The sequence below is a fragment of the Lycorma delicatula genome, chromosome 9 (genome assembly GCF_047948215.1).
Source record: "Lycorma delicatula isolate Av1 chromosome 9, ASM4794821v1, whole genome shotgun sequence".
In the NCBI taxonomy this organism is placed as follows: domain Eukaryota; kingdom Metazoa; phylum Arthropoda; class Insecta; order Hemiptera; family Fulgoridae; genus Lycorma; species Lycorma delicatula.
The window spans coordinates 83,785,928-83,930,106 of NC_134463.1; the positions used below are offsets into that span (position 1 = coordinate 83,785,928).

Here is a 144,179-nt window from a genome sequence, read left to right on the forward strand (position 1 = left end):
TAAATTATTTTTAGTCTTATATTTATATAAAAAAATAAATTCATATCGGAATAAAACAATACACATATATTTAGCTATTTAATTTTACCACTATCATATTAACTCGCTCTTGTGAGATTCATGGTACAAAACCTCTTTCAGTCAAATTTTGAAGCACTTCTGCTTATCTATCGCTCTGAAATTTTGCATACAGGTTTACTCCTGATGACAACACATTTTAGCAACAAGTCGCTAAGTTGCCCCTAAGTTGGTTAATTAAAAAAAAAAATGCCCCTTGAACTTACCCAACCTTGTTTACAGTATGGAACTTTTCAGTCGAATTTTGAAGCACTAACGGTTATCAATTTGATCTGAAGTTTTGTATTTAGGTTCGCTCCTGATTACAACATTTTCAAGTCGCTATGATGCCTCTAAGTTGCTAAAAGAAAAAAATGCCCATTGAACTTAAGCAAACTCGTTTACATTCATATTTTCTTAGTGAAAGAAATTTTAATAAAAGGGTATACAGTTGCTACTAGAAATTGTGTACAGTAACGACCGAAGTTTTGGAAAATTTTACTACTTTTTAACTGTATCCGAATTTTCGGAAGAAAATCTCAAATATCTCGAAAACGGTCGTAGCGTTTTTTCGACCCCTCTCGGTGAAAACACATGCGCTCCCGATGGTACCCGTCAGATAATATTTTCAAGTGCCCCGGGGCGCCATTCGGAAATGGAGAGGCACTACTTTAAAGAATTGAAACTCAAAGAACGTTAATACTCTTTGGATACATACAGTTAACTGGATAAGTTTTAACTGCAAATACAGTATAAATTAGAAAGAATCATTTACAAAAACAAGTTAGTCTCTGAATGAATCAGGAACGGTTTGTATAATAGGGTTTTAATGTTACATTTCAATATTTACAATGACATATCGTTAGGTAATTATTTACACAAACCTGAATAAATACATTTTTCTTATACAAGACTGGTAGCCTAGGCTAGCGTACAGTTGTTCGCCATTCCCAGAGCAATGGGCGAAGAGCGTAGCATAAACAGTAAACATCAATCTTGTGTGTGTGTCTGGCTTTGATATTTTATACATTATAAAACTATGAATAATACATTTAGGCCTAAACATTTATCTGTAACAGCCAATTAGTCTGTATAATATCGCGTAACATATCTATTTCAGTATCTAATAAAGAAATAAATTAATTCATTTAATAATATAAAAACTCAGGATTAAATAAGTAACTAATAAATATATGACGCGAATTTGTTCATCGGTTGGAATAAATAATCATATTATATATGTACTGTTTTAATCCAGTAGTGTTTATTATAAACCCGTGCTCGTTAGGCAGCAAGACATACAGTTATGCTGTTCATCAAATCTATGCCAATTTGGCTTGGAAAAGCTATACGTACGTATGTATCTCGCACAACTCAAAAACGAATACCGATAGGATGTTGAAATGTTGGATTTAGGATTGTTTTAATATTTAATTTGCACCTCGCCTTTTGATTGCAATCAAATGGACCAAAATTATCCAAAGAAAGCTCAAAATCCTAAAAGATTTCTATATTGGACTTTTTCTTAACTGCAGTAATAAGCCCTCATTGAGAGCTTTTCAACTTTATATTTTTTAAGCTTGCTTATTTATTTATATTTGTCAATTAATATTTATTGCAATATTTATTTTTTCATTTAGTATGTATTTACTTACTTTTTATGTAGTCTAGTGTATAATCTATAGTATATCCCATGTATATTGATAATGATATTTTAACAATGGAAGTGGTTATCCATTTTTAATTTTTAGATTAAATATTTAAAATGGTTTAGATTTTTTATAAATTTTTTTCAATTTATTTAATTTTTTATTTAACCATTTATCACAGAATTTCATTTCTGTTATACATTAAAAAATGCATTATCTATCACAACCTTAAGTTGTAGGCTAACAATTTGAACGTTAACTAACATTCAAAATACTCTCTTGAAAATGGCGTGATTCAAAGAAAAAAAATCATCACGAGTAGTTAACTCGTTTACTTCTTTTCTTAGCTGAATGTATTGTAACATCAACATGCCAAACCTACAAAAATTTAACTGATATTTTGTCCTACAAAGTGCAACTTTTATTTGTTAAAGACGTGGGTTGGCTAAGCCTAGGTAGTGAGTCTCAATATTGTCAGAAAGGTAAAAAATGAAAATTGCCGCTTCAGCCTTGAAAATGAAAATGAGCCCCCTTTTTGCGGTAAATGCCTGTGCTGCTACTCATTTACAGATTCCTTTCCCCCCACACTATCTTACATTATCCCCTTCTCCACCCCCTTTATTCTATTACTACTAACTTCCTCTCCCACTTTCTGTCTCTCTTCTGTGGACGCGCATGCAGTTATACACCACTACAGATGATTATTTATATTATATAATGACTTGCTTTATAAATATGACATATATATTTTTAAATATATTTATTATATATATAAATATACATAATATAAATTGAAATGTATATATTTTCTTTAAATGACATCTTGCGGCTGTTTATAGTAACGGGGAATTTATGCATTCTTTTATGCTGAGCCCTATTTAATTAATTATTTATAAATGCAGTAACGTAAGAAAAAATTGTAAAGAAAACTTCATTTTTTAATTATATTTTATTATTCTCTTAGTTGGAAAACTATGAAAGTATTAAAAAAAAAATCCCTTTCGGCACGCCGGAAGGTGGAGGTAGATTTCACCGGTGCTAAGTAGGGGGGGTAAAAAAGATTTCCACCTTAAAGTTAAGAAAAATTTCAAATTTACTCAATAAGATAATCGTTGCATGCGGAAAAAGTTTCACGTGTTTAGCATAAAGCCTCATCTTATAATTCCATCAACATTTTGGTCATCCCTTACCGTAAGGGTTGGTCATATCAAAACTTTTTTCAGATAAAAGTTTTAGATAATGTTTAGAGGACTAACGACCACTTTAAACCGATTGGATACTGTGCCTATTAAGGGAGGTATGATTTTTTTTGTACTCGAAACCTCATTTTTCCATCCCCTGGGCCAATGGTTGATGATATCAAAAAGCTTTACTTAGATAAGTTTTAACCCCTTATCCAAAAAATAGTAGGCACTTTAAAAATAAATTTGATATTTTACTTAATAAGAAAGTTATAGCGAAATTTTTTTTCGAAAAAGCCCCCCGATTTCAACCTCTATGATCCGATTTTGCCAATTAACGAACTCGACCGAGATTTTGGGTCGTTATATTTTATGTATCAATTTGAAAGTGATTGGCCCAAAATTACGACAGTGATCGTGTTTGTGAAATCCGAAGAATGTCAAAATTTTCCTGAAAATTACCCATTACTATAGGTAGCTTTCTTATGAAATCTGTATAAAAATAAATTCGAGATCGAGCGTTTGTACTGAGTGGTCGTGGTTATCTAATACTCTGATAAATTATTAAAGTTATTGAACGACATTTCATGACATGATTTTGAATAATTGAATTAATTTCACAGTACTTTCTTTTGTAATAAACGTGTATATATTTTTCTAAAGTTATTTTATTTTATAATTATGTTTTCAGTTAAAAGTGAGAAATATTAAACAATAGAATGTCTAATATTAAGAATGATTTTTCACCGATAAGGATTGCGAAAAGAGATTGGTCAAATAGTACTCCAAAACAATTATTATGTTTGCGAAAACAAAAAAAAAGTGATCAATTTGAAACGTCGAGGACGGTGATTGTATCTATGAAAGAGATCAAAGGGCTGTTTGATAAAAGGTTAACCGTTTAACCACCAACAAAGATTAAAGAACTTAATAATTTACGTAAGGAAACCGTACACTAAATGATAAAGTCTTCCACCAAGGGCAGGTGGACGCACAGCCTTATCAGGGATAGAAAGCCATGGGCCAGTCGGAGGTTTGGTGAGCTGAACTACTGGCTCACGCAATTCCTGACCGACAATGGGGTCTTCCGCGCTTACCTGTGTGTTAGGAGGAGGGCGGATGACCCCTTCTGCCGTTTCTGCGGCGATCCGAACACGTGGTGTTTTCGTGCTCGCAGTGGGATGAATATCGCTTAGCTTGCTCGGCGATTACCGGACCGCTCAGCCTCTTGGGAGGGGGTGGGGGTGGAGAACATTATCGCCACCATGTTGCGGAGCTCCAAGAGTTTTGATACCATTTCAGGGTTTTTGGAGAGGGGTTCTTCAGGAGAAGGGTCGGAGTTGAGGGACAACCCTCTGCGGAGCTGCTGTTCGCACGTGCTTGCACGAGTAGGCGGTACCGATAAGGCACGGGGATTCTCGCACCCCCGAGCGAAAAAGACCGAGTCCCGGCGGGGATGCTTCGCTCGGGGTATCCCTGTTAGAGGCATTGGCATAAAGAACGAGTCCCGGGTCCCGGAGTGGGGACCCAGGGACGGCGTAGCCGGGCCTGATTGATCCTACTGTGGGGATTTGAGGCGGGCACAGAGTGAGATCCGACCGGCGGGCCGAGACGTGGAAGCCCCTTAGAGTAAAGGACACTCCCCTGGGCTGTGTAATATTTAACTGCGGGATCCGACCCGGGGGAGAAGAAGAAAACATAATAAATTGAGTGGTCTTAAAAAATAGAATCGGGAAATACAATATAAACTAAATATTTTGGAAAATAGGAATAGAGGAAATATGGTTTTTATTATAGAGCTTATACGTAAAGAAAACTCGAATATCATAAAGCTTGTTGTAATTTTTAGTTTACAAAAAACCTTTCTCAAAAAAATAAATCCAACTTCAGAGAAAATAAAAAATTAAACAGAAACTGCAGTTCTTGGTCTGCCGGTACGAGGATGATTCTTTACAGTACCGGTTTTTCAAATCGCTGTACTGTCTTGATCACAGTCGACTTATTTATCGATTCTCTGTTTAAAAATCTAATATTAAATAAATTACGTACCTCTGGTAAAGGCCTAAATCTGTCACCACACCCGCAAATCATCAGCAGTTATTCTTTCGGTTCACTTAAAGAATGGCATTGTTATTTGAAGAGCTAATATTTAATAAAACTAAGTAAATGAACGAGGAAACTAATAAAAAAATTCCCACCAAAAAAATAAATTTGAATCGCTAGGCCTTTATTATTTTTATTATTACTATTAAATTTTACCCTTATATCGAAGTGAAAAGTTAAAATGAGGAGTTAATAAGATGTTTTGCTTCAACGTAATACAAACTGCATTGTTTTAAATTAATAGCTGATTTACTCAAATAAATTTGTAACAAATTTTTACTTCCTTGTACGAAGTAAAGTAAGTATTGTGTGTGATCGCGAAAAATTTCGGTTTTCAGATTTCAACGGTATTATTTATTTTTAACCATCCCTCAAATCCATTTTGATTAGTTTCGTCATGATGTCTGTACATACGTATCTTGCATAATTCAAAAACGAGATTAGCTTAGCCGTAGGATGTTGAAATTTTGGATTTAGGACTGTTGTAACATCTTGTTTTGCACCTCCCCTTTGGATTGCAATCGACTGAACCAAAAGTGTCCAAAAAGCTCAAAATCCCACTAGCTATGGATTTTTGGACTTTTTCTTAACTGCAGTAATAAGCCCTCGTTGAGAGCTTTTCAACGATATATCATAAGTGGTACTTATTTTCATTGGTTTCAGAGTTATAACCAAATGAAATTTCAGTTAATGAAATATTTGGATCTTACAAGGGAAGGCACATCTGTTCGAATCATACTTTATCTCCTTTTTTTTAATTTAAATATATTGATTTATTAATAATTATTAACCCGTGATTGTAAAAAAAAAAAAAAAAAAAAAAAACATTTTATAACAACTGATAATTCAATAATAACAATACTTAAAAAACTATGAAAAAAATCAGTAGTTATTTGTGAAATAAAATTTTATTTGCTAAAACATTGTGTACATGTAATTTAATAGGCATTATTACGTATATGTATATGTAACAGACGGATGAACGTCTGATTATTGAATATTAATTGAAAATTATAATTTAGATTCGTATTATTTTTAGATTTTCTAGTTTAATTTCTCTTTATTTAATTATTCTGTAATTTCTCTTTAATTTTACGTACATTAAAGTTACTACAGAGTGACTGAAAAATAAATCCTCACAAGAACTACGTATAAACGAGGCATTCATACCCCCGATCTTTAATAAATTGCAAAAAATTCTTTAGTTCATTACTCCTCTGATGTTGTCAGACAATATTCTCCGTAAGTCGGAGTTGATCATCATTTCGTTTGTTTTTTTGTTGCCAATCGTTTAATCGCTCTTTGGTTTGATATAATTCTGATCTTAATTTACACGTTCTCTAGTTTCAGCAATTGTTTACCTGTCCATTTTATTAAAGAATTGGAGGATCGTATTCTTTCAAATGAAATAAGTTTAAATGAAATGCAACGAAAAATATGTATATTTAATTTAATAGGCGTACAAGGAAATCATTTGGTATCTACATCAGAATTTTTTAGGTAAGTATTTTCAGCTGATTTAGCTTGTTTCATTTACAATAACTAATAAATATTAGTTTATATTAACACTGGACGTTAATTTTTGTTTAGGAAATAATATCAGTTGATATAGCAATGTTTAAAGTTCGTTATTGTATACATTATGAATGTAAAATTCAATAAAATTGTACATGCAGTGCTTTTTACCTCTTTTTATTGTTATCACGATTGTTCTGTCATGCAATTTTGAATGCTTATAACTCGATAACGAAGGCAATATCAAATAATTGGGTTCACCATTGTTTTTCTTGTAAAATCTTAAATCGAAAGCATGTGGAATCAGTCCACCATCCTATTTAAAAAAATTAAGTTTGGTTCAATATGGCGGATCCAAGATGGCGGACAAAAATTAAAAACCCACCATAATGCAGATCTTTTGTAACTAAGTAGTACCTCATTTTTTTCTGCTTTCAAATACCTCTCTGATATGCAGTATAAACCTCTTTCCATACTGAAATATCATCGTGTATATATATTCAATTTTATTTTTATAGATTCTTATAATATTAGGTCAAAATTCTGCTCTCGCTAATACTATAACGGAGAATAAGTAAGAATTGACTTTAGAATAAAAAATAATAAATGACTGGAAAAAAACTTCAGCGATAAATATTTTATTTTATTAGGAAAGGTATTTGGTCTTGAAATCTCGTATAGCCTTTTAGAGAAGGACGTCACTTCTGATCTGATAACTTATTAATAATTTGGGAATTAATCTATCGTGAATAAAAATGTACATTCTTATAATTCATTTAGTTAATGGATTTCTTGTGTACGTGCGTCGTATCAGTTGTAGTATGCGGTTTTTTTTCACCGCATTACTATGGTAAAATGGTTGGTTTCATTTTTGTTTTATCAAGATATTTGGAAAAGAATACCTAAAAGTTGTACCACACAAAAAACTAAAAAACTTTTTTTAACAATATTTAATATTTTATTCCGATGCAACAAACTAGGAAAAAAAAAATATATATATATATATACTAGCAGACCCGGCAATACTTCGCTATATATATATATATATATATATATATATATATATATATATGTATATATATATAGAGAGAGAGAGAGAGAGAGAGAGAGAGAGAGAGTTTAAATGAACACAATTGAAAATTTGATAAAAAAATTAAAAACTGAACTTCACAAATTTTACCTTTCACTTATTCTTCTTCCCCTTTTCCCTTTTCAACTTCTCCCTTTCACCCTTCTCCCAGTTTCCTTTTTACCCTTTCCCGTTTTCCCCTTTTCTCTTTCCACCTTTTCCCCGGTTTCCATTTCCCCCTTTTTCCCTTTTGTCTGCGCGTAAATCGGTCCATTAGTTTTTGGTCTTTAGCGAACACATATACGAACATGCCTTTTATATATGTATGTATATATATATATATATATATATATATAGAATAAAAAAGTCTGTTTGTATATTTGTTTGTTTGTTTCGTAAATATCTCTACACCGGCCCCACCTAGCGGGTATAATTTTTGCAAAAATATTTCTTTTCCCGTAACTAATATTCATATTCTGAATATGAACCAAACCGGTCTATATCTATAATTTTTTGAAATATCTCGACGCCAGCGCCACCTAGTGGGTCCAAACTTATTCAGAAACCTTCCCTGGCATGCGTCCAACCATTCCCCAAAGTTTCATCGCTATCGGATGAACGGTTTAGGAAGGTAGATATATATATATATATATATATATATATATATATACATAGAGTAATTCACGAAGAATGTAACAAACAGTTAGGGCACGTTCTAATGGTGAAAATAACGAAGAAAGATCGTTTAAAAATAGGTTCAAAAAACGCATGCCGGCTGGTGAATGATTTCCCCCTGATTTGTGTGTCTTCGGTAATATAAACCAGAGTGTAATTTTTGAGCCAAAATTAAAAGTAAATTTAGTGATTTTTTACGTGAAATTTGACATGAAAAAATACAACTGTTTTTTTTTTTTTGGTGTTTTTTTAGTATTTTTTGAGAAATTTGTGGTAAAAGACAAAATATTGGGATCGAAAAACAATTATAAGTTATTTTATCGTAATATAATTTTATTAAAATTGTAGTAAACATATTAATGTTTTAAACAAAACTTCTAGAGAATTTGATATTGAGTAAAATCGAATGAATAAAGCAGCAAAAACTAAATAAAAGAGTAAGAATTTCAAAGTTTATGAAAAACCAAACATATCAAAATCTAAAAGATATTATTTTATGTGTTTATCTTAACAAAGTTATTTTACGTCAAACTTAATATAGTGCTTTTTTTTATTCCAATCTTTTGTCTTTTATCCTAGATTTTTTGAAAACGACCGAATGTTCTGAAATCAATTTTTATTTTTTTCACGTCAGATTTTAAAAAAGAATCACTAAATGTACCTCTTAATTTCAGCCCAAAGTATTACAGTTAGATTATTATTATCGAAGGCACGGAAAACAGGGCGAAATATTTCGCCAGACGATACTCATTAACGAAGCGTTTCCGTGTATATGGTTATATGAACTTTCTTATTTATTTTCACCAGAAATACAAGTCCTGAAGGTTTTTTCATTCTTCGTGAATCAGCTCTCTCTCCTCCCACATCCACTCTTTCTCCCATCCTTCATCCCTCTCTACCCCATCCCTACCCCTCTCTCTCGATCACCCCCTCTATCTCTCCACTCTCCTCTCACTCACGCCCCCGCTCTCTAATATTTATCAGTGTGTACATATATATATATATATATATATATATACACACACACACACACACACACACACTTGTTTGATTGTTTTATACACTGATAGTTTTGATTTCATTAATTAATAGTACACCGATGGGAATGTCACTCATGGCATTCGGATCGGTGGAATCCTGGCAGAGGCGGACTGGAATATGTCAAAAGCCGAGGTTTTGAATATGACCTGCGATAAATCCAATAAGAGCTCGCATCGGAAGGGTTGGCGGAGGGTGTCTTCCCTACGGGGTCAGGATCACGATCAGCATAATTAAATCAATAACAAAAAATGTCGAAAGTCCAAGAATCCAAAAAGAAAATAGTTTTGTTAATAAGGATTTCTCCTCTTCCTCATTCCTGGAAGATTAATAATCATAATATTTCATTCTTAATTTTCCTATTAAGGTTGTCCTAAATGAATTTGTTAAATTTCATATTTTGGAAAATTTGTAATTTATTGGAAACCCCAGTTAAAAAGCTTATATTCAGAAAATTGGGAATTAATGATAGGGCTTTCACATTATACATATGAATTCTACCTCTTTAAAAAAAATTATTATAAGAATAAAAAATTTAGACCGATTTCTATGACTATGCAGCTCGGTATTTCGTGCGGAGGCCCCGGCTTCGAATTCCGATTAGTTAGGGATTTTTTCATACGCTGCCAATATTCACCGGTATGATGTCGGTAGTTGTTGATGCCAACTCTTCCATAAAAAAACAAAAAGAAATTATCTCATTTAAATAGAAATTAAATTATCCCATTTATTTAGTAATTATCTTACGTTTGTATCAGAAAAAATGCATTTAATAGCCGAGCAAGTAATAAATACATATATTTCCGCTAAAAAAACAAGTATATAAAATGAAGAATTTACATAACCATTCTAAGAATTTAATCTCATTAGTTTTTAAACGAATGAATTTATTATTTTTACTTCCTTGTACTAAGTAAAGGAAGTATTAAAATAATATTTTAATTAATGAAATATTTGAATCTTAGGGGTAAGTAGATCGGTTCGAATCAGACTTAATCTCCTTTTTTAACGTTTTTTTTTTTTTTTATTTATTTAAATATATTGATTTATTAATAATTATTAACCTCTCATTGTGAACAAATTTTTACGATGAATAATAATTCAATAACAACAATAAATAAAAATTGAAAAAATATCAGACGTTTTTAATGAAATAATTTTATCTACTTTTCATTAACAAAAAAAATTTAATAGGCGTATAAGGAAGTCTTGTGTATTCACAATATATTTTTTTAAATGTTAGGTAATTTATTAAAAATGGCAGCGGATTCATAATAACGGTATTTTTCGTAACCCGAAGTATTGTGTTGAGTTATACGAATACAGTTCTGTTATCTGGTTTGGTAAAGGCGAATATTTTTTTTAATGAGTTTTTATAGCAAATATTACAAATTCATAAATATAAACACGAGTATAAGTTACAACATTTAATTTTCTAATACAGGTCTACATTACTGTATGCTCACATACTTGTGAGCACGCGATACTTGTTCAGATCTGTTGCCCTTTTTTGAATCTAAAGTAATTTAAGGTATTGTCAAGAGATGTCATACTTTATAAGGAAATATACGTTGACAGAATAAATATTAATAATGATAACAAACTTAGCGTTTCAGAGCAAAACTTTACGGTTTGATTTTATTACAAACGAAATAAATTTGATCATTGCACGAGAACATGTCACCTAATAAAAGACCTAGAAATATCGCTTTGTAGAAAATCAAATTACTTCGTCTGGGCATCGGAATCATTTTTTGGGCTGAGAATTTTCAATTTTTTAAAAATAATATAGATGCAGTTGTGTTATCTGCGTAAAGCGTTACAATGAATGGCTTAAGATTTTGATACAAGTCATTAATAAGCAGAAAAAAGTCAGGGACTGAGAACACTTCCCTGAGGCACTCTTTGTTTTACATCTTGAAGCGAGGCCCTTATTTAACAGATGTGGTCTTAACAGATGGTAAAATTTTAACTACTTGTTTATGGTTGGTAAGGTATGATTAACCAATTATAGGAGCGTTCAAGTCCTAGTAAAGCCAGTTATTTTTACACCGATTTGAATACTAGATCGTGGATACCGGTGTTCTTTGGTGGTTGGGTTTCAATTAACCACACATCTCAGGAATGGTCGAACTGAGAATGTACAAGACTACACTTCATTTACACTCATACATATCATCCTCTGAAGAATTATCTAAACGGTAGTTTAAATTGGTAGCAAGTTTAAATTGAATGATGTGTTCAAAAATAATTATGAACAATTTGTTATAGAAATAAACTTTAATCAAATCAATGTTGATAAAGTGTTTTAAAACGATGAAATTGAAATCATAAATCAAATTCATGAAATTGCTGTTTTTGAAAAGCCCGCCAAAACCTGCTTGACATGTTTAGTATATTCCATTGCACGACGGTTAGGCGGTTCAACTTGTCATTAAACTTCTAAATATTTTTAAAACTCGTGTTAAGTAAATCGAAATTCTGGTTAAAAAAACATTAATATTCCATTTTTAAATATTATTTATAGTTTTTGCAAGTTTGACTTGATCGTGCCTCTCTCTTGCTCGTGCCGCGCTCTCGGCTCAGGTGGAACGGGACAATGAGTCATGCTTTTTCGTGCGTGCTGCCGGCGTTCATCGGATTATAAGACGTTGTCACGTCAAAATGTTATATTAAATAGTTTTTTGATGAATCAAAAAACTATTCAAGATGGATGACTTTGTTTAAAATGATCAGTATTATTGTAGTTTGAAATAATGGAAAAGTAATTAATTATTAAATTACTCTGATACCTGAATACGAAATTCGGCAACGAATGTATTTTTGGGAAATCTGTCAGACCTTTTTTTTATTTTCAGATCCGCTTTAATTTCTAATAACTACTCCCCATATGATTTTTAAATTTACAGTTTTTTTTTTGTTTAACCTCCGGATCCGCAGTCAAGCAATTCTTTCCGCAGAGGATGAGATGAGTGTTTTGTAGCGTGTGCGAAAAATGCCATGCCTGACTGGGATTCGAACCCAGAATCTCCGGGTGAAAGGCCGAGACGCTACCACTCCCGCCACGGAGGCCGGCTAGATTTATAGTGGGGATTTTATATTAGCAGTACGAATAATTTTAAATAATTTTGGACGTTATCAAAAGAATTATATTTAGACATTTCACGCAGATTTCTTAGGGTAGGACTAGATTTTTAATGTTTAAACTGGAGGTTTTTTTACTAAAGAAAAAAACTAGAAAAAAGCCTTCTGAAACTTATTAAGAAAATTGTAAAAAGTTTTATTAAAGTTAATTTTTTTTTTATTACAGCAAGGTTATCATCTTTGTAATTGGATCTTTGTTGATCACCCTTTTAAAGGAATAAAACTAATAATTTTTTCGTCGCACGTTTTCATTAATTAATGTTGTTAATCCAATTTAACAATTGTAATCTGCACGATCGAGATTTGCAAAAAAAACTTAGGCGTGGCAGCGAATTGCTGACTTGATGTAAATTTATTTATTGAATGTCATACATATATATTTTATTGGTTGACGGGGTGCGCCTACCCATTTTTTTTTTTTTTAGTAGTATATGACAAGTGAGCGGTGGGACACAAAGCGAGTGGTGTGGGCACCACGCTTAGTTCGCTCATGCAATTAGGTTAGCTCCAGGTGTTAGTTAGGACTGGTCGTTTAACTGTTTCGAGACTCAGTAGCCGTTTGTGGCACAGACATTCGGTCCCCGAATGGGGTGGTGGCGGGAAAGAGTGCCATGCAAACCAGAATAGTTATTTGTTCCTACCGTTAGTTATGTTTTGCTGACAACGCCGAAATATTTAAGATAAAAATGTTTTTTTAGATTTAGGCATTTTTTTTATAATAAATATAAAAACGATAAATGTACTGCATTATGGAAATAAAATTGAATTAATGTTATAGATCAGATTCGACTTATACTATTTTCTTCAAGCTTCTCTAAGTTTTATATAAAATTTTCATGTAGTTAATTTCGCATAATTACGAGTATGATTTCTACCTGTGAGGTTATCTGATGAAGGTTCCATTTCTAGTTTGGTGTAATATTTATTTTTTTTTTATTGCATTTATAGTTTAATTTTGCATCCGGTTTGTCCAAATAGTATTTACAAACCCACCGGGTTGGTCTAGTGGTGAACGCGTCTTCCGGAATCAGCTGATTTGGAAGTCGAGAGTTGCAGCGTTCAAGTCCTATTAAAGACAGTTCCTTTTATACGGATTTGGATACTAGATCGTGGATACCGATCTTCTTTGATGGTTGGATTTCAATTAACCACACATCTCAGGAATGGTCGAACTGAAACTACAAGATTACACTTCATCTACACTCATTCATATCATCCTCATTCATCCTCTGAAGTAATATCTGAATAGTAATTCCTGGAGGCTAAACAGAAAAAGAAAGAAAAAAGTAATTTAATACAATTTAGTTTGTATTCTCCTGGCTTATTACGAATACCAGTATGATCATTTCAATCTGTTGGGTTTTGGAAGCAATATATTATTTTTTTACGTAAAGGTTTGGTTAAATGTTAGAATTATGGACATTTAGTTGTAAGTTATGGTTTTTATTTTATTATATATTTTCTAAACATTTATCTATCAATAATTTTTTTGTTATTTTCTTCCTTGTACAAAGTAAAGGAAGTATTGTGATTGGGAAAATTTCAGATTTCAACGGAAATATCCATCTTGACCACTCCTGAATCCATTTTAACTAGTTTCGTCGTGACGTCTGTACGTACTTTGTATATATGTATCTCGCATAACTCAAAAATGATTAGCGGTAGGATGTTGAAATTTTGAATTTAGGATTGTTGCAACATCTAGTTGTGTACGTCCCATTTAAATTTCAATCGACTGGACCAAAAGTGTCCAAAAAAGCCCAAAATCAAAAAAAACTTAGAAGTTTGGACGTTTTCTTAAATGCAGTAATAAGCCCTTATTGAGAGTTTTTCAACGATATGTCATAAGTAGTACTTACTTTCATTGGTTCTAGAGTTACAACCAAATATTAAATATTATTGATTTATATTGAATATTAACCTACCTCTCACTGTAAAAAAAAATTACGATGAATAATAAAATAATAACAAAAAAATATCCGACGTTTTTAATGAAATAAACTTTTATGTATATTTCATTAAACAAATATATGTAAATGTAATATAATAGGCGTACAAGGAAGTTAAGTGTTGTTCACATCAGATTTGTTTTTAAAATTAATTCAGAATACATGTGGTTTTACAAAAAATTATAAAATAAAAATAATAAAAAGCAAATTATATGTATTTTTCAGTTTATCTAATTGAGATCGTGGTTACAAGGTCGTTAAACAAGAATAATAATAATAACAATAACAATAAAAACAGATAATAAAATAACATACAATTAAGCAAAGGTGGCAAAGATTTACACAACTTTCTCGACTAATGAGATAACGGGATAGTTATGCAACTCTAGCTATGAGAACCGTCTTTTACAGACTATTTACTACATGAGGAGGAAAGATTAAGTAGAATATTAAAGTATATAAGAATGCAAGTAAAGAATAATATTAAAAAAATGTTTTTTACTTTTGAGTAAAATTTTGACAAAACCGACCCATATAACCGATGACTCCCTACCTCCATCACCGATTACGACCAAAATTAAATGTCATAAAATATATACAGTTCCTATAACTTTCCATAAATAGCAAAATTAACAATATCTCAAGCATAACTCCAGTTGAGCTTATAAGCTCGAAAAATTGTATGCTATTCTTTGGCAGTGAAGGACACTCAGTAATAGAAATGTGTTTTAAAAGTAATGGTATTTATGTGAAGCACATATATAAATAAAAATGGTTTTCATAAAAAATATTAATTTTCTACGTATGGAAACTGGGACCTCTGTAGAAATCATCTCGCCAAACTGCATTCAAATCGTTCCGTTCAATTCTAGAAGGAAAAGCTCTACCATCCACCGTCCACTAATAAAAAACCTCCTACCCCTTTTTCACATACGAACTGGACCTAACCGCAAGGCATAAACACGGTTCGCATGCGATACACGTGGGCACCTCGATAGCTGGCTTCCGAGCAGAAGTGTCCAGCGTTCCCCGGGAGTCATTGGCAGACAACAACCCGAGTGGGCCCCCGAAGACTAGCCTTCCCCCACTACTCATCAGCCAGATTGCTCTGGATGATCCCCGTGACCATACCCTATATCAAGGTCCAGTTCCTTCTAGACTGGAGCATTAAAACTATAATGTTATCAGCATTCAGTTGCCTCAAATGTTGATAACATTCTCCTCTATTTCGCTCCGAGTGAGAACATTTTAAGAGTTTTTTCGACGGAGTTGACATACCCACAATAGATGCGGTCTGATTCCGTCAGCATAAATAAATCTCTTTAAGTACGAGCAAAAACAGCCATGACCCGTCAAGAACTGAGTCAACTCTTACCCGACATCTCCGAAGTCTCTTTCTACCCACGGTTGAGTAGATGGGATCAACCGCCGTGTCCAAGCACCCTCCCATCTGTCCTGCAACGTGTTCATCAGCCATTTATGCGATAGTTTCTTGCCCATTCCCCCTACCCTTTCCTCTCTGGCGGGCGAGTAGGTCTATCGTTGAAATGGCGGTTACCACCAACGCCCCTTCCGTGGATATCGTACGATATCCACGGCAAACTCTTTAACGTCAGACGTCGCTAAACTCTTCCTGGTATTGAGCACGCTCATTTCGCCGCCAATCCTCTTCTCCATACAGCGACCGCGTAGAGGATGACGGCGTTTACCAGACGTACGTACAGCCTTCTTTTTCCGTAGTTTAGCCAGTAGGTGTTTGCCAGAATACGAGAGAGGGCCTTAACCATCCTCTCCGCTTTTTACATCGTTCTGTTGATGTGAACTAGGAAAGATCTTCTAGAATCCAGCCACACACCCAGATACTTGACTGCCCGTGAAGGGAGGATCTCTTTGCTGTCGAGGGTGAAGGAAATACCTCCAAGTCTCCTCTTCGCCGACATCATCACCGATGTGGCCTTTTCCACTGCGATACACAATTCGTTCATCTCCATCCAGCTCCTGATGATGTCGAGCGAGCGGTTGCTGGCGTCCATTACTTCCTTCTCCGTCGTTTTGCAAATGACCAAGGCCAGGTCATCTGAGAAAGCTATCGGTTGTACTCCCTCAGGGAAACGAGCCTCCAGGACCCCATCTGACTATATTTCATAACAGGGGTCCAAGAACCGACCCCTGGGGCACTCCTCTAGTGGTCTCCACCCTGACCTTTTCACCAACATTTGTCACGGTTACTGCTCTTCCCGACAGATAATCATAGACCAACCTTCTTAGATAAGGGGTGATCCCTCTTCTCCTTAACTCCTCGAAGATACTGCTCCTGTATACAGTATTAAAGGCGTTCCTGACGTTTAATCTAGACCAATCAGGTCACAAAGAAGCTAACATGCGATATAAACTTTCAGAGCTATTAAATTATTTTAATAGCTATTTTTTTATTTACTTTTTTTATTATTAGGGGTCATGAAACGACAAAATCTACAAAATCCCCGACATGTAAGATTTTACCCGATCACATTAATTTCCCCATACATACAGAATGTTCAAAGTGATGCTACCTTATGAAAGAATGTTTACTTCTTTTGTTACAGGTTTAATTGAAGAAAAATCGGTTACAAAATGCAGCAGAAAATATTCGTTGTCTCCCAACGATGTGGCAGTTTTTCCCAGACTAAGAATGCCTTCATAGAAAAGTACGGTGTGGATGCACCAATCATGAGGTAAGTTATGTGGTAGATGTAGCCAAAAGTGATCGACCGAAAGTGCTAACACTAGAAAAGTTGATCGACGTGCAAGCTGCATATTCTATTAGTTCCAAGAAGTCTGTGCGACGCCTGTCTAGCCAGTCTGGTCTCTCCGTCGGGAGTACCCATACGGGATTGAGCAAGCGATTAAAGATATATCTGTAGAGAATTCGTGTTGTTCACGAGTTGTTACCTGCAGACACTGGAAAACATGTACCTTTGCGTCAGTTTTTCGTTCATCTGTAACGCCAGATGGGGAAGAACTCGATCACTGGTTTTGGTCTGATGAGCCTTGGTTCCACCTTGATGGATACGTGAATGCATGGAATTCACGTATTTGATGTAAGGAAAATCTGTATCAGTGCACGGACAAAAAGCGGTTATTTGGTGTGCAATGTCTCGTAGGTGATTCTTCATGACATTCTTTCATGGCAGAGTGAACAATGAGCGTACAATTGCATACAGACAATGAGCAACAATTTGTAAACACTATACCTGCGGATCGGCTGGTGTACACGCGTAGTTTCAGCCGGATTATGCTGCGACTCATACAGCCAATAATACTATGACTTTCTTAGATCATTTTTTCATGGACAAGTGATTTCGAAGGTTGTGGGCCCCTCGGTCTCCTGATTTTTCCCTTCCTGAATTTTTCTTGTGGGAATATCTTAAGGATGCCGCTTACAAAACTCATCTCACACCATTCCCGAATCGGGGAGCGAAATTGAACGATGTGTAGCTGCAGTTCCTCAACAAACGTTATGTGTCAAAGAGCACGCAACATTGTATTCATTTATGTGAATCGCATAATGTAGGCCACTTTCAATAACTACTGTAACTTACTCATTTTTTCATAAGGTTGAGTCACTTTTTTAACAATGTGCAGTGTTCTGTACAGTATAATTATATTGGCGGAAAAGTAAAAAAATAGCAGTACAAAAAAAATTTACATGTCTATAAAATATAAATATTTTGTATAATTTACGGGGAATGAAAATAATAGAAAAAATTTAATAAACGATTCTAAAGCTGTCGTAATCAGTCCAAACAGAAAACTAATTATTACGTTAAAATGCAGTTTATATCAGAAAATTTAATTTCCATCGAATCACAATAGAAAATAATTATTCGTTGAAATGATCTTCATTTCAACGAATTCACATTTTACATCAACGAAAACTATTTTCGTTGATGTAAATTAAAAAATTATGGATAGTTACGTCTTTTTTCTTCTTGAAAATAAAATACCTAGGTTATTCTTTATTTATTTGTAATACTAATTCTATCATAAGCCTTAACTATTAATAATGATGGCATAGTAATTATTATTATATGTATAATAATAATTATAAGCCTACTTATTATTATTTAATTATTATTTTTGGGCATTAATCATTATTATTAGTTAATTCATTGTCATAACAGTTTTTAGCAGCAGTAAAAACATTATGTGTACGGTATATGAAATTTGAATTTTTAACTTTAAATTATACCTTTTATTTAACTTCCTTTAGTTATAATCAAATCTTGCAACTGCTGTATCTTTTGATCTATCATATGAAAATCAATGAAATTTGGTACACGTATGTAACTTCGATGACAATACAACACTACGGTGTCTGAATTTAATATGACCCACACCCACACCCCCACGCCGTACAGCTACGCTAAATTCATTCATTTAGTTGAAAATTTTCATTTCTCATGAACTATCGTATGAAAAACAATGAAATTTGGTACACGTATGTAACTTCGATGTGTAAAAATAAATATATTTACTTTTTAGTCTTAATAAACAAAATACAAAAAAATTACAAAAATATATTTGATAACGTATAAAAAAGTATTTTTTAAAAAAGCTTTTATTTAACTAGTATTAATATTAACATTAATAAAAAAAGGTAACAAATTAGAAAAAACCCTCTAAAAAGTAAAAAATAAGAATTAAATCAAATTGAGAATTTTAAACAAAAAAAATATAATATATTAACAAATATAAAAATGCACTGAAGTAAAAAATAAATGCACTCAAGTAAAAAATAAATTATATAAATATCTAATAAATAACCAATAAATAAATTTAATAAATATTAAATTTTAAAATTAAAAGTAATGAAAATATTTAGTTAAATAAAAGCGTGGCGCAGTTTTTATAACAATGTTTCCGAAAAAGTATTTATAGACATTTGCTGTATTTTAAAATATATTTTTTGTTTAATGAGGTTGTTTAGTATATTGTATATACTTTATTTATCTGTAATAAAATAACTCAAGTTTTAATTCTTTGACGGTTCAAATTTGCACCGAGATGACCTTTAAGGGTTAATAAGTTTAAAAATAAAAATTAAATTTAGAAATCTTGCACAAAGTTATTACATTTTGACGGTAATCTGAAAAATTATTAATTATTGTCATTATTATAATTATAATCATTATTATGAATTCATTAAATAAAAATCCATAATTAATTAAAATGAAACTTTTAGCGGAAAGAGTGCGTTCGATTTAGCTTAGATTACAAGCAGCATTCGAAGATGTAGTTCAACTATGTGAGAACACGTACAAAGAAAGCGAGTGGGCCCATTTTCCCAGATTTTTACTTGCTAGTCAGTCGTTATTGAAAATGAAAATGAAGATTAATTGTTGTAAAAATAAATGTTGTGTTGTTTTAAATAAATTATAAAAACTGCGCCACGCTTTTATTTAACTAAATATTTTCATTGCTTTTAATTTAAAAATTTAATAATTATTACATTTATTTATTTTTCATTTATTGTTTATTTATTAGATATTTATATAATTTATTTTTTACTTTTCAGTGAATTTTTATATTTGTTAAATAATTTTTTTGTTTAAAATTCTCAATTTGATTTAATTCTTATTTTTTACTTTTTAGATGGTTTTTCTAATTTGTTTCCTTTTTTTTATTAATGTTAATATAATATTAGTTAAATAAAAGCTTTTTTAAAAAATAATTTTTTATATGTAATCAAATATATTTTTGTAATTTTTTTTTGTATTTTTTTTTATTATTTTATTTACTTTAGAAAAGTAATGAAAATTTGTAAATTATTCATATTAATTTTTTTTTAACTACGATAATAAAGTTGTATTGATGTGTGCGCAAACATGATGTACGTGCTCAGAGCCAGCTGTATTCACGAACTTGTTTGTACAGATTTGGAACGATCAATTACTATGTACTTAACAACAGTTTTTCGTGTTTGTTGTTACAGTTTTACTGAAAAAAGATAATATTCTTAGAACACTTAACGTAAATTTAATCTTTTGATGTGTATTATTCTACTATCCACAATATGAAGCACATTTTACATTATTTATTCTTGATTAGGTAAGCTTATATTGTAATCATTATTATTTAACCTACATGTTCTGTGGAATAATCTATGCTCCATATATCCAAATATCAATCAAGCAAATTTTTAGAATATTTTAAAACCCATTCGTTCTTAGTTTATTTCAATTACCACGTAAGCTTTTTAAAGAAATATATGTCTACAAAATAGGTAAATAAAAATCGGTAGAAAAAAATATGTTTCGTTTATAATATTATTAGAAAATAAAAATCTTTCTTACAAGGAGAATAACTAACTACTCCCTGAATAATTAATGATTTTGAAATAATAAATATAATTAGAATTTTGAAAGTTCTGAATTTATCTTTATAATTTTTTTAAATTTACAACTAGATAAGCATTTTACTATTAATTTATATGATAAATTGATTATAAATTTAGCTTTTTTCTCTATTCCCAGACTAAATAAATACAGTAAAACAAATAACAGATAATAAACCATTCTACCGCATATTATTTTATTATAATTGCTTGCTTTTATTCTTAGTTATGTAAGAGTACATGGATTTGAATGCTAGATCGTGGATACCGGTGTTCTTTGGTGGTTGGGTTTCAATTAACCACACATCTCAGGATTGGTCGAACTGAGAATGTACAAGACCACACTTCATTTACACTCATACATATCATCCTCACTCATCCTCTGAAGTATTATCTAAAAACGGTAGTTACCGGAGGCTAAACAGGAAAAAAAAAAAAAAAAAGTATGTGTAGTACAATTATCTGTGGTTTTTCATGTAGCCAAAAAAATATACCGGGTGATATTTAAGTGTGGAAACAGCTTTATATTGCATATATGAGAGGTATTTGAAGGCAGAAAGAAATGGGGTTCTACAAAAAAAAAAACCTTCATTATATGGTGGGTTCTTAAATTTTTTCCGCTATCTTAGCTCCATCATACTGAATCAAACTTAATTCTTTTTAAATAGGAAGGTGGACACATGATTTAGATTTAAAATTTTACTAGAAAAACAACGGTGAAACTCATTTTTTTCTGTTAATGCCTTCGTTATCGAGTTTACATTCAAAGTTGCAGTGACGGAAAAATTGTGTTAACAATGAAACGAGGTAAAATGCGCTGCATGAACAATTTTATTGCATTTTCCATTCATTATGCATACAAGAACGAACTTTAAACAGTGCTATAATATTGATACTAATAAACAATAACTAATAATTAACAACAAATTAAACGTCTACAACAATTTATATTATTTACTTTACATGTTACAATATTTATTTTACAATTTTAAATAAATATTTTCGATCGTAAATTACTAATGAAATATATTTTAAAAGCATACCGTTTTGCAATAAACATTCAAAATGCTTCTCTTCAACAGTTTGGCAATGTACCAACCTCATCTAATATCCGTTTATAGTTTTTCCTATCATGTCTAGTGGTACACGAGCGGATTCGTCAATTATTTTTCTTTTCGATTCATCAGTGTCTGCAGATTTTGCTTTGTATACATTATGTTTCAGGTACCCCCAAAAGTGTAATCCAAAGGAGACAGGTCTGGGTGCCAAGACTACACTTCATTTACACTCATACATATCATCCTCATTCATCCTCTGAAGAATTATCTAAAACGGTAGTTACCGGAGGCTAAACAGGAAAAAGAAAAAGGTCTGGGGACCTGGCGGGCCATTTTACGACTTCTCTACGAGCTATCTAGCGATTTGGAAATTATTCATTTAAAATTTTCCGTTCCCTTGAACGGCAAATCTCTGTAAGATTGTCATCTAAAAGGCCCTACAATATAATGACAAAAGATTCCCACTTAAACGTTCACTTTCTGAAGGTGCTGTGTATGAGCTTCCAACACCCATCTAGGATTATTATCGCTCAATATCAACAGTTTTGCTTATTCACATGGCCGTTTAACATAAAAGTCGCTTCATCAGTAAATATTATTGAATTATAAAAATTTGCGTCTATGTCCATTTTTTGCGTTATATCACAATACCAACACGGCGGTCAAAATCATCTTACGAAAGTTCTTGCACCAGGTGTATAAGGGTAAAATTTATTTAAAGAATTTTTTGAACTGAAACATAACTGATATCATGTTGGATAACAGCTTTCCGAATCGATGAACGAGGGTCTTCAACACAGATCTTGAATACATCTAATGACTTGGCGTCAGTTATGACAATTCTTGTTCTACCGGTGCGAGGATTCTTTACAGTGTCGGTTTATTTAAATTTACGTATTGTCTTGATCACAGTCGATTACTTAACGGTCCTTTGTTGAGAAATCTATTTTTAAATATAACTTACCTCTTGTAAAAGCCAAACTCTGTTACCATACCCGTACATCATCAACAGAATTATTCTTTCGGTTTCACTTAAAGAAGGCGTTGTTATTTGAAGATTTAATAAAACTAAATAAATGAATGAGGAAAGTAATAAAACTCACCAAAAAAAAAAAAAAAAATTAAACCTCTAGGCCTGCAATTTCATTTTTACAAGCGCTATTAAATTTTACCATTATAATTAGGTTGAAGTAAAAAAAGTGAAAATAAGTTGTATTGTATCAACGTAATACAAACTGCATTGTAAAATAACAGCTGCTTTACTCAAATTTTTACAATACATTTTTTAAGTAGGTATTTCCTGCAGATTCGTTTCGTTTGCGATAGGTACGAATTATCAGCCGATATTAACGCTGGAGGTTAATTTGGGACTTTAGCCAAATTTTTAGCCCGTTGACCAATAAATTGCAAACTTTTAGGTTATTGGTAATAATACCCGATATAACCGTTTATATTTATTTATTTTATAAATACAATTTAACCAAACTTAACCTGCGCTCGCTTCGTTCACTAACCTTGACTAATTAACACAGTAATGTTTTGATTATTTAAATAATAAATTCAGTAATTATTGGAATTATCTATTTCAAATAATAACACTATTGTTAATTAATCGAGGTTAGCAAGCGTAGGTTAAGTTTGGTTAATTTATATCTATAATTATAAGCTATAATGCTTATATTTTTAATATGTAAAATATGTTAATGATCCCGTAACTTTGAAGTATTTTTAAAGTTACGGGATCATTATGGTTATTGTACGGGCTAATACGTAAGTACCGTTAATGTTTAATTTAAAAATAATATCAGTTGATAACAGCCGTTTTATTTGTTGTTAATTATTAGTTAGTGTTTATTATTATCATCAATATTATAGCACTGTTTAAAGTTTGTTATTTTAAATGCAGTATAAATGTAAAATGCAATAAAAATGTTCATGCAGCGCGTTTTACCTCATTTTATTGTTAACACGATTTTTCCGTCATTGTCATTTTGAATGCTTATAACTCGATAATGAAGGCGTTAAGAGAAAAACGGGTTTCACCGGTTTTTTTTGTTTTGTTTTTGTAACATTTTAAATCGACATCTGTCCACCTTTCTATTTAAAAAAATTCCGGTTGGTTCAATATGGCGGATACAAGATGGCGTAAAAAATTTAAAATCTACCATAGTGCAGATTTTTGTTTTTTTAACTATGTAGAATCTCATTTCTTTCTGCTTCCAAATACCGCTCAGATATGCAGTATAAAGTTGTTTCCATATTTAAACATTACCCGGTTTATAGATGTATGTAATAATGAAATTAAAAAAGAAATTTAATACTTTTTGCTGAATCGTCTGTAACTTTTATTTTTAGTAACACTTTAATTAAAATATCCTATTTTAATCGCATGAACGATTAAATTTTTAAAAACGTTCCTGACTGAAGGGTGCAATCCCGGAGTTAGAAAAAATCGGGTGGGGCTGTGTCGGAGCGCACGGCCGTTGGTTTCCTTGGATGAAGTTCCTCTGAGCTAGAGACCGACCAACTTATCTGTAGAGTTAAATGGGAGAGCCACCATCGTATGACTTTTTAAGAAAACTGAAAGTGGAAAATTTTAGTTCCTTCATTTGGCCAACACTACAGATAAATCGGTCCAATAGGATAAATTGGTAATAAATTTAGAGTATTGGATTGAAATAAAAACGAGACATTGACTGCGTACTAAATTTAATTTTAACAAAAAACAGATACTATATGGTACATAATATTTATTTCTACTAAGATTCTACGACAATTTTGTTCAACATTGGTCTGTGATATGAGAAGTGAGAGATAAGGCATAATAACCAGCGGTAGAAATGCTCGCGTCGTCGACGTCCGTGCCAGCTTTGCGACCCTCCCGAAACAGTCTCGCTCGCTCGGCACCGGACATTGGAGTACCAGTGCGTGGCCCATAACCTCCCGTTTCCAACGATATTAATTTATATTTCCGGCTGGCTTTTGGGCGGGCTGAGGCTGACATATTGAAATTTTGTTTTTTTACATGTGTACTTTAATTTTTTACACATAAATATTGTCCAAAATATACTTATTATTACTTAAATTGATTTATCTCGACAAACTCTAAACACAAACATACGAATCACCGCGCTATCACTTCTAAGCCATGAGCTACAATGAATGGAAATGAACGAGAGCGCCAGTTTTGGCCGATCTTCGCTGTGCCCCCTCCCCGCCAACCTGCTCACCAGTGACGCAAACTCAAAGTAGTATCGGCAAGCTGACCATGTAAGTGTTAGTCCATTTACGTCTCTGAGACTAACAGTTATTAAGGCAGAACATATAGACCTTTTCGTCACGCAATAAATTCTTGTTCTGGTACCCATATGTTTCGGTGTTAATTTAAAAACGTTTCACGTCAAAATCTTTCTGTAAAGATCATTTCAAATTTTACTAGGCTTCATTTTTTTTGTAAGGTGTCTCTAAAGTAAGAAATACTAAAAAAACTTTAGAGACCTTCGTTAATATTAAAATCGCGTTCCCCTTTAAAAATAAAATAATAATTAACATAGTATTATCTTAATTCAGTATACTACGGTCATCATTACTAAACGGACTGTATGGCCCGGTATGTCAGTGGGCAAATCGTGTGTTATTTGTACCGAATAAAATAATCATTTATTTTTTACTTTTTTATCCAAATAATGCCTTCTTTCAAATTAGACAATTAATTAGTTTTGCGTTAGATACGATTAACATATTTTAATCTTATATAAAGGACCTGTGTTTCACTATTTAATTTTAATACGAGTAAATTACCGATTGATTTAAAAGATATTCTGGTATTCTGATCATTTTATTTAAAATTAGACTGAACGATTATCTTTTTTTAAAAATTAAATATATATATAGCATCCCCGTCGCGGCTTCATCCATGCTATAGGTTACTGCGTTTCCCGTTGAGATCAATTTTTTTTATATAACATCTTTTTGGCAAGTAACCTGAGGCAGGTACAGCCAGTCGCTTCGTACATACAGTAATAGTAGCAGTGGTAATGTTGGTTTAGCCGCCTCGCCGTATACCATCGCACCCCTTAAAAAATCGAAATTCAAAAAAAACTCAAAAATGGTTTTTAGATATATATATATGAAGAATATTTTCAAGCCCGTATCTACTGTGTATCTCATGTAGTATAGTCGGAAATGGGGAAAATTTGCAATCATTGTTCAAATTTTTTTTGCCTTTCTTTACCCCATTCAAGGATGAATTTTGAAAAATCTAAAAATTAGTTTTTAAATATTCACATGAAGATTACACATATCAAAGACCAACTTTGTTATCTTCATTTGTTACCGAGATATTAAAAAAAAAAAAATTGAAAAATTAATCTCAACCCTTTAAACTTGGAATTTCAAAAATCTAGAAATCGTTTTTTTTACATATACAGATGAAGATTATAGACGCAAAAAATCAAGTTAATCGGTAATTAAGTTAATTACTTAAAGTAAGTTATTAACTTAAAAAATAACAAATTTTATTGTTACTCCATTTTAACTCTGTAAATTCGGAATTTCAAAAAATCCTTTCTTAATGTGCGCTTACACCGTAACAAGAACGTGTATGTAAATTTTCATCAATTTATATTCAGTGGTCAGTGGTTTTTGCTGGGCTGTGCGCTTACACCGTAACAAGAACGTGTATGTAAATTTTCATCAATTTATATTCAGTGGTTTTTGCTGGGCATTCATTATATAAATCACTCACAACATGTTGATATATATATATGTTACAATGAGGGACCGATATCTGGTAATTTCGATATTCTCTGGAGAATGTCGACACATACCTAATACGTCAGTGAAAGACCGAAATAATTGCTTATTTGGACCTTCGCCGGTATATGTCGACATAAGCTCTACTGGGGATCGAAACCATAACTAAAAAATAAAATCACGCAATACCAATCCCTGAAGTAAATTGAATACGAGAAACAACTCTTGTAAAAAAAGGAAGTTAAATTGAAGCCAAACATAACCTAACCTCGTGTTATTAACACTAAATATATCAATTATATATTTTATTCTCCAACATTGGAAACGAATAATCAAATTCATCGCATTTATAAAAAAATCATGAAGGACATTCAAAATTTAAAGATTTTTGTGCCCAAGACATGCTTCTCAAGGGTGGAGATAAATTGTCGTACAGTCGTATAACCCCCATACTAATTATAAAGGCTGTGTAATCAGCCGAGTGAGGGTTCATAAGTACCTAGGTGTTTTGTTTGATGAGAAGTTGCTGTTTAGGAACCACATTAGGCATAGTGTGCCAAGCAAACAAAATCCCTTTCTGTTAAGAAACACTTCCTCTACTCAGTTGAGGATATTTCATTAGTATTTTATCAGCAACACTAGAATTATTATTTTTTTATCTCTTAGTTACTATCTCTTACTTGTACTTTTCTAAGACAATTTTAGAATAACTTGGGAAACTACTTTAAAGAGAATTTCAGTTGTAATACGTCATTCTGTTATTATGAATTATTTTATTTCTGATAATTGGACATATTTATTTAATGTTTTCCAATTTTTTTAATATTTAATGATAAATATTTATTAGAAATTTACAGTGTTTATCGATCAACGTTTCTTTAATTAATTTCTTAATAGTACCATTTTGTTCATTTATTATTTTCCGTAAAATTTGAATTTGGATTTGTGATTAAAAATATGAAATTAAAATTAAAAATTTTCGATCACTGCTTTAATTCATCTCTTTTAAAACAGGTAATGTGCGTTGTATATTACAAAATATACTCCGCACGGTACCGGACAAGTGGTGAGAGCCACTACTTGAGAAACAAGAAGGGCTTGAGTTCTCCCAGAATAGTGCGTTGGCGCAGACCTTCTAGACGCACGCCCATACAGCTGCTAATAGTCTCTATTCCGTTCATGAATCATTGTTTTAAGTCGTGTTTTTTTTACTGTTAGAGTATTACATAACTAATGAAAGATTTTTTATTGATCAGCTTCAGTTTACCCTGCAATAGAGTAAATTTTGCCTTAGAATTTGGGGAAAATCTTAGAACAATTTTTGCCCAACCGCACAGTTAGATCATTTGGAGAAGTACCCAACTGTATTAAATAAGCCGTTCAATGAGATTAATAATTAAACAGAGTGGTTCAAGAAGATTGTAGTAAACTTTCAGAACATATATAATTAGGACGGTAAAGTTAACCGTTAACGGTAAAGATTGTAATTATTCCGATTCAAATTTAAAAGTAAATTTAATGGTTTTATATGATACCTGAGATAAAAAAATTGAAAAAAGGTCCCAGAACTGTATTTTTAGTAGTTTTGAAGATATCTGGGATGAAAGATAAAAAACATTGGGATCGAAAAACATTACAATATGTTTGGCGTAAAATAACTTTTTTAATTGAGTAATAAACACGTAAAAAATTTAAAACAAACCTTATAGGAAATTTGATTCTATGGATTTATTAATAAATCCAAAGAAACTAAATACAAACCACATTTTCAGGAATATATTCAATTGTTTGTAATTCTTTTGTTTTGTAATATTGTAAATTTTGTTTCGTTTAATTCCTAGTTAATATCTGTTACATTTTGATTTGGTTTGTTGTTAATAAACATTGAAATTTTTACGTCTTGATTTATTTTCTGTGAACCTTGTTCATTCCATTTTATTTAGAATCAAATTCTCTGAAAATATTATTTAAAACTTTTATGTTTATTACCAATTTAATAAAGTTATTTTACGCCAAATATAAAATACTATGTTTTTTGACCCAGATATTTTGTTTTTTACCTCATATTTCTTGAAAACTATTAAAAAAACAATTTTGGAGCCCATTTTTTTCACTTTTCCAGATCAAATTTAATGTAAAATCACTAAAATTTGCCGCTTAAACTGGATGTGAAGCTTGCAGTTTGACTTAATTTTAACGAAGACGTAGAAATCAGGGTAAATTGTTTTACCAGCCGACTTTCGCAAACGAAGCGTTTTCCGAACCTATGTTTATATAATTTTTCTTCTTTATTTACACCAGTATAACATGTCCTTAAAGTTTCTTAGATTTTTTTTTTTTTTAATTATTCTGTACTTCGATTTATATTCCTAAAGTTAATTCTAACATTAAAATAGATAAGTAAATAAAATTGTACTCTTCAATTGTTTTTTAATGCTCATATCATAGCTGATACAAATCTTTCAGGCATTGAATAGGCTCTATAAGATTTCTAAAATATCATCCAGTTTACATTTAATTTCCTTACAGCATTACTTTCAACAGAATTTTTTTTCAACAAACCACTATTATTTTATATAGAGTGTTCTACGAAGAAACGAGAAACTTTTAGGACATGTTTTACTGGTGAAAAAATTAAAAAATCATAGGTGTGGAAAGTCTTTGTTAACGAGTTAATGGTAGCGTAAGATTCAGCCCTGATTTTAGCTCTTCTAAAGAAATCCTACTGTAATTTTTTAGATCCAAATTTAAGAGTAAATTTGGTGGTTTCTTATGTAATTTGAGCTGGGAAATAAGATAAAAGCGGTCCCGTAACTGTAAATTTAGTCGTTTTTAAGATATCCGATGTTAAACACAAAATTCGGTGTCAAAAAACAATTTTTTTTAGGTTTGTAGTAAAACAGCTTTGTTAAATGACTAATAAATGCGGAAGATTTAGTAACAAAACTCGTAGAGAATTTAAATGTGAGAAAATTAATAGAAATACAGCCGATAAAAAATAAATAAGAACTTTTAAAAATCGACTTTTTATTGAAGCAAAACAAGCGAAAATTGAACAGAAACTCGTATTATTTTTTCTGTACCTAATAAACATTCTTTTTAAATAATTTTTCGGTATAACAGCCTTTACGAACGAAAGATCATTTCCAACGTGTTCGTTTCTGTTGAACGCCAATTAACTCATCGTGTTAATGATTAACATCGATCGTGTGTGTTTCAGCGTATTTAGCGTAGCCCAGGCACTAATACAAGGCGAATTTGATTTCGCACTGGTTTTTCAAAAAAAAAAACAAGTGTGGTTCATCCTACAGAAATAGAATCTTTATTCTTTCCGCCAGCAGAAAGTCAAAATTTTCGGCCAACAGATTAAACCCCCACCCCACCCCAGCGATTAAACTTACGTCATTGGCAAACAACGCTGATAAATTCAATTTTTTCATTTGAAAACAAATGGCCCCAGAATTTTGTAATAAATAATGCCACACCAAACACTAATGTGAAATCTATGTTAATATATACTAGTTTTTTATATAGATTTTTACAGTACCAAGTTATTGTCTTCACTTCATAAATGACTATCTTTAGAATTGAAGACTCAAAGTGGCTTCATCAGTAATTAAAATAATAATAATAATAATTTTTAATAATGCTTGAAATCGTAATTTTATTACGTTAAAATTAATTGGCATGATTAGACTATTTTTAAAAAATGATAAAAATAAAAATATTTTTTTTTGTTATTGGCATTTAAAATTAAAATAGAAAGTAAGTAGTTAAGATAAAATACATTTGACAAGACCTTAAAAGATAATAAATGTGAGTTGATTATATATTTAAGTGGTACATAATTATTTCACTAATAAGCTGTGTAACAGGTTTTAGAATTTAATTTTCTTAGAATAGATATATGAAGTGTTTTCAGTAATAAATTGAATAAAATTATAATAATAATAGGTAATTGGTTGTAATCGAATTTTATTACATTAAAATTAATTGGCATGATGGACTAGTTTAAAAAATTATCTAATTATCGTATTTCATTAATGTGCTGTGTAACACCTTTTAGAATTTAATATTCTTAAAATAAATATATGAAGTGTTTTTACTTCCTTATACAAAATAAAGGAAGTATTGAGATCGCGGAAAATTTTGGTTTTCAGATTTCAACGAAAATATCCATTTCGATCATCCCTGAATCCATTTTGACTAGTTCGGCGTGACATCTGTACGTACGTACGTATCTCGCATAACTCAAAAACGATCAGCCGTACGATGTTGAAATTTTGGATTTAGGACTATTCTAACATCTAGTTGTGTACCTCTCCTTTTGATTGCAATCGACTGGACCAAATGTGTCCAAAAAAAACCCAAAATCCAAAATGATTTGGATTTTGGACTTTTTATTAACTGCAGTAATAAACCCTCATTGAGAGTTTTTCAACGATATATCATAAATGGTACTTATTTTTACTGGTTCCAGAGTTATAGCCAAATGAAATTTTAATTAACGAAATATATGGACCTTACAAGGGGAAGGCATATCGATTCGAATCGGGCTTCATCTATTTTTTTTAGGTAGATTTCATAAGAAAGCTACTTACTGTAATGGGTAGCAGATTCGACTTCAGAAAAATTTCTACATATCTTCGCGTTTCACATCCCCCAGACTCCAAAACCACCGTCAGTTCAAAAGTTTATATATATATATATATATATATATATATATATTTCACTTTCTTGTGGACACGATAACTGCCGTAAATTTGCGCCCATCACTTTCAAATTGATACATAAAATGTAACGACCCGAAATCTTGGTCGAGTTCGTTAATGGGCAAAATCGGACCATGGAGGTGGAAATGGAGGGCTTTTTCGAAAAAACAAAATATCGCTACAACTTTCTTATTAAGTAAAATATCGAATTCGTTTAACGTTCCTACTGTTCTTTAGATAAGGCCCTAAAAGGTATCTAAATAAATTGTTTTGATATCACCAACACCATTGGCTGAGGGGATGGAAAAAATGGGGTTTCGAAGACAGAAAAGTCATTTTTTTCTTAATAGGCACAGTTTCAAATTGGTTTAAAGTGGTCGTTAATCTTCTACACTTTACCTAAAACCTTTGTCTGAAAAATCTTTTGATATGACCAACCCTTACGGCAAGGTATGACCAAAATGTCGCTGAAATTGTAAGAAGATGGGGCTTGTCGTATGCTAAACACGTGAAAGGTTCTTCACATGCAACCATTTTCGTATTGAGTAAATGTGAAGTTTTTGTTAACTCTAAGGTGGAAATTTTTTTATCCCTTACTTAGCACCGGTGAAATCTACCTCCGCCTTGTAGTGTATCACGAATTTCTCCCGCGACTTTCGTAATCTATTATACCGGTAAAAATTATGAAAAAGGTTCATAAAAATATATATCCTAAAATATTTCGTGCGCGAGTAAGCCTAGTGAAAGATTTCGCTCGAATTTTAGCTACCGCGATGAAATGAGGTCGTACTGAAATTTTCAGGACTTCAATTAAGAAGCAAAGTTAATGATTTCTTATGGGTTTGACTTGAAAAATGTAATAAAATAGGTCCCAGAACCGTATCTAATAGTTTTTGAGAAAGTGCAATAACTTTGTTAAATGGGTATTCAAAACATAAAAAGTTTAATAAAAACTTGTAGAAAATATTATTTTGAACAGAATGGTGTTCAAGTTCAATAAAACAAAGAAAAGGTAGACAAATTTTAATTTTATGTAGAAACTGTACACTTTATCAAAGTGTATTATGCATACCAGTTTATAATAAATGTTAAAAACTGAGCATGTCTTGGTACGCTTCTGTTCTGCTTTTGTTGCTCTTTTTATTTCTTCAGGACTATCGTTAAAGTCGCTCAGCTATATCCATAATGCGAACAGTTAATTTCTCACGAAAATGTATTTTTGTTTTATATACAATACTTTTTATCCATCTCCTGACACAAGGTGTTAGATCAGGCAGTCTTAGTGGCCAGAAATGTGGATCTCTATGACCGATCCATTTCTCAGAAAAGTTATAATTTTAGTGAGTGGAAACGGCACAAGAAAAGTGGGAAGGCCAACCACTGTTTCTAAATAAAATTGGAATTTTTCTAATATTTCTTTGTTTTATTCGACTTATCTTACACCATTTTGTTCAGAATTAAATTTTTCTACAAGTTTTGTTTAAAGGTTTTATGTATTTTTTACCCATTTAACAAATTTATTGTACGTCAAACATAAAAAAACCGGGTTTTCACCCCGCAATTTATTGGTTTTCACCCCAGATTTTTAAAAAAATACTGCATATACGGTTCTGGGACCTATTTTATTCGATTTTTCAGGTCAGAAACCATCCCACCAATATCTTTTTTTTATATACTATTTATTGAAAAAGTGAAATGTTAGTCAGTATGTGGCATTGATTCTTCCTGCTAGATTCAAAGGGTTACATAATAGGCATAAACAGGATGTATAAATCTTTTTTTATTTCCATACTACGTGCTCTTTATCATCCTTTCCTTCCATAACAATAGAAATCGTATGCATTATGTAACAAGTTATGTAAGGTTATAAAAGTTATTTTAAGATTTATTAATTCCGATATCCTTGCTCGTACCGATCTGTCTGGAATGGATTTTATGACCAACACAAAGCGATTATTAGTTCTAGTTTGAACAGCATCGTTGGGTATACGTGTTCCCATCCGGTTCTACGCAATTTAATTACAGTTATATGTTGATTGTTGATAAGTATTACTTATATTTTTTTAGTTAATTAATATTAACCAAAGCTCAATAGATACAAAAGGAATCGCTGCGGCCCGTAGAAATTTATAAAGGAAAGCCTATGTTACCGGATCCGATACTCTGAAAACCATAATGAATGACTGAATGATTAAACCTTAATTTCCCGTGTACAAAATATGACATAAAAAAGAATTACAATATATAATTAGGAAACATAATACCTGCAAAGGATAACCTTTCCGCAGATATAAACCACTTCGTGTATTATTTTTTAAAAATCTGATGTGGATACCGCATGACTTGCTTGTACGCCTATTAAATTACATATATACATTTTTTAAACTGAAAAGTACATAAAAATTTATTTCATTAACTTATGAATTTTTTTTTTATTGTTATTATTGAATTATTATTGTAATTTTTGTTTATAATCAGAGGTTAATAATTATTAATAAATCAATATATTAAAATTAAAAAAAAGGTTAAAAAAGGAGATGAAGGCGAATTCGAACCGATGTGCCTTCCCCTTGTAAGATCCAAGTATTTCATTAATTAAAATTTTATTTGGCTATAGCTCTGGAAGCAAAGAAAATAAGTACCACTTATGATATATAGTCGAAAAGCTCTCAATGAGGGCTTATTACTATTGCAGTTAAGCAAAAGTCCAAAATCCCAAAAATTTGGATTTTTGACCTTTTCTTTGGGCTGTTTTTTGAGACTTTTGATCCAGTCGATTGCAATCAAAAGGGATTGCCAAAAGGGACACCAAATAAATAGGTGTTACAACATTCCTAAATCCAAAATTTCAACACCCTGCGGCTAATCTTATTGTAGTTACGTGAGATACAAACGTACGTACAGAAGTCGCGCCGAAACCAGTAAAAATGGATTCAGGGATGGTTAAAGTGGATATTTCCGTTGAAATCTGAAAACCGAAATTTTTCGCGATCACAATACTTCCTTTACTTTGTACAAGGAAGTAAAAAGGAAATATAATAAATAAAACTAGTTTTAAAATAATTAGTAGTAAATAAAAGTTATTACATAAATAAATAAAATTTCTTACAAATAATAACTTAATTGTTAAAGATTGAGATCAATTAAAATTAAAACTTTCTAGAAATCTATAACAAATCAACACCCGCACCCATGCGTTAATCAAACATTATAGATTTGGTAATATGTATCAAGAAGATACAAGAATATGAAGATGAAGTAAATAATATTTATATTTTTGTACACTTTTTTCCTTATCATTATAAATATATTTGTAATAGGTTTTCTTGCCTCCCTTTGTTTAGATTTAACTCCTTTAGGAATTTATATAAAAAATCGAAACATTATAAAGATTGATTAGAAAATTAATTTCAGAATGGATGGTAAAAACATGGTTGGAATATTGATTCACACTTATTATTTGTCATTATCCACTCATCTGTTTCTTTAAGGGGTTTTTTGTTCGATCTGATATACATAAATTTATCAGGAATTAGATCTATTAGTTTAGCAGAAATATGCATGAAATGTCTTCTGCAGACTGATATGTCATTTCGGGGTATTATAAAGATAATACTAGATGACCTCAGACTATATTATAAATCATGTAATTGTATTACAGAGGACGTGTATATATTTTTGTTAATATTACATATTTTTTTAAATATTTAAAACAGCGGTTTTGAAGTACAGCTATCTCATTGTTAACGCGTTAAATACCAGGAATAGGTCAGCTGTAGGGTAAAGTCTGGACCTACTTAAGAATGCTTTTATTAAGTGTTTTTAAAGCACGTACGGTTTATTGGGGTGCACGTTTCTTGCCCCATCCCATTAACGTATTCCATACTGCAGTATTGATTGGGCATACACAAAATATACAAGTCTAGCGATACTGTTTTTTTTTTTTTTAGTTCACAAATTTAGTGGAATTTTAGGGTTATGTTTAATTCTTTTGCACATATTGTTATACTACTAATATTCTGCATATTGTTATTGTATTGCTGCCCATTTAAGGAGAAAGTCTATCGAGACGCCAAGATATTTTATTATATTTACCTTTTTATAATTTTTGACACAGACATGGAGTAAATATTGGCGTTATGCAGTTTATTAAATACACGGTTAAATTATTTAGGTAAGAAGGTTGACTACCGCGATTTGTAGAAAACGTCATAAACACGCTTCTTTCAACATTTAAGTTTAGTAGATGTTCGTCAAACGAAGGTTTAACACCCTAATTCCTTTCTTTAGGTGATCTTATAACCTCATCCCGTGAGGAGCCTGTGAAAATCATTAAGGCAATGTTATCAGCGAAAGAAATTTTTTTACAGTTTTTTTTATTTTTAGTAAGTTATTTATGTACAATAAGAATAAGATAAAGGATACGACTGATCCGTGTGGTAGGCCATATTCGCTCAATTGATTTATGCTAGTATTGTCGATCGTGTATATTTGCGATCTGTTTCTTAGGTAACTTATAAATAATTTATGAGGTTGTTCGAAAAGTAATCGTTTCGGTATAATACCTCAGTTAGGTATAATTACATCATATATTAAGTTTGCTGGTTCATATTTTGCAATACATAAAAGCCGTTGTCCAGTTGGTTAAATATTAATTTAATGATCATTAAATGCTTGAATGTTATAATGATCATTACACGTTTAACGTTTTTATTTGAGTAATATTATATAAAGATTCAACATTGTTGATGAAAGTGTACATGACAGAATGAGATCTAAATTTAGACTGAACAATGCAATAATGATAATGAATTACTAATATAAAATAGGGTAGCTGAATAAACAAATTGATTTACTTTTACAAAATAGTGAGAAGAACGAGGCAGTTTATGTATTTATAAATTAATAAATACAATGCGCGTGTTGTTAATGTGCGCGCCCCATTTAAGGAGAGGGTCTGTCTAGACGCTAAGATATTTTATTTTATTTTTACTATTTATAATTTCGACACTGATATGGAATAAAGATTGTGGCCAAAACATTAAAAGATTATCCTGAAATGTGTAAGGTATAAAAGCACATTACGAATTACACCTAGCAATTATTAACAGGTAGTGGTAAAGGGCGTACAAGATATACTTTTTCTCCCTGTTTGTTCGTATAAATAGGCGCTCGTTGATAATGATCAAGTTGTTCGAGCGTATGGAATTTACGCTGTCCAATACATTAAAGTGCTCCTTCTACATGCACTCGGAAATATTTATTACAGCTTGGAGCTTTCAAAGATGCTGAATAATCTCCCATCTGAAACGGTAAGAAAAAAATTTACATTTGTATAATAATGAATGAGATATTTAAAAAAAATTGTATAAACTACTTTTTATAGTACAAACCTTTTTTTTTTATAGTACAAACAAATATTTTACCTAAAAAGGTAAAATATTTTTACCTTTAAAATATTTTTTAATATTTTAGTGATAAAATATTTATTTGTACTACAATTATTCTTCAGAAATATTTAATTAGGGCAGCTCTTGTTAGACCAAGACTATATCCCGGTATACGCTTATTTGAAGAATTTAAAGTATCAAGTTTGATACAAATATACTCGTATATCAAGAAATTAATACTGCACATAAACAAATACATAAATGATTTTGAATTTAAAAATATACCTTATAATACTTGTTCAGCAGGAACACTTACTACATTTTTTCAAAATTAACTGTTTTTAAACGTCAATTTTTGTATTACTCCAGTGTATTTTCTAACAAAGTACCCAATCATTTTAACGTCAAATAATAAAAAGTAATCTAATCAAAGAAGTAGATGAATGGGTGAAACATAATATATATTTTAAATTACCAAAATAAATACAGAAATAATACACATTAATAAAATAAATTTAACATAGTATAATGATTAGCGTACAACAAAATAATATACTACTTAACATTAAAAATTTTAAATATATAAAACTGTGAATATTTAAGTGAATGCTAAGGATGTATAAATTCATAGTAGTATTCAGTTGTCTTATCTTATGAATATTTCTTGTTGTCTTATCATATGTCATATGTATTATCTTATACGTATAAGTTATTATTTCTCCGTTATGAAATATTATTTTTCTCTCTCATTCATTAGATCATGAATATTGTATTTTATTTTATTGATTTCAATGTCAATTTAAATAATTTTACATTCTGACTGTTTTTTTTTCTTTTAAGACAATTTTATTTAACTTGTTACAAAAATCATGTATTTTCATTTAGTTAAATTTTGTATTTTTAATTAGTTCTTTTTTGTAATCTTCCTATTATGTTATAAACAAGCATCTTAAAAAACAAAAATGTGAAAAACAAAAGTCCTATTTTCCTCTGTAGATTTTCGTAAATATAAATTGACATTCTTGCAAAAGATTTTTTATATTATGATTTCATGCTCAACTTCGGTTTCCCGCTAGATCGTTTTTTAACATCCTTATCCCGAAGGAGAAGACACCCACCTCATTACTGATCCAATCGCCACACCACCCCCTCCGTACTTACCTCTTAGGGGGTTTTACCGGAGTCATCTTTAAGGCTTCAAGACATATTTCATCTTGCCTCAATCAGGATGCCACCGATGGAAATGCCACATGTGACATTCTCATCGGTGTACTACTCTTAAACGAATCCTACAGACATTATGCAAGTCTTAAACAAGACCATCTGATTGAGCTGAAAGCTACCTACCCGACGGCAGCCCAAACAGACGAACACTTACCCTAATACCAAAACTGAGAAGTTAACGTAAATTGAAAAGAACAGGACATAGTATGAGATAAAAAAAATATAAAAACCAAAAATATGATCAACAGAACACTAAAGAAAATATAACAAAAAAAACAACTTAACTTACTTCATGCAACCAAAACCTGATCAACAAACAGAACACTAAAGAAAACTCTGTAAAAGAAAGAACACTAAAGACAACATAAGCAACAAATAAAACCTACAAGACTAAAGTAAAATGTAAATTAAAACAAACAAGCCAACTCACAACTAAAATTCCAAACAATCTATTTATCAATTCCACTATTTAATACGTCACGTACTGGCTTGTACACAAGACAATCACTTGACTTACTATAGTGTCCAGCCCCGACTTTTTAAACTTGGAACAATTTGCACAAGTAGGTGAGCCACTCTCCTTTTTAACAGGATAACTGTCAACATGATGCCCTTTCTTAAAGCGGTGTCAACAAATCTCCCCCTCCTTACAAAATTTTGCTACATGTCCAAGTCAAAGACATTTAAAACATTGACAATCAGTAATAAAGAGACAACTTTTGTTCATAATTACGTTTCGCATCCTTTATCGCATTCAATGATATAGTACTCTGCTATCCCTTCCACCAGCCCGAAAAACAACTTAAAATTATTATTTTAACTTATTTCGTTTTATTTAAAATAATATCATCATAATATTGTAAAATAGTTGTTTTTATCTGTTGTAATCTAAATATTTTATTTGGGTATTTACATTTATTTCTATTATTTGCATAATAATTTATTTGGGATATGAATATTTAGTGTTCCTGTTACATATAAAGTTTATATATATATATATATATATAGTTTAAATAAATTTAAAAAACATTCAAAAAAATATTTTACTATACAAGGTATACAAATATTTACAAAATCATCACCCACACGCTCTTTAATTAAAATTTTAATTATATTTTATTTTAATCATATTAATAATATCTTACATTAAAGAGGAATGTTTGTCAGCAATATTTTATTTTGGGCGGTCGTGTTTTTTTAATTTTTATTACCTATATCTTGTTTTAGTTTTTAACAATACTCTATGATTTAAATAACTACTGTAATTCTTGAAAAGTGGTCGGAAACTAGAAAAGTATTACTCAGAAACCAGTAAATTTGCTGTGACCACAAAACAGGTTAATAGGGAAATAGTTAGTAGAAAACGTTTTATGGACGCTTAAACTGAGCTGAGTTAGGTTAAAATCTCTCCCAAGAAGAGAGCATTTTCTTGCTTTTTTCAATTAAAAAAAAAAAAAATAAGAAAAATAGTTTAATTTATAAAACAGTTAATAGTTTGAGATTAAAAACAATTTAACAGATAAGTGATTTACTAATAAAAAAAGATCTTCAAAGATTTATTACTATTAATTTATATATAAGTTAAGGTTTAAAATTATAGGGCAACAATATACTTCAACAAGAAAGAACGTAGATGTCAGTTTTTATTGTACATTTTTGTTTGATCTTGACGTCCTTGAATTGAATGAATGCAACTAGATGAATGGTAAATGTGTATATGTATGCGTGTCTGTATATAAACGTAGTGTGTTCTGTGCATCTGTTAACGAGATAAATTTAGTTAAATTTGGCGCGAAGGCCAATCGGACAGAATCCAATTTAATATAGCGGTCTATAAAGTGTGAAAACTTTTCGGACTAGAAACAATAATAAGTGAATTTTATTCTTTTTTGTGCACTGAATCTGAAAATTAAGTCGGTTTTCTCCATAATTTATCACATTTTTATTACACACTTTTCAGATATTGCTAAATAATTTAACATTTTGAAAGTGACCGACTGTATAGGTATAATAAATTTTATAATATTTTCAATACTCTTATTTCATTTTGTTCGTTAAACCAAAAAAAAAACCTTGTAGTATATATAAGTATAAAAGATTGCTAAAAGTTTTTATAAGTGGAGTTTGTGAACTAATAAATTACTTCTTCCTTTGTGTACGTAGAGTCCTCGCATTGTCGAAACTCATCCCCGATTTGTCTTATCTACCAGGAAAACGCTCCTCCAATTAAAATATCCTGGTAGAAACCTTCTCCCTGCTCATCACTCACAGCACCCAAATTTGGTGGAGAAAAGTCAAGATGGGAATGCAAAAATTGAATATTTAATATCGTGCAGCATGCAAAATCGTTATAGTTTAACTAAAAATTTTGTACTAAAAGATCTTTTTTATTTACAATAAAATCATGTTTTACACCCTTAAATGATTTCCATACAGCTAGGTCTACGTTATTTAACTTTTGCGCCAAAAGTTTCATCATTTAATAATTTTCTAACTTTAAGTCCGACGAATATTCCTTATTTTAATTTGGCTTCACTTAATTTAGGAACCACTTTTCTGAAATATTTAAATTCTTCTCCTTTTTTGTTCAATGCTATAGCAAAATTCTTCATCAATCCAGTTTTATACGCAAATGTGGCAAAATAACATGCTGAGAGTTAACTAAAGGGTTATATATACGTAATTTTAAGAACAGATTACCAAAATTCTAATTTAACTTCCTCGAGCGCTTTCGGCTATTCTGCCATCTTCAGGAGGCGTAATATTTTTTTTGTCAAGAAATGAAAAAGTCTCTTTTTGGCCACTCTTAGACCACATAATGTTTATTTGTGGTCTAAAATTTGTGCTGTGAAAAAACAGCTGTAAAGCCACCTTTATGACCGAAAAGAAGACCAGTCATTGTAATTGATTATTTTTAATATTAATTACATTCATATATTTATTTCATTCAAATAATAGACACTACTGGTATGAATGGATACTTGTTCGAATTATGCGGTGGCACAACTTTATCTTGATGAATCGATGAATCGCTAATTATCAGCATTGTAAGCAACATCCAGATTAGACATCAACCTTTTTATATTACATCAGAAACACAGATCTTTAATAGTGAAATGTTTCTAAAGACTTCATCTCTGTTTCTAAAATATCGAAATTTTGGTATATCGATTTTTTAAATCAGTTTTTTAAACTTAATAGGCCTGTTTTCTCAAATATATAAATGAAAATTTGGGGAGGGGTTTATCTGTTACATCTACAACTTTTAACGCAAGGATTTGAGAATGATGGTATAAAAATATTTTATTTATTAGTTTTATTTAGCTGTACTTTCTCGGATTATAAAAAATTACAAAATTTTATTTTTGTATAACTAATTTCATTAATCCACTATCATTCGGCTTTTCCTTATATTTATTGTTAGATAACCAGGAATAATACTTATCTTTTTCCCGTCTAGATAGCGCTATAGCAGAGCTATAGCTCTAGGAAGGGAAAGTATGGTAATCGGTCAAATTTGGGCATATGCGGTTTTCACGGATCACGACGTTTTGACACCTAAGGAACTGAAAAAAAATCAGATGGAAATTTTCCGGATGTTAATGTTCGTATGTACTTGGTTGTATGTGTTGAGTGTTGTTCTCTAAATCATCTTATATCTCCAGAACTACTGGACCGATTTCGACCATACTTGGTCAGATTACTTGTATATCTGGGACATTGATGTCATTAAATTTTCAACGTAAAGGTCAAGGGGGTGAGGTTGTAGAGCAAGGTCACCCTCAGTATCTCTATATTTCGCCTAATTAAGATCATATTACTCTTAAGCGTATTTGTTAACGTTTAAAAAGTACAATATTTGCAAAAAATGTGTTTTTTCAAAATCGCACTCCTATTCCTAAAAATTCTCTAAACTATTGGTTAAGTGAGCATACTGCATCAATAGTACCTCCTGTCATCACAAGGAGCGCGTATCGCAATTTGCCATCTTGAATTTTCCCTGTGGCAAATTCACTTTTTCCTCGTTCTATTGGACTGGGAAATTTGAAATTTCACAGGGTTGCCAACCAAATTACCTTTTACCATTTAAATACGCATCTATTTTATTTTATTTTATTTAGTTAATATTTCAAAGGTTGGTAACACTGACGTACAGCTATTGTAGTCGTCTGTTATGTTGTGACGTCACAGATGAGCGGTAGAATTAAATAAATGAATATTATTTAAAGTGTAAAAAAGTAATTCGGTGTGGCTGGGTCTGGTGTACCCTCGAGGCTTAATGCACCAGGTATGCGCCTGGTTGTCAACCGCATAAGCGAAATTTGTTCTGTGTAAGTAATGAAATTTTATTAGTTTAGTTAGTGCCGACCGTCACCACTAGTATCGCCACACCTGCGCGAATTAAATAGGGTATGCTGCGCGCTTTAGTTAAAATCATTGAATCAAATAAACGAAAAATTCTTACATTTAAATAAAATGATAAATATTTTAAATTAAGTTGTGTGTGGAAGACATGCATCAGAATCAACCCACAGCTGCAGGAATTTCCCGGAACTCGGCTTTAGCCGCGTGACGGGAAATTGTTAGCTTTTTTTTTATTTTAATTTCTATTAATAAATTAATTAAAAATTATTTTATTACTACAAATAAATTTAAAATATTACTATCGAATGAAAGTAGTATTTAGACCAATGTTTTACAACATGAAAATGTAAATTAATTTGTAACTTTAACTACAAATTCTGTATTCAATATAAATTAAAAAATCTTCAAATACAAATACAATTTCAAACAGAGGTATTTGTAATTTAGCTGTTAATAAAAACATTTTTTGATTTCTGTACCGACAACGTTTATTGAACACTATTGAAGCCAATTGTCCGTAGTTTTATTGGATATGAATTAAGTGTTTGAATCCGTATCATGATTCAATAAATAATTATTCATGACAATAAATTATCCATTCCATTAAACCGATTTAAAATTTAAAATTTTCTTCGGTTTAAATATTTAAAAAATTTTAAACAGTCTTATTCGCTGGAGTTTTTTATCCATGAAAAAATTTGGTTAATTTGAATTTGGCAAATGTCAGAAGTCTTCGCTAATCTGTTTTTTATATTACTTGATGGTAAATTTAACATCAAGGTTGATTCCATTTGTCCTGTTAAAAGCTAATTATTTATGTATCTTTAATAGCTTGGCATACTAATTTAAAGATTTTTCGTCTTTCATTCTAATTCATTATTTGTGTCCAGTTAATACAATTCTCAAATATTTAAGAATTTATCTGTTGAAACTCTTTAGACAATTTAAGGTAAAACATTTTAAACTTTTTCTTTTTCTGATGATCAATAAAAAGTATTAAATATAGAAATAATATAAATAATTAAAAAATACGATTTCCAAAAGAAAACAAGGTATGGAAATAAAGGACCAAACATCGTTATGAAGTGTATAATTAAATAAAATAATTTGATGGCCAGTTATCTTTCAGACAGTTATAATTTGTTTAAATATATTTTTATGCTTTATAAATAGCAGGTATTTAGGGTTGTCTGTTCTCACCAGGTCTCTTAGATCGATGAAAATATGTTGTCTTTCAACGAAAATATTGAAATGCAGTCGGGTGGCTCTGAATAGTAATTATCTTTTTTAAAGAACTCTGAATAGTAATTATTCTATGCTTAACAGCCCCCAGATAAACTAAACCTACAAAAATAAAAACAATAAATAAAAAATGTTTGAAAAATTTGAACCCATGCCAAAAAATATAATTTTGGACAGGAAAAAAGAATTTTTTTAACTACCTTCTCATTAATTTTTTTGTAATTTATTATTTGAATTCGACGCCAAATTTTAAATAAAATAAAATAAATTATTCAAATCACTTTCGTAATCCGTAAAGTTTTGTAATTCATTTAAAATTTTATGTCGACTTCAAAATATAAGCCTGAAAATTGTACAAAGAGCGAATAAAAAAAACATTGGACTGAAAAGTCCAATGTTTTTTTTATTATTAATACTATTATTACGAGTATATTAAACAAACTATCAGTACAGATCAGTCTTTTATTATGTTACTAAAAATTATATGTTATGGAAGAAATTTTTAGGTAATTCTGTGGAATTCTTTAGGTAATCCTAGGGTCCAAGGAGTGCAGACCCCTGGCCATACGGTCGGTGAAGTGTTCCCCGACCGTCTTGTATATGTATAAATTTATTTGATTGCTGTAACATAATTATATACAGCCTGAGGTCATTTGGATATTCAAAGTAATTCCATAGGGAAAATTCAAAAAAATTAATTAGAAAGTTGAATAAAAATTAATATATATTTTCGAATTGAAAATTTCGTTTACATTTGAGGTATGAGTACAAAAATACTATTCACTTAAATTGGGGATAACTTTTATATATATATATATATATATATATATATATATATATATATATATATAAGGTAAGGTGGCCCATTCACCCACCGATTCTGTTGTAACTGAACAGTCTTTTAAAGAGGTTTGGGAAAATGTTCGGGAAACTTTTCAACCTTTCATAGTTTAGAAAAAAAATGGCGGCTTTCAAATAAAAATATCAATAGCGGATAAATCACATTTTTACTTTCTTGTACGAAGAAAGGAAGTATTGTGATCGCGAAAATTTTCGGTTTTCAGATTTCAACAGAAATATACATTTTGACAATCCCTGAATCCATTCTGATTAGTTTTAGCGTGATGTCTGTACGTACGTATGTATATCGCATAACTTAGAAACAATTAGCCGTAGGATGTTGAAATTTTGGATTTAGTACTGTTGTAACATCTAGTTGCGCACCTCTCCTTTTGATTGCAATCGACAGAACCAAAAGTGTCGTAAAAGCCTAAAATCCCGAAAAAAAGTTGGATTTTGGACTTTTTCTTAACTGCAGTAATAAACCCTCATCGAGAGCTTTTCAACGATATATCATAAGTAGTACTTATTTTCATTAGTTCCTGAGTTATAACCAAATAAAATTTTAATTAATGAAATATTTGCATCTTAGGGGAAGGCAGAGGGATTTGAATCAGACTTAATCTCCGTTTTTTATTTTTTAACTGGTTTTTTTTATTTAAATATATATTGATTTATTAATAATTATTAACCTCTGATTATAAAAAAAAGTTTTACAATAAATAATTCAAGAATAACAATGAAAAAATATAAGTAGTTATTAATGAAATAAAATTTTATGTACTTTTCAATTTAAATAAAAGTGTAAATGTAATTTAATAGGCGTACAAGGAAGTCATGTAGTATTCACATAAGATTTTTTATTACACAATAGCTGGTAAAAATTATTAAAAACAGATGACTTACTGTTAAATAGCTGTTTAAATTGAATAAAACAAGTTAATAATTATCTAACTGTTTTTAATTATTTAGTTTTAATTATTATCTGTTTTTAAACATTTTTACCAACTATTTTTTGAATAAACATTTGATCTATCTGAAATTGATGTTTTAATTTGAAAGCCGCCATTTTCTTTCAATAAATTCTAAAAGGTTGAAATTTTTAAGGAAAATTTTTAGAAACTTCGTTAAAAGGTTTGTAAAGTTTCAATAGAATCTGTGCGGGTCCCTCCAACCAAATTACACTTACTTGAACTTTTATAAGTGGAAATGGGAAAGGGGCTTATAATAAACGTAAAAAAAATTAATGCGTGTGCGGGTGGAGGGGTGATTTGTGGGTTTGAAAAAAAATTTTCCAGTATAAAAGTTGTTGATCATGCAAAAATCTTTTGTAAGAGGATCTTTTGTAAAACGTTTTACTAAAGTTATCTTTTGAAGTCACTTGTTAACATAACCTCAAAATTTCCAAGAAAGACTTTTCTTTTTTTGATTTTAATTTCCGTAAAAATAATTTAATTTTGACGAAACTTGATGAAAGTATATCTTTCTGTGTCTTAAATAACCGCAAATGTTTTTGACGTCAACTTTCGCCGGAAATCGCAATACTCCTTTGTTACTCCTTACTTACTAATTTTTACTCCTTTTCAACCCCCCAAATTTTTTTTATCTGATGTGGATCCTACATGACTTCCTTGTACGCCTATTAAATTACATATACACATTTTTATGAAAAGTACATAAAATTTTTTTTCATTAATAACTTCTGATATTTTTTCATATTTCTTTTTGATTATTACTGAATTATTATTTATCGTAAAACCTTTTTACAATCACAGGTTAATATTATTAATAAATCAATATATTTAAATTTAAAAAAAAGTCAAAAAAGAAGAAGTTGGATTCGAGTTCCTTTCCCCTTGTAAGATCCAAATATTTCATTAATTAAAATTTCATTTTGCTATAACACTGGAACCAATAATAATAAGCATCACTTACGATATATCGTTCAGAAGCTCTCAATGAGGGCTTATTACTGGAGTTAAGAAAAAGTCCAAAATCCAGATTTTTTTGGATTTTGGGCTTTTTTGGACACTTTTGGTTCAGTTGATTGCAATCAAAAGGAGAGGAGGTATACACATAGATGTTAGAACAGTTCTAAATCCAAAATTTCAACTTCCTACGGCTAATCGTTTTTGAGTTACGCAAGGTACGTACGTAGATAGGTGCAGATGTCACGTCGAAACTAGTCAAAATGGATTCAGGAATGGTCAAAATACATATATTTGTATATGTATTACATGCATTATACATTATTATTATATACATATTTATACATTTTGAAAATGTATATTTCCGTTGAAATCTGAAAACCGAAAGTTTTCGCTATCACAATACTTCCTTCCTTTACTTCGTTCAAGGAAGTAAAAACTACAATATTTTACTTTCTTAACGTTAAATATAACATTAACTTTATTAATGTACGTACAGTATATTCGGTTCAGTGAAGAAGGAAATAAGTGACCATTTTATTTCTTAATTTTTCAGTAAGCTTCGCTGGGTTTATGCTTGAAAATCTTTGTAATTTTCCAAAAAGTGTGTTTTTGAAAAAAGAGGAATATTTCATTATTTATAAGTCGATTTTTCTTTCCCGCATAGTCGCAATGTAAACACATCTCGTTTTTACAGGAGCTCTGTCCGATTAACTCACTGCATTAGAAAATGTTAATATATTCAGGACGCGTCATTATGTTTTACTTGATGTGACTAGCAAATAAAAGTAATAAATATAATTAACAGATAACGCGTTAATTTTATTTTACATAATAATAAGGGTATTTATTTATTAATTATAATTATTTCTTTATTTGTTAGTCACATCAAGTAAAACTTAATGACGCGTCTTGAATATCTTAAAATTTTCTTATGTAGTGAGAAAATCGTTCAGACACTCTGAAGTATTTTCTATTGTAACGGATAGAGAAGCTTTTTCAAAGAAGAAAAGGGAAAAATAAAAAAAAAATCTAGAAGAAACGACAAAGCAATTATTTCCACAAAAGAACTTATAGAAAAGCGTAGAAGGCGCAGAAAATGAAATTATTCCCCTTGAACAATAAAAAGGGAGACGATTCGGGTACTAGAAGGTTCAGGAGATCTAAATATTACCGGGGACCAGCGGAGTGACTTTTTTTTCAAATTCGAGTTTGGCGTAGTGTGCAATAAAAGCGATCACAGTAAGTGTTTGATAAAAAACTGGGAAGAGTATTTCATTTTGGCCATTGGTTGAAAACAATAAGCTCTTCGGTGAGTTATTTGTAATTATGAGTAAAAATTACGGTATTCTATTCATTCATAAACCGTAGGGTAGTTCTTTTGTATATAGTAAAAGTGAATACTTCTTGCTTTGAATGAATTGTTGATTTTTTTTATTATCTTGTTTTTAATCGAGTATTAGTTTCTATTAGTAATTATAAAGTTTTTTAGTAAATCGGTACTATATTTTGGAATTTATAATTTAACTATTATTAAATTAATTTTGTATTTAATTGCTATTTTTTATAAATTATTTACGAGAAATAAATTGCATTTGTAAGAAATTTTATGTGTGCAATCTCTCAAACCGAACCGCGAACACTCATTAAAATAGTTTATACCATTTTAGCATAAACATTTTTGCAGTATTTAAACACTACAGGGTTAAATATCTTTCATAATCTTTTTAATAAGAAACTAAATACCGGAAGCCAGTCTACTCTAGTTTACCGTCTCTGAATTAAATGTAATTTGAGTTTTACGTAGGGTCAGTGGCATATTTGCGGTTGCTTCTGAAGGATAAGTATAAAATTACTGTAATTTTTTGTACTATTCTTGCATAATTTCGTAGTAACTACTAATTAGGTTGTTTCTGAACTGCTATCGAATGGTAAATAATAAATTACAGAATATACTTAAAAGAAAGTTTCAATTTTTTTTTTTTGTTCTACACAAAACTTATATAATTTTTTTACTGAAACGATTAAATTTTTAATAGTGGTTAATTCTAACATTTATTTGTTTTTTCAAGGATTAAGATTTACCTAAATAATAAACGTTCCAGTATTTTGTTTATGATAAAATATATTAAGTAAATTATGTTCCTAGATTTGAAAAAAATATATATTTTCTCAAAGTGAGATTAGTAACTTTTCATTTTATCTGGTGTGATCATATAATGATGTTCACTGAGCGAAATAAACTGCTTAATACTAACTGATTGTACAGCTTACTGTCAGCCAGTATAATCTTGAAAACTCAGCGGGTTGGTCTAGTGGAGAACGCGTCTTCCCATATCAGCTGATTTGGAAGTCGAGAGTTCCAGTGTTCAAGTCCTAGTAAAGCCAACTATTTTTACACGGACTTGAATACTAGATCGTGGATACCGGTGTTCTTTGGTGGTTGGGTTTCAATTAACCACACATTTCAGGAATGGTCGAACTGAGAATGTACAAGACTGCACTTCATTCACACTTATACACATCATCCTCTGAAGTATTATCTAAACGGTAGTTACCGGAGGCTAAACAGGAAAAAGAAAAGGAAGTATAATCTTGAAAAATAATATAAAAATAAAATAAAATACAAAAAAATTGAATAACTGCCAAATTTTTTCGTGGAATATTTTTGATTGCGTTTTAAGATTTTTCGAATTATTTGAAAAAAGATTTCACTTAAGATGATTGATAAATTAATGTTAAATGAAATTAAAAAGATAATTTTTTTATAATATAGTTTACTTTTTTACTTTCACTTCGGAAGCCGAAATACGTAATAAATGTGGGCGAGGCAAGGCTGAATGGGTCAATTAACTTGTATACACTGCTGTTCAGTAACTCGAGAAACTTAATACGAATCTTATTAAGCACAGTAACTTACAGAAGTTATGTTTGTAAAAAATGAAGTTATCGAGTACTTTTACTTGAAAATAACCATAATAAATATGTACAACAGCGTAACTCTTAACTGCAATCCAGTCAAACTTCAATTAGCCTCGTTACATTTGTACAGTAATTAGGAGGTCAGTGGATTATTGCCAAATACCAACAAAGTTTATTTTAAAATTTTGAAAGTAGTATTTAACTTTAGTTGTAATGGTGAAGTGCATTTTTCGAATAAACACGTTTTCTTAAAATAATATTTTTCACTCTTGAATTATTTCCTAGATTTTGGCTGAAATAAATTATAAATATAAGAAATTTTGCTTAAAAAGAGCAATCCATTGTTAAACATATTTAATATTAATTTAATAATACAGTCTTGTTATAATTAATGTGAACAAGAAGTAATTTTTAGTCAGTTATGTTGTATTTATTTAGTTATGTATTACTTATGTTGTATTCCAGATATAATAGAGTTGTTTTCCTCCATTCAAAATATTGCCTGAAAATATCTTGTTTATTTTGAGAGGTTATGTGTATTGCTTCATAAAAAACTGATGTGATAAATTTGAGGTGATGTAATATGAATATGATTACTTTTGAAATATACTGTTGTTCACATTAATTTGCACAAGGTTGTAATATTTCATTTTGATTTCTTCTAGTGTAAGTGATCTTTTGATTTCATTAATAAATTTAGAAAAGTAGCAATATGGATTTAACTCCTAAGAAAAGAAGCAAGATAATAACACTCGATGAACATTCTCTTATAACTCAGTTAGCATCGGAGTGTAAGGTTAGTCTAGGTGTAGTTAAAAAGATCATTTGATAAAATCCTTAGATGGGTACAATTTCATCCCAACGAAAAGGGGAAGTAAACGTAAAATCACCATAAAATATGATTTTATTAGAATTAGTAAAATTAATCCTCAGAAAAAGCAAAAAAGGCTTAAAATCGACTGGTGTGAAAATTCACGATTCTACTGTACGCAGAAGACTTCTGGAAAGCGGTTGCAAGGCACGAAGGCCTATAAAAAAACAACTTCTTAAGAACGCCACGAAGAAAATGCTTCTTTGGGCCAAAAAATGCAAAAACTGGAGTGCTGTGACTTGGAGAAAAGTCCTTTTCTCTGCCGAGAGTTGTTCTCTAGTTTTGGGCGTAAGCGTGTCACATGTGCGAAGAAGCGATGATGAGCGGGTTTGTCAAAATACATCAACAACTTCTTTAAAGCATCCTTTAAAGAAGATTATTGGGGATGCTTCAGCTACTTTGCAACTAAAATTTTAGTACACGCATTTATGGGATGAGAATTTGTGAAAAATACATCCCATTATTGGAAAATAGGGCCCTCTACTAGAACTTCAAAAACTTGCAGTTTTACTTGGAGTCGAAAACGCTGTTTATCAACAAGATTTGGCCCTCTGCCACTCATCAAAGAAAGTTATGTCTTTCACGTCACAAAACGGGATTCAGTGTTTAGCCTGGAAATTCACCAGACTTGAACCCGATTGAAACTTTTTAGGCAATTGCAAAGAAAAGACTGAGGAAAATGGACTACACTACCAAACAGAAGATGATTGGTGATGTTATAAAGATGTGGTTTCACGATCAATAGATTAAAAAATATGTAAAAAAATTATTAATACAATACCTAAAAGAATTTAAATTATTATTAAAGCTCGAAGAGGACATATTAAATACTAAAAAAATACTGAAATAAAAACTAGATAATCTAGTTTAGGCACAAGACTGTGATATTGGGATGTGTCGATCAAGAATTTTCAGTTATTACGTGGTATGCCATTCCAAGATTCCATATCTCCTAGGTAGCACTTAGGTACAAAGCCCATCTCTCATGATTATAGAATATACTATCAGATCAAAATAGAAACCATTATAATTTAATTGACCTTTATTAACAGAGAGATAAGCAGTTGCATCAATACATTTAAAACTTAATACAAATTTAAAATAAAAAGTTAAAAAATATATTGTTATTTAATAATTCAATAAAAAAGATTATTATATTTAATTTTATTAATAATATTAAAAAAAAAAAAAATTTGGATACTGCTAAATCTTACTAGAAGCTTTTAGGAAAAACTTTCCAAGGACTTTGCCATCAGTTTGAAAACCAGCGAATATAAAACAAAGTCCAAGATGGAGAAGAAAAAACGTAGGAATTAGAAAATAAAATAAGAGGATAGAATAACAGAAAAAAATTTAAAAAAATTATTAAAGCAAGAAAATCGTAATTTGGAGCGTTTACTTATTAATTGAACGATGAATTTATTTTTTTGCTCTGGTGTGTCTTATTATGTGTATAAAAGATTGCAATGAAAATGTGAGTGCGGGAAAGTTGAGATTCTACACCACGTGGAGCACAAGTTGTCCATCAATAATCAAGACGAGTATTTTTTTATCAGTATTGACTTAAGTGGAATGTTAAAAAAAGAATGTTGAAAATCAATGCAATCATTGAACCCAGTCGGCATATAATGTTTATTTTTGTTGACTCATGCCATTTTCAGAAATAATTTTTTTTTTCCTGGATTTTTTTTTTCAGGATTAAACTTGTTTTTATATAAGGTGAACTACAATAATTTTGCTGTTTGTAAAGAATTAGAGATAATATATAACACGTAAAAAGAAAGGGATTGTATTCGTTCAAACGACCACCAGTATTTATGAGTGATAAACTCAAAGGAACCTTTTTTCTTAATTATTTTTGTCGGAAAAAACCTTTTTAATAGTTAAATTTTTTTTGGCGCTGTTCGGAAAAATTAAAAATATTTTAAAACTGAAATAATACAACGAAATTAATTTTTAAATAAAATTTTAAAATATTATTATTATTATTTAGCATTTGCAAAAGAAAAAATCAAACTATATTTAATGCCATGATGATAATAATTTTATTAAATAAAAGAAAGATTCTGATTTATCATAATTCGTAAATTCGTTAAATGAAAAAAAAATCTCCTGATGTTGATTAATTAAGAGTTTCAGATCTGACGTTTGTGGGTGATAAGTGCTTTAATTTGTAAATTTATTATGCTTCAATTAAAGAAGATATCTTCATATTCTAAAAACTTGCTATCGTTCGCCAGATTTACAAACGAGGTTTTGACGGTGATGAGACAAACTACAGGCGGATTTCTGTTCATTCTGTTCTGGATAAAATTTTTGAACGGTGTATAAATAAAAGATTATGTAAATATGTTGAAGAAAATGGGTTTCTTTGAAAGAGCCAGTTTGGGTTCAGGAAGTCCCTGGATGTAAATAAACTCTTTTCAGATTTATCTAACTATATAAATGTGAATTTGGATAAGGGAAACCATGTTTTAATTTTGTTTATCAATTTTTATAAAGCATTTGATGTCCTTTCTCATTCAGTATTATTAAGGAAGCTTAAAGAAATCGAGATTGGTGCACGTGTGCTGACTTGATTTCACAGTTATTTAACCGAAATTTCTGTGTAAAAGTTTAAAAAAACTGAATCATAAAGTTCACGTGGATTCCGGAGTCCCTCAGGGGTCCATATTAGGATCTTTGTTATATTTAGTTAGTGCAATTGGTATCAATAAATTTTTAAAATTTTGTAGGTTATATCAGTTCGCTGGTGATGCTCTAGTCGTAGCAAATGCGTCCTATGAACGCGCTGTATTTCATATGCAGAAAGATGCACTGATACTTTGGACTCATGATCAAGGCTTAATTGTTAATGAAAAAATGATGGCTGTAATGCACATTCGTTGACAGAAATCGGTAATTAAAAACACTATTTTTAAAAACACATACTTGTATTTGTTTGCAAAATTCTTCACCTTCCTGAAATTGCCTTTTTTAGTTATAAATCCGAGAATAAGTATTTAGGCATTACTATTGATGAACTTTTTTACTTTGTTTAAGCAAATGAATGTTATTTCTCATCGATTGTGTAGTATACAATGTAAAATGTATCATATACCGTAGTTTCACTAAATATGTTTTAAAAATTGTGTATTACACATTATTTGAGTCGATCTTAAGATCTGATATTACTGCTTGGGGATATGCTGATAATTTTTATTTAAGTGTAATCTTTTCATTGAAAAATAAGTAATTATAACTATTCTAAAAGCCTATAAAAATAGATATATATTCCAAAAAATATCGAAGGTTTTCTTGGAGTCAGCTGACTTCTATCACCCAGAGGTCTGCTGTATCAAAATACTATCATGGATAACTTTTTCTCATCAAACTTTTTAAAAATAAAAAATATGAACTATGAAATTCGTAGGACTTATTTTATACACCGGCCCAATGATTTTTTTATCTTGTTGCATAGATTTTCTCCGATTTGTCACCAGAAACTGAATGAAATAAATATTTTAAAAAATATACAATTATTATTACTGAAAATAGTGTTTTTATTGGTTTGATTGACCAAGTAGGTGAAGAAAATTTGACCAACAATTCTAAAAAGATCGAAATACTCATTAAATAAATTTTGGACCCGATCTGGCCTGGCTGATCAAATAACAGTTTTATCTTAAAAATGAAGTAGTTTAAAAATATAACTAAAAAAAAAATAAAGTAAAAATCTGTATAAATAAAAATGTAAATGTTCGTTAGTTCAAAATTTTAATTTTATAATAAGATTATCACATGACACAACGTTGTATTCGAATACCCGCGTGCTTTTATATACCTAAGATGTCACAACTGTAACAGGTAAAAAACATGCTTTTTTTGAAAAACAGCGCTATCTGTTGGACTAAAAGCAACACTAAATATTTTACGATTCCATTTCAGTGTTTCCGATATGTGTGTCCGCTACAGACTAAAAAACTACTGGACCGATTTACGCGCGGGGAAAAAGAGAGAAAGGGAAAAATCGGAAAAAGGAAAAAAGGGAAGAAGGAGAAAATTAAAAAAGGGGAAAACGGGGAAAAGGAAATGAAAAAGGGAAAGGAGAAAAAAGAAAAGGGGAGAGGGGAAAGGAAACAAACAAGAGAAAGCGAAATGAGGGAAGGAAATGGTAAATGGGGAAAATATGGGAATGAAAAGTGGAAAACGGGGAGAATTTGATAAAAATGAAAATGGGAAAAGGAAAAAGGAAAAAGGGGAAAGGGAAAAGGGAGAAAGGGTAAATGGAAAAATTTAAATTTTGTTAAGTTCCGTAATGATCATTTTGTTAATGTTTTATCAAACATTCAGTTGTGTTCATTTAATGTATGTATATATATATATATATATATATATATATATATATATACACACACACTAAAATCTAGCAATAGCGAAGCATTGCCGGGTCTGCCAGTTCTTTATAAAAACCTTTGGGTTTCATTTGACTATGTTGCTCAACAGTTACATCATAACATTTTTAATAATTGATCTGTGTTGAAAATAGATACAATTACAGAAATTATAATTTAAAAAAAATAATTAATTTTAAAATAATTTTTAATTTTCTCCAAAATAAAATGCCTGCAATGAGGAATATTTTTTTGAGCCATTTTGAAGAATATATGTTCAGCCAATCCGAATATATCTTGCGGACTATTCTATAACTTTTTTTTGTGTTTTTTTTTTTTGACAAAAGGGTCTTGAAACGAAGACATTTGCAAAAACCCCGATATTCAAAATTATGGTCGATCGTTATACTTTCACTTTATAGCTATGCTATTAGAACTTAGCTAGAAAAGTAAAAATCCTAATTTTTAAAATAATTATAACTTATAATGAAGTTATTAATTATTAATATCATAAATAATAATAAATTATTATTTTTTTTTATACTTTTATTTATATTCGAATCAACAATTAAGGGCATTAGCGACTCAACAATATCTGTGAATTTACCGGTGAACGTCAGTCTTGAGCAGTCTCAGGTCGACCACTCCTGAGATGTGTAGTTAATTGAAATCGAACCACCTAAGAACACCGGTATCCACGATCTAATATTCAAATCTGAATATCAGCAACTACCTTTATTAGAATTTGAACCTGAAAACTTTAACTTCGAAATCAGCTGATTTATGACGAGTTTACCGCTTGTTAATTAATTATTAAATATATTATATATATATAAATGTGCTCACTGTTTGCTAGTCCATATCATGACAATGTTCACTAGAAAAGTTTTGGCACTGATAGAGGGTTATTCTATATGTATTCGAAATGACCACCAGCACCTCCTATATAACGCCAATGGCGCCGAACTGCACACTATCTACGGCTGTTAGTGTATCTGGCGTAATGGTACCACATGACAACGATTTTTTCACGTAGCTCGTCGATTGTTGCTGGCTTTTGTCGATACACATCATTCTTGACGGTCCCCCGAGAGGTAGAAGTCCAGAGGTGTCAAATCAGGAGACCCAGGTGAGTTTTAAACAGCACCTCTTCGACCCACCCACCGTCCGTCTAGAGTTTTATCGAGGTACAACCTGACATCTCGATGGTAGTGAGGCGGGGCTCCGTCTTGTTGCAATCAAACATATCAAGATACGCCACCCCAGTTACGGTACACTCGAAGAAGAAGAGACCAATCAAATCACATACTGACAGAACACACCACACAGCAACCCCCGATAGATTCACTGCCCTGCCCTGTCCGCATGAGCGTGAGCATTTTCAGGAACCCAGAAGATAAAATTGTAGCGGTTCACAGTACCGTTGAGTTCGAATTGCGCCTTGTCAGCCCACACAAACTTCGCTGAAAATTCCTCATCCTTCCCAACCGTGTGCTGAAACCGTTCTCAGTACTCCACTCTTCGATCTGGGCCTTCCTTTTTCATCGCGCATAGCAAACTTGATATGTATATTTTCCACTTTGCACTCTTCAGAATGCGTCTTAAACTTGACCGGCTCACCCCACTTCCGCGCTCTCTCTGGTTCAATGATTTTTGCAGTGATCTTTCCTTGTGCACATCTTTAACAGTTCCGTCGGTTTCAAATTTATCACGAATGCGAGCAATTGTTCGACGTGTTTTTAGCGGTGTTCAAAACTCTCTGGTGAATGTTCTCTTACTTCCAGTACCGCTTCAGTACAGCGTTGCATCAACAAAAAATATGCGAACCTCAGCTATTGTTGCTACTCGACTGTTTTCTGCTGCACTGGCTCATTCCACCTCCGCGACGGAGGCGGCCTCCGTGGCGTGAGGGGTAGCGTTTCGGCTTTTCATCCGGAGGTCCTGGGTTCGAATCCCGGTCAGGCATGGCTTATTTCATACGCTGTATTTCCTTATTCCACGCACAAGCTTCAAGTTTGGAGATATCAAAAAAAAAATTAACACTTCATTTTACATCATATTTATCTTTTGTTATATAATTTGTTGTAATAGAAAGATAAAACTATTCTTAATGATACAAGGATTATCAACAACCATCTGAGCACGTGTTAGACGTAGAATAAAGTAGGGGAATTGACAGAATAGTGGGGAGAAACAGAACAGTATACACTTCGCAATAAAATTTTCAGATGACTACAATCATCTCAGCCAAACACTTTATAGCTGTTTGTGTTTATATGACAAACTTTTTATCCATAACTCGCATATTTTTTAATTTATGTTTATTTTAATGAACACGTACATATGACGTCATTTAAAGATAACTGATATAAAGTTAAAATTGTCTTTAAACTGTTATAATTGATCAATTATACAATTTCTAAACGTACATTTATATTATTTATTTACATTTGCTCTTTTTTTTTTTTATTAAATTATAATTTTTTTTTAATAAATAAAAATAATGTCACACGCAATAAGACATTTATCAACTGTTACAAAAACATTTAATTTAAAAGGTGTTTATATTCCATTAGTGACTCCTTTTACAGCAAACGGTGATATTGATTTTGAAAAAGTGGAATTTAACGTGAAAAAATATGAAAAAGAAGCAACTTTATCAGGTATTTTTTTTTTTATGTGACTGATTTATTAATTTTTGATGTAAATAATTAATCATTAATGTAATTTTTTGGTACTTACGTATTAACGCCACCGCAGCTACAGCTTTATTTAAAAACAAAGTAGTCAATCGGATTTCGGTGGAAAATGAACAGTCTCTTTATTAATTTTAATAAATGGTTATTTATATTTATTTATTTGATAAATATAATTTAACCAAACTTAACCTACGCTCGCTTCGCTCTCTAACTTTGACTAATTAACACCGTAATTTTTTGAGTATTTATTTAATAAATTCAGTAATTATTGCAATTATTTATTATTTAAATAATCAAAACACTCCTGTTAATTAGTTAAGGTTAGCGAGCGTAGGTTAAGTTCGGTTAAATTATATTTATAAAATAAATAAATATAAATAACCATTTATTAAAATTAATAAAGTGACTGTTTTGAATCTATGTTAAACTCTATATCGGCCCATTTTCCACCGAAATCCGATTGACTACTTTGTCTTTAAATAAAGCTGTAGCTGCGGTGGCATTAATACGTAAGTAACAATTTTTTTATTGATGAACCTATAAGAATAACTGGCTACTCAGTTATTCGATCGTGCGAAGGTTAATTGAATTTAAATTCGTAGGCGGCATCTTTTACTGTTAGTTAATTAAGTCTACTTGTAACAACGGGTTAAACTGTTTTACTTATTTAATAAGAATTTCACAGATTTATTTGTTATATATTTTGCAGATTAGAATAATTAATATCATTGTAAGAATCTTTACACGAGTGTCTATAATCAGTAAATGTCGACTGCTATCCTATCAATGCTGATTATTTTCTGAATATTTCCTTTTTTGAACATTTTTTTTATAATACGATCTGTTTTTTTCTTACCGTAAATCAGCGCATTCGTGCGTACGCGCGTGCACGCAGATTGGTTTATCTTGTTACTTGACCTTTCGTATCTTGATGTTATCATTAACAAATAGTAATAAAAAAAATAAAATGTTTTTAATTAGAATTTTTAAAAGCAGAGTTGGAGCATTAGATTAAAAACATGAATATAGGCACAAAAGTTTCCTGTCGACCAGATCAGATGGAAAATGACCCTAAGTACGCCTTAATTAAAATATTAAAAGTCGAGAGCCTCACTACCATTCCGATGTTTGTTTATAAGCAAAATAAAATTTAAGAACCACGTTTTTTTCACTATTTTGACTGTTGGTCGTTAAATATTGATTTTACGGAAAAAATCATTCTTGCGAAAAATTTAGAGCGGAAAATTTTACACAAAAAAGTTTATGGACGCATTTCGGATCAGATCAATAATAGTCGAGCTTGCGCAATAAACAGTAGCGCTCTACATAGTGCCTAGGTGAAGAGATGCGAGGTAGCCGGCCGCACCGTTTCAACACAGAGGCGCGATAAAAAAAAAACCCTATAACTTTTGTTTTACAATATATAATACAAAAACCGTTATCGATAAATGATACCTAAAGGAATAACTTTTAGTAAATTTAAAAGAATTTGGTACCTTTATGAATAACATATTATAGTATAATGTTGTCAGGTCGAAGTATTTTCAAATTTGTTTATTAAAGACTTGCGCAAATAAAAAATAAATTCAAAAAATCGGGAAAAACTATGCGAATATATTCTTAAGGTGATTATGAATTTAATAAGTTTTGTAGCAAAATATATTGTCGTTTTTTTAAATATTAGTAATTTTAAAATCATATTTCAAAAAATATATTTTGGGACTTTCACCAATTACGAAAAACTAAACTTTATTTACAAAGTTCTTACGAAATTATATATTAAACAATGCCGGTAGTTATAGAAAAATATTTACTTTTAGGTGGTAATATCCAGTTTTACGTAAATTTTAATTTTTTACTATGGTTTGTGACCGTAATATTAATAAAATTCATCAGTGCACACCAAACAGTGAAAAATCGCAATATATATAAATGTCTGTAAAATTTAATAAAAACAGGTTTTTACATTAAACTTGGCAAAGTTATACAGAAGTTTATATTTTACTGAGTGTTAACCTTCCTTTTCATTACTTTTTTTTTAAATTTGCAAAAAACTAATTGTTTTTGGTTTTTGTTGTAACAGATCTTTCTCATGTTTATTTATGATCTTATGAAAATTTTACTAGAATTGTTTTGTGTAACACTTTCCGTTTTACAACTTTTGTCTGAAACGTTTTTCGATAAATTCAATACTTAACTAGTTACAACCGAAAAAACTTGACTACGACACGTTCACATCGATATAAAGTGGGCCGTTTTACTAGATCCATCCGCATATCTTAAATTTAAACAAATGTCGGAATGGTAGTGAGGCTTTCCACTTATAGTATGCTAATTGAGGCATGCTTAGGGACTTTTTTCCCACCTAGTCTAATCAACAGAAAAAATTCCTGTATTCATGTTTTAAATCTAATTTTTCTACTCTATGGTGAATATTTTGTTAACGATAAAATATTGTTGGATTAATGATTCAAAAAAAATATATTTATATCATTAAGTAGGTATGTGATGATGGTTCACGATTATCACGGAGTTCGTTAGAACTTCGTCGATAAGAGGCGACGAACTCAATGAACTACTTTTACAGTTCTAAACATGACCTAACCTAACAGTGAAATGAAATTGAAAAAAAAATAAATAAGGGTAAAAACATTATATTTCAGTTCAAGTAGATTAGTAATAAAGAATACTTTTAAAAATACCATGAATTTTGTTAAACAACTTTTTTTTCCATTCGATGAACCGCGGAACTCCATGTCATTTTATTCTTTTTTTTTTTAATGAACCTTTACAAATCGTGTCGCTAGATAGCAGTACGTGATAGTACTAGTTAGCGTACAAAAACTTGATAATGTACTTCAAACAATAAAATTTAAAACAAAATATACTACAGCTTGTTTTAATAGTAAATGCTGTTATGTAAATGAAAGTACTGAAGATGAAACAATTTTTTTAATTCCCATCTCTTCTTAAAAAATAAAAATATTAGTTTACAAGAGATTATACTAGTTTTATTAAAATAGAAATAAATAAAATAGAAATAAATTCGATTGGTATAATCGAATTTATCGATAAAATCGAGGGTTACACTTACAAAGTAATAATTCCAATATTACATCACAGTTTTTAGATTCGTAAAAGTCATTATACCAATTTTATTAAAAAGAAGGGAAAATATGGTATGATGTGAATGATATGACTATCAACAAAATAAAAATAAAAAATGGCCGTGAAATTCAAATTGTTTGTTTTAAGGCAATAAATCCATAAGATAACAATCAGTTAATTCGTAAAAAAAAAATTAAACAATAATTAACAAAATACACTGATATCGAGAAAAAAAATTATTTTTAACAAAACGATACTGATATCAAAAAAAGTAATACGCTACATTTCTATTATAAAAATATGTTATTAGTTTAGAATTTTCTTTAAAAAAAATACATGTTAAATATATGTAATAGACAATAGATATACAATAATAGATAATAAAAATGTTTAAGCTTTCCATATAATAAAGCAAAAAAAGAGAAAAAAGTTGTTAGAATACTCTTTGCAACCCGATTTCATTTATATGTATAACATATCACATTTACAGAAACAATACAATTCTTATGATTATTCGTTGTTTAATAAATGAAATCGGGCCGGTAAAAGTTTTGTAACAAATTTTTCTATTTTTATTATAACATTATTTTTAACATTTTTTATTATCTATTATTGTATATCTATTATCTATTAAATATATTTAACAGGTATTTTTTTTAAAGAAAATTCTATATTAATAACAGATTTTGATATAGAAATGTATTGTCTTACCTTTTTTGATATCGGTATCGTTTTGTTAAAAACAGTCTTATTTATATTACAGAAATTTTTGTTTTTTTTTGAGTAGAATAAATTATTATTTTTTAAACCCTACTCCCCGGGCCGGATTTACAGTTAAGTAGAACTCAGCCCGAGAAAGTGTTCTTATACTATAAGGGGGCCTCCCCACCCACCGTCAGTATGTCCGGCACGGTCAGCCTCCCCACCCACCGGTCGGATCTTTTAAGTCTCTAATCCCCAACGGACAGTAACTATGTCGTTCCCGAGCCGCCCTCCAGAGACCGGGACTCGGTCTTAGACATTACCTGCCTCAAGGACCGCAGACATTACCGCAGAAAGGAGAGACCAGGTCCGGCTATGTCGTTCCCAACCCCACGGCCGGGACTCGGTCTTAACTTATTCCTATCTTATAAGCCCATGGAGTTTTTTTGAGCGAAAGAAATGATATCTGTGAGACTCTTACCGTACGGTTTATAATTTCATTGTATTTTTTTTTTTTTATGTATATGGTTACGGATTAATATAACGTAAATATGATTGAAATTTAATTTACTCTAAAAAAATGTAGTAAATGAAATTACTAATGATTGAATTTTCTCAAAGGAAGGACCTCATAGTAGCACTGGTTACTTTAAGTAGGTCCCCTAGTTTTAAATAATACTGTTTATATATATATTTAATGAAGTTGTTTAATTAACACTAATTTTTATAGTAGTTCTTTTTAAATTAAGCTACCGGAGAGTTAACTGGATTTGTGATTTCCAAATTTTAGGCGGAAGGAATTACCCTCATGATTATAAATTTTTCTCGTTCATAAAATTGTAACATCAAATGAAGAAAATGAACGATTATTATGATATATTTGTTATAATTATGTTACGTGGTGTTTATAAGTAAGTTTATTAACACAGCTAAAATAGATACAGTGTTTTTGTTTTGTTTTTTATGTATATATATAATTTTTTTTGTGTATACGGGTGTGTGTACTGTGTGTATATGTGCGCGTACGCGTGTAATGAAATAAAAACTAGAGAGAAAGGTAGTGACAAAAGCGAATAGTGATAAAGGGAGAAGGAAAGAAAGATTGAATGAATTCCAAAAAACAACTGGAAAGCTTTCGTCTATAATTAAATGTAAACCGATAAAAACTAGTATTTCTAGTTATCTTTGTAAAAATTCAATTAGAGCTACTTTATAGTAATATCTTTACTGTATTAATATATAGTTATAAAAACAAGATCAAAAACGTAGTTAATGTTCTCATCTGTCAAAACAAGTCTTGACCTACAGCGAGCTAACTTGTTTGTTTACTGATGTCGTATACTGATGTCAGCAATAAACGCGACTGTGTATGTATGCATACAATGCAACTGCCGTTTGACTATGCGCCACATTCTTGTGGAATGCATACGTAATACGTATGCATTACGTATTACGATAAAAAAAGTAGCTTTTTATATTTATTAAAACAAAATTACGTTTGTTTATTTTATGTAATCCATTGATCATATTTAATTTTAAAAAAAGTATTATCTTTTTTTATTTTTTGAACACAACTCTTAGTTGAATGAACGTATTTATTATTTTAATTGGTTTATTTTCATTTAATTGCAATATAAATTTAGTGGTAGTTAGCTAAAAATTTCAGTGTAGCACATTGAGATGTAATTATTTGCATATTTACATATATAATATGTTTTATTAAACAACTACCAAACACAGTAACAAAAAAAAAAATAAAGTTAAAAAATAAAGAAAATATAAACCCTAACAATATTATATTGTTCAAGTTTTGTTGTTGTTAGGGTTTATGTTTTCTTTATTTTTTAAATTTTTATATCTTTTTTGTTTTTGTTTTTTGTTGTAATAGGGAATTATGTACCGAATGATGAGCGGAATCAAGCGAAAGTCGACTTTTAATATTAATAATTAAAGCTTTTCTGTTTGTAGTTGTTTGAGAGTATGTTGAATTATTTGAGTTTCAAGATAGTTTTTATACATATATATATATTATATATGTGTTTATGTAAACATGTAAGTATATTGTAATATATTAATATGTTTGAAGTAGATCCGTCGTTCAACCGGTTGTTCCTAGATACGAATGCGCTTGGATATATTTTACTTACGCTTATTCCTTGGTGCAAAGGCCGTGTAGGGCCTTGGTTTCCACCGGTTTCGAAACAGGTATTTTTTAAAGAGTCGGGTTACTAACTCTACGCCCAAGCCCTACCTTGGAGAACTAGGGCTTTTCTGTCTGGAATTTCCTTTCCTTAGTCTAGAGTTCCAGTTTCTAAGACGCTAGAAACTCGCCTTCACCCCATCACCTACAGCGGTAGGATTTTATGATTACGTAGAAATTACATCTCGAACATTTATTAGTATTTAATGATTGTTTTAAAAAACATATCTGCTAGACATCACTACTAAGATTCAAAAAATCATTATTTATTCTCCTTCTTTGTCAACACCGACGTGGGAGCTGCTTTGGCGATATATCGCCAAAGTATGTATATAGTTTTGGATATATCATACACGATTAATATCCGGATACATATAAATCGGGATTGGCTGGAACATTCCGGCCAATCCCGATTTTCGGAGAACCAGATCGGACTAGTTGAAAATGATATATAATGCTTGTTGAATGAACTGGTTCAGCCTATCCGTTTTAATGTGTCCGAATTCGGACTAGCAAAACTAATGTATTATATTTTTATTGTTTGTGCAATGATAAATTAATTCATTAATTTACCAAAATATCTTTAGAATCGTGTACGTGGGAGTGGGATTTTGAAGCTTACCTAACCGGGATTCGAACCCAGGACTTCCCGTAGACGTTACCACTCCGCCACGAAGATGGGTAAATCTTTTCTGAGTGGATAAACGATTCAGCCTATTATTACACTTGTAGAATAAAGTAATATATCGTAAACTGATGGAACCTGTTTAAACCGGTTTTGCACGCTCAAACACAGATAATATTCCGGACCAGATGGGTGGGTCTCAATTTAGTGCAGCATGTTGCTGCATTGTCGTTTCGTATTGTACACGATCTTTTCAACCAAAAATTTTTTCGAAAAAAAAAACAAATGTGTTAGATAAATTAAGTGATTTTTTTTCTGATTCTCACTGACACGCTTAAAAAATCAGCGTTTCACTAAGCCAATGAAATTAAAAAATTAGAAAAATATTAATCTTTATATATCAAACTAATTCATCCTTTAAGTCAACCAGAATTTTTAAGACTAACGGATTTAGGCTGAACCAACTTATTAAATAGGTCTAGATTCATCGCTTCGGCCTAGTTCGATCTGGTTTATCTGAAAATCTAGTTTGGCCGGTAACATAACTTATCACATTATTTCACATAACTTATTGTAGAAAATCGTTAACTAAGATTTTTATATTTTGAAAATATTTTTTGTTTAATACCTTGATCTTGAATAGAGAACCGTCGGTATATAATCATAACTAGACACTGCTTCGTAGCAATGTAAACTAGATTACCGCTTATGAATAAAAACTATTTATTTTTTTTAAAGATAACTTTTCTGGATCGATTAAAAAAATTAATTGTTTGTAAATTTAAAATATATATATTATTCCAAATCACATTGTTTGCGAAAAATACGAATGATTATTCCAAACATTGTTGTTTAAATTTGTAAACATAAATATGTTGTAAAAGGTTTTTAATATTTTTTCTAATCAATTAACGAATAATTGCTTTGCCTGTAGTTATTTATTTATGCGAATAATGCAAGATATATTAAAAACCGGAGCTGCTTCATAAAATAATTAAAAAGATCATTAAAAAATAATTTTCAAATTTAAAATAAAAATTATTTTAATCATATACGAGCTAGTTATGTCTGTATTTGTGTCTGTGTACACATGATGATGTAATGTAATTCATTGCCTGCTATTTTATAATTTATTTTTAATATTATACGAAATGCACCGAATATTGTGGGTCTGGTTTTTAAAACATTGATTGAATCAGTTTATCTTAATATGATAAGACATGATAGATTTACTAATATGTTGTTTTTTTTTAAATAAGATGAGTGATAGTCTGACAGGACTGCAGTTTAAAAATCGTCAATTTTTTCTGATATAATTGACTATGCTAATTTCTACATTTCCTTTTTTTTTGTACAGGATACGTGGTTGGTGGTTCAAATAGTGAAGTGGCTGTTTTATCACCAGAAGAAAGGATAGATCTTGTGTCCAGAGTTAGAAAGTTAGTAAATCCTCAGAAGTCCGTTATAGGAGGCGCTACATCTGAATGTAAGATTATCTGTCTATATCTATACTTACACTATTAGTATCTCTATATTATATTAGTTCACTAATATCTAGTACTACTATATCTAGGGAAACAGGGGATTTGTTTGTTCGGGATAAAAAAAAACTACTCGGTCAATCGCAACCAAATTTTTACCCATGTTTCTTGGTACAACTGAGAAGGTTTGTAGATATATTTATCTCGATTTTTTTTCAGCATACATTCGTATTATAACATGGAAGGTTTTAAGCCACAGACCAAGGCCCTAGCTCCCTTGAAAGTTAAAAATGTTAAAAATATTCATTAGTTCTTAACCTCCGAGGAGAATGAAGTTGTAAATTAAAGATTTTCATCAAGGAAAATCCTTTTACTTCGTTATATTTATGCTTCCATGGCAAAGAAATAAGTTATGAATTTTTAGTCATTAAAGGTGAAAGTACTTTAGTTTCCATAACTACTGTTATTCTGTATTTTGTAATTTAGTTTATTTTTGAGATTTCTATAAAGCCTGAATCCTTTATATTCAGTATTATTCTCACAATCATGAGAATAACGAACAGCGCAGGGGTCCAAGGAGCGGAGCTATCTGGGTAGACGGGAATGGCGAGCGAAGTGAGCTCTGTGGGTGCCCAAAGCGCCGTCCTCCTGAAACACGATAATGGCGAGCTCTGCGGCCCTGGGGTAGGTCCCAAGTCCGCGGGAGGCCCCGAGGAGCCCCTGAGTTGGCTCTGGGGTTCACCAAGGCCGACCTGGGCTCTGAGGGTTCAGGTTCTGGTTAGACGGGCCGGCTAGTAAGTGTATATTTAGTATAAAAAAATATTATCATGAAAGTTAGTTTTCACGTAATAATAAAATAATAATAAAAAAAACACCATTTGTACTCATTTAGTTGAGATTTCTACTCAATTTTTTGGGTCCCAAAAAATTGAAAATTTTCCGGATGTTAATGTTCGTATGTACGAATGTGTGTTCGGTGTTGACCTCTAAATCACCTTATATCTCCAAAACTACTTAACCGATTTTGACCAAACTTGATAAGATTAATTTTATATATGAGGCATTGATGCCATTAAATTTTCAACTTAAATGGTCTGGGGGATGAGGCTTTAGAGAAAGGTCATCCTCACTATCTCGAGATTTCACCTAACTAAGGTCATATTTTTCTTAGGGACATTTGTAAACAATTAAAAAAAAAAAACAATATTTACAAGAAATATTTTTGCAAAATCGCACCCCCACCCCAAAAAATGCTGTAAACACTAACGCTTTGTTGTGATCGCTATGATGGTTGTGTTTCATTATGATTTCTTCTTCTGTTGTTAAATTGCCCATATAAATTAATATTTACTAAATTGGGAGCCCCAAACCCCAAGCGGCCGGACCCAATTAAAGGTCATGCACTTTTTAACATTTTTCTTTCTTCCCTTTTTTTGTAATCAAGACTGCTTAAACATTTTTTTATAAAGAATTGAACTTTACGTGGTCGTGTGAAGTATCAGTTTATACATTTTAAAGGGCGCTGAAAACAATTTTAATATTTTAAGTTGTTGAAATAGAAGATTTTTGTATCACCAGATTTAAAATTTGCGGTTTTAACCTCGTGCCAATATTATTTGTTATCTTGTAATTATAACCTGGAATTTCTTAATATGTCAATCATATATTGATTATATTTTATTTATAAATAGTCGCTTGACGGAAAATTTCTACAGCTGTGGGATTGCAGGGCATCTAAGTAAGGATTGCCAAACGGCGGCCAAATGTACCCTTCGTAATTCTCGGGGGACGCGGCTGCAGAACCATGATCAAAATAATGAGGTACTTTTTCAGTATTTTGAGAAAGACCTGGGTTGGGACAGCTCTGTCAAGGAGGGGTGAGCCGCTTAGGCGTTCCGCTGCCGGTGATTGGGCAGGAACTCCCTTACTGTTCCGATTGGACTTCGATGAGGGGGGTAAATTAAGACCGTTGTCCCGGTAGGGGATCTCTTTGGGGTTCCTCATTTGAGGCGTGGCGTCAAGACCGGAGTCCCGGTGGGGGGATCTCTACGAGGCCCCCTCATTAGAGGCATGGCAACTAATTAAAGACCGAGTCCCGGGTGTCTGGGGGAAACGTCAGTTCTCGACTAGGCAGTTTGGGGCGATGGCACCCCCTAGAGCTGCGTTCATGATTGGTTTCGGGTCTGGCTCCAGGGGGTGAATAAAACTTGATGAACTCAAAAAAACTGTGTTGTCAACTTTTTTCATGAATAGACTGAAATTTCCTTGCTTTGTTCCGCGGTTATAACTGTTTAAAATTTTATCATATTTTTACACCGTTTTTCTTACTATAATATCAAGTTACAATTATTTTAACGTTGTTGGTCATACTCTGGCATCTTGATAAAAAAAAAGAAATACTTTAAAGAATTAAAAACAAAATAAACTATTTGTATGATTTACTATCAAGAACTACAGAATCAGTTTTAAAATATTTTCAACAAAAACGCTTACTTAAAGCTTAAATGATTTGCTTTATCTGATTTTACTTTCCATTAACGGCTAGCTTTTTGTGATAATAAATTTATAAATACTAACCTTCTTTTCCCAAGGAGCAAATCATTCATTATAGATGTATCAAGCTTGAGGATTTGATTCTCCGGATTCAGAAATGGGAGCATCCGTAGTTTTGGTAAGGATTCAAACTTTTCCATTTATTACAAAAGTAAAAGTATTTCTATAATTGAAATCAATGAATCAAGGTTGTCTTTATATGAAATATTTTGTTTTGTAGAATTTCCACCCGACTAAATTTAGCTGTATTAATCTTACTTGTTTTGTCTTTGTTATCATCTTTAACCTCATATAAAGTCGATGCATGGAACGTGTGCGTCGGCTTTATTATTATAAAAATTCAATTAATTCCTTTGTTTCTTTATTATATCGCGTTACAGAAGATCTCTTGGAAGCTTTCATCACGACACGTGTAAAAAATGAGATTAAATCTACGGTTGCAGAAATGATTCCTAAAAACGAAATTACAAAATTAAAAGTACTTTTTTAAAACATAGTGTATTTTGTAGTTCAACCGGTTTACTATAATTAAACGCGAAATAATCTGTTTTTTCGATAAATTGATTATATTTTTTTCCACCACCTTAATTTAATTACATTAAAGAATCATTATCCCTGAAAATATTGTCGGTAAATATTGCTGTTTATTGTAAAAATTAAATGTATGATTTAAATTTTTATTTACAAGTTGGTTATTTTCATCTCGTAATCTTTCTGCAGTTCTTTCAAGTTCTCACAGTTTCAATCGTAGTTCAGCATTATCGTTTTAGTAAAATCTTTGATGAAATTAAAGGTCTTTTATAATTTTATAACATTTATCATAAAACTTTTTTGATATCCAACATGCTAAATTCAAAAATAACTCTACTCTTAAATATGAACCAGAAATCAGCAAATCTAGTGGATTTGTACTCTCTGAAACGATTTTATATGAATTATGTTGGTCACTTGAATCTGAGTGACGAAATGATTCTATTAATTTTTAAATTCTTTCCCACAATCATGATATAATTTTGTTACATTGAAAAAACCCGTATTTGTATCGATACTTAGCTTAAAAACACTGAAATTACCGTGTGAATACTTATCTTTTATTTCTTCATAACTATAAATCAGGAATCGTTTTTTAGATACATTAAAGAATTATTTAAACTCTTACATGAATAATATATTTGAATGAAAATAAATTTTTTTATATAAATACGTACCAGTAATAATTTTAGTTAATTCACTTTATTATCACCTTCATCCTCATAAATGCCTGATCCTCGAATCTGAGGTTTTATTATTATAAAATTCAATTAATACTTTAAAGATTGTTGTTTGTTGTAAAAGTGTAATGAAAAAAATCACTTATATGAAATAATTTGGTCATGGAAATTCCCACCACCTAATTTAGATACATTAAAGAATTGGCTAACTATATATAAAGAGATTAGCTGATCGGAATTCCGAGTAGCTAAAGTTTCTGAATAATAATGGATTAATTCTTTAGATTGTTTATTTTCACGCCAATAAAAAAAGAAGTTTCCCACCATCTTTATATAATTTCATCGCGTTAAAACCGGTATTCGTATCGATAATCAGATTAAAACCACCGAAAGCCGAGGTGTAAATTCTCACCTCGGTTAATTTAGATATATTAAAGAATTATTTTTCCTTTAAAAATATTTTTTATGATAATAGTAAAAAAATAAACTTAAAATTGTCATATTTGATGCTGTTTGTTAACTATTTTGTAAAAAAAGAAGTATGTTACTTATTTTTTACATTATAGTATTTGGGTAATATCACTTGATATTTATAATTTTCATCAATTTGTGGTTGTATGTTGTAGTTCCCTTTATGTGTGGTATATGCAACAAATATTTATTATCATTCATCGTTTAATATGTACTATTTTATTCTATTTCAATTGTTTGTAAAAAATTAATTATTTACAAACTTCATCAATAGCTCAAAAAATCGATTTTATAATTTATTTATTATAACAGTAATTATATTATAAAATGATCTCATGTTTACGGATTACAGATATTTTAGAAAAAATATGATGATTCTACCAACAATATATCTGAGTATCTTACATTATTATATTCAAAATTGCGGGAAATTCTAAACTTTATTGATTGTAAACTTAAAAGTAAAAATAATACTTTTATATTGAACATGTGGAATAATTTTCCAAGTTAACTATACGTAATTCGCAATATAAAAACGCAGCGTCAAATATATTGCATACTATTACTTATGAATTGGTATATCAATAAGAAAATTTAGAAAACAAAAGAAATCCTCTTTTAAAAAGAAGTTCGTTTATGTTTAACATAAATCAAAATGATTATATGTATGAAATGGTAGTTGAATTGTATAAAAATTTAAAACAAATAAACTTTTTTTATAATAAATATTCTTTATATATTAGATTGCAAGCAATTATATTCATATTTCCACATTTGTGTAAAGAAATTTACAGTTCTAACGAGATAATCACAGAAGATTTATAAAAAGAATATCGAAATAACAAAACAATAAGTGTATCTAAAAGACAGTTACGAATTTTTACATCTTTTATATTTAAACGTTTTATTAGATTTAGATCTCGAAAGTGTAATGTTGTATATTAAACACCAAATGGAAAACGGTGCGGTGCCTGTTGTTATAAAGTATTTACTGGCTGTAATTTGTAATCAAATTTCTAAAATTACTTTTTCTAAAATAAATTGAAAAAATATATTTTGATCACTAATTAATCAGTTAAAAGATAAAGATTACAAACCGCTACTAAAATTTTACATATATATAGTAATATAAAATATATCCAAGCAATATATTGAATGATAGTACAAACCCCAATGATATTTCATTATTTGCAAAAACAGCAATCAATATAGTTACAATTGATGTTTATTCATCAAAATAAAAATTATTTTTCATATAAAACAAAATAGTAATTTTAAATTGTTCGTATGTAAAATTCAAAACGATAATGGTATTAGTGTTTTCAATTTATTAGCGTTAAATCAAATTCTTTACATGAATTTTCTTGGAATGAAGACTTCAAGTATACCATAGATATCGTAAAAAGTTATGTTTTCCGTACAAAAGTATTACAGTAAAACGTATATCATTTTTAGATGTGCAATTTAATCATTTATATTCAAGTAGCGTATCATATATAAAAAAAAAAGGTTTATATGATGGTATGTTTTCTTTAAAATATTAATAAATATAAATCAGTAGATGCAGATAAATATAAATATAGAAATATAATTTCTAAATAAACAAAGAATAGTTTAAAACCTTTTACCATTACAATGATCCGCAGTTGATTAGCGCTCCGCGAAAATATGTGGGTATCTGATTGCCTGCCTCCCTTCATAGTCCTATGCTACCTCCCTGTGAAAAAATTTCAAAAAATTACAGTATATTAAAGAGATTTTGACCAAAAAAAACCGCTACGATTGGATATTTTTATGCTTGTAACAACAACAAAATTGAAACAGTACAAAAATTACGATAATTTAATTGCAGAATTTTTTTGCGCATTTCTACCGCGTTTTTTATTAGCGAATTTTTTTTTTTTTGCTTTGTGTTTATGAAACATAGTTTGCTGATTTTAAAAATAATACTTTCAAGCAAATCGGTTGAAAATTGGGCAAAATATGATGAAAAACCCGTGTCATAAATCACAGATTAGTAACATATGTTAGTATAAATGAAAGTAGATTCAGAAAACTACTTTTTATAAAAATTCCCACCATTCAAAAGGCTATTCAGATTGACAAAAAAACATTTTTACTGTATACTGTTATTCATTACGAATCGTTATGTGTTACATGTTTACCGATATCATTTGTCAGAAAAGATATTTATAGACCTCAAGTAAAAGTGACGTATTTATGACCACAAATTCCTTTTTTTTTGTGTGTGTGCCGTATAACATAATTTATTATGTGTTTCAATACATCGATGTGTTGCTAATATAATAAGCTATTTTTGTAAATAATAAATAAATCCGGAACCCTCATATCAATTATTACATAAGTCACACACACACATATACAAGCACATTTCTGAGAAAAAAATGGTCATATTCTTTCTAGTCTAAATAAAACATTTTATATCATATAAACGCGTTCAAATTGTGTAATAAAACTTATTCCTTTGTGAATACAAAACAAAATAACCGACTTAGATGCCATATAAAATGATTTTGTAACAGCGTTTTAAAACTGACGCCTTACATAGCCAGTTTAATAGCTACATGATCTGAAAAGGATTATAAAAGACATTAGAAAACTTGTAATGAAAATTTATGAAGACAACTCTATCAAAACCTGATAATTTATTGTTTACAGATTCTAATTAATATTAATTAGACTGTACTTAAACATCATAACATCGATCCACTGTAAATGTGTTTGAATAAAAATAAATTATCTTACACAATCAAATTTAAATGAAATTAATCACTCAAAATCTTTATATTCCTACATAAAGATATTCATGTTCCATATTTAGACAATGTATTAAATGTAGATTTATTACATTATCACGTAATTGTATTGTGATTGAAAAAAAAAAAAAATAAGATCTAGTTGAATAAAAAGTTTTATTTTTTCTGCAATGACTTTTTTAAAAACCTGTAATTTACATTAAGTAGAGAATAAAAATCAATGCTGTTGTATATATCTGTCTGAACCATTAAAATAAACAACTAATTATGAGTGATTGAGAGCTACTATGGGGAATTCCCTGACAAAGACAGTCTATAGTATGTTATAATAAAATACTTTTATAACAAACTATGTGTTGTGATGTAGAAGCTGTTTGCTCGATAAATTTACTGCATTTTGCGGCTTTGTATGAAATTATTTTAGTCTCTAAATTATTTTTATTTTCTCTCTTTACATTACGAATAATTTTCTCTCCGGTTTTTCGTTGATTAATAAGATTACAATAAGATTCATCAGATTTATCGCTTTGAAATTTCTATCAAGCATTATGCCTATCTGTTACGGCTTTATCGCAATTTTCGTTCCCCCCTCTCTTTTTTCCTGTCTAGCCTCCGGTAACTACCGTTTAGATAATTCTTCAGAGGATGAATGAGGATGATATGTATGAGTGTAAATGAAGTGTAGTCTTGTACATTCTCAGTTCGACCATTCCTGAGATGTGTGGTTAATTGAAACCCAACCACCAAAGAACACCGGTATCCACGATCTAGTATTCAAATCCGTGTAAAAGTAACTGGCTTTACTAGGACTTGAACGCTGGAACTCTCGACTTCCAAATCAGCTGATTTGGGAAGACGCGTTCACCAGTAGACCAAGCCGGTGGGTTTCGCAATTTTCGTTCCACCACTGGTGTTTTTTCCTAGGATTTATAGCTGAAACCTTTTTTGCGATATCTTTTAATTTTGGAATAATTTTATCCAAATCAGATTCTACAAGAATTTCAGTTAAATTTTTATAATTATAATTTCCAATTTATCCGCTAGAATCGTATTCCCTTTTTGGTTTATTCTTTTTGTTTAATTTCCGTATTGTAGGTGTAAATTTTATTTTGATTTTAAATAAATAATGATCAGATCCGGTATCTGTTCCTTTTAATACTTTAACGTTTTGAATCTCTTTATGTACAAATTTTATCCATTTATTCATTTATATATTATATATTCCACTTTCTTGTGGACACGATAACTGTCGTAATTTTGCGCCAATCACTTTCAAAATGATACAAAATATATAACGAACCAAATTCTCGGTCGAGTTCGTTATCGAGCAAAATCGGACCATGGGGGTGGAAATGTGGGGACTTTTTCGAAAAAAACAAAATATCGCTATAACATTTTTATTAAGTAAAATATCACATTCTTTTAAAGTTCTTACTATTCTTTGGATAAGGGCCTAAAACTTATATAAATAAGGTTTTTTTGATATCACCAACCATTGGCCTAGGAGTTGGAAAAATTGGGGTTTTGAAAACAAAAACATCATACCTCCCTTAATGGACACATTATCGAATCGGTTTAAATTGGTTGTTAGTTCTCTAAACATTACTTAAAACCTTTGTCTGAAACAATTTTTGATATGACCAACCCTTACGACAAGGGATGACTAAAATGTTGCTAGAATTGTAAGAAGATGACCATTGTCGTATTGAGTAAATTTAAAGTTTTTCTTAACTGTAAGGTGGACATCTTTCTTATCCCCTCCATAGCACCGGTGAAATCTACCTCCGCCTTCTGCCGTGCCGAAAGGGATTTTTTTCTTTTCTCCCAATATTCTTTCATTCTTTCTCTCTTCGACCATTTCAATTTAATGCGATTCTTTTCCTTTGTTACTGTATCAAACTCAGATTCATGTATTTCTTGTCTGAGTACATATCTTTTTTCAGGAAACGTTAATTACTCATTTTTCTCTTCTCTCTTAGATTGCCGCTTTTTCCGTAATGTTGTATTTTAATGTTTCCCATAGATATTTGAAAATAGACATAGTTTTTTAAATTTCCGTATTCTACACTAATTTGTTTTTTTGGGATAGTCTTTGATGGCTGGCGTTATTTCTGATTTTTCAAAGGAGGCTTGTGGACACGATAACTGCCGTAATTTTGCGCCAATCACTTTCAAATTGATACAAAATATATAACGACCCAAATTCTCGGTCGAGTTCGTTAATGAGCAAAATCGGATCATGGCGCTGGAAGTGTGGGGACTTTTTTAAAAAACCAATATCGCTATAACTTTCTTATTAAGTGAAATATCAAATTCGTTTAAAGTTCTTACTATTATTTGGGTAAAGACCTAAAACTTAACCATTTGTTTTAGATCCTCCGCCAAGGTAAGGTATTATGTCAGAGGATGAATGATGATAAGTATGAATGTAGTTGAAGTGTAGTCTTGTACAGTGTGGTTAATTGAAACCCAACCACCAAAAAACAGCGGTATCCAGTATCTAGTTGAATAGTTTCTTCCTCTCTTTCTACTAGTAAATCCAGGTCATACACATCTAATTCGGATTCCGTTGTTTTTTTGTCCCTATCCTGATACTTTTTCATTTTCTTCCCAGTATTTCGTCCAGGATGAGGGTGAAAAGCAGAGCAGAGACTTGTCTTGTCAGAGGAGAGGTTGAAAAGCAGAGATGTCCTCTTAATTTATCTTTTAATATTGTGTTTATGAGGGTTAGTCCTGTGCGTTTTACTATTTTGTTATCTACCTCGTATTCTTTCATAGTTTATAGCAATGTTTCTCTGTCTACAAAGTCGTAAGATTTTTTTGTAGTCTACAGATATAATAAATGCTGTTTGGTTCCGCTTTTAATGAATTTCAGGATGGGTTTCAGGCACAGGATTTGATCTGGGTATGATCTGCCCTTCCTGAATTCTCCTTGATATTTTATACTTTCTATCCGATCTAGGGTTCAAGTCTGTTTAGCAAGGTTTTCGAGAAAATTTTGTATGTAACTTACTAGTAGTGAAATCTGTCGATAATTGTTGATGTTGGGTGATCTGTAATATGGATTGAAGAATGTCATTTTTTATGTTTATCTATTAAATAGTTATGTAATGATTGCCACATACTTTATTAGGAATGTATTTACCTAAAGAGGATTAAATAGCTCAAATGGAAAATCCCGATTATTAAAAACTTTTTCACGTTTCTTACAATCATCTTTTTCTTTGCCTTAACGTTTTTTCTCTTACTAAATTCTTTCTTTTTTTCATTTACAAACTAATCCTTTTCCTGCCTCTTCTTCTTGCATGTTCTCAACAAGAGATTGAGGTTGGAGATTAGTACATAATTAGAGTAAAAGATAATAATAACACAATTATAACGTGGTAATAAGAAAGTAAGAAAAAACAATGTGTGGACAATAAAAGATTCAAATTTAGCACAGCGGACGAAAATTTTACGTTGTGTCCAAATACTAAAATACTGCTGTTTCCTTTCTTTGCCACCTTATCTTAGTTTCCGTGTTTTATTTTCATACAAAACTTCTCTTTAAACATATATATCTTTATAAGTTTACGAGTTTTCCTTGGAAATCTTCGCTAGCTACTCGTATTTTGGCTTTTACTTCCTTCTCACTTAACCATTCGTTTATTTTTTATGTTGTTATTTTACTAACAATATAATAACTTTACATACCTAACTTTTCTATAACTAACAGTATTAATTTTTAGTGAAAGCGTCCAGTTTCTTTAAATTATTGCCATTGTATATTCAATTAGGTACCGAATTGTACATATGTAGAGTAATATCAAAGAATATAAACGGCGGCTTCATTATTCAAAACTGAGCGATTCTAGTTGTTATAAACAAGTGCGGATCTAGATAGTTATAAAAGGACTAATTTATTATATGTTTGAAAGTTTTGTCTGCGATCTTGTATTCACCGTATTGATTAATATGTATTTTTTTTAAATAGTAAGGTGGACATGTAATATACTAGTAAGATGGACAAATTACTCAAGTAATTTAGCACTGAAAACATTTAACAAAATTTTGAAACGAAATATTGTGATAATTTAAGTAAACAATATCGGCTGACGGTTGACCTAGCCATTTAATGTATAGTAATGTTGCAAATTATAATTTATTGGGCATTACTATTATTCGTGTTATTTATCAATGCGAAAGTTGTTATTAGTGGACGTTAATTCGAAAAGTAATAGGAAATACAATTACAAAGGAGCTTTTTACCTATTTTATTATTACTAGAATAGATTTTTCTATTTCTAGAAACTTGATTGCTTACAACTTAAAAAAGAAGGTACTTATTGAGAGACAGTTTTCGTCATCGTTATTTTGTAAAATTTTACATTAAAATTACGTATCACATTTTTATCTTGCTATTTAAAAAAAAACGTTTGATTCGACATGGTAGATTCTAAACAGCGGAAAAAATTTAAAACTCACCATAAAGTAGTAATTTTGTATCTGTGAACATTAGGACATGTGACATTATCTGTGAACAACTAGGAGCGTTACCTCTATCTCCTAGTTCCATCAGTTTTGAATTGTGAAGCAGTTTATAAATTTTAATATCGCTACAATAAAGTTTATCAATATATTAAAGTGTATTTAAAAGTTTAAACTTATATTCTTCTTATCTAACTTTTTTATATCTTGCCTGCTGAAATATAAATCTAAATTTGGTAATTACAGCAATAAAATTTCATAAAAAAATTTTTTATTAATACTATAAAATTATTGATATTTAAGTATTTATCAATAATTATAACTTTTTACTATCATAAAAGTTTAATAATTATTATTATTATTTTTTACAGCAACGAAGCAGTCTTATGAAATGTCACAAGCGATGGCGGCAGCAGGAGCTGATGCAGTTCTTGTATTGACACCTTTCTATTTCAAAAACAAAATGACAGTTAGTATTTACCACCTATTTAATAATTTTAACTAAATATAGTTAAATAATTATTTTAATCGGTTGAACTTTTCAATTTCTTGCAACAACCAGCTTGTTATTGAATAGACTGCGTCAAAAATACACAAATTCACAATATGAAACATAGAAATGAAGCACTTAAAAGTTGAATTCAGATTAAATAATGGTGAATGACAAACAAAGAAAATCGGAAAATTGAAAAAATATTATTGAACAGATCTTTCAGTAAAACTGACTTTTCAAATCAAACAAATTATTATTCTATTTTGCCGGATTTACACAATCCATTGTTCTTCACTATCGATTTTTACACAATCGATTCTTTATCAAGTAAACAATTTAGTCGATTAGAAATACTGATACGTGAATACGTGTTGTACTGTTAATACATGAAACGTGTTGTGCTGTTTTTTTTTTATAGCTTATTGGTTTAATATGTTAAGTATATTATTCCTTACGTAATTAAACATTTAGCAAAACAACTTCACCACCCTCTTTTAGGCTTTTCATCTACATTTTCCCAACATATATACATTTTACTTTATGTGAAGTATTAACGGGTCAGTTTTCAAATTGCTAGATGTATTAAGGACTATTTAGTTAGAATGTATTAACCCACCGGGTTGGTCTAGTGGTGAACGCGTCTTCCCAAATCATCTGATTTGGAAGTCGAGAGTTCCAGCGTTTAAGTCCTAGTAAAGTCAGTTATTTTTACACGGATTTGAATACTAGATCGTGGATACCGGTGTTCTTTGGTGGTTGGGTTTCAAGTAACCACACATCTCAGGAGTGGTCGAACTGACACTGTACATGACTACTATACTTCATTTACACTCGTACATATCGTCCTCTGAAGTATTATCTGATAGGTAATTACCTAAAAATTAAATGTCAGAAACTTATCTTTCAGATAAAACAAAATTGGCTTCAATCTTACTTTTTTATGTCATTATTTCAATTCAAAGTTCTATAACACTAAAAAAAAAAAAAACACCCATTACCTAGATTCAACTTGATATCTTTATAGAAAACTAAATTTTCTACCGATAACAAATCTATCGTGTAACCCCAGTCTTAGAACTTAGTATTATAGAGTTATATAAGTATTGATTAGAGGCATGTAATCTTTAAAAAAGAATCTGCAATGAAATTCAATGCAATCCAATCTTAAATTCGTATATATTTTGCCTGAATAGCTTTCTAACTTTCATTTCTTGTTCTTGGATCGCTAGGTTCTGTATTTCTTTGTTCATATGTTGTAAGTACCCGTGGTTGCTCTTTTATTCCTAGAGTCTAATATAGATTTGTTTATTTAGTTAAAAAAGTTTGTTTAATTTATAAATTAATTAGCCATTGAAAAATCCGCTTTAGGTTATAAATATGAGATTGGCCGTTATCAAAAAGGTACCTTACTGTGTGATTGGTAACGATTTGTTGATTTTTTAACAATTCTGAGCTATTATGGGTTGATTATTTTTTTCAGCGTCAAAATTATGCTTGATATAATTTCACAAAAGATATATTATGGGATCATGTTCAATGCTCACAAAAAATTCGTTTTAATAAATTTCAGTTTATAATAAAATGCCAATAAATATCCAAAAAAAGACATGAGAAATTAAAAGTAAGACCAGATTAAGATTATGGACCATTTTAAATATCTAGGAGAAATAATTAGTAGAAATGAAACAGGTAATCAGTGATTTTAATTTAAAAAAAAAAAAAATTAGAACAACAAAACTTTTACAGTAAAAAAAAAACAAAAAACAACATTCTATAAATACAAACTAAGGCATTATAGCACAGTTGTAAGACCAGTCATCTTGTACGGCAGCAAATACTCGTATAACTGAAATAGAACATTAATTCGAGATAGAAAGATGCATTTTAAGAAAGATTTATGGTCCAAGAAGAACACAACGCCACAGACTGAGATCAAGTAAATATTCGATAAAATTAAAGACTTGGAAGTAAAATTAAGAAACCGACGCCTAAAATTCTATAGACTCGTGGCCCGAATTTACCAATCTCAAGCCTAAACAAATAGATCTTCAATAAACTCTGGAATTATAAAGTCGAGGTGCCTATGCTAAACAGATGAAAGAAGAGCTTAAAAATTTTAACGATACAAAAAGTGATGTTCTACATCGAAAAAAATACAGAAAGAAAATGTTAGATTTTAAGGTTCTTGCAGATGTAAAGAAAAACTCAACAAAGGAGAATGGACTGTAGAAATAAGAGCTACAAAGTTTGAAAAAATGAAGGACGTCTGAAAGAAAAAGGAAAGAAAGCATGAAATTATATTTATGTGGTCCTTGAAGACCTACCCGCGGAGAAAAAAAGCGATGTTTTTTTTTACCCTAATAAAACCATTATTCCGTCCTACAGTTATGGAAAAAAAATTATTTTTGAATATAAATGAATAATCTATTAGTTGAATACTTTTATTTATAATGATTACAAATAAAATGTTTAATAAATTTTTTCCGGTCTCCGTGGCGCGAGTGGTAGCGTCTCGACCTTTCATCTGGAAATCCCGGATTCGAATCCCGGTCAGGTATAGTATTTTAACATGCTAAAAAAAATTATCGTCTCATCCTCTGAAGTAATACCTAACGGTAGTTTTGGAGAAAAAAAACATTTTAATATTTTCATTAATTTTTTGAATGTTCTTTATTTTCTTTTTAATTAAAATTGATTTTCTTTTGTTTTACAGGACGACGTAATAGCCAATCATTATGTAACACTTGCTAATAAAATTCCTATACCAGTTATAATTTATAACAATCCCAACGTATCTGGTATTAATATGAGTTACAAGTTACTATCAAAACTTGCTGAACATCCTAACATATGTGGAGTGAAAGATTCTGACGTAAGTAAATGTTGATCGTAAATCAAACGATTTGAAATTAATATTGCGTATTATATTGTATTTTTTTTCTAGTTAGTCTGCGAAAATTGAAAGCAATATTTCATCCTTCTGGTGCTTGAGGTGGGATATACTTGTACTGCTTTCAATATTGCTTCTTCATGGTTGAAATTTCACACAAAACGTTCACGACCGGTATCGAATCGTTGTGGTTTAAGCATACCCGTTTCTCAAACTCTCTTCTCCAAAACCACAAATATTTTACGATCCAGTACTCTTTAATCTGGATAAGTTTCCCGGAATTCACGCACAACAGGCAATCCATTTTTATTTATTTTACCATAAATTAACAACGGCGGCCCGTCAACTCTCCAAATGAAAACAAATTTGTGGTATCATTCGTTGTGAATGACCGTCCGAACAATAACAGCACAAACACCACAGAAATGAATATTCAAATGCTAAATACTAAATTTACTTGTTGATCAGCTGTTATTGCCAACCTATGAAAAAATTAAAATGTTTAATATGTTTAAGAAGGATGTGTTACAAATTGTTTTTAATGATTTTTACATTTGTTTGCAAATTATTCTTTTTAAAATTGTATCACTTTTCCGATCCAGTTTGTGTGTTTTGTTTCTAATTCGAACTTCTCAAATTTTTCTTATATTTTAACAAACTGTATTTACATAAATTTTCTCAGAATTAGATTCTCTTCAAAGTTAACTAGAAATTTTTATTTATTGATTGATAAATTATCGAAGTTATTTTATTTCACACCCAAAAAAGTGTATTTTCTGACCAAACTGTTTTCGTGTTTTACCCCGTTTTTCTTGAAACCTAAGTGAGATGACCACTTTTATTCAATTTATTATATCAAAAACCATAAGAAAGCATTAATTTACCCCCTCGATTTGTACCCCAAGAATTTTTGTACGGTTTAGTTTCACAGAGAGAATAGAAAGCAATGTTTCGCAAGCCGAAACTCGCTAACGAACCGTTTTCTGTGCTATATTTTTTTATGAACTTTTCTTCTTATTTTTGGCTATAGAATCATCTAACGAGAGATTGACTCGTATTTTGAATGACATTCCTTAGTCATACAATAAAACAATTTAAAAAAAGAAATATTATTGAAATAATATTTAACAGCAGGCTTTTAATTCTCCCTTAATGTGTAAGGTAAAAAAAAAATTATTGAAATTATCCCGTTTTTTTACTTTGAAAACTTGAATCAACCCGTATAATTAAAAATAAACACAAAGTTTAGTGATAGATAAATCTTTAAAAAATATACAGGGCGTTTCATAATGTTCTTCGGAGTTTCGAAAATTCATTAACAAAAAACTATTTCGCTCATAAGAATAAAACAAGTACTGTACGAAAGAGTACTTCAAATAGTTTTTTTTCCATGTATACTAGGCAGTTAGTAAACCATTTGCTCGCTAGGCGTCGACTGTAGAAAAAAAAGCCGCCACGGGAAGCGAGAAGTCGTTTGTGTGTTAGAATTTCACTTGTCAACGTCAGTTGACAACGTGCAACGTGCGTTTCGATTGAAATTTCATAAGGAGCCACCAAGTGACAATTCAATTCGTGCACGGTATAAACAATTCAGTGAGACCGGTTGCTTGTGCAAGCGAAAATCAACCTCAGAAGTCAATGTCGAATGTATGCATGCAAGTTTCATTCACAGCCCGTCAAAATCGACCGCGGCTGCAGGCAGAGAATTAGGAATTCCGAAAACAACACTGTGGAGAGTTCTTCGTAAACGTTTATTATGCAATCCGTACCGTCTTCAATTAATCCAGCGTCTTTCTGATGGGGATAAAACACGTAGGCTCGATTTTTGTTTACAGTTACAGGAAAAGATGTTGTTAGATGAAGGTTTTCTAAACAAGATAATTTTCAGCGATGAAGCTACTTTCCAAATTAGCGGCAAAGTAAACCGTCATAACGTGCGAGTTTGGGGAACTGAAAACCCACACGCTTATGTGGAACACATTCGGGATTCTCCGAAAGTAAACTTTTTTTGTGCGATCTTTCGTGAGGCAGTGTTCTTTTTTATGGAAACGACAGTAACCGGCACGATATACCTGGATATGTTACAATTATGGCTTATGCCTCAGCTACTCAATGACTTCATTTTCCAGCAAGATGGTTGTGCTGCCCGTTTTCATTACGAGGTTCGACAGTACCTTAACACAACATTACCTCGGCGCTGGATAGGACGTGCGTCTGAAGAAGACAACACATTATGCTGTGGCCACCAAGATCACCAGACCTCACGCCATGTGATTTCTTTCTCTGGGATTACGTGAAAGATACGGTGTTTATCCCACCAATGCCGCACGATATCGCTGATCTAAAGGATCGCATAAGCAATGCAATCAACTCTTATCGAAAATGACATGTTAGAACGAGTTTGGCAAGAGCTAGGCTTTCGTGTTGATGTGTGCCTTGTCACCAGAGGATCATATATTAACATTTATAGATTTAAAAAAAACTGTTTGAGTCCCTGCATCACCTCGTACAACTTCCATTTAGGTAAGTGAAATACTTTTTCTGTGCTGAATTTTTGTAACTCCTTAGAACATTATGGAACGCTCTGTATAATAAAATAAAAAATCCTAACTTCCAATTAAATTTCGATAACTAACGTACATTAACAAAACCTTTAGCTAAAAAAAATAATGTATGGCTTCCAAAACCCAGTATAACGTCAAGCCCACCGGGTTGGTCTAGTGGTGAACGTGTCTTCCTAAATCAGCTGATTTGGAAGTCGAGAGTTCCAGCGTTTAAATCCTAGTAGTCAGTTATTTTTACACGGATTTGAATACTAGATCGTGGATACCGGTGTTCTTTGTTGGTTGGGTTTCAATTAACCACACATCTCAGGATTGGTCGAACTGAGACCTGTACAAGACTACACTTCATTTACACTCATACATATCATCCTCTGAAGTATTATCTAAAAGGTAATTACCGGAGGCTAAACAGGAAAAAGAAAGTATAATGTCAAATCAGTACGAGATAGCCTATTTGAAAAATATATGTAAATTGTATAGGGAAACTGTATAGGAGTATGAATTTTCTATTTATATACCCAGTCAAACTTTGAATTCATCAAAAAGTTCAATATTTAGTTACGTCTTGACCTACTAAATGTGGATCTTATATTTGTTTTTGGGCAGTATTTATTTTGTTAAAGTGGGTATCCTGCTCAGCCCCATGCTCTGATCCAGTTTTTGGAATGTAGATTGAGCGAAAGCCGAATATGTCATTTTGTTAATATTTTGGTGTTGTGTCGTTTATTCTGTAAATTTATTAATAACTAATATCGCGGTTTCTCCCGTGCTATACGCGTACAGAACTTCAGAAATTGCAAATTGTTTTTGAAGTGAAGCTTCTTAACTTAGGCTTCGGGATGGGAAGTCAACTGAGATAAAAACGATCATCATGAAAAATCTTCATGAGCTAGCTGATAGCACGGTTCACTGAAGAATCGTGTTCTGATACTATTACTCTTTTGTGAACGGTTTTTGAACACGCTATTCACAAATTGACGAATAACTTTTCAGTTGTTAAATATGTAAAATGGTCATCAATCCTTTTTTATTTTATTATCAAATTAATTTTGTTTTATCTATGTTGCGATAACACAAAATTACCTTTTATAATTAATTACATTAAATTTAGTAAATCACATAATAACTTCTGAAGAATTCTATAATGACGTAGACAATGATCGATATAGTCAACATCTATCGATATAAACTATGTATTAAATTTATTAAAAGAAGTTCTAGGTTTTTTTTTAATGAAGTAATTTTTTTAACCTACCGGTTTAGTCTAGTGGTTAACCTTTCATCGGAAATCAATTGTTTAATGGCTGATTTTTGAAGTCGAAGGTTTCGAGGTTCAAATCCTAGTAAAAGCTAGTTGCTTTTATACGGATTTGAATACTAGACAGTGGATACCGGTGTACTTTGATGGTGGGGATTCAATTTACCATACTCCTCAGGAGTGGTCTGCCTGAATCTAAACAAAACTACACCTCATTTACATGTCACACGTATCATCCTGATCTCATGGTTCATAGGAGTAAGTTGCTTATTGTTACTAGTTGAAACAGATTGCAACGTACTTGTTAGGAAAAAAAATGTATGATTTATGTAGTTGTGAGATTGATGAGATTTGAACTGTGGTAAATAATCCGGGGTTCATAAGAAAGCTGCAATTAAAATTTCGTAATGACAGTTTCAGTAGTTTTTGCGGTTGTTGGAAACAAAGGAAAAAGACGTTGTGTCTCTACATATATATATTTTTTGTCAAGGAAAGAGTGAATATATATTGTACCAAATAAGGAAGAAAGAAGTATGAAATCAACAGCGAATAATAATATAAATTATACTGTTTTATCCGAGATTAATGTAAGTAGTATAAGGTAATAAATTTTAAATTGGTAATAATCATAAATAAAAAATAAAAAAATTATGTACAAACATTTACATATTAGTTGTATTTGTCAATTATACGTTGATTAACTCATCATTGCATTCTAATTAATAATTTATTAGTTATATTGTATTTATTTTGTAACATTCATTTACATACATAAAGAAAGAAAAATTACTTAATATGTTTATATTTACACTTAGACCTAGATATTATCTATCTACAAGTGGTAGCGTCTTGGCATTTCATCCGGAGGTCCCTGGTTTGAATCCCGGTCAGGTATGACTTTTTCACACGCTTCAAAATTGTCATTCCATCTCATCCTCTGACGCAGTACCTAACGGTGGTCCTGATGGCCAAAAACAAAGACATAAATGTTATCTACATAATAACAGATGGGCTTAACCCGTCGAATTAGTCGAGTGGTTAAACGTGTCCTCACAAAACCAGCTAATTTTCGAAGTCGAAAGTTCTAAGATTCGAGTCCTTGTAAAAGTAGTTGCTTTTATATGGATTTGAATTCTAGACTTTGGATACCGGTGATATTTTGTGGTTGGGTTTCAATTAACCCCACACTTCTCAGGAGTGGTCAACCTGAGTCTATTCCGGGCTACATGTTTGCCGGTACATTTACAAGTACATTGCAGCTACATCAGGCCTGGCAAGCCGGTTGCGGTAATTGAATTTGCCTATACACACACACGCACGCACACACACACTCACCCAGACCTAGCCTAGCTGGAAAACTCGTTGGGAAAACAAAGAATATTGGATGTACTTGTTCTCATAATATTAAAAATAAATAAAAAATAGTTCACATAAAACGGAGATTTTGAAATGCTTCTTAATTTTATGTTTACTTTCTTATTTCTATTTTATTTTTTATTTAATAGAAAGAAATCAATGCACAAAAACTGATTATCACATTTTAATAAAATTGTAATTTGTTTTTTTTTTCTTAATGGAATGGAATATATCGGGGGAAGACTTATTCCCCTAACATTTTCCAGAGTACATTAGTCCCTTGCTAATTGATTTTTCTTATTAGTTGGCAGGTACTGTATTTTTATTGACTGGTAAATATATTGGATTTTTTTTTGTTTTAAAAAATGGGCACATTTTTATTCCGTTTCGATCTTTTTAGATAATTGATCTTTAATGTTACACGGGATTGTCCGTGGGAGAACTACAAAAATATTATGTCTTTCTCCCGGTACAGTTCCCCTTCAGTTTTCGTCTGGGGGCCTATCGGTATTAGAACTTTTCAATCTGGAATTGTGTGATGAGAATCTAGTTTGATGGAGGGAGAGGTGCGTTCTCTTAACGAAAAATATTGCATGGAGAAGCTGAGACGATTGCCTCTTTTGTATGGTGTAGATTAAGGTAGGGGAGGGAATATTTTTTTAAACGGAGATTTAATATTAAATAAATATGTATAGAAATTTACCGTTTCTAATTTCGAAAAATGGTTACCATGTTTTTTTTTCTTAAAAATACATTAGTATTGCTTTATCAGTGTTTTTTTTTAAACTAAGGAACCGCTGGTCCAATCTGAATGATTATTACCACTCGATTAAACTTTGAGGGTAATTGTAAAATCAAATATATTCAGATAATACTGTTAGTGGAAGATTGTTAAGACTTAACCCACCGGGTTAGTCTAGTGGTGAACGCGTCTTCCCAAAATCAGCTGATTCGGAAGTCGAGAGTTCCAGCGTTCAAGTACTAGTAAAGTCAGTTATTTTTACACGGATTTGAATACTAGATCGTGTATACCTTTGTTCTTTGGTGGTTGGGTTTAAATTAACTACACATCTCAGGAATGGTCGAACAGACTGTGCAACACTACACTTCATTTACACTCTTACATATCATCCTCATTCATCCTTTGAAGTAATATCTGAAAGGTAATTCCTTGAAGCTAAACAGGAAAAATAAAGATTGTTTAGACTTAAACAATATGACCAACGTAATATATTTTTTATAGCAACTAAATTTCGTTCTGTAAGGGGTATTTATTGAGTCTAACAAATGAGATTTAGAACATAACCCAAACTTAAGTTTGGTACTTCATTTATAATAATTTCGTAAAATATTCTCCGAATATAAAAGATTAATGGAAAACTTTACAGTTTAAAATATTCATTGGTAAGTGATGACGTAATTCTTCATGACGTACTTCAAACTGTTTGTATAATAACTAAGATGTATTCTTAAAATGTTAAATAAAAGCTTTTTTTAAGATTTGAACAAATCAGTTTTCTTTTCTTAGAAAAAATCGATAATTAGGTGAATGTTTTCTAAATCCAGAGAAATTGTGACACAAGTAAAATTGAATTATCTAGCATTCGCGGAGGAATCTTACTTTGCTCTTAGAAGGTCGCGAGGAAACAAGAAGAGAAATAAAAACCCTCCAAAACATAGTAGAGAAAGTCAGATTGCAAATTCGACTTTCCCTGCTATATTTTGGAGGGTTTAAATGAAAAGATTGAAATAAGAATAAACACTATCACTATCACTCGTCACTAAGGATAAACCGAATCACATCACCCTTAACAACCGACAAGTAATAAAAACCACAGACAAATTTAAATAACTCAGAGAAATAATATCAAGAAAATAAATGAAGTAGAAAGTACAGGAAACAGTTTACGCGCTTGCGCACAGCTAAAATTATTTCAGTTACTCTTTCATTTCCTGTATAATTAATCAATTTCCTTGATTGTTGAGAAATATTTCTTAGCTTTAAAATCCCGATATTCATTTTCAAACACACGGTATTTTTTCCTATAAACAAGTAAGTTTAAACAAGAAGAAAAATAGGTAATAATAAGTTTCTTCATTCATAAGAGTATTAAAACATCATCCGAACTCAATTATAACTTTTAGTTAGTGTTCTGTTTTCAATATCTGAGGAAGATGTGTACCGAAGCAACTGTTGTGATTTTTTTTAGATAATTTTGTTAAACTCAAATATAACATATTTTTTATTCTCCTTTGAAAAATTAAATATTTTTTAAAGGGTTTTGTTTTAAAAATTATTAACCAATTAGTTCTTACGCGTCGTTTTTCAGGAAAAATTATTATTTTTTTCATAATATTTTCCGATATTCAATTTATAAATAAAAACAATAAACTAATGTACTATTCAGATCGATAAGTAATAATATAATATATAGATTTTTTCAGAAATTTGAAGAGATTAGATATAAAAAGGAAGGAATTATTCCAGTATCTACCTGAACAGGATAAGATAAACCGTATTTTAGGACAAGATAAACAGGTAAGTTTCTCGTCCTAAAATACAAAATTAACTGAAACAAGTAGAATTGACGAAGTCCATATTATTTTTTTAAATAAATAATAAATGTTATGATGATAAAGTAACATTTTTGAAAATAATTAAAAACGATTAAATAAAACGTTAATGGGAATTGTTTCAAAACACATTAAGTAATAATTTTAAGTGTTCTGCCCAAAGGCAGGGTCGCCTTCGATTCTGTGCCATCCGTTTCATTTTATGGTAACTTTCTTCCTGTTTTATATTGTCTATTATTTTCATTCGTCTCCGTCCTCTTGCTTTCCTCCCTCTTGCTTATTCATCAACAGGCAGTCACGTCTCAGCCAATGTCCCAAACAACTGCGTTTTCTTCTTTATATTATTTCAATAATCGCTCTCTCTTCTCCCACACTACGAAGCACCTCCTCATTCCGAACTCTTTCCGTCCAGCTGATCTTTTCCATCCTCCTCCAAACCCACATTTCAAAGGCCTTCCAATCTTCTCTCCTCTCCCCTCATAATAGTCCATGTCTCTGCCCCATAATGGGCCACACTCTACAAAAAATATTTCGCCAGTTTTTTCCTTAGTCGTAAATCTACATTAAGTAGGAATACCAAATTAAAATTCCATAAATTAGTTAACTTAAATTAAAAAAAGTATATGTGTTAAACGTTTGATACACAAGAAATTTTGTCAGATTTTTTTTAAAATTAAATAATTGAACGTTATGCGTATATGAATATAATTAAAAAAATAAAACATCACAGAGTATCAGAGCTTGGAATCTTCAAAGCAAGTAAGCACGTTTCAGTACAGTGATAGAAATTATTTTAATTAATTTTGTTTTACTTTTATTGGCAAACTGATAAAAGTAATTAGGTATTGTAAAAGGTCAAAATAAATTATATTTTACTTTTCAACAAATAACAGTCATTAGAAATTTATTTGTTTTATTAAAAAGGGTAGAAATTTCTATGTATTTTCCTTATTATTATCCTGCCTTTTTTACTTCCTTGTACGAAGTAAAGGAAATATTGTGATCGCGAAAAATTTCGGTTTTCAGATTTCAACGGAAATATCCATTTTGACCATCCCTGAATCCATTTTGTTTGGTTTCTGACTGACATCTATACGTACGTATTTACATATCTCGCATAACTCAAAAGCGATTAGCCGTAGGATGTTGAAATTTCGGATTTAGGATTGTCGTAACATCTAATTGTGCATTTCCTCTTTTGGTTGCAATCGACTGCACAAAAATTGTCCAAAAATCGCCAAAATCTCAAAAAATTTGAATTTTGGCCTTTTTTTTAACTGTAGTAATAAGCCCTCATTGACAGCTTTTTAACGATGTATTATAAAGTGGAACTTATTTTCATTGGTTCCAGAGTTGTAGCCAAATAAAAGTTTAATTAATGAAATATTTGAATATTACAAGGGAAGACACATCGGCTCGAAACGGACTTCATTTCCTTTTTTTTAACTTTTTTTTTTTAATTTAATTATATTGATTTATTAATAATTATGATTGTAAAAAAAAATTTACAATAAATAATTATTCCATTATAATAATATAAAAAAAAGAAAAAAAATCAGAAGTTATAAGTGAAATAAAATTTTGTGTACTTTTAAAATGTGTATATGTAATTTAATAGGCATTATTACTTATGTGTATATATAATAGACTTGGTAAAACATCTGATATTTAATATTAATTGAAAATTATAATTTAGAGTCGTATTATTTTTTGATTTTCTAGTTTAATTTGTTTAATTATTCTGGAATTTCTGTTTAATTTTATTTAGATTAAAGTAAACTACATAGTGACTGAAAAATAGACCCTCAGAATAACAACAAACAAACTGAGGCATACTTGCTCGATCTTTAATAAATTGCAAAAAATTCTTATCTTTTAGATCATTACTCCTCTGATATTGTCGGACAATATTCTCCCTAAATTTGAGTTGATCAATATTTCGTTTATTTGTTTTTTGTTGCCAATCATTTAATCACTCTTTTGTTTGATATAGTTCTGATCTTAATTTTTGTACAAATTCTCTAGTTTTCAAATTTTCTTTCTATTTATATTCATCATCCTGCCTTAATCTTTTTATTCTTTCCTTTGTCTTAAAATTTTTTTCACTTTCTATTTATCATCATCTTAATCTTTATATTTATATTTTTATCATCTTCTCTTAATGTTTTTGTTCTTTCTTTAGTTTTACCATTTTCTTCCTATTTACATTTATCATCTCTTAGTTTTTTTTTTATCCTTCCCTTGTTCTTAACATTTTCTTCCTCTTTATATTCATCTTCTTGTCGTTGTTTTTAGATATATTTTTTCATGTTATCTTTCTTTTTCCTACGTGATTGTTTCTTTTTCATTTTTTATATTTACCAAATAATACAATAATAAAAACTGAATTTTTTACAACGTAAGGTCGAAATTAACATTCGTAGCCAGTATACAGGAGTTCACTAAACGGAATAGTTTAATTATTATTAATTTTTATTTATACAACATACCAGAAATCTGAAACTTTTGTTAATCAGCAACTCATGAAGATAAGAATAATACTGATCTAGTAATACGAGTAATAAAGGGACTTTTAATTTAACCTAATATTTCAAGTATGATTGATGAATTAATAATTGTATAAATAAATGATGTTAATAAAAACTAATATTTCACCAATCACGTAACTGTCCACTTTATTAAAGAATTGGAGGATCGTATCGCACAATCAAATGAAATAAGTTTAAATGAAGTATAGCAATAAATGTGTATATGTAATTTTATATGCGTACAAGAATGTCATGTGATGTCCACATCATATTTTTGTTATTACAGTTCACTCACCTTTTCATTCCCACCATTATTCCATTACCAGTGCATTAGATAATATATATATTTATACCACTACATCCGTTTTTGCATTTATTCAACGTCAAGTTATTCAAGCAATGCGATTCTGCAAGTTAATATAATGTTCGATATTTAAGTGTTGTGAATTGCATACTAATCATAAAATTGTCTGTCTTAGAGTATAACGATAGCAGCAAGGGGTTAATGAAATATTTCAATACAGTTGCGCTGTATATATTATGGGTTTATTTTTAAAAAGTACTGATTTAAATATGTCATCGTTTAAATTAAAATAAAAAAAGCTGATATTAAACATATACGAGTTACCCGTCACACTGCTAAATCCGCGATCCGAGAAAGTCCTACAACTGTGGGTTGTTTCTGATGCACGGCTTACACACACACGCACACGCTCACACAACTTAATTTAATAAGTTTATAGTTTTATTTAAACATAATAATTCTTCGTTTATTTAATTTAATTATTCTAACTAAAGCGCGCGTGTGTAACCATATTTCATTCGCGGGTGTGGTGGTACTAGCGGTGACAGTCGGCACTAACTAAACTAACGTAATTTCACAACTTACATAAAATAAATTTCGCTTGTACGGTCAGCAGACTGGTTTAGCTACGAGGATTACCGAGTCAACCGGGCGATACAGTTCGAGACCCGGCTAAACCGACTTATATTTTTATACGTTAAATATTATTCATTTATTTAATTCTACCGCTCACCTGTGACGTCACAACGTGGCAGTACTTTACAGCACTTTTTGTGGTAGAGGTGCGATTTTCCAAATGTCTTTTAATATTTAACAAATGTACCTAAGAAAAATATGACCTTAATTAGGCGAAATCACGAGATACTGAGGATAACCTTGCTCTAGATCCTCACCCTCTTGACTTTTTAAGTTGAAAATTTAATGGCATCAATGGCTCATATCGAGAAGTAATCTAACTAAGTTTGGTCAAAATCGGTCCAGTAGTTCTAGAGATACAAGGTGATTTAGAGGCCAACACGGAATACACACACGTAAATACGAGCATTATAATCCGGAAGATTCCCATCCGGTTTTTTGGGTTCCTTAGGTGTCAAAACGTCAAGATCTGGTGAAAAACCGCACATTCCCAAATTGAACCGATTATAATACTGTCCCTTCTAGAGCTATAATTCTGCTATAGCGCTATCTAGACGGGAAAGTAAAAAGAGATTTCGAGCGGATAGTTAGCCGTCATCTTGAAATAATCATTTTGTGTCAAAAAACAGTTTTAAAAAATTATCATTAAAAGTTAAGGTGTCCGTTATGGTAAACATAAATATATTTATTAATGGTACACCGCTGATTTTAACGTTTAGTTTTTCATAAGATAATTTAGTAGCATATGTCAGTTATCCAGACATATGCTTAGTTGAAACCAGACTTTCAAACTATAGAGTGTACAGAAAAGAATATTGGGGATTTTAATTTATTTAATACCATTAATTTTGACTTACAGAAATGAATTACAAATAAAATGAAAGAATAATTCTTACAGTTTTTCCGTATGAGTGTTCAATTTGAGTAATTTTCTGTCATGTCAACCAATCGATAGAGGAGTTTGCCTTTTATTTTAACCAGCGTGTCTGAAGTAATGGAAGCGATAGCTGTTTCAATCCTGTTCTTTAAATCTGATAGACGAGTAGGTAGCGGAGGTACATAACATTAGGTCATCAAATCGGGTGAAATCGGATGACCTTAGAGGCCACCACAAACATGTTCTTTCATTTGGACCTTACAGAGCGGCTGTTAGGGAAAACATAATTCGTTTGATCCCGTACCGAGTTATGCCACTGAGGAGGCATATCATCTTGTTGCCAAATAAAATTTTCTGGTGGTTAATCTTCCAGTAGAGGAAAGATGTATGTATCCAGCATATCCAAATAAGCTACTCTTGCCAAGCTTGTTTCCGCGAAAAAAAAAAGGGCTCGTAAACTTGTCGTCTGGTTTTTTTGCTCTATAACATTTTAAAAGTTTTTATTATTAATAGCCTGGAAAGTGCAATACATTGCCAGCTTTTTTATTTTATCGTTTTACATTAAGAAGTTTTTTATTTTATTTTTTTTACTTTTTTTAGATACGTAAAATTGGAATGACAGTCTTGGAAACAAAAGGAAAAAAATTTGACATTTCCGCCGCGTCTGCGGGATACTTATTACCAACATTACAAATGGGTAAGCGGGTTTGTGTGGTAGGTAATAACTGTAATTATCTATATGTTTTAGCCATTTTTGATAGCCGAAATAAATAATATAAATATCATACAATTGTTTAGTAATTAATAATATATTTTTAAAATCAACTTTTTAGTAAAAAAATTGTTAATATTATTATTACGTAAGAATGTTATTTTTAAATTTCCTTCTTTTGATATTCCTTTGGATATTGGATGACACCTTACTCTCGCTCTCTTTATATCAAGGTTCATTCGAGAATAAATTATAAAGCAAAAGATTATACACAAATATTTCTGCTAATTATTTAAAACAGTTTAGTTAATTTAAAAAATTGTCTTTTTTTCAATAATTTTATTGTTAAATTTTTATTTAAATAGTCGAAATATAAGAAACAATATTGCGGGATATTTGTTCAATGAGTAATTAACCGTAATGACGTAACTGACATCAATTTATCTTTGTTTTAAATAAGGTTTTTAGAACATACTTTCATGAAGACAAATCATTCTAGGTTTAAATCTTTCTACCGGCTAATTTTCATGATTCTTGGGGGAATATAAAATTTATCATGTTCTTTATCCTTATTTACAGACCGAGTTTTAATATCTATAGTTCTTCTTAAAAAATTTCTTATAAAATTCTACGAAGGATTTTAGGTAAAACCAATTATCAATGAAAAGTCTGGAAGAAATTTTTCGGGTAATCCCGTTGTATAATTTTTCAAATGACTTAGATAATATTTTCAACGAACGAACAGTTCGTTATTGAATTCAATATGTATGTTTGTGTGTGAACACTTTTTGTTTCAGATTTTGATTTTGATTTCGGATTAAACATCGTTAGATGATTACAAAATTACAGAAATGGCCGCGATTGGCCGTCGGGGTTCACCTCAAAATGGCTGCGAAAATAAAAAATTTGTAATAATTGCGCAATAACTGTGTAAGCTATAAAATTAGTTCAAACGCACTAATGTAAGGTTTATTAAAATACTTAAAATATATAAGTATAAATTTTGTAAACCAAGTGTAAGATTCAAAACGGCGGAAAACTAACTTTTTAATAATTTAAAAAAATATATATGCCAAAATCCGAGGTAAATAAGTTATATTAACTTAGCGTAAGTAGAAGTTGAGATAATATAACTTTGCTAGAAATGAATTAATAATTGAAAGAACAGTAATAATAACTTAGGGCGAATAAAAATGTTTTTTTGCTCGGTTCTTAGTGACAAACACTAATAGGTGATCGTACTTTGTTTCTCATCTTTTTTAATATCTTTTAATTATGTTTATTTTATATATTTTGTTTAAGTAACCGGAGGCAGCAGAGCCAGTAGCGTCGTAGTACTGTAACAGTAGCTATGTTCGTTGAACCGCCGCGCACCCGTTAAAAAAAAATCGAGATTAAAAAAAACCCGAATTGGTCTTTAGATATTTATCTGAAGAGTATTTGAAAGCCCTAATCTAGTAAATATGTCTTTTAGTATAATCGGAAATGGGAAAAATTTGCTATCATTGTTCAATTTTTTTACCTTTCTTCATCCCCCTTTCAAGGTCGAATTTAGAAAAATTTAGAAATTTGTTTTTAGATATTTACATGAAAATTACTCACAAAAAAAAATCAAGCTGATATTTTCATTTGTTATCGAGAAATTAAAAAAAATTGTAAATTTCACTGTTACTCCATTTCTCAACACTTTATACTAGGAATTTCAAAAAATTCCTTTCTTAGTGGGTAAACCATAATAAGAACGTGTATACAAACTTGTATGAATTTATTTTCACTAGTATTTGCTGAGCGTTTATTATAAATCACTCACGACATGTTCTTTCATTTATAGATATGTATCACTTAAAGAAATCGTAAAATAGTTCAAATAATTTGCAATAAAACTTTTCTCTGTTTCTGACCTTTTAATGTTATTTTTAAACTGAATTAGTAAACACTGAGTAGAAGGTTTTTTAAAATCTGATAAGATGACACGTGGAAGCATTAGGATCTATAAATTATAAACTTCGTTCTTTGCAGCAGTTACTTTTATTCAGACTTGAATAGTAGACGGTGGTTATGGTGTTCTTTCGGTGGTTGGGTTTCAATTAAATACACTGTAAAAGACTACAATTCATTTACATTCATACATATCATCCTCTGAAGTAATATTTTACGGTAGTTCTGGAGGCTGCTCAGGAAGAGATAGAGAGAGAGTGAGAGAGAGTAAGAGTACCACTGATCTCGCCACCGGTGTTTAATATCTAAGTTTGGCCATCTTTGAGAGGTTTATTCTAGTGTAGCTCAGGAAAGTTAATTTATCATATCTTGATATATTTTCTCTTTCTCTTTTTTTTCATAAATATACTACTTTATTCTATCGATTTCATACTTATTATAATCTAAACGAAATAAATTTTCATTTGATTCATTTATTTTTAGATTTAATGCATTTCTTTTAGCCTCTTTTAGAAAAATTGGTCAAATATTTGATAATATCAGATCTATAAATAACACAATTTAGCTTAAGATGTTCTAAAAGACTGTTTTGTTTGTTTTTGTTTTGAACTGGCCATCTCTTGACCGCGTGAACAAATTTTATTTTTCCTTTGAAACTGTAATTTTTTGACTTCTGTAGATCATCATTTTTCTTTATGTTTTTCTGTAATTCTGCCTTCTTGAGCCACTTTAAATCTTTTAAGCTCTTGTACCTTTTTTTTTACTTTTGAAAATTTGCCTGTCTAAACCTCCTTCTTCTTTTATTTTTAATCTCTTGGTGATCATTTATTATCTTTAGAAATCAATTATTTTTACTTTTGAGATTATCAAAAATTAAAAATCTTTCTCGTTAACATTTCTTTATTCATTCTCTTACAATGACAATAAAACATTATTCTTGTTTTGATTTTAAAACATTTTTATTATTTTCATACTTTGAGCCTAATATTTTTCTTAGAATATTTCTTTCATATTCTGTTGTAGTCTTCCTTAATTATTTAATGTTAAAGATCTGCCGCATAAAGACCCTCAGGTCTCATAACCGTGCTGTAATGTCTGAATTTGTATTATAAGAAATCGATTTTTTATTGTAAAGTTTTTTGGTCAGTTGAAAAGCTTCATCAATTCATCAAAATTTCAATTTGTTTTTAGGCTTTGTTTAGGTCATCAGCGAACATCACCGGGTCATCTGCAAACGCAAAACAATCCGTTGAAATTCCTTTATGTTTTATTCAGTTTCTCGTGATTTCTTTGTGAATTTTTAGGTTATCAATCTTTTTTAACCATTCACAAATTACTTTATCTAAAATACACTTAAATAGAAGTGACGAGAACCATCGTCTTGTCTCACACCGGTATCAATTTTGAAATTTCTCCCATGAATTCTACTTTTGTGTCTTTTTCAAGGTTCGTTTAATTAGATTTATAATTTTGAAATTTAAACCCCTCTCTTTTAAAGTTTCAATTAAGCAATTTTTATCTACTTAGTCGTAAGATTTTTGAAATCAAGATCTGCTCTTCCTAAAACCACCTTTGATATTCACCAGTTGTGGACAGATCTTAAGTTTAAAATCAGTCGTACGGTATAATATATTAGATAACAGGAAATATATCTTACAGTTTGACGATTTCAGAAAAGAATTTTATAATTTAATAGTTAAATTCCTTTGTAATTATTTACCTCTGTTTACCTTTTTTATGAAGCGGATGGATAAAAGTAGATCATCTCTCTTCAGATATTTTTTTCTGTTTAAATATAAACTCTTGTTTAATTTTTGTTTTCGTTCTGAACACTACGGATCACGTTTCGATAGTTTTGACTTCTATCTCTTTTCCCAAAAGGTTTGCATTATTTTTCTCTGTTGTTGTCGCCTTTCTTTCGTCCAAATATTCAAGTTACACACTTCTTTTTCTTTCTCTCTGGAAATTTGCATTCTAGAATCGCTTTTCTAAATTTATCTGTATCTTTACACAGATCCTTAGAAATTTTTAATGTTTTTTAGATCTGTTTCTATTTCTTTAAATCACTTGGTCTTTGTGGCTCTGTTTATGTAGAAATTAAATATTTGTTTTGTCAGTCTTTGGTTGTTCATTCTGTCTAAATTTAAATAAAACTGTAATCTTCTTTTCCGGATAAAGTCTCCTATTTTTTCTATATATTTGTCAATTTCTTTTTCACTTTTAAGTTTGTAAATTCTATCTTCATACTTTGGTCCATAAATTTTTCTTGAAATTTTTTTTCTACTTTTGCTATTTCTTGTTCTGAAAAACTACAGACATTCTGTTCCGTACAGTGCTTCTGGCAGGACTACAGTTTTATGGTGCTTCAATTTACAGTTATATGATAGGGATTTTTTTATTGTAAATGTTCTTCGTGATTATTTAATGTAAAAAAAACCTTTTTTTATATTGAGTGATTGTTTTCAAAAATATTTTATTGAAAAGTTTGCGAATTCGTTTCTAGATTTTTTTTAGAGATTTTTACCGTGGTATTGCAATTTGCGCTAGAAATTTTGGGTGCGAATAGATTAGTATGTATATAAGCCCCATACCCATAATACACCAATTTTTAAAATCATTTTCATTGTTTTGTTTACAGGTGGCACAAGTGGAATAATGGCTCTAGCATGTCTATTAGCCCCAGAAGTTTGTAAATTGTACGATTTAACCGTTGAGAACAAAATTAATGAAGCTCTCGAATTACAAAAAAGATTGATTCCACCAGACATATTGGTAAAAATATAATTAAAATAATTTTATTTTTTAACACAGGATATTAATACAGGGTCCGGCATATAAATCTGACGATTTTGTAGTAATTGTTATGTTGGCACCACTGTCTATGAAAAGGCGGGAGTGTTGTACATCGACAGGTCTATTCATGCTATTTCAGTAGCCAGTATGTCGCGGTTGGGTGAACAATGAGCGTTTGTGATTGAAGCCTATTTTAAAAATGACTCGGTTATTGTAATACAGCGTTTATTTCACAGAAATATCAATTTAAATCGACACGCGTCTGTTCCTAGTAGGAATACGATATTGTTGTGGGTGAAGAATTTTAGGAACACGTCTGCTTTAAAAATGAAACCAACAGGACGAAAACGGACTTTGAGAACGCCTGAAAACATTAACGCTGTAAGGTTAGCTGTTACGCGGTCTCCACGACGTTTAACAGCGAGACATGCTGCTGCGCTAGCCATTTCTGATCGAAGTGTAACGAATTCTTCATGCCGACTTGAAATTCCATCCGTATAAGATGATGTTAGTGCAGCAACTTAATGCAAATGATTGGGCGTCTCGCAAAGCAGCTTGCGAGGTCATCCTCGAAAATGTCCACCAGGATGTTGTTATTCTTTTAAGCGACGAGACGCAATTTTATCTGTCAAAAAAACTTTTTAAAACGGTTTTTAAAACCGTTTTAAACTTTAAAATGAGTGTGATGAAAATGAGTCTTGGTGCCATTAAAATCGCTCTGATATCTTCTTTTTACTTAATATATACGTGACAATGGAGTTGTGTATGGTGTCAAAGAGTTCATCGGCAGTTATTTTTAAGCTATGAAATCTTATAACTAATTTGTTAAAACATTCTGTTTTAATACACTTAATCCATTCTTGCAACAACTTGCATAACAATAACAGTAATAATATTTTATTTGCTTATCACCAATACAAAGTTAATAATATTAAATTTATAAAAAAACTTAAAAGGACAGCCAAAGTAATTGAAATAAAAGTTGACTTTCTTTAATCGCTATCAAGGAAACCTCATTCAAAATTAGTTTATATAAAAGTAATTTTTAATATGAATGCTGCATTAATATGCAAACGTAGGTGATATTTCTCCTGATTAAGGAGTAATTAAATAATACCGGCGACGAACTACAGGGTGGCGCACAAAGTGATCCAGCATTTAATTTTGTTAAAAATATTCATTAGAATTGCAATACTGAAAGGTAATATACAACTTGTTTACTATGTACGTGGAAATTATGTTCTGCTTATAAAATGTTCAATATACCATTATGTCTAGCAACTTCTTCAACACTAGCCCCATGTTAATAACTCGACGACGCGTATCGTCGGTTATCTCGTTGCACGCCTCAATGATCAGTACTTGCAGTTCCATCATCGTACGAAGATATTTAGGAAAAATCTTTTCCTTTAGAAATCCCCAAAGAAAATAATTACACTGATTCAAATCAGGACTATTCAGGGGCCAGTTCTTTCCGCGCGCAAAACGATTAGGAAATCAATTTAAAATGACATTTGGGTTAAAAGTTTCATGCAGAAAGTCTAAAACAACATTGATTGTGTGGGGTCTGGCTCCATCTTGTATGAACCGCTCGTTTTCTAATCGAAACCCTTTTGCAAGAAGCTGAGGAACAAAATTATTACGCTGCATGGTTTGATAACGTTTACTGATTACCGTCTGTTCAAAAAAGAATGGCCTGATTACTTGAAATAACGTCCCATACCGTAATTCTTGGGGCGTGATGCACCTTTTCATAAAGCACGTGTGGATTTTCGGAAGTCCCAAAAACGCACACTTTGTTTATTAAAAACTCCGTCTAGATGAAGATGTTCCTCATCTGAAAATCAAATATTACTCAACAGTACCTCTTGGTTCACAGCCCATTCAGCGAATGCCATTCTTTGATGTTTGTTGTTAACCGTTAATTTTGGCAACACTGTTATTTTGAACAGATACAAATGCAAATCGGTTTTTAATTTTCGCTGCACAAATCACTTATAAATCCCAAGTTGTCGTGTTCCTTTTCTTGTTTATTTGCCCGGGGTCCTCAGCAACGCTGCTCTGACAGCTTCGACATTCTGTGGAGAACGAACATCGGCAGGCTGTGCGCACCTAGCCTCAAATACTGAACCGTCACTATTAAATTTGTCGTAAAGTCTACGTATTGTTTTAAATGAGTGCGACCATCGAGTTTGAAAATGTGCACGACACTGTCTTTTTGTAAGCACCACACTTCGTTTCATTAAAAAACAACAGTCATTACGCGCTGATCAACAGTCAGTCTTCCTTTGTCAGCCATCTTGGAACGATATACAGACAGCGCACTCGGAAAGAGAAGAAACTTAATATTCATGAACTGTTGTCACTTGTGCTAACATAAAACACATTAATAATTATTAACCTAAAAAATTATTACCAAAACAAATGTTAGGTCGTTCATACGTCACCTGTATAGTTTGAGTTGCATTAAAAAAAAAAAATGTACAATGAAATAAATATCGGTAAGTGAATAAGAGATGCGTAGTAAAGGATTTATGTGAAATCCTTTACACATAAACTTTTCCATTCCTTTCTAAAGTACTTTACGAATTTCTAAAGCATATAAGATGACTTTCTTCTGAATTTCATTGAATTTAAAAAAAAATATTATTATTATTTATAATTTTAATTTTATTACTAGTTTAAATCTTATTTATTTTTATTTTACAGATTTGTGGCGGCATGGGTATAACTGGTTTAAAATATGCGATGCAGTTGAAAGGTTTTGAAGTTGGTCATTGTAGACTGCCTCTTGTAGATATTAAGGACGAGGAAAAAGCAGAAATTAAAAATGTCCTTAAAAAATACAATTTTTTGTAGATATGTTAACTAATTACTTTACACTATAATTACTATTATCACTGTATATAGTAGTATAACTACTATAGTATGTATACTAGTATCTATAGTGTGTATAGTAGTATCACTGTAGTAATTACGTATAATCACTTATAGTGATTACACTATAATTACTTTAATTACATTATAATTACTCGTACATGTTGAATTTAACATGTACATCAAATTCACATTATTGATTTCTTTTATTTATGAATTTCCTTTCTATTTATTGATCAATTGGTTTTCTGGTGATAGAATAAGTAGATTACTTAACAGTTAAAAAACAACAACCACATTCGCTAAGTTTTAATTAACTATTATTGAATTTTTAGTAATTATATTTACTTAATATTATTAATGTTTTTTTTTTACTGTTATTGTTATTTTAACCGGTGTTCGTTAACTTTTATTTTCGAGCTGTCCAATATCAACATGAGATCCACATCTTCAGTCTGTTTACCTTTCAATTATAGAATCCTTCATTGCTCTTAAATTTCCTACCTTTCTCTTGAATTACATAGAATAGATTTAATTAGTGCAATCAAATTGCAGTTTTGTAAGTTAGAAATAGATAAATGAAATGGTTGTTTCTTATAATTTACATAATTGTGAGCTCCTGAAAAGTTAATAATTGACTATTTCAAAATTTAAAAATTCAAAAATATATTTTACCTTGATATTGAAACTGCTTGATTAGTGGGGCTTATTTCGTAAAAGTATACATTACAAACTATTATTTTACAATTATACATCACCGTTGATAACAATTTACAGGGTAAATCGGTTTCTTAAATAATCAATCGATTGTAGAAAAAAAGTACAATTTTATAGGTTGAGAGCACTAAAATATATGTTGCACAAATGAACGTGGCCAAAACATGAAAACTTCTGTAAATAAAATAATTATTATTAAAATAAAACTCCGACTACTAATTGTTTAAATCTACCTAGAATAATAATGAAAATCATATTAAAAAATATTTAAGTTTTTATTCATTTTCTTACAGGCATTTTTTCTGAATACATTAAGCTACGCGATATTAAATTTAATATTAATTCTACGGTTTATGCTATATTCGGATGTCGTTAGTCTTAGCAAAGTGCAGGCCATTAAATTCAACTTATATAGTCTACACAGGCACCCGCCTATAACATAAAAAGAAGAAGTAACATTAAATTTCACATCGCAGTTTAACTTATTCGGTAGGTTTCTATATCACGCAGCTCCTTTCTGACACGGTGAGTTTGAAGCCTGCCTGCATCGATTTGTCAGGAGAGCGTCTCCTCTATGCAGGTACTGTAATTTTGAAGATACTGTTAAGCACATCATCTACCAATACCAGAGGTGGGACGTGGTGAGACAAGATGTCGGGTTACGCTGGCGTTCTCCGGAAGAGGCAGTTCCATACATGTTGGCAGGAAGAGCAGAATGGGACAAGGTAGTACACCTAGCAACAAGTATCCTGAAAACTAAAGCGAGAGAAGCTAGATAATAGGGATAGAACCCGATTTAGAACCCAGATCAGTAAGAGGATTGAAGATCACCCAACAAGGAATCAGAGTTGCGTATAAAAGAACTGAGACTCAGGCGAAGTAAGTGACCTGAAGGCGAAGGGGCGAAGGGCAGCCCCCTGTGGAGCTGTCGTGCGTCTGCACATGTGCGGATGGGCGACGGTGATGAAGCACGGGGACTCTGGACCTCCGGACCCTAAAGGCACCTCCTGGGGCCGCGCAGTGCTTAATTGCAGGACCGACCCCGGAGGAGGAGAAACGGTGAGATAGGCGTTTTAGTCGGTATGGTGCGGATACATATAGGCCCTTAATAACATCTAGCCGAACCCGTGCGAGTCCAACACTTCCCCATTTATGGGAGGAGGTGGGTGCGTAAATGGCGTTTCTCAGACTCAATTATAACAAAAAAAATAAAATAAAAAATAGACTAACTTACTCTATACTGTAAAATGCCTGTAAGAAAAGTAGGAAAAACCTATTTATTTTTTTGTTCTTTTTTCATAAATATTCTAGGTAGATGTGTACAATTAGTAGACTGTTTTTTTGTTTATTAATAGTTACTTTATTCCGTACCTTTTTGTTGTTCCATAATTTTAGCATTCAATTTACTAGTCATCTAGAAACGATGCTGGTATAAGTTTTAGAAACGTTCTGCTATTTAAATAGAAATTTGAACGTTAGTGAATGATAATGTATATGCGTGTAACGCATGTATGTGCTAACCGCTATACATCCTGCTTCCCTTTGCTGAGCTTTTTTTTTCTTTTGTATCTCGAGAACGAAAAATTTTTTGGAAAAATCACAAGAGACCAAAAGTGTTCCTTTTTTATCTTTCAATGGATTACCAACATTCAAATTTAACAGTAGCATAATTTTTAATTTTTTTTTCCTTAGTGTAGCGCCTCCCTCCTTCTACATAAGACAGGTTAAGATAGCCTATGTTACTTTCAGAATGAAGATCTGTTATTATCTCCTATAATCAAAAGCTGATTGGATGTGTGAAGCTGCAGAAGGGGAACTAACATACAAACAAAGATACATTACAGTTGAATGCAATACCACTCCTCATATGGACGTAGTCGTGTGAAAAAGCACACCGGGGTGATTCATATGAAGAAATACTGTTCCACTGGCAGTAGAAAATTTTTTTTTTAATAGTATCTCTCCTTATATGAGAAAACAAAAAAAAATTACACTTTAAAAGTCATTAATTATTTTAGAAGAACAAGCTTATTGTAAAATAAAAAATTAAATTTAAACCAGGATTGTTGGAAAATGGAAATTATTTTATAACATGATTCACATTGCATATTGAAAAAATCTTTCCATCAAAAAGAAAATGAAATTGGGAAAAAAATAAAATAAGTGTGACATTATATTTCAGTTCAATTAGATTTGTAATAAAGAACTCTTTCAAAAAATACCTGGCATTTTGTTAGACAATGATTTTTTTTTTATTTGATGAACCGCGGGACTCGAATGTCATTTTATTAATTTTTGTAATGTACCTTTTCGAATCGCGCCGCTAGATAGCAGTACTAGGTAGCGTACAAAAACTTGATAATGTATTTGAAATAATAAAATTTAAAAGAAAATATACTACAGTTTGTTTTAATAGTAAATCCTGTTATATAAATAAAAGTACTGAAGATGAAACAATTTTTTAATTTCCATCACTTCTAAATGCATTAGTTTACAAGAGATTATTCTAATTTTATTAAAAAGTAAATAAAATAGAAATAAATTCGATTGGTAAAATCGAATTTATCGATAAAATCGAGGGTTATACTTACAAAGTAATAATTCCAATATTACATCACGGATTTTCGATTCATAAAGGTTATACTAATTTTATTTAAAAAAGGAAAAATATGGTATGAAGTGAATGAATGATATGACTGTCAACAAAAAAATTGACCGTGAAATTCAATTTGTTTCTTCTAAGACAATAAATTTTAATAACAAATCCGTAAGATACCGTAAGATTACTGTAATGTAAATAAATTTCTGTAATATAAATAAAACTGTTTTTAACAAAACGATACTGATATCAGAAAAGGAAAGACACTACATTTCTATTATCGAAATCCGTTATTAATTTAGAATTTTTTTTAATAAAATATATGTAATAGATAATATATATGCAATAATAAATAATAGTGTTTAAGCGTTCCATATAATAAGAAAAAAAAAGAAAAAATTGTTATAAAACTCTAATCTTACGATTTCAGCGATTAATTTGCTGAAAATTAAATATACGGCAAGATATTATTACAAACAATATTACAGTGAAATGTCATTTATCGTCATGGAAAGGAATGACAGTTTTTGCCGTTGTAATGAGATTTTTATCATGAATAAAGTTAAATAAGAACTTTAAAACTGAATGAATTTTTTACCTGTTGCGTAAACTGGAACAATATTTTAGAATTTTATTATAATGTAACTATTAATAAAAATTTTCATTACGCAAATTAATTGTGAACGTAAAGAAATTAAGACGCTAAGAATCTTCTGAAAATATTTCTTTCACTAATAGAGTTTTAAACAAAATATTATGGTATACAATACAGCGTTACTTAAAATCATACTAAAAAAATCGCGGACACCACGTGATTTCCTTTTACGCCTAATTAGTATATACATACGCTTTAATTACATATACACATTTTTTTTAAATGAAAAGTACATAAAATTTTATTTCATTAATAACTTATATATTTTTTTTTATTGTTATTATTGAATTATTATTGTAATTTTTTTTTACAATCGGAGGTTAATATTATTAAAAAATCAATATATTTAAATTAAAATAAAAAATAAAAAAAAAACAAAAAGGAAATGAAGTCGGATTTGAACCGATGTTCTTCCCCTTGTAACATCCAAATATTTTCAATAATTAAACTTTTATATTTGGCTATAACTTTGGAACTAATGAAAATAAATACCACTTATAATATATCGTTGAAAAGCTCTCAACGGCTTATTACTGCGGTTAAGAAAAAGTCCAAAATCCTTTCGTTATCCTAAGATTTTTTAACGAAGGTTCTAAAAATTTCTGTGAAAATATCAACCTTTTACGATTTATAGAAGAAACAAAATGGCGGCTTTCAAATAAAAACATCAATTTCAGATAAACCAAATTTTTTATTTATTAAAATTAAAATATAGGTGGTAAAAATGATTAAAAATAGATTTTGTATTGTTGAGCAGCTGTTCAAATCGGATAAATTAATTTAATAATTAGTATACGAGTATAACAATGACTAATTATTTAACTGATTTAATAATCTTGTTCTAATTAATATACATAATTTTTAAATAATTTTACCAGCTATTTTGTAATGAATAAAAAAAGTGGTTTATCTGAAATTTGAAACCCGCCATTTTGTTTCTATCAGGATAGAAGGTTGACAGTTTCACAGCACATTTTTAGAACGTTCGTTAAAAGGTTTGTAAAGATTCAATAGAATTTTTGGAGGAATGGGCGAGTGATAATAAATCAAATGCTTATACATCTACGTGGGACACACGGTAATCTGCTTTTTTTTATTTGTCTTCAGTCATTTGACTGGTTTGATGCAGTTCTCCAAGATATCCTATCTAGTGCTAGTCGTTTCATTTCGGTATACCCTCTACATCATACATCCCTAACAATTTGTTTTACATATTCTAAACGTGGCCTGCCTACACAATTTTTTCCTTCTAACTGTCCTTCCAATAAAGCGACTATTCCAGGATGCCTTAATATGTGGCCTATAAGTCTGTCTCTTCTTTTAACTATATTTTTCCAAATGCTTCTTTCTTCATCTATCTGCCGAAATACCTCTTCATTTGTCATTTTATCCACCCATCTGATTTTTAACATTCTCCTACAGCACGACATTTCAAAAGCTTCTAATCTTTTCTTCTCAGATACTCCGATTGTCCAAGTTTCACTTCTATATAAATCGACGCTCCAAACCTATACTTTCAACAATCTTTTCCTGACATTTAAATTAATTTTTGATGTACACAAATTACATTTCTGACTGAAGGGTCGTTTCGTCAGTGTTATTCGGCATTTTATATCGCTCCTGCTTCGTCCATCTTTAGTAATTCTACTTCCCAAATAACAAAATTCTTCTACCTCCATAATCTTTTCTCCTCCTATTTTCACATTCAGTGGTCCATCTATGTTATTTCTACTACATTTCATTACTTTTGTTTTGTACTTGTTTATTTTCATGCGATAGTTCTTGCGTAGGACTTCATCTATGCCATTCAATGTGTCTTCTAAATCTTTTTTACTGTCAGCTAAAATTACTACATCATCAGCAAATCGTAGCATCTTTATCTTTTCGCCTTGTACTGTTACTCCGAATCTAAATTGTTCTTAAACATCATTAACTGCTAGTTCCATGTAAAGATTAAAAAGTAACGGGGATAGGGAACATCCTTGTTGGAATCCCTTTCTTAATACGGCTTCTTTCTTATGTTCTTCAATTATTACTGTTGCTGTTTGAATATTAGCAATTGTTCTTCTGTCTCTGTATTTGAACCCTAATTTTTTTTAGATGCTGAACATTTTATTCCAGTCTACGTTATCGAATGCCTTTCTAGGTCTATACACGCCAAGTATGTTGGTTTGTTTTTCTTTAATCTTCCTTCTACTATTAATCTGAGGCCTAAAATTGCTTCCCTTGTCCCTATACTTTTCCTGAAACCAAATTTGTCTTCTCCTAACACTTCTTCCATTCTCCTCTCAATTCTTCTGTATAGAATTCTAGTTAAAATTTTTGATGCATGACTAGTTAAACTAATTGTTATATTCTTCACATTTATCTGCCTCTGCTTTCTTTGGTATCATGATTATAACACTTTTTTTGAAGTCTGACGGAACTTCCCCTTTTTCATAAATATTACACACCAGTTTGTACATCAATCGCTTCCTCACCTGCACTGCGCAGTAATTCTACAGGTATTCCGTCTATTCCAGGAGCCTTTCTGCCATTCAAATCTTTTAACCGCTCTCTTAAACATCTGCCAGAAATAACAAAAAAACAGGGTCAGAGCACATAGCAGAATATACTTGAATTTTAATACAAAGTAACTCGAATAAAGATTTCCATTACGCAAATAGAATCTGAAGATAAAAAATTAGAGAGTTTCTTTATTTACTTATGATGAAATCGTTTTCATCATAAGTATTCTTTTTTCTGAGTTTAGAACAAGTCTAGCGTGTGGATATTATTTTTTACTTCCTTGTACGAAGTAAAGGCAGTATTGTAATCGCGAAAAATTTTAGGTTTCAGTTTCAACGGAAATATCCATTTTGGCCATCCCTGAATCCATTTTGACTTGTTTCGGCGTGACGTACATATGTATTTCGCATAAGTTAAAAACGATTAGCTGTAGAATGTAGAAATTTTGGATTTAGGACTGTTGTAACATCTAGTTGTGCACCTCCCGTTTTGATTGCAATCGACATGTCTAAAAAAGCTTTTGAGCCTTTTCTTAACTGCAATAATAAGCCCTCATTGAGAGCTTTTTAATGATATATCATAAGTAGTATTTATTTCTATTGGTTCCAGAGTTATAGCCAAATAAAACTTTAATTAATGAAATATTTGTATCTTACAAGAGGAAGGCACATCGGTTCGAATTTCATTTCTTTTTTTTAAAATTTAAATACATTGATTTATTAACAATTATTAAACTGTGATTGTAAAAAACGTTTTACAATAAATAATTCAGTAATAAAAAAAAAATTAAAGTTATTAGTGAAATAAAATTTTACTTCCTATAATTTAAAAAAAAAATGTGTATATGTAATTTAATAGGCGTAAAAGGAAGTCATGTCGTGTCCACATCAGATTTTTTATTATTATATTTCTCCAACCTTTTTACAATAATTATATATTGCATTGAAAAATTTGTTTTTTCCGACGGTTAGGTATCATTAAGCCATAACCACTTTTCTTTCAATAGTTGTCTTTTTTATATTCTATGATACATTGATTCGCCAGCTGTAGAATACTTAATTATATTGACCGGAGGGAAAAACGATTTTATTTTTTTTTTATTACAGAATTATATGTTACTTATCAGTAACAAAATTTCTCGATCAATCTTTGCAAAATATCATACCTTACGCAAATTTTTTCTTTTAAAAATTTCAGATGTCATAATTTCCTTATTTCTTACTTTAATACTTCATTGGTTGATTTTTAATACTTTTTAATCATCTCGAATTGTTTGACTTATTGATAACTAACAGAAAAGTTTTACCGTTCCTAATATATTTGGTAAGACTAAAATGGGAATCATTCTTTGTATATTTTTCCACTACCACATTTTTTGCCTTATAATTTAAAAATATTATGTGGAAGCAATTTAATAATATACTCCTTTTAATCGGCAACATGTCATCTTCAGAACCATCACTTGTACGAGTCCAAGAAATTATTAAAAAATTATTTGTAAAGTTTAAATTAACATATTTAGCTTCTTTTCATCACTTATTTTTCAAAATTAAAATCGTGATGTTGCTTGAAATTTTCCATTAACCATCAGAACCTTTAAAATTCAGAAATCCTTTTTTTCAAAGTGATAGAAGCTTTCGTTTTTATTTTTTTATCGTTCACTTTAATGTTTGAACTCTTTTGCTTAAACCATAGCAGAATTGTTAAATAAATTGCTCGATTTTGGTTAACAAAACTTTTAGAGTTAAAATTTTTAATTATTTTTGCCTTGTTTCTCCATAATTTGCCTTCAGAAGAACTAATTAAATTAATTTTTTTCAGAAAACAACTTGTATAACACCCCTTTTTAACGTATTTAACTGTACGTAACTCCTATTTAAAGTAATTAATTTTTTTTTCATTTAAAAAGAATATTTTTGGTATAGAAAATATTTGTAAAAAAAACTGACAACACAGTTTTTTATGTATTTACTTTCTTTTTTGTGTGTGTTTAACTTGTGGGTCCATCGTTAAGCATTGCTTCACAGGATGAGATGAATGATTTTTAACGTGTGTGAAAATGCCATGCTTGACCGGGATTCGAACCTGAGATCTCTGGATGAAAGGCCGAGACGCTACCACTCGCGCCACGGAGGCCGGCCTGACAACACAGTTGTAGGAATTTTTCGTCACGCGGTTAAACCTACACACATATACATACAACTTAATTTAAAATATCTATCATTTTATTTATATATAATATTTTTTCGTTAATTTAATACAATGATTCTAACTAAAGCGTTCGCGCATACCGTATTTAATTCGGCATGGGTGTGGCGGTACTAGTGGTGACGGTGGCACTAACTAAACTAATGTAATTTCATAACTTACATAGAACAATTTACAGTTGTACGGTTGGTGTAGCCGCGAGGCTTAACGCACCAGATCATCAGGGCAATCGAGTTCCAGGTCTAGTCAGACCGAGTTAATTTTTTACACTTTAAATGTTATTAATTTATGTAATTTTACCGCTCACCTGTGACGTCATAACATAGCAGACGACTACGACAACATTTTTTGGGGTGGGATGCGATTTTGCAAATTTTTTTGCAAATATTGTTATTTTTTATTCGTTAACAAATGTGCCTAAGAAAAATATGACCTTAATTAGGCGAAATCTCGAGGTACTGAGGGTGACCTCGGTCTACAACCTCACCACCTTTGATGTTTGCCTTTAATATAAAACAGTTTTTTTTAAACGTAAAAATGGGTGTTTTTGCCGTGAAAATTGCGTTTTTTGGAACCGTGTCAATTGCTAAGTTGAACATATAATAGCATCATTTCTTCATATATAGAATTAATCTGACAAAGTTTAGTCAAAATCGGTTCAGTAGTTCTGAAGAAGGTGATTTAGAGGCCAACATCAAACACACGTACATACGAACATTAACATCCGGAAAATTTCCCTACGATTTTTTGGTTTCCTTGGGTGTTAAAACATTAAGATCCGGTGAAACCGCATATGACCAAATTGGACTGATTATAATACTTTTCCTTCCTAGCATATTGTAAAGTAAAGAGAACGTTTGATTTAATAATGACGAGAATGATATCCACAAATACCAACTCTGAAATCATCAAAAATACAGAAGGCTAACAGACAGATGTAAAAATACTCTTATACGGAACTCTATTTAAACTCAAGAATGTAATATGTTAACTCATGAATTGAAATTTATCTTCCTTCATTTAGATACAAAGAAAGTTTGTTAACCATAGATGAAAAAAAAACACCAATTTCTGAAGGACAGGTAATATATGATCAAAAACATTTTTAACGGTCATAAAACTTAATTTTTTAAAAATTTTCTTGCGATTGATGTGTTAGAATCCATGAAATAGTAATACCGATTGTTAACTACCAAATTCTATCCAAATATTATTATATTTCTTTAAATATATAGACTTTACTAAAAAAAAAGTAAGTGCCATTACTAAAATACCCTTCTTAGTTAAACGTGTACCTTTTCTAAAACAACGGCCAATTAAACATTTATACAGTCTTTCATATTAAAGACGTACGTGGCCACCACGCAGGATAATTAGCATTTTAGCATTAGCATTGCAAGACCGGTAAAACCGGTCTTGCATAATGCAACGCTTATTTTGATCACTATAATTTAAACAGCAGTCATTATATGCAAATAAATAAAGACTGTATATATTATTATTGAAATAGTACATATTAATTTTCTTCTATCACGAACGAAATGTGTCGTTTTCTGCGTTGTTGTAAGTTAACTTTTTTTTTGCCTGCATACAACATAAATAAAAAACGTGTTCTTCAATTAGTAATTTTCAGAAAATTAAACATATGGCTTAACAAAACGTTTTATAATAGTAATAACAACCGTAGATAAAATTATAAAATAAATTGAATATAAACAATTTGAATTTATTTTGTAATGGATTCATTTTGACATAAAAAAGGACAGTTTCTTTCTCTGAAATAAAATACTTTTTGAAATGTTTTTTATTGAAATAACTTCACGAACGACATGTGCGGTTTCTGCGTTGTTGTAAGTTAACTTTTTTTTGCCTGCATACAACATAAATAAAAAACGTGTTCTTCAATAAGTTAACCTCAGAAAATTAAACATATGGTTTAACAATACGTTTTATAATAGTAATAACAACCGTAGATAAAATTATACAATAAAATGGATATAAACAATTTAAATTTATTTTATAATGGATTCATTTTGACATAAAAAAGGAGTTTCTTTCTCTGAAATAAAATACTTTTTAAAATGTTTCTTACTGAAATAACTTCCTTCTTTTTACTCTTTTTTTTTTCCCGCCCCGACCGGATATCCATTTAAGTATACGCAGTCGGGGAGAGTGTCCATATACTCAATGGAGGCGACCCCCACCCACCGGCAGCACGTCCGGCACGGCAGGTTAGCCTCCCCGGTCTCGGATCTTTTAGTTTCCATTTGCCATGCCTCTAATCCCCCACCTCATGGCCAAGGTCCGGCAACGCCGTCCCTCAGCCCCTCGGCAGGGAACCGGGCTTCGGTCTTTATCTTTTGCCATGCCTCAAACCGGCGGCACCGACCCCACAAAGCACCAAGGCACCCGCAGGGCCGACACCGCCGGCCGGGACTCGGTCTTAACTTTACCCCACAGTTCCCCAGGAGTTCCCTCCCTTCTCAGGAACCCGCACACCTCAGCATGCGGGCCCTCCACGGAGGGACTGTCCTCCCTTCCCTACTTTAACTACGACCCCCGTCTTCTGTCTTCGTCTTCTTTAATACGAAGAATTTCCCCCGCGAACTTCTTAAACCAGTCCCAATTTTCCTGACTATACACCATCCAATTAATTAAATTGTCAGGGGTCAGTCTATTAATTAAAATTTCCCTTCTATTATCAGCCAATCTGGGACATGCGAAGATGGTGTGTTCTACATTGTCGATCTCCTGACAATAAACGCATAGTGGGGTGGCCCTCTTCCCAATTCTGAATAAATATTGACCAAAACAACCATGGCCTGTCAATAGTTGTGTGCTGTAGAAGTTCACGTCACCCAGTCTCTTGCCAACCCATGTATTTATGTTGGGGATTAGCCTTCTCGTCCAATCCCCAACTCTTGAGTGCGCCCACGCACTCTGCCACTCTTGCTGTATTAGCTCTATGGTCTCACCTCTGGGAAGTCCCGTGGCTCTTAATGTCCTCTCTCTAATTTGCAAATCTATAGGGGGAACTAATGTTATACACAACGCATCATACGACACTGTTCTGTAGCCTTCAGCCACCCTAAGCAGAGCAAGTCTATGAACACTTTTTAGTTTAGTTTTATTTCTCTGTATATTTATTGCATTGCCCCATACCGGGGCCGCATACAATAAAGCCGATGTGGTGGCCGCCGGTATCAGCCTCCTGATTTCCATCTTAGTTGTGCCATGATTTTGAAAAAGCCCCCTCAAGGCCTTAATGGTGGGGGTAACCCTGTTGCAAATCATATCGACATGTTTACTAAATTTTAAGCTTTTGTCTAGCAGAACACCAAGGTATTTTGCTTCGTTGACTTCGATGACTCTTTTCTCCTCTGATGTTTATATTTATGTTTCTGATGGGTCTTCTACCAGCAAGAACCATGCAACAAGATTTCCTAAGGGAAATCTGCAACTGATTTCTTTCCAGCCACTCGTCAATTAGACATAGCGCTCGATTGGCTTTGTCCTCTACGATATCTACATTTCTATCTTCCACTAGAACCGCTATGTCGTCCGCATAGCCGACCACTGATACCCCTTCCGGGTAATTTAATCTAAAAATCCCGTCATAGAAGACGTTCCACAGGGTAGGTCCAAGCACGGATCCCTGAGGAACGCCTCCGAACACCTGATATATAGCTTTACCTTCAAGCGTTTTAACTTCGATAAACCTAAGATGGAGGTAATGTCTGATTGTTAGACATTATGGAGGTAATCTCTGACATGAGGTAATTAATCTGATTAATCAGAGAGTCACTTATGTGCATATTTTGTAGGGCCTCTATTATAGCTATCCACGGTACTGTGCCGAAAGCGTTTTTGATATCGAGCATAATCATGAGGGGAATTTTCCTGACTCTCCAGGATCCACTTCTAGTTGTCAAAGCCCAGTTTTTAACTCTTTCAATAGCACTTATAGTAGATCATCCTCTCCTAAACCCGTACTGTTCTGGGTGTTCTTTTTACTCTTAAGGAACACTATATAATCTTGATTTTAATGTTCAAAAGTATAATTTGTCTGGGTGGAAATGATATTGCTTTCTTTTTGTTTATTATGTTATGTAAAACACAATTCAATTAAAACCATTAGCAAAAATTTGAATGTATACCCTTAGAATACTCAAAGAATATACTGCATCTTACGTGATTGAGCAGGCAATTAAACATATTTCGTAATCGGATAAAGGTTTTTCCTGAGAATTTTTCATAAAGTTTGTTTTCAGTTGGTATGTTTCGTCAAAAATCACATAAAAATTAATCGAGTCTATAAGGTAAACCTGATGACTAGAATTCGGGTTATATGCATTTGCATATTAAGCTCATTCTCACCGGTTTTGCATATTTTCCTTAAAATCTAGTGATGATTCATATTTCCGCTATATTTACAATATTTTTCAGTGGGCTACCTGGTTAGTAAATGAAATATTACGTCGTAGCCGGCCAAACCTATTAGCCGCACGGCTCTTAGAGCGCACTTAGCAGCTGCGCGTCTATGGTTTGTCAGTCCAAGGACGCATTTAACGATTCTAGTATAAGGAAAATGTAGCTGTGATTAGCACTCATTTTTCCACATACCTGCTAGCATTAAAAAGCTTGAACCCAAGCTCTGGCGTTGACTGAATCTATTCAGTTAATAAATAAAATCCGCCAAATGAACTCCACATTGCTAGAGGTATTCCCGTGTAAACTTAAAGAGAAATTTTAAAACATTTTGAACAATAACCCAGGCTTTGAACCTTTATGTAAAATTGATAGTTTTATTAATGGGACGGGTGAACTTTTGCCAAAAACAATAATTGCACCCGAATTCAAATACTGCCCAGTTACTTCAGTGGATATGGAACGATTCTTTTCCACCTATAAAAATATTTTGAGCTATCGAAGACACAATCTTACTACCGAAAATTTGGAACAGTACCTGATTGTTTACAAAAGTAACAAAATGTTAAAAAATTGTTAATTATCGATCTGTTATTCACCTGCTTACTTATTGTATGCTGATTTTGAAATAAAAAACTAAAAATTACAATTTTTTTATTATTTAAAATTGCATATTTTGACACTTTCGTGTATATTTTAAGCATTCTTCATGCATATTTCAAGCGTTTTATGTTGCATATAATCCGGTTTCTACTGATGAAAAAGCTGTAGCGAAACTAGTTATTAACAAATTATATGTTATTTAGGTTTTAACTGTCGGGTTAGTCTAATGGTTAATTCGTTATTGCAAAATCACCTGATTTTCGAAGTCGATAGTTCTAAGGTTCGAGTTCTTGTAAAAGCAGTTTCTTTTGTATAGATTTGAATGCTATCAAATCCCGGTATTCTTTGGTGGTTGGGTTTCAATTAACCAAATTGGGAAGGCGATGACAAACCAGTCGTAAAACCTGCCAGGAAAATCTCAATGGCAAAAAACATCAACGCCTATGTAATCGTCAAGTGTCAAACAGGACGGAATGGCCAAATTTATTTTTCTGAAATTTTATATTTACAAAAGTTAAAATTTTGAAAATTTGTTTCACATTATCACTTTCAAAAATCTGTACGATAACGCACAAGAAGTTTGCCGTGAAATCTTTTTCAAATCGGTCAGAAATAATTTTCTATTTACTTACAGAAAATTTAACTTTTACAAATTTTTGTTGAAGATTTTTCCGTATCATATTGTAAGTTTCAATTGTTTTGTTTACTGATTGTTCTTATATCAATCTTGAAATTTTTAATATAAATAACCTTCCGCAGGAAATGTTTCTGTAAAAAATTGGACCAATCATTCTTCATTGCGAGATCGCGTACTGAACACCAACATTTAAAGAATACCTCTGACTGCCTTTCATGGTAAATGTGAGGATTGTCAAATCTCCATATCCTGTTGTATTTTTTAACGTATCCAGAAAGATGAAGCCACGTTTAATTTGAGCAAAAAAATACCTCGTCCAATATACGCAAACAATTTTGATTGACACATTCGATTCTTCTACCAGTACTGAAATTGTGTGTTAATTGATATTCTTCAACTTCTACTCGGAATTCAAGATATTAAATATGCTACAGAACTTTCTATCATTTTTTTTTCTGTATTAGTTAAATGGATTAAAGAATATTTTACTATTTCCCAGAATTAAAAAAAATATATATATTTTAATACTCGTATTTATCTTGGTATTGTAGCAAGACCGGTATAGCGGGCCTGAGTAACGGACTCCTACCAATTATTATGAAAGTAATAATTGGGAGAATGCAGAAAGAAACAAAAAGGAGAATCCTTTTTGTAAAGTATAGGTCCATTTAACAATCGCCCTTTCTTATACTGCCGCTAACACACAATGAACACGTGTTGTTCGGTGAGAAGGTTTGGAATTCATGGGAACAAAGCCTCGGTCGACTGTTCCCACGCTTCGACTTGGCTCCGATCCGACAGGTAAAGAAGCTAGAAGTACAAATAGCTCTGGAAGACCAGCTAAAAATGAGTTCGTCAGGTTCTATTAGAAACAGTCAGCGAGACGTTACGGTGTCGGTCCTGCAAGGGCAATTCTACAAAGAGTTCAGAGAGGAGAGGCTGCGGGTTTTGTGAAACCAGTCTTGCGAGACGTACGACGACGGTCCAGCGTGGAGTCACAGGTGTGTCTGCGAGACGTCAGTACAGCAAGAAAAGTATCCAGTTCGATACGATTAAGGTGACGCCACGAGTAATTCCAGTAAACAAGAAATACTATGGTACAGTTACACTACAAATGTATAAGAGAAAGAAATAATACAATTGACTTCATTCATAAACTGTACAGGTAGATAACAAAGGTATTTGTAAGTGAAAACTATACGATTGTTTGGTAATTCAAGAGTAGTGGTTAAAAAGGGTTAAGACTAGCGGTTTCTTATGTTAATGGGTGTAGTTTTGTAATTGTCTACCTGTAATAAATTGATTACGTTGATTACGGTTTTTATGTCATACTTTCTGTTTTGATTATGTATTACGTCATGTACTTTATGCATTTTTATTTTTGATATGTTGTTATTGACATGTAATATTAATATCGTTTATTACTATTATCAGTACTATTATCGTGATTATTATTGTGGTTGTATTACTATATTAATATTTGTGTTTATTAATTGTTTGATTATTATTATTAATTTGTGTTGTAATAACGGACATTTTAAACCAATATGTAATTATATAAACATTCTAAATTGTCAACCTCTCAATATCCTGATCGAGTCCCGAAAGACCACGTGACAATACATATATAAAAATATTACTCTATATATATTACACTTTTAAATGTTCATTTTATAACAATATAAATAATTCTAATCACCCTTTCATCCGGAAGGTTCCAGATTTGAAACTCGATCAGACATATCATTTTTATACGCTAAAATACATCCATTTTGTATTCTCAGGCATAAGCTTCAAGCTTATGTGGTGAATTTAATCGTAAATGAAAACTTTTTTTTAAATTGAACCGATTCCTAAAAAAAAAATTAAATTGAACTGAAAAGAGGAAAATAATTTTTTTCAATACTCCCTCAATACAATTTTTGAAATCGGCACCAAATTCAAACAAATTTCGTAATCCGCAATTCGTGTACTTATAACTCATTCAAAATCTGATATCGATTTAATAAAATAAATTCAAAAATTTTATTGAGAGCTTTGTGAAATAATTCATTAAATAAAAAAAACAACATTAACTAAATTTTAAAATTAAATATTGTGATAATTAAAGTAAATGATAACAGTTGACCTAGCCATTTAATTTGTAGTAGTGTTGCAAATTACACTGGTCTACAAATAAGAAAAACATTTTCGAAACAGAAACACCACTTTGTTTTGCGCGTCAAATCTAAAAATCAAGCCAGTTTTTTCCACTATTCATCACTTTTTTGTTATACACCCTTCTAAATTATTAAATAATATTAAATTTTGAAAGTGACCAATATTATAAATATAATAAAATTTGTAAGTAATTATATTTAATTTCAATTCTCTTATTTTATTAAAGTTTTTAAATTAAAAAAACCCTTGTAAAATAGCTATAACAGATAAAATGTATCTAAAACTGGTGGTGGTGAACTAATATAAATTACTTTTTTCTTCTTAGTCCATTACGGTCATCCTCTCTTTGTAGAAACCAGCAATAGCCGCTCATCATCGATTCGTTCCATCTGCCTTGGTAACGTTGCTCCGTTTGTAATATATCTTGTTGAAAACTTTTACCCTGATCATCACTCACAGCACCCAAATTTAGTGGGAAAAATTTAAGATGGGATTACAAAAAAAATTCATTTTTAATGACATTCGGGAGCCTAAAGTTTTATAGTTCAACAAAGGATTTTGTACTTAAAGATCATCTCTATTATCTGCTTTGTTATTTCCAAATAAAAAATAAAATAAAAAAGCATGAACTACATACTTAAATGACTTCCATGCCGCTAGCTGTACGTTATTAAACATTTTGTCAAAATTTCCATCATCGAGTAATTTTCCAGTTTCAGACCCAGCGAATAAATTCCTTCTTTTAATTTGACATCGCTTAACTTAGTAAAAATTTGTATTAAATATTTAAATAAATCCTTCTTCTTCTTTATTCAGTGCTTTGAAAAAATTCTTTATCAACCCTAATTTTATATGTAAAGGTGGGAAAAAAACATGCTGAGGGTTGACTAAAAAAACATATATAATATTGTTTTGTCCAGCATTAACTGTCTCTTTTTGGCCACTCTTTAATCACATAATGTTCACTTGTTGCACGCTGTCCCACAAACATAAGAAACAGTTTTTTTTGTTTTTTGTTATAAAGCCACCTTGTAGACCGAGAGACCAGTAACTTTGAGGTCACCACAGATACTCCATAAGTGAGCGTCGTAATTGACTGGTTTCAAAATTAATAACATACTTTCATTTCAAAGAATGCGGTACAGATAGAGAAGGATTCTTGTCTGAATTAAACTGCTGCTGAAACATTTAAAAATTTACATTTTTTATGTTAAGAACAGACTCTACAACGTGCAATACATTTAAATCAGAAGGTAAAGAAGAATTTTAAATTTAAAATAATGGCATTTGAGTTCAGTTTTCTAAAAATGTAATAACAGAACAAGTTTTATCTTTTAGCTTTTAAGGATGTAACATACATATAACTTTACCTTTGTAAAATAAGGATATTTAAAAAAGTTGAACGTTTTAAAAAGTCGAATGGAACTATTAAAAGATAATAATTAAAGAATAAAGTTAGATCAGAGACTATATTTAAATTTTATCCAATTCTTACCTATTTATATGGTAATAAGACGTGGACGTTGATAAGTCTCCATATACAAAAAATATAGAATGTTGCGATGAGGCTGCTGTGGGGAGTGACTGATTATACTAAATCGCTTAGAAAACGTAATGTAGACATCAGAAGTGATATGAATCTTCAACCTGTGATTAATAGAATTAAAAAATATAAGGAAAAATAATAAAGCTATATACAGCCAATGGATCCGTAAAGAATTCCGCGTTTAATTAATGAATACTTGCTAATAGGTAGAAGATGGTAGGACGGACGAGGAAGAGATGGAAGGACTAATTTTTATGAAAGGATGGCTTGGTAGGCTTGTAAAGATGAAGGAAACATTTTGTTCTCAGTCTTTTCTTAATTATTATTATTATTATTTATTTTCAGTAGATATCAGAATTTTTATGAAAGTATTTGACCTTGTCGTTTAAGTTAGTAAAAATTAGCAGACACCATTCAACAGTTAATGTAAATTATTATTAACGTTTTAGTAAATTAAAGTATGCTTTTTTAACAGTTAGATGTAATTTTTTCTCCTTTTTTATTCCTTGTACGAAGTAAATACACATATATATATATATATATATTGATAAGTCTCCATATACAAAAAATATAGAATGTTGCGATGAGGCTCCTGTGGGGAGTGACTGATTATACTAAATCGCTTTATATTATACTAAATATTTATATTATACTAAATCGCTTAAACTTTTAATTGACGGTGGTTTTGGGGTCTGGGAATGTGAATCGCAAAGATATGTCGAAATTTTCCGGAAGTCAAGTCATGATACCGATTACAAAAGGTAGCTTTCTTATGAAATCTACCTAAAAAACCTATTTTTGACACCCAATTTTTATTCGATATTTCAGGTCAAAAAACATAAGAAATCATCAAGTTTATTCCATATATAAAACCATAAAAATTTCATTATCGTCTCATTTGCCCTGGGAAACTGAAATCAGGGCGAACTTTTTCATTAACCTTAACTCGATAACAAAGCGTTTTCGTATATATGTTTGTATAAAAAATTGTTTCCTTATTTCAAGCTCTATCAGTTCCCAAATTATCTAATACTGAGTCACTCAGATATATTCAGTGAAAAAAATATGCCGATTGTATAAGTTTTCAGATTTACTTTGTCTTATTTTTAAGGTGAAATAACAATAATGCAGTTAACTTTTACTAAATTACTCTTAACATGCATAGCACTTTAATTAAATTAATAATCGAACTACGATTTCGTAATTTCCGGATGAAATTAATATTACAGCTACATTATGTTATATACGTAATAAATGCGAATGTTACGTAATAAAAAATACAAAAATATAATTGATTACATATAAAAAATTATTTTTAAAAAAGATTTTATTTAACTAATATTAATATTAACATTAACAAAAAAAGGAAACAAATTAAAAAAACTAAAAAGTAAAAAATTAGAATTAAATCAAATTGAGAATTTTAAACAAAAAAACATAATATATTAACAAATATAAAAATGCACTGAAAAGTAAAAAATAAATTAAATGAATATCTAATAAATAAATGTAATAATTATTAAATTTTTAAATTAAAATTAATGAAAATATTTAGTTAAGTAAAAGCGTGGCGCACTTTTTATAATTTATTTAAAACAACACAACATTTATTTTTACAACAATTAATCTTCATTTTCATTTTTAAATAACGATGCGAGGAGGCGGAAAGGTCTGCTGGACCTCTCCAGTTGAGACTGACTAGCTACAAGTAACAATCTAGGAAAATGCACCCACTCGCTTTCTTTGTACGTGTTCTCACACAGTTGAAGTTCATCTTCGAATTCTGCTTGTAATCTAAGCCAAATTGAATGCACTCTTTCCGCTGAAAGGTTCATTTTAATTAATTATGAATTTTTATTTAATTAATTCATAATTACGATTACAATTATAATAATTAATAATTTTTCAGATTACCGTCAAAATGTAATAGAATAAAATAAAATATCATAAAATATCAAAGAATTAAAACTTGAGTTATTTTATTACAGATAAATAAAGTATATACATATACTAAACAACCTCATTAAACAAAAAATATATTTTAAAATACAGCAAATGTTTATAAATACTTATTCGAAAACATTGTTATAAATCTGCGCCACGCTTTTATTTAACGAAATATTTTCATTACTTTTAATTTAAAAATTTAATAATTATTACATTAATTTATTTTTTATTTATTAGATATTTATATAATTTATTTTTTACTTTTCAGTGCATTTTTATATTTGCTAATATATTATATTTTTTTGTTTAAAATTCTCAGTTAATTTTTATTTTTTACTTTTTAGAGGGTTTTTCTAATTTGTTACCTTTTTTTTATTAATGTTAATATTACTATTAGTTAAATAAAATCTTTTTTAAAAAAATAATTTTTTATATGTAATAAAATATATTTTTGTAATTTTTTTTTGTTATTTTGTATTTTTTACTTTTTAGTCTTAATGAACAATATACTTTACATCCAAAAAAATATTCTTAATGATATTTACATCTGAATATTATTGTTTGTTCAAGTTTGTTTATTTATTAAGACTAAAAAAAGTAAAAATATTTATTTTTACACTACGAAGTTACATACATGTACCAAATTTCAACCATTTTTATACGATAGTTCATGAGAAATGAAAATTTTCAACTAAATGCATGAATTTAGCGTAGGGGTAACTCGTGGGGGCGTGGGAGTGGGTCATATCAAATTCCGACACCGTAGTGCCGTGTCATCGAAGTTACAAACCAGTACCAAATTTCATTGATTTTCATATGATAGATCAAAAGAAATAGCAGTTGCAAGATTTGATTATTCCGAAAGCGAGTTAAATAAAAACTTTTAAAAATGATTTAATTAATATATAAATGTTATGTAAGAAATTACGTATTTCATTTTTATACATATCACGCAATTACCAAAAAAATATATGTTTGTCAACTAGTAAAAATTATCATACAATGGATTCTAAACGCATTCTATTTTTGTGCTCTGTTTTTTTGACTGAATATTTATTTTTATTTTTTTGACTGAATATATATAAGTACAATTTACGTGAAGGCTAGATTTTATTGGAATTTTTCTGATAAAATCCTGTTATAATTAAAAACTACGTTCCTTAAATAAATTTTGCTATCTTATTTTATGAATATTTTATTACAATGAAAGCAATACTTGTTTTGTTTTCGATTTTGGCCACTTTAGGGCCACATTCCAATCTCCTTCACTTTTTTATTTTTTCTTGTTTTCCCTGTATCTTTTCATTCTCTTCACATATTCTTTGCGTTCTTCCAACACATCATTCTCGGATTTTCTTTCCTTGTCTTTTATTCTTGGAAACCCTCTCTAACATCATAATTTTGATATCTATCTTTATTATAATAAATCTCTATATCTTTATTATAATAAATCTCTATATCTTTATTATAATAAATCTCTATATCTTTATTATAATAATAAAGATATCTATTTTTAATATTTTTTCTTGTTATATTTAAAAATTTTAAACCATTTTAAGTTATTTAATTTGTTTATTTTGATTTTCCTATTATAGATAAAATCAGACAGAGGTTTATTTAAACTTTTTTTACTCATTCTAACAAGGTGACAAAATAACGCCAATCTTTTTTCGCTGTTTCCGCTATTTTTTCTATATTTTGATATATTTCATTGTTGAATTAAGTTTAAAGGTGTCTTCACGGGACAAACTTTTTTCTAATTATTTTAACTTCCCTTCTTTTCTATATTCTCCATTATTGTGTTGATGTTTAAGCACGCACACGCATATCAATTTTCAGATTTTTTATAAGCATTTTTATTATATGCATTTTTTATTGTTCGGTAAGTTTTTTCTATATCTGAAACTACCTTGAATTGTTAATTTTTCTAATAAATTTTGCGGCATAAGTTCAGCTAGATATCTTAATTTTTTGACTATTTTTACTTTTCTTATTCTTTTTTGTATATATTCTTTTGTGTACAAATAGAATACTTATTATTTTTGTCTTCTTAACTGATTTTTTTTTATTCCTGTTTCCTATACATTGTATCTAAAATCTTGATTTATATCTTGATGATTCCAGATCTTCTGAGAGAATTTCAAGGCCATTTACGAAAGCTTAACGATTGATTTTAATTCCACATTTCTATCGTAAAATTATTAGTTTAATATTTTGATTTTTTAGTTGTATTTTCCATAATCTAATTATTTTTTCCAAGACACAATTAAAGAGTACTGGTGGCAAACCAACCAATTATAAAAACAAAATAAATTTAATTCACTCTCTCTATAATATAATTATATAACAAACAAAACTCCTATCTTAGTCCAAGATTGATTTGAAAAGTTCCGAAACTACACTATAAATTTAACTTTTTAAAATTATTCTGTGATTCTTTCTTTTATTAAAATTTTCAGTTTCCTGTGATTTCCAAATTCTTCTAACCCATAGCTTTATAATCTGTAATCATTAGGAATATGTGTTAAGGGAGTGGATGTTTTTTTTAAAAGTTGTCTTCAAAAGATTCAGAATCATCTGTCGTTGGCTGCTGCTGATGATTAGAACCGTTGTAAAGTTGTCCTACCGCTTTGAGCAGGACGTCGATTCGCGATTTTTAGTTAGGATTGAATCGGCGGAAGATAAATTTAGCCAGAAGGCCGATTAATAGTACTTTCGGTTACCGTACCTAGGCACGTTTCAGGCCAGGTTCTTTGTATCATTTACGTGTACTAGTATCCGGATCGACAAAGTTTACTAAATGATTAACAGTTCGGTGGTTGTAACTTTCGAATTGCAAACAATTATAATATTGCCAACAGTTAACTTTAATAAAAGTGAAGCCTTAATTAAGGCTAACCTTAATAAATGTTCGCTTTCTCGATTCGGAACTGTAACAAAGAAACACTCTTTACTGTTACAGTCAATACCTAGGAAAATCAATCTGCTTCTTCTATGTTTTCTTCGTGTATTTCTACTGTTATTTCCTACACTACCATTAACTGAAGACTCCTGTAATACAGTGTCCACACAAACTTTATGGAGGTATGAATTCTATTCCGCAGATATACGAAAACCAATTTCTTTAAACAATAAGTCTTGACAGGATAGTAGTAATAACTCATCCCACTAGGTTGTTCTAGTGGTTAACGCGTCTTCCCAAATCAGCTGATTTGGAAGTCGAGAGTTACAGTGTTCAAGTCCTAGTAAAGCCAGTTATTTTTACACGGATTTGAATACTAGATCGTGGATACCGGTGTTCTTTGGTGGTTGGGTTTCAATTAACCACACATCTCAGGAATGGTCGAACTGAGAATGTACAAGACTACACTTCATTTACACTCATACATATCATCCTCATTCATCCTCTGAAGAATTATCTAAACGGTAGTTACCAGAGGCTAAACAGGAAAAAGAAAGAAACAAAAGTAGTAATAACCCAAAACGCAACAAATTTGTATTTTAGTTAAATTTTCGTTTAAAAAACAAAAATTTTTTTGTGAGATTGTTTTGTTATACTTTTTTTGGAACTTCTATCCGGTGTGAATCAACTGTTATTATGTGACCGCAAAACACATTTTTTTAAATATTTCAGTGTCATTTGATTTTCCACCTTCCGGCATTTTTAAAATTTTCCTAAAACATAGTAGTAAAAGAAAATCCTACTCAAGAATTCATTATTTTCCGATAAAGAGTAAACAATAATAATGTAAACTCACATCTACTGTACTTAACAGATCTTATTGAGCCAAACGTGACTGAATTACACGATCCTCGAGCGTGAGCTTCAGACTTGTGATAACAGGCTGACTACCTGATAGCGACAATTTATTCAATCCAATCCCTTTCCGACAATCGAGACCTATTTCTTTATCGGGAGCAAACCATTTCCTAGAATATATCTCAATATCAAATATCAAATTTTCTTTAGATCATCAAAGGATGATCTAACTTACTGTATCCTTAGAAATTTAGGATTGAATGTTCTCTTAGATTTTAAAATAAAGCACAAACTGTAGCAATATGCAGAGAAGTTATTGATAAACTCGGTTGGGAAAATATTTTTCTAATGTTTAATAATGATAAAATGGAACAGATTTGTAAATAGTTAAAAATATTAAACGAATTTTTGAATACGGGAAATCTTTAGAAAGTTCTCCGGCATGTAAGTTCCCCCTTACATTATCGGGAAAGAAAATACGGTTGATGTATTTCGAGATGTGATTGTGTGTTTTCAAAAAAATATCAGAAATGTGTAAGAATTAAAACTGATAACGAGTTTTGTTATAAGCAAGCAAAGAGAGAGAAAGTGAAACAAGAAAATGTGTAGATACGCGTATTATGTTCTGCTGTTAGTTGTTTAAATATTAAATACAATAATCTATTTATTGATTATATTATTATTTTTATTCTTTGATAAATGAAATTATTTCTCTCTAGTGAAATGACGCAGTAAAAGATTTGTCGAACATTTTAATGTAGGTTTTATATGTTAACTGATATATATTATTAAAACTGATTAATTTTTAATAAAATCTTCTTGTTAAAAACAAGAAGTAATAACGAAATCTTTTTTTATTACTATGTAGGTCTATATAAGCGCAATTTGCTTTGTCAACAGATCACTTGCGTCATACTACGATTGGACGCAGCTATAAGGGAGTGGATGTTGCTGGTCTGAAGGCGTGAGGCTACCTTTAGGTCGTTACTTAAAGCTTCTCTTTCACTCTAATTTCCTTCACCCGAACAATTAGTACAGCAGTTCACTCCTCTTTTTTGGTGGCAGAGTCGAGCAGTTCGAAAATAGAAATCGACAGATAAAAACTTAATATGTGATCGTGACTAGTGGTCTTTGCCAAAAAGTAGTTGAATTGATGCATCTTAGTACTAGGTTCACTAACTATTCTCATCCATCTACCCTTTACCAAAAAGTTTCTAAATTTTGTATAATAAAAGAGACATCAATCGTAAATAGAAGATTTACGAAACAAAACTGACAATATAAAAATACTAAGGGAATCAAACTCCAGATTAAAAAAAATTAAAGGAAATAAAAAAACAGCGTAGGTTTATTCAAAAGAACTCAAAAAAGCAAGATCTGACAATATGTATAGGGAAGCAATCAAGAAAAAAAATAAAAAGAAAAGACTAAAGAGTTGACTAAAGTGGTCCATTGTAACCTCAAAATTCTCAAAAAAAAAGAAAAGAAGCGACAAGAATTCATTAACCGGTTGTTTTGTTACAAACAATTGTAATATTGAAATTACAGGTGTGAAAAATGATACTAGGTACTTACGTATTACCGCCACCGCAGCTACAGCTTTATTTAAAAACAAAGTAGTCAATCGGATTTCGGTGGAAAATGAACAGTCTCTTTATTATTTTAATAAACGGTTATTTATATTTATTTATTTTATAAATATAATTTAACCAAACTTAACCTACGCTCGCTTCACTAACTCGCTAACCTTGACTAATTAACACCGTAATTTTTTGAGTATTTATTTAATAAATTCAGTAATAATTGCAATTATTTAAATAATCAAAACACTCCTGTTAATTAGTCAAGGTTAGCGAGCGAACCAAGCGTAGGTTAATTTTTGTTAAATTATATTAATAAAATAAATAAATATAAATAACCATTTATTAAAATTAATAAAGAGACTGTTTTGAATCTATGTTAAAAATTAATGACGGTCGTAACTCTTCTTAATTGTACTGACTTTTTTTTTTGTTTTCTATCTCCGTAAATTAGAGAGGGTGTGCAAAAATCCTTTTACTTTCTTGTCATTGTAGCTCTATAACTATGGCGCAAGAAGGTAAGTATGGTAATAAGTCAAAAAATGGGATTGGATTTTTTGCATTTCTCTTCGTTTCATGACCCAGAAACCCCAAACATCAACAAAAAAAATAGGGGGTAACTTACGCTCGAAAGTTCCTGTGTTGGAATGTTTCAAGCAAGGGGGTCTATCTATGATATACAATAAAAAAAATTTTATAAAATTTTTTTAGTGATTTTTATTTTATGGAATGTGGTCTTTTTAACTGTGTAATTATTTTTTTCTCCGTTGATCTCAAAAATTTAAATAAAATAAATTATAAGCTTGTTTCCATGACAATATTTGTATTTTCTCCGTATAAAATACGAAAATCAATATCTTGTATCTCACGAATGAAAAATGATAGAAATATGAATATTTCGCCACTTTAAACCACGTTTTTTATTCTATTTAGTTCACATTTCATCCTGCAAGTAACTTCACTTTCAAGTTTATAGGACATTGATAAAATCATGCGATACAATCGGCAGGTGCTATGGTATATTGCAATTTTTAATCTCTGCTTTCCGAAAATTTTAATTTCTCTGTTTCGTTAAAACGTTTTCTTCTCTGATTAGCCTCCGGAACTACTGTCAGGATTACTTCAGAGGATGAATGAGGATGATATGTACGAGTGTAAATGAAGTGCAGTCTTGTAGCCTCAGTCGACCATTTCTGAGATGTGTAGTTAATTGAAACCCAACCACCAAAGAACACCGGTGACCATGATGTAACATTCGTTAACTAAAAAATCATAACTTTACTTGTAATTGAGATAACTGCATAATTTTTTTTTTACATTGTACAGAAAATATTTGTCTAGGTACATGTATATGCATGTGATATCCCTGTTTATATATAAACTAGAGAGGGGGTTGAAATTAAAACGAGGATAATTTTTTGTTTAAAAAATTTGTAACAAAAATTCTACAAGATGTATTTTTTTTGGGGGTACAAACAATTCATTAGACACTTATTTTCGCTTTATTTTGGTGTTTTTTCTAAGTTTTCATCTTTAGTAACAAATGAGATAAATTTATTCTTGACGAGAACTGTTTTTCCCCCCAACCACAATTTCAGGGCATGCAATTAATGTAATTATCTGAAAATTTAGAAACGTGCTCTTCACTGTAAGCTAAATAAACCGACCAAGTATAAACTTACTATTCCCAGTTCTAAAGAAAAAAATATTTTAAGTAGACTCCCCCCTTAACTATTGACTGAATAAACCGATTTTGATGAAACTTTGTACAGAGACTTGTGTGTACAGGACAATTTGTTAGTAAAATTTTGGGCCAAATATTCCCAGACCGGTGAGGGGGTTTTGGAAATCAATTTTATTAAAACTTTGCAAACATAACCCCACTTTATATTAAGTTCAGTACATGCCGTGTATTGTTTAAAATCAAGATTTTTTAAAAAAATGTCTTGTTACGCATATAAGAAGTGCAATGGATGCAAAATAAATATTTTGGGGTAATATTGAGGGGGCGATCAACTTTTAAAGATAGATTTTTAAAATTTTTTAAAACTCTTGGTTTTTTAAACTTTTAATATTTCAAAAGTTTAAATAAAAAACTTTTAGTAGAAATATTGCAATAAAATTTCATCATAATTCACCCCCTCAACCCCCCAAGAAAAATCGTAGGTAACTTTTTATTGGTTGTACAATGTTAGTGATTTTTTTTTTAGTTTCTTCCATTTAACAGTAAATTTAGAAAAATAAAAATAAAAAATTTCCTGGAAAGTGATTTTTGAAAGTGGAGAAGAGGAAAAAATGAAAAAAATAGTGATTTTTTTTAAATTTTTAAACCTTTTTTGGTTTATTTAAATATATAATAATTTTACAATAAAACTTCATCGTAAATTACTTCCTAACCCAAAAAAGAAATCTTAAATAACTTTTTTCATATTCAGTATAATTACTTTTCCTCTATATAAGAGTAAATAACCAATTCCAGGAAAATATTACAACTTTGTTGTCAGTTTTTCTTTTTTTCTCGTTCCTGTTCTCAGTCACGTTCTTTTAATAATTAAATTATACTATTAATCACCTAAAATAGACTGAAATTTTTAAATTGGATAGAAAAGATTACAGTCTGATAATTTTTCTTTTACTTCTTTCATTAATGAAATAAAAAGACAAATATTTTCTATTATTACATATAACAATACTACTTTATGTAAATTGAATCTCATAAAAATATCCGTATTCGTTCTTAAGATGCATATACTGGGTGATTAAAAAAGGACTTCACAAATTTAAAAGCATATCAAAATTTATTGAGATGACATAGTTTCGTTTTAGGTCTCATTTCATAGAAAAACTCATCAAATATGTCACCTAACATTCACTTTGGTTCAAAATGGTTTTTATTTGAATTGCGACATACATTCTACTGGAAGTCAATTTAACAGACTAATGTAGTAAGAAAGTCGAGCGTTCCCTCTGCAGCTGCGGCGTTAATTCGAAATCATAGCTCAACAGCAAAATCTTAAATCAGCAGGCAAAGGTGATACATAAACCCGATTTTTAATGAAACGTCAAATGTAGCGGGATTAAATCTAGGGAACGTGGTGACCATGCAAACCATGGAAAAATGGGGACAAAGAAATCATACCACCCGTAATAGGAACAGAATCGAATCGGTTTAAAGTGGTCGTTACCGGGTTGGTCTAGTGGTGAACGCGTCTTCCCAAATCTGATTTGGAATCAGATTCATTTGGGCTGATTTGGAAGTCGAGAGTTCCAACATTCAAGTCCTAGTAAAATCAGTTATTTTTACATGGATTTGAATACTAGATCGTGTATACCAGTGTTCTTTGGTGGTTGGGTTTCAATTAACCACACATCTCAGGAATGGCCGAACTGAGACTGTACAAGACTACACTTCATTTACACTCATACATATCAACCTCATTCATCCTCTGAAGTATTATCTAAACGGTAATTACCGGGGGCTAAACAGGAAAAAGAAAGAACCCTCTAAACATTACCTAAAACTTTTGTCTGAAACAATTTTTGATATGAACAAGCCTTACGGCAAGGGATGACCAACATTTTGGTGGAATTGTAAGAAGGTTGGACTTATGCTAAAGACGTGAAACTTTTTTTCACATGCAACCATTGCCGAATTGAGTAAATTCGAAGTTTTTCTTAACTTTAAGGTGGAAATATTTTTTATCCCGTACTTAGCACTGGTGAAATCTATCTCCGCCTTCCGGCGTGTCGAAAGAGAATTTTTTTATTTGGCTTGTAAAATTAATTTGAACACTTTCTGTATTTTAGTTTATTTTTCTTGTTTTTGTATTCCGTTTTTCTTTTAATTTTTTTTACTGTATTTAAACTAATTCTATCTTGTAAACAATTTTAATTTAAATAAATAGTTTAAAAAATATTATCGAAGTGACAGATATAAGAAATTGCGTTTATCAAACATAGGGTGTAAAAATGAAGTGTTTATTTCGTCAAAATGGAAATGATGTACTTCATGCATATAAAAAACGTAGCACAAGCTCTACTGTAATTAATATATATTTATATATTAACAGATTTGCATCACCTTAAAGTCAGGTGTGTTCTTTTCGTATATACGATAATATATGGAATTTTAAACAAATTTTATTTGTTTCAATCTAATAACTGACTTAAGTATGCAACCCACATCTCTTATTAATAATAGTGGAATAATATCACAATTTCCTGTTTGTTTATAAATTAATGCTTCTTGCCAAGAAAGTTATATAACAATTTCATCCTAATACGTAACCTAATACCTTCATCCTAATACCTTTCAATCTTTCTCAAATCCTATAAGAAATTCAATATATCTGTTTATATATAAGTATCATAGAACGAAATGGTGGGAAACCTTTGGGTATTACTGAAAACTTACAAGTATTCTGTTTTTGTTTTTTTTTTATGAAAGGGGAATTACCAAGTATAACAAGCGGGTAGACACCGAATATTGATCACTTACACTAGATTGCGTCTTCTTAATTTTCTCATCCTTTATTGTATAAAAGGTATTTTATTTTAATTACATCAACAAATTTGGTTCACTGATAATAAATAAACACGTTTATTTTGAGAATATTATAATATTGACACATTCTAATAGGGTTTTTAATTTTAGTTATTAATATCAAACCTATCATATTGTTTTAGTTTAATTCGATGTGGATTAAACCCTTTTTGTCTTTTTTTTTTTTCAAGTAATCTATATTTTAATATTTTTCGCAAAGTTTACCCACTTGAGGTAAATTTTTTCCTCCTTTAAAAATATTACTATATTAATAAACATTTATACATTTTTATAAAACAATGAATTTTATATGCTTTGACTTTACAGTTTTATTTATTTCTAAATATTTTAAATTCTTAAAGTAATGTTTGTTAATAGTTTTTGACAAATTTAACATTTTATAATATTAAATAAATTTGTATTTTATTTCTTTCGTTTTATCATTAAAGATAAGTTTAAAATTTAGTAACTCGTTTCATAATGATAAAAAGTCGAAAAAAAAACTTTTTTTAATTTCCAATTAATTTTCTATGTAATTTCATTTGATTATTAAATCAATTTTTCTTATACAAAAAATATTATTTAGGATCAAGTATGACTTTATGGTCTGCAGTAATTTGTAGATTAAACTTTCATTTGATAATTTGCATATCACATAAAAATTTTTTTTCATTTCAATATAAGACATTTTTATTAATTCTACATGAAACTCTATGGACATTCCATCTTCAACTTTATGCAAAAAAATATTTAATAATTATTAAATAAATAATAATAATAATAATATTTATATATACTCGCCGGCCTCCTTAAGGCGCGTGGTAGCGTCTCAGCCCGGAGGTCTTGGGTTCGTATCCCGGTCAGGCATGGCATTTTTCATACGCTAAAAATTTCCGTTTGGGCTAAATGACCACAGCTGTCGATTACCGCACATCTCATTAAAAATATATATATATTTTTTATATAATAATGTTTATCGATTAATAATGATATTTATATCAACTGAACAGCTGATAGTGGTCGGATCACTGGCAAGTCTGAATATTTTTAGAGTAGTTACCGCGGGAATTTGATGCGCTGCAATAAAAAGACAAGAATGCTAATCAAAAAAGAGTTTTGAGCATAAGATTATATTTTTATTCAGAATTCTTAAAAGCAATCATTGATAAACACATCATTCTTATTTATTTAATAAACTGAATCTGAATGTACGATAAGTGTCGAAAAATCCTATTTTAAAGATTGTAGAGGTAGCGTTGCCACCTCTGTCAATTTTCATACTTGCCAGAGGGATCGCTAGCGATACCCGTCGATTTAATGAAAAATTGATGAAAAAATTATTATTTTTTTTATAAATTTTAATAATTCAACTTATGAAACGCATAAAAAATACTTTTAAAAGTATGACCTGTTAATAATTGCATTATAATAATTTTTTATTGAATTCCAGAGTTTTTTAGCCCAAAGATTTTTCTAATTATCATCTAATCTTTCACTTAATAATTACCTCAATCTCGAATGATTATTTTTTACAATTTAAAAAAAAATTTCTGATGAGCTGTGAGAAAAGTAATAAATAATAAAAAATTAATAATTTTCTATAAATAGTTCTCGATAAATAATTCTTTTAAAATAATTGTTTTATAAACATTATTTTTACAAGTACTGAAATAATATCATAATCTTTGTAACTATTCTTGTAAGCTACATGAGTAATGGCGTTCATTATTAATAATTTTCTTTCAAAAGTTATAGTACAAAGCCTACATATATCTTGGCGCTAAATGTTTAATCCTTATATACAGAATATCCCACAAACAAACGGAGAAACTTTCAGAACATATTTTACTGGTGAAAATAATGAAAAAATTTCATATAAACATAGGTCTGGAAACGCTTTGTTTTTGAGTTACAGTTAGCGAAAGATTTCTCCCGCATTTCAGCTCTTCTAATAAAAAGGAACCCTAGTGTAATTTTTGGGACCCAAATTAAGTAGTAAAGTTAGTGGATTCTTATGTAGAACTTAAATCCAGTAGTTTCCAAAATTCGGTGTCGAAAAACAATTTTTTTTAGGTTTTTTAGTACAATAGCTTTGTTATAATAATAATGAAGATGGACCACTGAACGTGAAAGAAGGAAGAGAAAAGATTATGCAGGTAGAAGAATTTTGTTATTTGGGAAGTAGAATTACTAAAGATGGACGAAACAGGAGTGACATAAAATGCCGAATAGCACAGGCGAAACGAACTTTCAGTAAGAAATATAATTTGTTTACATCAATAATTAATTTAAATGTCAGGAAAAGATTTTTGAAAGTATATGTTTGCAGCGTCGCTTTATATGGAAGTTAAACTTGGACGATCGGAGTACCTGAGAAGAAAAGATTAGAAGCTTTTGAAATGCAGTGCTATAGGAGAATGTTAAAAATCAGATGGGTGGATAAAGTGACAAATAAGATGTATTGTGGCAAATCGATGAAGAAAGAAGCATTTGGAAAAATATAGTTAAAAGAAGAGACAGACTTATAGGCCACATATTAAGGCATCCTGGAATAGTCGCTTTAATATTAGAGGGTCAGGTAGAAGGAAAAAATTGTATAGGCAGGCAACGTTTGGAATATGTAAAACAAATTTTTAGGTATATGGGATGTAGGGGGTATACCGAAATGAAACGACTAGCACTAGATAGGGAATCTTGGAGAGCTGCATCAAACCAGTCAAATGACAAGATAAAAAAAAGCTTTGGTAAATGAATAACAAATGCGGAAAATTTGGCAACACAACTTGTAGAAAATTTAATTATCAAAAAAGTAATGAAAATAAAGTCATTAAAAAGTAAATAAAAACTTATAAAAATCGGTTTTATATTGATGCAAAACAGGTGAAAAATACACAGAAAATAATATTGTTTTGTACCAAAGAAGTATTATTCTGTTTAGCAAAACCAAAAAATAAAAAATAAAATACGTGAATTGATAAATGATAACAGAATAACAAACTTCAGTTACAGCAATTGTTCGAAAAATAATTTCATGTATTTTATTTTATTTTTTGCTAAATTAAATTAAATATAATGATTTTAAATACAGAAAGAAAAATACGATGTTCTGTCTAGCATCTGTTATGCTTCAATAAAAAATCGATTTAAAAAAAAATTTATTTACTTTTTATTAACTGTATTTACATTAATTTTCTCAAAATTAAATTTACTACAAGTTTTTTTGCTAAATCTTCCGTATTTATTAGTCATTTAACAAAGCTATTATACTAAAATCTAAAAAAAAAAATTGTTTTTCGACACCGAATTTTGCATTTTACATCGGATATCTTCAAAACTACTGAAGTTAACTTCTAAATAAGAAACCGTCAATTTTACCCCTTAATTTGGGTCCAAAAATTACAGTAGGGCTTTATTTTATCAGTAGAACTGAAATGCAGGCAATATCTTTCGTTTGCCGTATCTCAAAAACAAAGCGTTTCCAAACCTATGTTTTTAAGAACTATTATCATTATCTTTACCAGTAGAACATATCCTGAGAGTTTATCCCTCTGTTCGTGGGATACTCTGTATAGTTTATATACTTCTTCATTAATGATGTAATAATAATTCTTTTAAAATGAGCAATGATTGTAGAGACGCTGATTTTTATGTATTATAATATTTTTTGCATTTTATTTTTCAGGTAGACGTAACATTGCTAACGGTAAGGGTAGAAGTCGTATCAATAATGACAGTAATATTTATGTTCTCCCACAAAGGGATATAAATATGATAAGTTCTTTTGAAATGTTCAATTATTTTGTTTGTAACAAAATCAAACTGTACTGTTTTGCTTTGAAGCGCCTTTATAAAACACGGTAACGTTGTCATAATTATTAAATATTTATTACGCTTAGGTATATTTCGATTTAAAGTATAATATCATTTTTTGTTGCTCCCTAAGAAAAACATAATGAGTTTTTAAAGTAAAACAATGAGCATCAGTTCATTATTTAGCACCCGTAAATATGAATCGTAGATCTATATTTATAAAATTAAGTACGTTAACTTATCCGTGTATTGGTATTTATGAATGTACAATCTTTGCCAAAAATGATGATCATAAAGAATGGTATTTCGAAAAATAATATCCACCTTTACCGTACCAGAAAACGGAACCGTTTTTATGCAGCTAAACGTAATACGAGAAAGAGCCTTATTATGATTCTCTTGCCATTTTTAACAAAGTACACCAAACTATTTGAAAAATCTTCCCACCAGTTTATTAAAAATACATACGTTAAAATTTTTCATTTGCAGAAAGAATATTACTCTGTCGATGAATTTGTAAATAATATTAATTTTAAAAAAGTGAAATTTTCTGCATTCTGTTCAGCTAAGTATGTGGTCAAAATAATTTTCAGTTGCGCTTTCTGAGTTTTTAATTATTTCGTAGTGATATTTTATATGTAATGTACGTATTTAATTAAACATTTTTTTATTATTTTACTAAAAACACAAGTATAATATCATACATATATATATATTATCGACATACCATACATTTGTCTTCGGAATTCCTTCATTTTACGCCGCATTATTGTGTAGCATCATGAGGGAATGAAAATTATTCACATCACGTTCTGTCGATCTTACATACAAAACCGCATAACATCACACCTATATATTATTACATATTAAAAGACATATTTGCAAAATAATGTTTTTTCCCGTCTAAGTATAGGCATGGACTGATTCATCTTTATTTGTTATTAATTTCTAGCCAGAAACTTATAAAATCAGGAATTTATACAGAAAAAGAATCGGTACAGAAATAGCATAATAATATAAAAATAGTAATAAAAAGAAAAAGAAAATTAACACAAATATTTACCAAAAAGATAAATTAATAGTTCTTGTGTACAAAAATGACTTGCAAATAGTGTTATAATATTTACATTGGCCAAAAAATAAATTTTAATTTTTTTTTTGTCTTCAGTCATTTGACTGGTTTGCTGCAGCTCTCCAAGATTCCCTATCTAGTGCTAGTCGTTTCATTTCAGTATACCCTCTACATCCTACATCCCTAACAATTTGTTTTACATATTCCAAACGTGGCCTGCCTACACAATTTTTTCCTTCTACCTGTCCTTCCAATATTAAAGCGACTATTCCAGGATGCCTTAGTATGTGGCCTATAAGTCTGTCTCTTCTTTTAACTATATTTTTCCAAATGCTTCTTTCATCATCTATTTGCCGCAATACCTCTTCATTTGTCACTTTATCCACCCATCTGATTTTTAACATTCTCCTATAGCACTGCATTTCAAAAGCTTCTAATCTTTTCTTCTCAGGTACTCCGATCGTTCAAGTTTAACTTCGATATAAAGCGACGCTGCAAACATATTCTTTCAAAAATCTTTTCCTGACACTTAAATTAGTTATTGATGTAAACAAATTATATTTGTGACTGAAAGTTCGTTTCGCCTGTGCTATTCGGCATTTTATATCGCTCCTGCTTCGTCCATCTTTAGTAATTCTACTTCCCAAATAACAAAATTCTTCTACCTCCATAATCTTTTCTCCTCCTATTTTCACATTCAGTGGTCCATCTTTGTTATTTCTACTACATTTCATTACTTTTGTTTTGTTCTTGTTTATTTTCATGCGATAGTTCTTGCGTAGGACTTCATCTATGCCGTTCATTGTTTCTTCTAAATCCTTTTTACTCTCGGCTAGAATTACTATATCATCAGCAAATCGTAGCATCTTTATCTTTTCACCTTGTACTGTTACTCCGAATCTAAATTGTTCTTTAACATCATTAACTGCTAGTTCCATGTAAAGATTAAAAAGTAACGGCGATAGGGAACATCCTTGTCGGACTCCCTTTCTTATTAGGGCTTCTTTCTTATGTTCTTCAATTGTTATTGTTGCTGTTTGGTTCCTGTACATGTTAGCAATTGTTCTTCTATCTCTGTATTTGAACCCTAATTTTTTTTAAATGCTGAACATTTTATTCCAATCTACGTTATCGAAAGCCTTTTCTAGGTCTATAAACGCCAAGTATGTTGGTTTGTTTTTCTTTAATCTTCCTTCTACTATTAATCTGAGGCCTAAAATTGCTTCCCTTGTCCCTATACTTTTCCTGAAACCAAATTGGTCTTCTCCTAACACTTCTTCCACTCTCCTCTCAATTCTTCTGTATAGAATTCTAGTTAAGATTTTTGATGCATGACTAGTTAAACTAATTGTTCTGTATTCTTCACATTTATCTGCCCCTGCTTTCTTTGGTATCATGACTATAACACTTTTTTTGAAGTCTGACGGAAATTCCCCTTTTTCATAATATTACACACCAGTTTGTATAATCTATCAATCGCTTCCTCACCTGCACTGCGCAATAATTCTACAGGTATTCCGTCTATTCAAGGAGCCTTTCTGCCATTTAAATCTTTTAATGCTCTCTTAAATTCACATCTCAGTATTGTTTCTCCCATTTCATCCTCCTCAACTTCCTCTTCTTCCTCTATAACACCATTTTCTAATTCATTTCCTCCGTATAACTCTTCAATATATTCCACCCATCTATCGACTTTACCTTTCGTATTATATATTGGTGTACCATCTTTTTTTAACACATTATTAGATTTTAATTTATGTACCCCAAAATTTTCCTTAACTTTCCTGTATGCTCCGTCTATTTTACCAATGTTCATTTCTCTTTCCACTTCTGAAAACTTTTCTTTAATCCACTCTTCTTTCACCAGTTTGCACTTCCTGTTTATAGCATTTCTTAATTTCCGATAGTTCCTTTTACTTTCTTCATCACTAGCATTCTTACATTTTCTACGTTCATCCATCAGCTGCAATATATCGTCTGAAACCCAAGGTTTTCTACCGGTTCTCTTTATTCCGCCTAAGTTTGCTTCTGCTGATTTAAGAATTTCCTTTTTAACATTCTCCCATTCTTCTTCTACATTTTCTACCTTATCTTTTTTACTCAGACCTCTTGCGATGTCCTCACAAAGATTTTAATAAAAAATATAATTTAATTAACCCACGACGAAAAGGTGGTCCTCTAACAAGAATGAAATAAATAAATGTATTTTTACTTTATAATACTATGTGATATTGTTTTTAAGACAATAAAATTTAAGATTTCGATTGTCCGTCGTGCGTCACCCGTAGACTGCATAGATAAGCTTTAGTTATCATCATAGTCTCACGCGACGGCCGATCAAAATTTAAAATATTTTTTCTTAAAAACAATATCAGAGAGGATTATAAGGTAAAAAATATATTTATTTAATTATTTCACGTTTTATAAGATTTTTTCGTCGTGGGTCTTTAAAAATTTTTAATTTATTACTTTTTGAAGATTGATAGTCCTATCAATGTTTATATGTAATGAAAAAAGCGGCCCAACCGTTTTAGAGAAATACTTGTACTACAGAGCCCTCTGCTGGCATATAACCGTAAAACATGTCTAAGGATCTGCTCTGAAATGATACCTATGTAATTAAAAAAACCACATCAAAATCGGTCGTGTAGTTTTTGAAGAAAATGGTAACACACATACACACACACAAAACCTCTTATCCCAAACGCATATATCATCACCGTTTCGTCGAGGAAAAAATAGGTACAAACAACATAGAGCTGCTATAAGATTGAATCGGCCAGAAAAATTAAATTATTCATCATATTTTGAGCACGGGACACGAATGTAACTAATAATAGAAATAGATAAAACAATGAAAATAATTAAAGCTTGTAATAAAGACTATAATATGAGTCCACGGAAAGTTTACAAATATATAAAAATAAAAATCACTCGGTTCAAAACTCATACATGAACAAACAAGTTTTGATTCTGATAGATTGTATCCTGCATTGGCAATAAGTGACAAAGAATAGTAGAATTTTAATTATTTCAGGCCTAAACTCACAACGGATAACACAGCAATTTTGCTTACGTGCTTCTTATAAAAATATATTTTAATATGTAATGTTGTGGTGTAATGTAGTGTGCTTTTTGTTAACACCGACGAAACGTAATGTAGATAATGTTTATTCCCTAACGATTCTGATACTTTGATGCGGCAAAACATGTAGAAAATTCCTATGACAAATGTATGGTAAAAAGACAATCAAAATGTGTATTTTTAGTAAAACATAAAAAATTATTTACACCGTACGATAAAATAAAAACAAAATACTAATAAAAAAGTTAATTAAACATTATTCTAAATGTTTATATTTAAGTAATTAATACTCGTATGAACATTAATCAAAATTATTTTTAATCTTACAAATTAATTTTTTATAATTATAATTTATGTTATAATGATGTGATTTACGTAATACATTATTACTACTTTACCGCTCAAAATAGGATTTATTTCTTTAAAAAATCTATCAAATTCTTTTTAAGTTATAATCAATCTATATATATAAAAATGTTAAGCTCGTTTGTGTACGCTTCAAAAACTCAAAATGTTCTGCACCGATTGAGCTCAAATTTTAGCACGATATATAACCCGCATCAAAGATTGTTTTCATCTATTTTTAATAAATCTATCTATCTATTTTTAATTTGGAAATGTAAACAAAGGAAAACCAATCAGATCAATGCAAGATAGCCGCTGTCAAACACAACGACCAAATTTCTTTGAATTATATTTAACAGCTAAAACATCTGTATTTTATTAAAAAAAAAACATGATAAAAAAACTTTTAGCACGATATATAATCCGCATCAAAGATTGTTTTCATCTATTTTTAATAAATCTATCTATCTATTTTTAATTTGTACAGTTTTTTAATAAATAAGAGGCTAATAAATCAGATGGAAATGTAAACAAAGGAAAACCAATCAGATCAATGCAAGATGTCCGCTGTCAAACACAACGACCAATCACAAAGAGCCCGTATGGCCGTTACCAATGTAAACAAAATCGCAATTGATTAAGTAACAAATTTCTTTGAATTATATTTAACTGCTAAAACATCTGTATTTTATTAAAAAAAAAAAAAAAAAAAACATCAAAACGAAAAGAAAAACCACCAAGAAGGATGACTTACAGTAAATAAATTAAAACACCCAACTTTCTTATAGCCCAGATAGACTTAAGACTATGCAAACAAAAAAAGTCGAAATAACCAAATACACAGAAAATAATATCCCTACATAATGACCAAAAAATCCTTTGTTAGATTATTTTTTTACATATATATGACCAAATAATCGTTAATTGGTCATTTAGCGTTCTTTGCTATGTAAAAGTAAAGAACAAAATTCACAAATAGTAACACTGAAACCACACAACTAAGTATTCGTTTTTTTTTTGTTTTTCTAACCTCCGAAACCACCGTTATACATTGCTTCAAACGATGATATGAATGATTTATAGCGTATGAAAATGCCATGCCTGACCGGGATTCCAACTCGGAACCACCGGATTAAAGTCCGAGACGTTACCACTCGCGCCACGGAGGCCGGCAAACAACTTCGTTAGGAGCCGAATAAAAACACGACTTACCAATACGGCGTTGTGTGTCAAACCAATTTTATACGGACTATAATTACTTTTAATACGCGAAACCCTTTGCAATGATTGAACATTAACTTAAAACTTTTCAAAAATTGTTCCTTTTGAACTAAGCCACATTTTGATATCATTGCTTTTCTATAACACGGCTGGAATTCTTTTCGTTTAATGATAAGAAGCGTTGTCGTGGACAATGACCGAATTCTCTTCCAAAGGACATAATACACCGCTAAACTATTTCTAAATAATTCAAATTCGTGTAATTTTTTTACGAATCGCGTTTTTATCAAAATCTCACCTTTTTCTCATTTTACCTGTGGGGTTTTGTTTTCTTTGGAGACCGTAATTCATTAGTAGATTCATACTCGAGAATCACGTTGTACACTGAAGCAACAGTTGTACAACTTCTACTTACGTTAGCAGTTTATTAACATCTGAAATCAACGCCGTTTGATTATTCTGTAATTTGTAAGCATTACTCTGCTTTTGTAAGCATTTAAAATTATGTGTTTTTTCGCACGACTTAAGGACTTTTTTTCGCAGCCCACAAATTTTTATATATAAAAATAATGTTAAGTTCGTTTGTGTACGCTTCAAAAACTCAAAATGTTCTGCACCGATTGAGCTCAAATTTTAGCACGATATATAACCCGCATCAAATATTGTTTTTATCTATTTTCCGCATCAGTCACATACCCGCGACCGCGAGAAAACAGTTTTTTAACGGTCAGCTGTGTACCAGAGACCGCGCCATCTGCTGTAAGCGAGGGGAACACTCGCCATACTAGCTAACGACAACCGCAGTCACATGTGAAACAATACCTGTTCCCAATTACATTGTTTATTAACAAAAAAAAAAAAAAAAACGTATCCACTTGCATCTGATTCAGATTATTATACAATCTGAATTAAATATTCACTTTAATCGAGGTACTTTTGTGTGATCGTGTCGTGATTGAGCTGTGCCTTTCACCAAGCTCTGAATTTATTAGAAAACGACCAACAGTGGGATATATGTATTAATGACGCGTGCAACACTGCAGATCCAAACCAAATTCGCGCATTATTCGCAATTATATTGACCGCTTGCTTCCCTTCATCTCCGACAGAGTTATGGGAAAGATATCGATCGCATATGGCTGAGGATATTTTGCATAGAGTACGTCTAGAAAATACCAATATAACCATGGAATTTACAGAAGGCATTTACAACGAAGCATTGATAAATATTGAAGATATTTATCAAGTGCTTAGCTATTGCAAATAAAGTTCTTAGTCAATCGGGAATGCCAGCACCCACCCGAGCTGTGATTGCTTCATTTGATGGATTTACGGCGTGAACTGAGTTACAACATTGGTGATCTTCAGTCATATGTCCAATCAAACAATCCCAAATTAACGCGTGAACAGAAAGGCATTTATGATCGCATAATGCAAATGATAAATGACGGAGTTGGGGGGACCTTCTTCTTGGATGCGCCAGGAGGAACTGGGAAAACATTCCTCATTAGATTGATTCTAGCAACGGTTCGATCAAAAACTGACAATTATCCTGTTGCGGAATATTTATCAGCCAAAACCCTGCAACGGCACGCGACTTGCAGTTAAGAAATTGACGAATAACGTAGTGGAAGCAACGATTTTAACGGGGCCTTTGAAAGGTGAAGATGTCCTCATTCCTCGAATACCCATGATCCCGACCGATACACCATTTTAATTTAAAAGATTGCAATTCCCAACTCGATTGGCATTTGTAATCACAATCAATAGATTATCAATCTTTAGAATTGTGTGGTTTAGATTTAGATGCGGATTGCTTCTCACATGGGCAGCTGTATGTTGCGTGTTCCCGAATCGGCAAACCAAACAGCCTTTTTATCTACGGAGACAGTGGAAAAACAAAAAAATATTGTATATCCACAAGTATTGCAAAATTAAACTTCTATGAAACGTATACTTTGTTTTGTTTCTCATTTCTCAAACATGCAACCACAATGTGCCACAGCGAAGCGTGTCGGGTAGAGCTAGTTATTTATACACTTATTCTTTTATTTGAATATCTACTTAAATTTGGTTGCAAAAAGTGGGTTAAATTTCTCAGGTTTGAAATAAGCATAACGTTTGGATTTATTTATTTTAATTATTTATTAGCTAATATTTGGTGAACTCATACAGTAATCTTTCAGGCCATATTTAATAGAGAATAAGCCCTCTTGATTCAATCGATATCACTCTTTTCTTTCTTTCTTTGTATTTTTTTTTATCCTCTAGATACTTTTTTATCTATTATTATCACTGTAAAATTGCATCAAAATCTATAGCCAAACATTTTGAGATTTTTTTTATGATTCGTTTTACTAAAATATCGAATTCGTTTAAATTTCTTACTGTGGTTTGGATAAAGTCCTAAAACGTATCTAAGTAAAATTTTTTGATATCACCAACAATTGGCCCAGGAGGTGTAAAAAATGGGATTTTGAAGACGAAAAAATCATACTTCCCTTGAATCGGTTTAAAGTGGTCGTTAGTAGTCAAAAAATTACCTAAAACTTTTTCTGAAACAATTTTCGAAATGACCAACTTTTATGGCAAGGGGTGACCAAATTATTGCTGGAATTATAAGAAGATGGGGCTTGTATGCTAAAATATGTGAAACTTTTTTTCACATGCAACCATTGTCGTATTGAGTGAATTTGAAGTTTTTGTTAATTTTAAGATGGAAATCTTTTTTATCCCCTACTTAGCACCGGTGAAATTTACTTCCGCCTTCCGGCATGCCGAAAGGGATTTTTGTTATATGTTGACGCGTTTAGGAATAACTCCATTGTCAAAACTTATTGTACTGGTACTTTTAAATTTTTGTTAATCTTTCTATAACGTTTAGTCAACGGCCCTTCCTTTATTTGATGTCATGCCTTATTTACCCTTATTTTTGTTTATTTGTTATTAACGGTTATATCTATCTTTTAATTTTATTTATCTGTTTTCTGTTTTCAATAAATTGAGGTTCTTGAAGAGGAATCCACTTGATTGTTGATTTGTTTATTTATCATCGTTTTAATGTTACTTTTTAATTTGAAGATTTCTAAATTTGTTTAAACGTTCATTCTTCTTCCTTTAATACAGTGTGAATTAATTTTATCGATTCTTCCATTTTCATTGGGGTATGTCATTTTTTTTATTAAATGCGTTGCATAAATTAGAATCTTGTTTTTTTTATTTTTAAAAGATCTCATATGTTCACTATATTTTAATTTTGATTTTTTCCCGTTTGTCTAGTGTATGTTGCATTGAATTTATACTTTTACTATCTTATTTTGAAGCGTCTTAATGAAAATGTACCTTGTCATCATTATTAAATATTTATTATGCCAATGTAAATTCCCATCTAGTGTAAAGTCATCTCTTAGTATAACCTTAAAGTCCAGGACGTGTTATTAAAGTACAAATCGAGTATCAGATCATTATGTAACAAACATAAGTCTGAATCGTCTAGATTTATCTTTGGAAAATAAAATGTTACCTAATAAGGTAATATAAATATTACTTATAAATATTACCTTTTATTATTTTTTTTCTTGTTTAGCCTCCAGTAACTACCGTTTAGATAATTCTTCAGAGGATGAATGAGGATGATATGTATGAGTGTAAATGAAGTGTAGTCTTGTACATTCTCAGTTCGACCATTCCTGAGATGTATGGTTAATTGAAACCCAACCACCAAAGAACACCGGTATCCACGATCTAGTATTCAAATCCGTGTAAAAATAACTGGCTTTACTAGGACTTGATCGCTGGAACTCTCGACTTCCAAATCAGCTGATTTGGGAAGACGCGTTAACCACTAAACCAACCCGGTGGGTTAAATATAAATATTACCTAGCTTAACCTTATTTTTATATTTATGAATGTCCATTCTTTACTAAAAAGAATATCCCCTTTACCTTTCCAGCAATGGATAAGATGGATTTTGAACGAGTTACTGTTTTAAATAATATCATAATTTATTTACCAATTCCAAACAAGTTTTTCATTAAGTATTATTACTTAATTTCTGCTTTACTACTTTTTTTTTATTTGCTTTTGAATAATTTATTTTCCACAGGCAAAAGTACGTTAATTTCTTGCTGTATACTATTCGTCTAGCTGAATTAATCATTTTTAAATTTACGTTGACTTCAAATAATCTGTTGCACAAGTCAGAATTTCTTTTTCTGAATTAAGA

General features: G+C 30.6%; 1 protein-coding gene across 1 annotated transcript; it reads left to right on the forward strand.

The window, feature by feature from the left end:
- The first annotated feature begins 56,694 nt into the window (after positions 1–56,694).
- LOC142329826 (4-hydroxy-2-oxoglutarate aldolase, mitochondrial-like) lies at positions 56,695–103,729 on the forward strand. The gene is made up of 7 exons (XM_075374680.1): positions 56,695–57,099; positions 65,128–65,256; positions 77,102–77,199; positions 79,937–80,095; positions 92,811–92,907; positions 97,499–97,632; positions 100,363–103,729. Exons 1-7 carry the CDS (start codon positions 56,940–56,942, stop codon positions 100,510–100,512), a joined length of 927 nt encoding a protein of 308 aa, XP_075230795.1. The 5' UTR covers positions 56,695–56,939; the 3' UTR covers positions 100,513–103,729.
- Positions 103,730–144,179: the final 40,450 nt, after the last annotated feature.

Excerpts from the sequence above, each read along its gene's own strand:
- LOC142329826 (XM_075374680.1), top strand. The coding sequence starts at position 56,940 with ATGTCACACGCAATAAGACATTTATCAACTGTTACAAAAACATTTAAT. Across the intron at positions 65,257-77,101 it reads AGGAGGCGCTACATCTGAAT|CAACGAAGCAGTCTTATGAA; the intron begins GTAAGATTATCT and ends TATTTTTTACAG. Across the intron at positions 97,633-100,362 it reads TGATTCCACCAGACATATTG|ATTTGTGGCGGCATGGGTAT; the intron begins GTAAAAATATAA and ends TTTATTTTACAG.